We start from the raw sequence: 143,026 nt of genomic DNA, 5'->3' as shown, positions 1-143,026 counted from the left end.
ATAAACAAATGAAACATGCTGTGTACATGAAATAATTCCCTTTGACATTATGTTAAACAACACAAATTATGTTATCACCTCTTGGTAAGTGACTCACTAATATACAGTCAAAATATGCTATATAAATCCACTAGATATGCAATATTCACACATGGGCCCCACACGCACTCACATTCACACTTGTTGCAGGCCTGTTCGCTGCTCACAGCGGACGATGGAGAAAAATCCTCTTCTCCCCAGTAAGAGCACAAAACTCCAACTTACAGTTCAGTTGCTCGGTAGGTTGCTGTTCACCAGTCCAAAATAAATCCACTGTCCGCTCTCCCTGCGGACCCGATGCAGTCTCTGCTACAGCGCGTTAGCCAGTCACTGTCCAGCTCTCCGACAGTCCATAGCGGCTGCCTCCGTGGCGCAGCCAAGCAGTCCGGGCTAGCCTTTAGCCTCGGCTGTACGTAGCTAGAAACACAGTTCTTTTCACGGTGGTGCGACCGTTGAAACAAAAAGTCACTTCGCCCGCACTCTGTTGCAACACGCACTCTCTTGTGCTAGTTAACCTCAGTAAACTAGCCGAGTCTCTCACATCTGTTCAGCTAACCTCGTGCATCTCTCCATGCCGTTCTCCTCTCCTCCTCCATTGCACCCGATCACAGGTCCCGTTCTCTGCTACCTTCACGGGCCTCCAGAAAATTAGAATTCTGAACAATACTTTAACTCTCTTCAGAATTACATACCATAAAATAATACTTTATGATTAACATAACAGTTTCATTGTTCTAATTACCTGTATTTACCTTGTGACATATTACAGGGCAAATTACATTCAGAGTACAATTACATCACATAAACTTAACTGTGAACACCTTATGTTACTGTGGCGTTTAAGTCCATGGGAATTATGAGTATCTACTCCCAAATTCCCATCCGGGCTACACCCTCCCCCTTCTAAATGTGTTTGATGCCCCTATCAAACCCCACAGATTTATAAACACAAAAATCTGTGCTTTGTTAGTCCAGCTGTAATTTAACACAGGAAGGGCATAGGGCTAGTGGGTGACACCATGAAGTCTGGCAAGTGTGATCTCGTGAATGTCTATAAGTGCCACTTCCCACCAAAACCCCATGGCTCAAAACCACTACAGGGTGATCTGATGATTGCCCGAGTTCATCATAACTCAGTCTCACCACAGGCCTCTTTAGTCTCTGTGGGCGGCCCACTGGATGCTCCTCTCCTTCCAGTGACATCCCACTCTCTTCGGTTCCCTCCTCAGGGCCAGTCACTGTAACTGCCTCTGGGTCTAGATGGAGATCTGGAGGGTTATGATCATCTGAATTTCTTTCAATATCTGCCAAATCAGTGGTTGAACTCTCAAGATCCAACACATTTGGCTTTTGACCTCGGCCCCTCAGAAGCTGTTCTGACAGTGACGGAAGGTTTTCACAATCCATGCATGGGAATTGTGTCAGGCATGCATCTTCAGATTCAGACTCTGACGAAGATATTGCATCTCCCTGATTGTCAACTGGTTTAGCCTTGGCGAGTCCCCTTTGGGATCGAGTGACAGGTCTATCAAACACCTCTGGTTCACTATCATTTGGAAGTCTCACTAGATACCCTATGGGTAGTAAGTGGTTACGATGCACTGTTTTCTCCACACCCAGTCCCTTCTCAGGTTTCACTCTGTATACTGGTAGGCGGGGCATTTTGTCAAGCACAACATAGGGTGCAGTTCTCCACTTATTCTTCAACTTGTGCTTTCCAGTGACACCAAAATTCTTTAGCAACACCCGGTCTCCTGGTGCCAAGGTCTGTTCTTTCACATGCTTGTCATGTGCTTTCTTGTTTCTTTGATGACTTTTGTCAGCAGCCTCTGTCGCTAGGCGGTAAGCTTGTTGCAAATCAGCTTTCAGCTTAGCTATGTACTGGTGATGTGTCAGACTGCTGTGTGTCTGGTTGTTGGTTCCGAAACAGATGTCCACAGGCAGCCGTGCCTCCCTGCCAAACATAAGCAGGTAGGGTGAGTACCCAGTTGCTTCGTTCTGCGTACAATTGTACGCATGTACCAAATGACTAATGGACTGATTCCACGCCTGTTTCTTCTTGAGATCCAAGGTTCCCAGCATGGAAAGTAACGTCCGGTTAAATCTCTCTGGCTGTGGATCTCCCTGGGGATGATAAGGCGTGGTCCGGGATTTCCGGATTCCCAACACTCTCAGAAGGTCGTGGATCAGCTTACTCTCGAAATCACGTCCCTGATCGGAATGTATCCGGGCCGGAAGTCCATAATGCACAAAGTACCGCTCACAGAGAATCTTGGCTACTGTGGAGGCTTTTTGGTCTTTAGCTGGAAAAGCTTGTGCATATCTGGTAAAGTGATCAGTCACTACCAGAACGTTAGCATATCCCTGAGAGTCTGGCTCTAGGGATAGAAAATCAATACACACGAGATCTAGTGGCCCACTACTGGTGATCTGGTTCAATGGTCCAGCTCGTTGTGTAGGTGCTTTACGTGCAACACATCTCCCACAGTTCCTTATGTATTGCTCAACTTCTGCACTCATCCTAGGCCAGTAGAATCGGTCTCGTATGAGCTCCACAGTCTTGTCCACCCCCAGGTGACCTGACTCATCATGAAGTGATCTAAGCACCATGGCAACATGCTCTCGGGGTAGTACAAGCTGATGTATTTCCTTTCTAGGTTGTCTCTGTACTTTCCGGTAGAGTACTCCATCAGTGATTGCCAACTTGTTTGCCTCTCTTTGAAGCAACATGGCTTCTGCATTGGAGTCCTTATTGAAAGTAAAGGGAATCGCTCCATTCATGGATTTCTTTACAGGAGCGATCACTGGATCATTGTCTTGTGCTTTGATAAGCTCGGCTCTGCTTATCTGGGTCAAACACCCGTAGTCAAGATGAGTGGGGAAAACAAAACACTCTGGGAGTGCCTCAGGGGAAACCCCTAAAGATTCAGCAAAGCTGACTGTCCCTCCTCCTGCTGACTTTCTACAGGAGATCTGCTTACACAGAGCTTTGACACTGTCCAAGGGCAGAGTTTGCCAATCAGTGTCGTCTGTTGGTAAGGGGTTGCGCGATAACGCGTCAGCATCAATGGTGCTGCTTCCAGGTCGGTACTGGAGAGTGAAATCGTAAGTGGCAAGAGCAGCTAACCACCGATGCCCAGTGGCATTGAGCTTGGCAGTGGTGAGGATATATGTGAGGGGATTGTTATCCGTCCTCACCGTGAACTGTGCTCCGTACAGGTAGTCGTGAAACTTGTCAACTACAGCCCACTTCAACGCCAAAAACTCAAGCTGGTGCACGGGGTAGTTTTTCTCTGATGAGCTAAGCTTTCGGCTAGCAAATGCAACAGGTCGCAGCCCTTCTGGGTGTTCTTGGTTAAGCACAGCACCCAACCCCTGAAGGCTAGCATCAATGTGCAACACATAAGGCTTGGTTGGGTCTGCGAATGCCAGAACAGGTGCATTTGTAAGAGAATGTATAATGTTCTGGAACGCCTCTGTACATGCAGCATCCCACCTGTCCCCAAACGGTTCATTTACCCGATGGTAGGTCTTTTCTGGGACTCTGACAGCTCTCTTTCCTTTCTGAGTTGGTGGGTAACCTTTACATAGTTCGGTTAACGGCTTGACAATGATGGAGTAGTCCTTTATGAAGCGACGGTAATACCCACAGAACCCGAGGAAAGACTGCAGTGATGGGAGATCGGTGGGTTGCTTCCAGCGAGCTACCGCCTCAACTTTGCTTGGGTCAGTGGCAATCCCTTTCTCTGACACTATGTGTCCAACATATGTCACCTGTGGCCTGCAGAACTGACATTTGTCAATGGACAATTTAAGGCCAGTCTCTTCCAGTCTGTCAAGAACTTTGATTAGTCTCTGCTCATGTTCTTCCAAAGTTCTTCCGAAAACAATCAAATCGTCAAGGTACACTATGACCTCAATCATGTGCATGTCTCCCACTGCTTTCTCCATTACTCTTTGAAAGGTCGCGGGAGCTCCTGTTATCCCCTGGGGCATCCTCTCAAATTGAAAGAATCCCAAAGGACATATGAAAGCGGTCTTCTCCTTGTCCTCTTCTGCCATGGGAATTTGGTAGTATCCACTACGCAAATCCAAGACAGAGAACCACCTGCTGCCAGACAAACAGTCCAACGCCTCGTCAATGCGAGGAACTGTGTATTGGTCAGGGACAGTTCTGCGATTCAGGGTCCGATAGTCCACACACATGCGCAACCGCCCTGTTTTCTTTCGTGCCAAGACAATGGGGGAAGCATAGGGACTCCTTGATTCTTTTATTATCCCCGCTGCCAAAAGTCCTTGCAGGTGGCGGCGTAAATCATCCAGATCAGCTGGGGCAACACGGCGGGACCGCTCTCGGAAGGGGGTATGGTCAGCTAGACGGATGTGATGTTGCACTCCTTTAGCCAAACCCACATCCCATTCCTCTGTCGAGAAAACTTTGCCTCTCTCTGCAAGTTTCTGACTAAGCCTCTGTTTCCATTCAGCTGGTATAGGAGAGTCCCCAAAATTAAACAGAGATGGGTCAAGCTTAGTAGAAGCTTTTGTGTTTGGGCCTGGGACATCAGTCACTATATCAGCTACATGCAGGTGTGCAACCACAGTGCCCATGGGAATGGCAGTGTCTTTTAGTGACTGGTTGCGCATGAGCACCAGAAACTTGTCTCTATCAAGCATCTTTGAGAACAATACGGTTGGCTGCACAAGCACACTTGGGGGAAGGGCATGTGAAGCTGCCCGTTCTGTGATGAGGATGCTGTCTCCAATAGTGTGGATGTCTTTGACTTTACAGACAGCTATATGTTCTTTCCCAGCTGGAATGACCAGTGGTCCAGGACCAGTCCACTTAACGTTAGCTACTGCACTGTCATCATCCTTGGCAGACTCAGACATAATGGTAGGTAGGTTCTGAGGCTGCTGAACATTCACTTTGGCAGAGCAAACACTCTCCACTCTCACTTTCTTTCCAGTTGCAGAAATGGGTCTGATTTTATGAACATTGGTGCCCACCAAGACAGGTATGGTATCTGAGCACACCAAAGCGAGGACTGGGATAGTCTCAACTTTCTCTCGTGTTTCTTCAGGGAATTCCAATTCAATTTGAATGTACCCCCTGTAAGGATAGCTGGTCTCTGATTCACTTAGGCCCCAAATATCTAGGCCCGTAACAGAGCGTAAAGGCACATGAGACAAGTGTTTTGAATACCAGCTGTCAAAAATGATGGTCACCTGAGAGCCACTGTCTAAGAGAGCAGTGCAAGGTACACCATCTACCTTCACACCGGCTGTGGAGGGTGGCCCTACCAGACCTTCAGGGAAACTAGGCGTCCTGACATTGACAACACTCCGGTTAACACCTACATTGGTGGTGTTCGGTTCTTTTGCAGAACTGGGAGTTTTATTACTTTCTCCCTGCTTCCGTTGAGCCTGAATGAATTTCTGTATCACTTTAGGGTAGTTTTCTGGAGCCTTACACTTGGTAGAGATGTGCCCATCCTCCCCGCAGCGATAACAGAAAAAGTGACTGGGATCTCTGAGTGTTCTTGCTCCCCGCTGAAGGTGCGTGGGAGAACCATGGTGCCTGGGCGAGGGCACCGCAACCCCTGTGCTGGGGTTGACTGACATGACAGAGATCTGTTTTCTTAGCTTCACCACTTCTTTCTTTAACGCTTGGAGGTTTTTGTCTTCTCCCAAGCCGTCTGCTTCAGCATACTCTGTGGATGCTGCCCCAGGTGAATGGACACCTGGCACCCCTGCAGCAGTGGTGAGCTCATTGACTTGGGTTTTCAGACCTTGTATCTCAAGTCTGAGATTTGCCACGTGTGCCCCTGTGGGTACAGTAGCGCTTTTGACATGCACGACTTTGTTGAGGTTAAGTCTACGCCGAGAAGCTTCATGCTCCTCTTCAATGCGGACCTCATTTAACAGCTGCAGAAAGGTAGGGGGATTATCTTTTCGTTCCCTTAAACGCAAACTTAACAGCATCAGGTCAGACCCTGTTGCACCTTTAATGAGCTGATCAAGACGTGCTTTGTCAATGAGGGCAGGAGACAGACCTCCCTTTTTGACCACCTTGCTCAGAGATCTCTCCATTCTTCTCAGAAACTCAGAAAGTTTCTCCCCTCTGTGTTGACATAGCATTCGGAAGGCAAAATAGAGTTCCTCTCCTGTTTCTGGTGTGTCAAAAGTATTCTCAATCACATCAATGTATTCTTGAGGTGTTGCTTCAGGGTTATTAAATCGTACAGCCTGTAAAATCTCCAACGCAGGACCCTTTACACTTTCCATTATCCTGATTTTCTTCTCTCTGTCAGGCCGATCATATTCCTCTATCATCAGTCGAGCCTGTAGTATCCAGTTCTCCAACTGCTCCTCTCCTGGGGGTGTGGGAACAACCCCTGAGAAGGTGCGCAACCTCCTGTAGCTGCTATTGTCACTGGCAGGCTTAGAGGTATTTTGCAGAAGGTCTCCAACAGCTCTGATGATTGCGTCAGGAGTGGAGGCCTGCAGTGTGGCGGCAGGTCCCAAATCAGTTTGAGATGCCTGCCAGTCATCTGCACCCAGCTGGTCATCTGAACCATCCTCCTCCTCTAAGTGGCCGATGATTCTCCAGGGTGAATTGCTGCCATCAGCTAGAATGTCCAGAGGAATGGCTTTAGTGTTTACCTTTTCTCTGCATTCACACAGTACGGTCAAACACTTGCTCTGAGGATCATACATACGTCCTCTAACCTTCACACGTCCAAGAACTTTAATGGATTGCAGAGTTCTTTCTATTACTTCAATCTCTGTGTCCTCGGGAACATCTCTAAGTAGTATGGCATGCGAAGGGTTAAGGCCTTCTCCTTTACACCAGTGCCGTAACTGAGCCATTTCTTGGTGCTGGGTGCGTGTGATTACTGTATGTGTATAGTGTAACACAATACCAAACACAAACTGATTTTGCTCTGCTGTAAATTACTATAACTTCAAATCACTCTCTCTTTAAGGGTTGTCTGGGTCACAAATTAATACTAATTACTACCAGTCTTTATCCCAGCGGTGCCTCCATTTTATGTAGCACCCCACCCATGATACTGAGTCTAAATCCACTTACCTCAGTTTGGACCCCCTAGGCGGGGTGTTAGGTTCGTTACAGCCTAGATACCACAAATGGTTCTGGTATAAACAGGAATCAGGGAAACTATCAGTAAACCTTTGCCTGCAAGTTAGACTTAACCAGTAGTAAAAGAATCAACCCCAGACAACTCTTTAACACAAACCAAATGTTTACTGAATGTAAGGGCTGGCGAAAGTAATGTACAACACACCCTTTTCTTAACTCAATTCAAATGATATCCAGCTTCATAAACAAATGAAACATTTGACATTATGTTAAACAACACAAATTATGTTATCACCTCTTGGTAAGTGACTCACTAATATACAGTCAAAATATGCTATATAAATCCACTAGATATGCAATATTCACACATGGGCCCCACACGCACTCACATTCACACTTGTTGCAGGCCTGTTCGCTGCTCACAGCGGACGATGGAGAAAAATCCTCTTCTCCCCAGTAAGAGCACAAAACTCCAACTTACAGTTCAGTTGCTCGGTAGGTTGCTGTTCACCAGTCCAAAATAAATCCACTGTCCGCTCTCCCTGCGGACCCGATGCAGTCTCTGCTACAGCGCGTTAGCCAGTCACTGTCCAGCTCTCCGACAGTCCATAGCGGCTGCCTCCGTGGCGCAGCCAAGCAGTCCGGGCTAGCCTTTAGCCTCGGCTGTACGTAGCTAGAAACACAGTTCTTTTCACGGTGGTGCGACCGTTGAAACAAAAAGTCACTTCGCCCGCACTCTGTTGCAACACGCACTCTCTTGTGCTAGTTAACCTCAGTAAACTAGCCGAGTCTCTCACATCTGTTCAGCTAACCTCGTGCATCTCTCCATGCCGTTCTCCTCTCCTCCTCCATTGCACCCGATCACAGGTCCCGTTCTCTGCTACCTTCACGGGCCTCCAGAAAATTAGAATTCTGAACAATACTTTAACTCTCTTCAGAATTACATACCATAAAATAATACTTTATGATTAACATAACAGTTTCATTGTTCTAATTACCTGTATTTACCTTGTGACATATTACAGGGCAAATTACATTCAGAGTACAATTACATCACATAAACTTAACTGTGAACACCTTATGTTACTGTGGCGTTTAAGTCCATGGGAATTATGAGTATCTACTCCCAAATTCCCATCCGGGCTACACACCTTTCAACAGCAACCTCATTACATGTGACGTTAAGAGTTGATGAGGATTGTCTGGATGTGCTATTGAGTGAGTGCTCCAATTGATCCAGGGATATTGAGGACCTAATGATAGAGTGGTTTTCAATATATTTCACATTAAAAAAAGCTTCATCTCTTTGACCTTGTGAAACAGGATGGACGGCATCATATCATCGTAATACTCTAATTGAACCACAAAAAGCAGAGTACAGAAAATTAACAGCAAACTGATGACCCAGTTAAATAATAAGTGCTTGAGTCTCTTTATTATTATCCATCTTTCCATCCATCCATTCCTTTTCCTTCCCTTATCAGTCCAAATTAAGTCTTATATATTAATTTTGGGATTACTGCCAAAAACTATAAAAAGAACTGGATTCATAACTTTAGTCAGGTCATCGGAGACTTGCTAGATCTTAAGAGAGATCATTATTGCAGTGAACAGCAATCTAACTTTTTCCCCTTACCTCCTTCCACATTGGGGTATTTGGGATGATTACCTCTAAATTATGCATGCATACTGTGTTTTTAACTGACTATACCTGGTGTTGTGTGTACAGGCAAAAAATATGATGAGATTAATTAAATTAGAAAGAAATGTAATACATCAACAGCTTAACAGGAGAAGTGTTTTCTTCAGTGCAGTGCTGGGAAAAATTGTAGAACTTGACAGCTGTGTTAAGATCCCTCTAACATTGTTGTTTACACCTTTTCCAGCTGCTCCTGGGCCTCTCTCTAGCTCTCTCCCTCTCTTTCTCTCTTACTGACGGATCCATTCTCTCCATGTGCAGATTAATTGATCCAACTGCCGTCACTTGGCCTGTTGATTAATTGCACTCTTTACCCATGTTTCAGGTTTGAGATGAGACATTGAGAGAGGGGAGCAAGCGAGGGTGTTTTGATGAAGAACAGCCTGAAAACACTAAGTGCAGCGAGAGAATTGAGAAAGTTGGTGCGATAAATGGAGTTCAGGAACTCCATTATGACTGTGATTACAGCTCTGTATGATAAAATGCATCAGAATAGAGCTATCAGAGAGACAGGCAGCTGCTGTTCTTTCAGTAACACAGGGTCTCTTTGAGTAGTGTTAATGGCATTAGACACTCGGGAGAAAGAGCAACGCCACTCATGAAAAATACACAATAAAGAGAAATTGATGCAAGTGCAATTGTGATGACGAATTAGACATATTAAAGGTTTTCGTGTTTAGGTGTAGTACTTGCTCATAGTTAGTGTTCCTGCTGGCCCAGATCCTAAAAGTGAGACTGTATGTATGAGCCTGTCATGACTCATATGTCACGTGTGTTGTACTTCAACTTAGGCCTCAGTGGCATGGGCCTTCACAAGCCACTTGCAGGTTATCAACTGCCAGGAGAAAAATGTCTTTCCCAACCATTTGGCTAGTGCTGGAGGTTTGCTGTGTCACCAGGTTAAATCAATTGCAAAGGGGTGGCAAACCACAGAAATCTTTGCAATTGCTCTGATTGCTAGCCGATTGGCATGGTTGTCCCTAGTTTATATGGAAGATGTCTGCAAATACTTGTTAACTATTAGCTGGGCAGCAGTAAACCTTGAAAAATTGTGACAATGGAAACTAAAACTAATCACCTTCAAAGTCAAAGTTTTCTTACTGCTGCACCCAACCCATTTTAAAAGACATAACTATTATTTTGAAGGCAAACATTCTCTATATCCAGTTATTGTTGAACTTCAGACTCTCTGGATTGTGTAACCATGAACCCAGCCTTTTGTTTTATGTAACCCATTATTTGTTGCACATTTGGATCTTCATATTTGAACCTGGAGAGTCACAGCATTTTCAGCTGAGCTTTTTCAACAATAAGAAGGAGATTCAGCAGCAACTGTGAAAATTTTAGACCACCACAGACATCATCATGAGGAGTGTGTTTGTTTTCTTGCTTTTAATGTGGCCAGCGTTAAATCTTTGAGCGCTGTGACTGGGCCCATAAGCTGAAGGCAAGCAGGATGGACGGCTATCGTGGTGTCAGCCTGGCTGACTGTTAGTACCAGCCTTTTAATTTAAGAACAAGCAAGATGACATGACGCTTAATGTCTAAGTCACCAGTGACCCATATGGTAGAGTCCTTTCTACCAGTGGAATGGTATGGCTAATGTATGGTTCATATCTACCCATTTATATGGGTATTTGGCACAAGTAATTGGAGATTATAAGGCCAACCATGTAAGAGAGCTGGTTTAAAAGCAAAAATCCTTTTTGTTTTTGAAACTATGCTTGTTTAGGTGGGTAAAATGCAACCATAGGTCTATCCCGGAGTGGTTCTCTGGCACCAGTAAGATCACAGTTCATGTCATCTGTGGTGCTGGTTGTCATGAAGTCAGCTTGAAAGAAAATACAACAGCAACTATTTCTAAGTTTCTGATAAGACCCTAAAGAGAAATGTCTCACTTTTGCAATCCAAGTTTGCTTATTTAGATTAAATGCTTCATCAATCCTTACATGTTTCTCACAGCTTTCTCCTCTCTTTGTCACGTTTTAGTTAATGGACTCAGGCGCAGACCGGGAATCTTTGCAGAGTTAACAATCAGTTTATTTACACAACAACACCTGGTGATACTATTTACAACGTGCTGGAGAGAGGGGAGGGGGGTCCAGGGTTCCGGGGTATGTGAGGGGAAAGACGGGAATCAGACGCACTCCAAAGGCTCTCTCTCTTCACTCCCCACAATGGGGAAACACAAATCCACTCACTCGTCCACACGGAAACAGGCAGGCAGGGAAAGGTCCGGCGTAGATCTGCACACAGAGACGGGGGTTAATGACGAACAGACGGAAACAACTTTACGGAGTTTAACTCACAAATGGTTGAGAGACTGACGCTGATAGCTCAACGATCCAGCGACAAGTGACACAGTGCCGCCGTCTTAAATCGGCCTTGCAATCATCCCGATAGGCAGCAGGTGCGTGGGCCAGGGGCGGGAGCCCATAATGAGCACCGCCCCGGCAGGTGGGTGTGAGAGAGAGAGAGAGAGAGAGAGAGAGAGAAAACATGTTGCCTGATACAGGATCAGCTGGTGAGGCACAGGGACCATGACACTCTTAACCATTAACTTTGATGCCAGCTCTTTCCTTTTTTTTATTCTCAGGTGAATTTCTATTCTACTGCTTTTCACAGAGTTAACATCAGAGTTATAGATATATATCAGAGCTCAGGTAGAGGCAGGATTCATACAGAGGAAGGTTGCTTCATTACACATTACTCCACTCTGTAAACTTGCAGTCTGTGTTACAGCTGACCTGTATGGCGTGCAGAAGAATACACAGTAAAGGTCAAATCCAGAGCCATCCACATACTGAACTTTCATAGTAACTGTGTCACGTACATAAATGCACAAATTGCTCTTTTTTTCCTGTATGCTATACAACGCTAGGAGTGTGTGTGAGAGAGAGAGACAGAGTACGTGAGTTGGGGTGGCTGGTTCTTGCTTTTGGCATCTGTGTGATCTGAGATGGTGACCCTGACCCTTTATTTTGGAACAATGAATAGTTTTTGATGTATGTCAGCTAAGAATATGTTTAAAACAAATGTTACATACTCTGATTGTCTATGCTTAGGGTTATTCACAGATGAAAAAAAAAGAAATCAGAGGGTTAAAATATGACAAGAAGGGACCCTAACTAAGTGTCAGTATGTGAAAAGTGGTTAGTTAGTGAGCAGTGTTGGGAAGGTTACTTTTAAAATGTATTCCAATACAGATTACAGAATACATGCCCCAAAATGTATTTTGTAACATATTCCGTTACGTTACTCAATGAGAGTAACGTATTCTGAATACTTTGGATTACTTAATATATTATCATGCTTTTTACAACTACATGATTGTACTATTGCTGTGTGATTTATTACTATTACTGAAGGTCTGCGGCTCCTAACCGTAGTAAAGGGACCTCTGGCTAATACGTCAGCTTTACTTTGTTGTCTGGGTCAACTTTGCTAGCAAGAGACAGAGAGAGGCATTGAAAGGCTGCTCCAACGGAAATTATTGTTTCAGAGGAAACACGAACACAGTGTACAGTCGAGTCTTAATAGCTTACTTACAACTGAGCTTGTCAGGCACTCTTCTTGGCTGCAGTGGTTATTATTATATTTACATGCTTCCAGCTCCCGTTTCTGCTCGGTGACAGCTCGTACTTTTCCACCCTCCTTTTTCTCCGTCCTCGCGCTCACAGACACATAACGGGTATGGCAGTCCATTCTCCCTGCAGCAGGACTACACTGCCCATGAGGCTACATTCTTTAGAGCCTGTAGCATTCTGCCTATTAGCTTAGCACAACAACAACAACAAAAAGGCGCTCTCTCACCCAGGAAGCACAGTCGCAGAGAGACCGCGTCATCTTGTAACCATGGCAACCGTAACGCTGCCACCTGGAACAACAGAAAATAGCTGTCAAACAAAACCCAAACAGTCCTGACCCGTGACAATATGAAACAGGAAAATACCGCCGTGTAATCCATTTATTTCAGCAAAGTAACTGTATTCTAAATACCACCTTTTTAAATGGTAACTGTAACGGAATACAGTTACTCATATTTTGTATTTTAAATACGTAACGGCGGTACATGTATTCCGTTACTCCTCAACACTGGTTGAGGATGTGTGGGTTGACACTTAAAATTTAGCTTTCAGGGATCTGCACGTCCATCTCTTCTTTTCAGTCTGCAAGGATTAGCCTGACCAGTCAAACTATAACACAAAGGCAACAACTGTAACTCTGATGGATCCACTGACTTCAGCATCTTTCATATAATTAGCCGCTAGTGGTGAAATGACCACAGCATTCATTCAGCAAATGGATGCAACATCGACGGCAACGGTCAGTGATGAAACTCGATTTATTTTTTTAAACAAACTTAGGTTTTCATTGGACTGAATTTTTGGTCTGGTTTTAGGGTTGCCTGGCACAATTGCTGACAGAGCCAGGATCTCAGATCCTATTTGTCTGAATATGATGTTTGAGCAACACATACAAACAGGATGCTATCATCTACAGGCACGTGCTGGGGGGGCAGTAGGGGCTTGAGCACCAGCCCCAAGTTTCCTTTTCTGGGGTTTTTTAATAAATGTGTGTGCGCGTGTGGAGTCCTACCTGTGTCCCTCTACAATAATAACAACATTAGCTAGTAAATAACAATTAGTTAATCTTAAATGACTGTTCAGTACAGAAATGAAGCCCAACAATCATGTTTTACAGTCCCGTGGTCTTAGCCTCAGATACTTATCAAATCACACAAAGCTCATGTAGAAACAAACAAACAAATGAACAATTTCTGTCAAACAAAGCTGTATGACACGTTTCCAGCGGTTAGTATCATGGTTGCTAGGCAACCTGGGCAGCGCGACGGAGGCTAGACTGTCCCATTTCACAAGCCTACAAGCCTCGCACTTCCGGCCTTAGTGGTTTGGATTAGTAGTACTGCTGTGTTCGAGTACGTGACCCTTGTGGACCGTTAAGGCTGCGTACTTTAAGGCTGCAGAACCTGAATTGGGATACAGCCTATAATGCCCAAGTATAGACTATGTGCACCTTAGCATATGCTACTTCCGGTGGGGAAACTCCTGTAGGGCACTTTGTTTCCAGTGTGATATACGCGTCTTGTTTATGGTCGGCCAAAAAAAGTCAACCAAATTGACAAATCAAGCGGTGATTTACATTTCTCAAGATGTCTTGGGCATTTACCAAATATATCTGTAGATGATGTTCATTGACTTGTCGATGTTTTTCCCTCGCGCCTCAGAGCAAAAGAGAGAAAGGGTTGAACCAGCGAAATGAAATCTGCGAAGTAGCCAGCTTTAACTTTTAAAAATATTTTAAGGCTGTAAAACTCGTCACTACACTATACACTTTTCTCCGATAGGCATGAACAGTTTCACACTTCCCTCTCTTGTTTAAACACTCTCAAAGTTCAAACCTTTGTAAAAAAAAAAAAAAAGAAAAAAAAAAAAAGAAGTCTATTATACAACAAAACCAAAGATCAAACCCTGTTTTCAGTCCCAAACATTTATTTGAGAAATAAACCTACAGCATATTTGTTTTTCCATAAATTTTCTATAAAAAAAAATAATAATGACAGATTTTAGAACTAATGAATTCAACTTTAAGCTTAATTGCTTAATTTAAGCTTAAAGCACCTCATAATCCAGTGTGTGGATTAAAAAAAAACCCGGTAACTTCTACCTTCCTTTAATATGTCCAGAAGTCCCACTTTTTCTGCATGGTGCTGCCGCAGGTGCCTGCGACAGTGCAAAACGTTTCGTCTGGATTGTTGTGTTTGTTGGGAAGAAAACTTACAAACATACACTGTAAAATCTAATTAGTTCACAGAACTCAAAAAAACTATGTAAACTCGTTGCCTCAAAAAAAATTGAGTAAAGTTTTACTTAAGATGATTAAGCCAGGGCAACTTACCCATTTTGAGTACACTGTACAGCCTCATTAGTTTCCAGAACTCAAAAAAAATATGCAAACTCGTTGCCTCAAAGAAACTAAGTAAAGCTTACTTAAGATAACTGTTAGGACAACTTATTAATTGCAAGTCTGCAGTATAAAGAATAACTTGATATTTCTGACTGTACTATACTAATTGTTTACTTACTGACAAACATTTCAAGTTCAACTAAATGAAAAAACAATTTGTGGTAACCTGAATATGATTAAAAATAATTAACAACACTTTTTGTAATGATGTTAAAATCAGCCCAACTTTTATTTTCAAACACAACAAAGTATAACAGCCAACATACTGGACACTGTTCTGCTGAACAACAAACAATTATATTGCCATCACTGTTATAGTCTTACAATGAAACAAAGTCTCAGATTTAATTATTCTGAAAAAAAGTTTAGGCCAACCACAACTTTGTTTTGTACTTACTTATATAATCAAAATTAAAATATTTATTGTTCTGTCACAAGTGCAGTCTCTAATTTAAACAACACATTTGTTTTTCATTCCAACACAAGAGCTGGAATGTTGTAATATTTTAAGGATGGCTTGTTTCCAGTTCAGGCATTACTGCCTGAATGACTATCATGGATTGAGGTGATCCAAATGTAGGTGCAGAAGAAAGTCTTTAACTTCCCTTAAGTACAGTGGCAGTGGATGTGGGTTGGAGATGCAATGAGCTTGAACCTGCAGGCGACCATCTTCACTGACCACACCATCTGTGACGGAGGACTCATCTCTCCTGTTGTCCTGCAAGCAAACAATCATATTTTTTGGAACATGAACTTAATTGCTTTCTTAAAACATTTTTTTCTGCATTTGGTGTAAAACAAACTCAAATTTAGACAATCTCAGGCCCCTTCCCCACCGGAGAGGTGACATTCAATGTCCTACTTGTCAGTCTGGATAGCCGTGACCACCACCCAACACACAATAATGTCATGAAAGCATCATTTTAAAAAGGGCTATGCAAACATGGCCAATAACTTTCATTCTAATGATGTGCAAAATGATTTGGGAACAAAACAAATTTTGCTGTTAGAAAACTTGCAGACATCACTGTTTCTCCGCGTCTCTCTGCTCCTCGCTCCATGTCCTCCTTTTGTATTAGCTTTTCCAGTTTAGGTTTATGTTCAGTTCTGCCCACACCTTGGTTATTGTGCACTGTAAATAAAACCCACTTGCACCTCCGCCACTGTCTGCTTTTGGATCCTCCTTCCTCACCTCCACACGACTGCCGCCCCAGCCGTGGCAATATTACTTTATTCTCAAGTATAAAGCCAACCTAGACTTTAACCATTTAACAGGCCATTAATCTGGATTATACCTTTCACAACAAAACTTGTTTTTAAACACATTTTTTAACAAAATAAATACTATTGTTATTATTATTATTATTTAAGATGTAATAAAACAGAAAAGTCGGTTAAATATAAAAGCAGTTTGCTTATGTTGTTAAAGAAAGGCTAGATTTGACATTAATAGATGCCACAGATGTTCAAAAGCTGCCACAAAGCATGAAAAAAATAGACGTCTCCGAAAATGTTGGAGCATTTTTGCAAATGTGATGTCTTGATAAATCGAGCAGATATTTGAACTTTACACAGCTACATTCTCGCCTGAAAATATCTTAAAAGTTTATTTTGTGACCCAGAAAAAGTAATATTTAAAAGTTTTTTAGCCGCGCTCCTCCGCCATTGCCGCGCTTACAAGTACACACAGGCTCCGACAACTGCGGCCGACAAATGCGATCCTCCTTTTCCCCAGACTACCCTTTCTGGGTCACAAAATAACCTTTTAAGATATTTTCAGCCGAGAATGTAGCTGTGTAATGCTCAAATAACTACTTAATTTATCAAAATATCACATATTTGCAAAAGTGCTTCCACATTTTCAGAGAGCTCTGTTATCCACCAGCGTGATAGCTGACCGGGAGGTCAAGGCTCGATAGAGCCGGCAAGCACAGCTAACTCCTGGTGTATTGTTTTCAACCCCCCTGCGGTCTTTTGCTACTCAGGTTAAACATGATATATATAATTAGTTAGTTAGTTAGTTATGGCTATGGATTGAAAATACCCCCCACACCCCACCCCTAATGGCTGCACCTCCCAAAGAATTTTGTCTGGGCTCTTATCTCACTTTTTTATTTCAAACAATCAACAGAAAATTTCACAGACATAGTGTTATGTAAGGTTTTTAAGGCTGTGGTGTTAATTTTTAAGTAACATGAGCCCAGCGGCAGCAGCAATGCTAGGCTAACACTAACTAGCTAGCAAGATTATAAACCTGGTGCTAAACTAAGAGAAGCCACAAAATCAGTTTGAATAAGAGTAAACATTTACTCACCAAGTCAGTGTATCATGTAAAGATCCACAGCAATGACAATAATCTCTTGAGCTGACGCTTCTCCAGGTTTGATCAACATATTCCATAAAAAATGCTGGCACCATGATATGGGCTCAAATTGTGGTCATAAATATTTTGTACTTGTAAATCAGTTTTGTATGTGTAAAAAGAATTTGCATTACTGCATTACTGCATGCAGAAGACATGTGTCTTCTGCATGCAGTAATGGAGTTCTGCTTGTGTTGAGTGATGTAAACAAACAATCGAACTACGCTCTTCAAACGTCAAAACTGATCATTTGATTTTTTATGACACAGCAATGGAAAGTGTTCCCACCCTCTGCTCTTTGTAACTTAACGTAATCTTTCCATTTTCGTATTTTGGACAAGATTTTTGAGTCCGCCTTCGCAGTAGCAGTTGACATTAGGTTATTACGTACACGTTGATCAGTTATCTTGTGGCAACTGACGAATTGAAACAAATGAGCATGCTGTGTGTGCCACAGCGCAACAAACATTACCTGTCCTTTTATTAACTGCACAAGTAGTGGTGGTCATTAGCTGCTAGCTAACTGGGTAATGGTGTGATGAGTATGTAGCTTTGCTCACTGTTTTAGGGAACATATTTCATTTTAAATTAAGTTACAGGGCTTTTCCTGCCTTTCTGGAGAGCTTATATTTCACTAAAAACTATCTAATATGCATATCCACATAATTATGTATTATTATAATCATGATATAAAACATACCATGTTTTTTAAAGAAAATACATTAAGAAGCAGATTATTATAGATTTATATTTCAAATATGACAAAATGATGATTTTACCACAACAAAACTATTGTATCTCGACAGTTTAAACATTTAATAAGCTTTCTGCCTGCACAGAGTGGATAGTCCAGGGGTCGGCAACCTGCGGCTCCAGAGCCGCATGCGGCTCTTTAGTCCTCATACTGCGGCTCCGCGTGGTTTGGGAAAATAAATTAGTATTTAGCTGAAGTGTATTTTATTTGTGTTTAGTTCTTTTTTTAACTTGTAGTTCTAAATTGGAAGATTATTGTGATATTGAAATATAAAAATAAAATTATATTCTATTATTTTTTCATCGCTCAAAATAAGAGTCACACTCGCGGAAGCCGGTGTACCCGCCGAAACACCGTGCATTTATCGAGACTTTCAACCCCAGGTAGGCCAATTATGGATCTTCGGATCCACATTATGTCAGCAGCTATTCTCCACCATGAACTATGTTAAAGACAAACACCGCTCACGCCTGACAGATGACAGCTTACAGTCCTGCGTAAACTGACGTCGTACAGCCCCGATTAGCAGACGCTGTGCGCAGAGGTTCGGGACCATAAGTCTTATTGTAAACATATCACGGCAGACCGACGATGTTTGCATGAACACGCTTTTCAGCATCTCTTTATTGACCACTTTTCACACACGGTTGCTGTACACATACAGCCGGCTGTAGCTTTTCACCTCACAGCCCGACATACACCACCAACAACACAACAGCACAGATAGCGCAGACGTAAAGGCAGCGAGGCATGATTGCGGGTGTGGCTCAGGTGCGTCCGCCTCCCCTGCAGCGGCGCTGCAGACCACGCCCCACCGCACGCATTAACCTGGTAAAATACATATTTAGGCAGAATTTTGCAAATATCTATTTTTAATTTTTCAGCAGCATAGTGCTTTTTTACCAATTATTTTTTAAAAGTCAGGTCAAGGCTCCAACGGCGATATAAGGGTGGTGGCTGAGAACAGTTTTTGTTTGCTACATGGATCATTTTAGTTCAGGTTGGTGTCTTTCCTTTTGTTATATTTCTTTAAGAGTTCAAAATGTGTTGATTACATAAATAAAATGTAATTTTCTCTGTAGCACTTCATGGATTTCATAAGCAACACACCTTAGTTGTTCACACAAAGCATAAAGGTAAAAAACAATATATACAGTGTTATCTTCATTTTAGATGTCAAAAAGTATTTGCGGCTCCCAGTGTTTTCTTTTGTGTGGAAACCGAGTCCAAATGGCTCTTTGGGTGTAAAAGGTTGCAGACCCCTGGGATAGTCAAACAAAATAAATCATCATAAATACATTATTTTATATTTATTACTTTATTTTTATTCTCATTACTTTACAATTATAGCACTAGGACTTGTAGAAATGTTTAGCTTATTTTAGAGTTTAGAAATGTGTTAACATAGAATCTAGAATTATTGTAGAGACACTGACACTGCCCTCAATGTGATAAAGGCCTGACTGTCATGAACTTAGGAGCAGAGTATAGGAGACCCTCCCCAGTTGAACTGTGAAAGTAAAATAGAGAGGAGTTAATCCTGAGAGGAAATTCCCCAGAGAATGTTTGGGTGGGGGTCTCAACATTTGACCTGGATAACTGTGGTCTGGAAGAGAAATGGGTTTTTTATGACCTCTAGGGAATCACCTACACCCACAGTGTTTTAACTGTCACGCACACTCACTTACGTGCACACACATACACACAGGTATGCGTACACAGTCACACACGAGCACTCACATAGACACAGAGTTTGCAGCACACCGTAGGGGGGTTTTATGATGGGGACACCTCTATAAAGCTGGCTGTAACTAACAAAGGGGTGAAGATTTTGCAGAGGGACACACCGGCCTCGTCTTCCCTTCTAGAAGTGCATGCTTAAATGAAGATGAATAAAGATAAATAAAAGTTTTGTGAAAATGACTACTGAGTTCCGGTGCCGTCTCTGGAAGTTTCGACGAATAAAAGAACAGGGGTAAAACTGATTTCGTAACAGTTTTGGTGCCGAAACCCTGGGATTCGCTCGAGGCCCAGAGAGGATGAATTGGCAGAGCTGAGATCGTGAAACGAGGCGAACAGAGAGCTAGCTCACATGATTAAAAGGTAAGCACGACCTGTTTATTTTCGAACCGTGCATATTGTTTAAAGCCTAAATTATCTGTTCGCTAAGTTGAACGTATCGCAGTGTAAATTCACTCAGTAGAAAAAAAAGGCGGCTAGCGTCCGTCTCAGTGCGTTAAAGCAAGAGACTTTTGTAAGAACTCCAAGTTGATGTTTAGCGTACTGTGAGCGACTAAAGCAAGAGACTTTTCTAAGAACTCCAAGTTGATGTTTAGCGCCCCGTAAGAACATCTCAGTGCGTTAAAGCAGGAGACGTTTGTTACGGATTAGTAGAATCGGTGTTTCATCCGTCTTAGTTATTAGGAAAAAAAGTGGCGGTGTGTGATCCGTCCTCCGTGCGTTAAAGCAGGAAACGTGTGTTACTATTAGTTAGAAAGCGGGGTTTAAGGCCTCGTCGCCAGCTGAGGGCTGCGTGTGTCACGGGTTTGGTTACCCCACCTAGTCTCGGACGCGGGGCTAGGACCTGTGAGGGCAGGAGATCCAGGGTGGTGACCTGGGGATTCGTGGCTCCTTAAATAACTAAGTCGGGGAGAGGTCCCTGTCACAGTCTGAAGTATGCATAAAAGCAGGATCGGTTGCTTTTGCCGGTTAGATTCCGAGCTGAGTTGAACAGTGCCTGATGCAGAAGGAGGACGGTGTAGTGTGTGTGAAAGCGCCGTTAGAGTCGGCGTCTCGTCTGAAGTACGGGAGTCAATTAAAGTAACAAAAATAATTTGTGTCTAAAAGTGTGTGTTTGTGGTGTGCAGAAATTGCGGCAGGAGGCCGTGTCGCGAATTGTTGCAAACTGTGAAGTCAATTGGGGGGTTTAATTTGGTTTTATTTTTTATGGGGAAGAGAAACTGCGGTATCCAGTCCGTGGCGCAGTTTGAATAATTCGTGAGGCAAATGTGGCGCGATCTGAAGATCGTGAGCCTAATTGTCCTAGTTAGGGTGAGGTGTATAAGAGTGGACGGCACCCGCTCTTTGTTCTGATTAGGGCGTTGTCCTGAATCAGCAGAAGTGTCTCGCAGAAAGTTTGAATGAAGTGTGTGTGAGCCAGCCTCGAGGGGCGGGTTCAAAGGTGGAACGAACGAAGAGTAAAATGTGCGTGTGTGTGAGAGAGAAAGAAAGGTGGGGGCGAGTGACCAGCCTGTGAGTGTGTGTAAATTCCTTGATGACAAATAGGGAGACAAAGTAGATTAGTTGATTTTCTGTGAAATAATAATAGTCAAATTATAGTGATCAAATAGGAGAAACTGAACTAAAGTAAATAAAGCAAATTAAAAAGTGGATTAGTGTTAAGGTAATGATAAATAAATTGATAAAACTAATAGTGACATTTAAAGGTGATCAAGTATTCAAGGATGAATGGAGAATTTGATTGCTGTCTGTATGAGAGCTGTTGGGGTGAAAGGAAAATGAGGTTGGAGGAGTGAGTTAACAGGTTAATGTGTGGGTGTAAAACAATGAGGTAAAGAAAAAAAAAAAAAAAGAGAAAGAAAATGATGAAAACAAAGAAAGTAAAAAGTGTGGAAGTGTGAGTGGGAAATTGTCTCCAACTGGGGGAAGCAGTGATGCTACGGGTCACCTTCTTCCCCTGCTGGACACAAAACACAAAACATAATTTGGAGTGTTGTGGATGAAAAGAATTAATAACAACATCAAGAAGATTTTTTGTGTTTGTGGTTAAGATCAAATAGAAATTTCATTTTTTGGGGTTTAAAGTTAGTAGAGTTCAAAACAAAATAAGTAGAGATGTGTTGCTTTAGGAGTGATGAAAACATCTGCAGTCACAGTGAATAATGAAAGTCTCTCAGTCTGTCGTTTACAGGTGGGGAACGGACCTGGATCAATTCTCCACGGGCAGCAGTCGGAAGAAAATTATAGGTTAAAATCATTAGAAAAATAAAATAAAATAGAAACACCCAGCCAGAATTTTTGGCTGAATTGTTTTGCAGCTTCCCGTCCTCATCCTGAACAAGCAAGCTCCAAGGAAGCTAATCTCTCCCTGAAGACACAGAGTGCAGTTCCAGAAGCACGAGCATGAACATCAACAGTGGACAGCAGTCCAAAGAGACAATACCAGAGTTATGAGCAGAGAGGTCCAGCAGCACTATGGGCAAACGGCATCAAAAAGAGAAGATCCGCCATCTAGATTGGATGGATGGAGATGCGTTTCCAGCAAGCTGCAACCTCACTGTGTGTGAAGGACTTTTGAGAAGACTGTCTGAGTTTGACATTTGCCATGTTTGGAGCGAGATGGCAATGAAAGAGACAGTGGGACAAAGAGATACACGGGACAAAGCTGAAGAGAACTGACTGCTATTGGACTGAAAAGTGGGAGAGAAGAACGGAGAGAAAGGAGCAGAAGAGGACTGAGGCTGCTGTTGTAGTTTGGGGAATCAAATTGGGTTAAGGAATCCAGGGGGGACAAACGACTGCCTGGAAGTGGAGGATTGACACAGTGTCCAGACCACCACAAAAGGGGGAGGAAGACAAGGACTGAGGTATGCAAGAGTACTGTTAGGAAAAATGGAAAGGTGACACCACACATGCCCATGATATGCACTAGAGATAACACAAAATCATACATAAAGTGGCACACATCAAAAGAGGGTATTTTTAGAAGGGGTTAACAACACACAGCGTGGTTGCCGATGGTGACCTGCAAGCATTTGGGGTTTAACTGTGCCTGACTATGACAGAGTTTTTCATTTAGATGTTTCTGAAACAAAATTTGGAGTGAACAGAGTTTTTGTTTCAGAAAAAAGGGGGAAGGTACATAAAAGGATAAATAGAAATAGAAAATGTATTAACCCGACTAACACACACACACACACACGTAATGAAGCTCATTAGGATCAAACACAATTTTAAGTAGGCAATACTGTTACTATCATCCTGTCTGGTTTATTGAGTGGGTTGAGAACTGATACATAGACGACTGAATTAGTATTATTTTGGGGAAGATGATAGCAGGGATGAACAGAATCCTGCAGCCAGAGTTTAAATGAGTGAAACTAGCAGATTTTTTGTTTTTGTTTTGTTTTGTTTTTGTTTCTGAAGTATGGGGAAAGTTTTACCATGGCACCAAGTTTTAGATTTGGTGTTTTCTCACCTATAAGAGAAAGAATATTCTGTGACAACTCCCAAGACCGGGCTTCTGTATTTTTATTTACTTTTGTTTTTCAGTTTTATCTTTTATTTTTATTTTATTTTTATTTTGAACAGTGCACTGATTTTGTTTGTGAATTTCTTTTCTTTAAGCAGATCTGCACGTCGGGAATTAAAAGCGCTACACGTCGTTGAGAAAATTGTTGCAAGTGAGTTTCTCCACATTAAAATGGGCTTTGGAGAAAGCCACTTATTTGGGACGATTAGAAAATGAGAGTCCCTGCCTAAAAAGGATTCAGCGAGGTAATCCGACCTAAAGTTCTTCTTTTTCTTTTTGAAATGACGTCATTTTGCTGAGGGTGGAAATCAAATGCGGCGATAGTTTCCACTATCAGCAAAGAAAGAAAGAATGGATGAATGAATGAATGGAAATAAAAACAAACTGACTGACTGGTAAAAGCTGACAAGACTTGACCACGACTCAAAGTTAACCTCCACTTAGACAGGACAAAAGGGTGGATGAATTTATGTGTTTCTTTTTACAGGAGCAGAAAGATGACAGCAACATCTGAGGTTGCGTGACCTTTAGCCGTACCGATTTAACTTGTAAAGGCCACTTTCTGTGTTTGTGAATCTACCAGGGGTGTGTTATCCATGGGCTTGTGTTGCTCACAGAAGTTACTGTGAGAAAGGGTGTACACATCTGCGCAGCGCTAACATTTGCATTCTCCTTTCTACAGCATTACAGTTCTCCATGTGATCTGATGATGTGATTTATAACAGGACAATTGGTTGATGTTTGTTTCTCTACTACAGGATTGATGATGCTGTTACACTGTGTTGTTGGGAAAATGTTGAAGGTTACTTTGAAGATGTGAATAACGTGAGAAATTTCCTGTGTTGAAACCAGTGTCATTCCTTTTACAGCAGGCTTAATTTTATGGCCTTTTACGGCACCTCTGTGCCTGACCACCAGGATTGTCTATGTGTGCTCCTAATGTCTGTTTTTTCTAAGAGTGTATGTAGAGCATTCAGCAGAAAACAGACAAGTGACATGAGGAAACTAATAAGATGCAGTGTTTATGGAATAGTTGAATATGAGCTCATTAGCTGGCCACTACTGAGCTCATAGTGGTAAAATGGGTGGAGTGACATTGCTTAAGGGAAGTCACTGATTAAATTGTGGAATAAATTGGGATGATTCATGATTTGGGACAAATTATGGTAATAATAGTGATTTAATGATTGGAGAAAACCTGCACATGATACTTGTCTTTTATGCTGAATGCTTTATCACTCTTATGATCTACAGTTGGTTGCAAATGTGAAGTTTGATTTAACAGATTTGTCTTCCAGGATACAGGCTCCAGGTGGAGCTGGGAATTAAATAAGCTGAACATGTAACTGCTGATTAATGTTTTTTCACAGGGTTACAGGTTGGAGTATGGCTGCTCCAAGTGGGAAACCCTGGAGATTGTTTTAGAGAGAATGTGCAACATTCTTGTACATGTCTCATTGGGGAGTTGACACATGGTGGAAGTCATGTGGGGAGAGAAGTGTTATTTTTAATCTGTAGATGTCGTGAGGTGCCATGACGAGAAGGAGTGGCTGAGAGGATCGTCCACAAGATGGGAGCTGAGGCCAGGAGAGAGGCTTCAGGAGAATCAGAGATCATCTTCAGCACAGCAGACATCACACAGAGAGCTGTGCTACTGAGCTTCCAGGAGATCAAGAGGAGACTTCCCACAGCAGGATTTTAAATAAAATGAGAGATTCATCGTTGACATTGAGGAAGACAACTAAGGTGTACGACGTGCTCTGCCTTAAATCTTCAGCAGCGTTGGACGTGACAACTCGAGGGATGGCCAAGCTCCAAAAGTGACAGCGCAGAGGAAGTCCAGCGATGGAATTGTGTTTCTGTGTGAAGCACAAATACTAGGAGACTGGGAAATAGTTGACACCACTTTTCCCAAGGATGAAGATCACCTAAAGTGTGTCACTTTGCCATGCAGATCTGATGCTCTGCAGAGAAGCCTTCTGCGAGGGAGAGATGTAAACAGACGAGCCTTTTATCTACATTTAATTCATGTCAACTTCTCTAGGCTAGTTGAGGGGGAATTGTAGAGAAACGGTAGTGTTAGGTGTGACTGTTGTAATTGTAACTGTGATTTTTTTAAAAAGTGAATTGCCCAGAGACAGATCTGAGTCCACTCCGGGGATACCACCATCACAGGCCATGGTGAAGCGAACCAAACGTAGTGAAACAGGTCAATCAGATGAGTGTTTTGATTATTATGGCGGTATAGAGTTGGACTACGTTAAAGGGTCCACAATCTCGTATATATTTGATCTTTGCGCTGTCATTAAATGCAAGGGCTTGCTGAACAGTTGGGTCCAACATCTTTAATGGCAGTACAAAATCGGATGGCGTTAGATATGTTGTTGGGAGAAAAAGGGGGCGTTTGCGCGATGTTTGGGGATATGTGTTGTACTTTTATTTCAAATAACATAGTCCCCGACTGCTCTGTGACCCGAGTTCTGGAAGGCCTAAATACGTTGTTCACCACAATGTATGAGCATTCGGGATTGGATAACCCACTGGAAGCGTGTATGACCTCTGTCTTTGGGCAATGAAAAGGTTTCATTATGTCAATTATGGTTTCTTTGTTTGTTTTTATTGCAGTGTTAGTGTGCCTTGTATCAGAGCCTTGTTCGTAAGATTCATCATGATGCCACTTTTGGGAAATGGGGAGTCACAGTATGAAAACATTATGGTGAAAGATTTAGTGTAGTTTTATCTGCCATAGGGCAGATAAAAAGGGGGATTTGTAGAAATGTTTAGCTTATTTTAGAGTTTAGAAATGTGTTAACATAGAATCTAGAATTATTGTAGAGACACTGACACTGCCCTCAATGTGATAAAGGCCTGACTGTCATGAACTTAGGAGCAGAGTATAGGAGACCCTCCCCAGTTGAACTGTGAAAGTAAAATAGAGAGGAGTTAATCCTGAGAGGAAATTCCCCAGAGAATGTTTGGGTGGGGGTCTCAACATTTGACCTGGATAACTGTGGTCTGGAAGAGAAATGGGTTTTTTATGACCTCTAGGGAATCACCTACACCCACAGTGTTTTAACTGTCACGCACACTCACTTACGTGCACACACATACACACAGGTATGCGTACACAGTCACACACGAGCACTCACATAGACACAGAGTTTGCAGCACACCGTAGGGGGGTTTTATGATGGGGACACCTCTATAAAGCTGGCTGTAACTAACAAAGGGGTGAAGATTTTGCAGAGGGACACACCGGCCTCGTCTTCCCTTCTAGAAGTGCATGCTTAAATGAAGATGAATAAAGATAAATAAAAGTTTTGTGAAAATGACTACTGAGTTCCGGTGCCGTCTCTGGAAGTTTCGACGAATAAAAGAACAGGGGTAAAACTGATTTCGTAACAGACTACATAATAAGGAAAGGATTCTGGATCAACACCATGCTGCAAACTTGTGGCCATAGTATGTGCAGTATTCTGGAAAAGGCATAAAATGTTACTGTATGTGTGTGTGTGTGTGTGTCTGTGTGTGCATGTTTTATGTTATATATATATATTTAATTATTACTCATGTTATAACATTTTCCCAACATACCCTGTAAGGACATGAGGAGAAAACAGTGACAAAAGGAGCTGTGTGAGAACAGCTAATAACAACATGTACTGCGTGTGAAATGCAAGACGATTCAACCTACCTCATTTCTGTCTGCTGTTTATTTACTTTCCGGCTCTTCGAAATGTCGAGGAAAATGTTGAGGAAAATCACCAGGTATTTTAAAATGGACTAATAATGAGGTGGACAAAAGGAGCTATGTGAGGCTGATAAAGGCAGTGGATCCCTCACCAGCTGGAATAAAAAGAGCACAGGTAACAATAACACATGTACCAGTTGTTGGATTGCAGAGTTATTCAAGTACAAAAACAATAATAAACACAATGTTTTGGTTCTATGACATTTTTCTATCATTACTTTTTTATGGATTAGGTGCAAGAGTTGTTAAGTGTGGATAATTAAATAATAGATTAATGCAATAGCAAATTGTGCCTTGTTCTCAGATGGACAGCAAGTGGAAAGTGATAGATGAGATGAGGAGATGGAAGGAGAAAAAGAGGCAAAAAGTTTCACAGGCAGAGCCTAGTTTATTTCCCACAGTTTTTTAAAAAAAATCTGTTGCCTTATGGTTCCAAGCGCTGTCACCACACTTTGCATTTTATTATTCTCTCATAACACTTGTTTAATAAGCTACCATTTATCCTATGGACTTTTGAATGCCTGCAGTCTCAGATGAACACAGCCATGCCCTCCAGCACTATCAGCAGCAGGAGCAGCAACAACCCCACAACAGCAACATTGTACCCAATCAGGTAAAAAACATTGTCCCCACCTGATGATAATGATATAGTGTAATGTGATTCCATATTATTATGCTCGATGAATGTTGATTGTTGTTATTCAGCCTATGTGTCCCTTCAAACATCTCTGCACGGCCCTGATCATCGACAAAATGTCCCCATCTTTCTCTGCAGCAGATGGAAACATTACAACTGTTTCTCCTTTTAAGGAAACACATTGAAATTAATAATGTTAAACTCAGTTAAAATCTCTACTTTCACTGTTTATTATTTCAAAGATTGAAGAGAGATTTTGATAATTTTCTGTTTTTGTGGTCATTTTAAGGAGATGATAGATGAATTTAAAATCACTGGTTGAATGTTTAAGGCTACTTTAGGCTTATTGAATCAAACATGATGTTCATTTGAGGAAAATGTGGTCTCATGTGTTGCAAAAACAAACGGAAAAACTTTCCACAACTCTGGAATCTTTCTCAACTTGATCAATATGCTTTGTTTGTCCAGCTGTATTTTTTAAGAATAAATCCACCATTGCTTGCTTTTCCACTTTCACCTAACCGTTCCCTTGTGGGTATATGGGTCCTCTTATCTAGTTAGACCTTTTTTTAAAATACACTTTTCAGAGCTTTGGGATCCTTCTCAGCTGGATCGATATGCTTTGTTTGTCAAGCTCTATTTTTTAACCATAAACCCACCATTGCTTGCTTTTCTACTTTGATGCAACCCTTCCCTTGTGTTGTCCTTTGGGGACCTCTTATCTGAGCCTGGAAATCAACACCATTTGCAACTAAGCATTTTTGGCTATAAAAACGGAAGCAGTAGCAGTTGTGGACACATTCGGACAAGGAAAAATACCATCGTGAGGAGTCTGTTGGTTTTGCTCTTCTTGGCTGTGGCCAACGCCAAAATCTTTGAGCGCTGTGAATGGGCCTGCACGCTCAAGGCTAACGGCATGGATGGCTACTATGGAATCAGCCTCGCTGACTGTGAGTACCAGCATGTCAGCTTGGGAAAATGCAAGATAATTCTTAACTTGCACATTGTTACCAATGCCATGATAAGGGTAGGGTCATGGTTACCCATATGTGGAATTTTTACCTACTTGCTTTTCAATAATATTGGTGCGCAGAGAGTCCAACTTACCGATCTATCTTCCAACTTGTGTAACCTTTGTTTTTAAAATCTGTCAAGAATGTGATTCTGACCAAGCATTAATATATGAAAAACAGGTAAATTTTAGTTTACCTGACACTTAGCTTTCAAGTTGTCTATACCTCCAGCTCTTTTTTTCTGTCTGCAGGGGTTTGCCTCACCCGATGGGAGTCGAACTATAACACCATGGCCAAAAACACCAACAATGACAGATCCACCGACTTTGGCATCTTTCAAATTAACAGCTACTGGTGGTGCAATGACTACCTCATCAACTCGCATAACGGATGCAACATGGACTGCAGTGGTCAGTCATGAGCCTCAATAGGTTTTTAGCTCAGGTCCTCTTGCTGTCTGAGTGATGGCAATCTTTAACCTTGTGAGGTGTTAGTCATCATAGGTCCTAAAACTTACCTTATACTTTAAAGAAAAGCTAAATAAATTATTTTGGGGGGGAAACAGAAGAGTTTCTGATGGGTGTTTCCTGACTGCCAAGGATTAGAAGAACTTGGGAAATTTAATAAAACAAATATTACATTTTCTGCTTGTCTGCATGAGTTAAAGTTGAAAGGGTTTAGGGTTGGGGACACCATCAATGATGATTTAAACCTAGGGCTGGTCATCACTGATTTCTATAACTGATTAAATTCCAATTCGCAAGGTCCTGATTCGATTCAATCCCCAATTCGATTCAGTTTTGACTCAGTCAGAAATATTATAATTCTGATCATTTATCAGTACATATCCATATTGTATATCTGTGTATAAAAACAAAGCTGACACTTGTTAGACTTCATTAGAGGTGTAAGCATCACACCAGATGATATCTGAGCATAAAACACAGAAAAACATGAAGAAGATTTTCCTGGCCTGGCTTTTTATAGCAGATAAACCTTAAAAATATTTTGCAAGTGATCAAAAACTGAAGAAAACCATGAATCAACATATGGACATTACCTGATGATGCTGAAATGAATCAGAACAAAGTTACAGAGGTTTTATTAGAGACACAGCTAAGCATTTTGCAATTTGACATAGTTTGTAAAAGTTTAAATTTGTTCTGTATTGAACATCAGAAATTGGGCTTTCTTGTCGGAGGTCAATTTATAAAAACAAGAACAAAAAAACAAAAACAAAAAACCCCCCAGCACTGTACACAACGGTAGACCGGTTTGTAATAAGCGACTCATGCAGAAAGTAGAGCTTTTTGATGGTAAATGGTTTCTGAGTATACTGAGAGAAAGAGATTTTTATCACGGTGGAAGCAAAACAGCCAAAGTAAGAGAGAATTAATGACAATGTTTTTCAAACATGAAGCGTAGTTTTGATCTTCTTTTGCTGTTGGTTCAGTGAATTTTGGTCAGAGAGTGACGAAACCTGAAGCTGCAGAATCTGTGAGATGTCAGCTTTCAGCACCCAATGGGGTGTCTGCGTACATGCCATCGGGTGAACGATCCACACTTTGTGTTTACATCTTTGTGCGCAATCGTTTTACCTGTTCTCATTGCCTGTTTTAGCCGTTTGGCAGCTGTTGAAACAGTTTGCTGAGCTTCAACCGGAGATTCTGACATTTCTGGCAAAATACATTTATATTTAAAAATCTATTCAGGATTTAATGAATCAATATTGCATTATTCAAACTAAAATAAACCCTCCCCTACATAGACCTCAGAGGGTTAAAGCATAAAGCTAATACTTTATAAGTTGCGTATCTGGTAGTTTTAAACATATTCTCCTTAAATGTGATGCTTTAAAGATCAGGAGGCAGTCAAGACCCAAACAGAACCAAAACTCCAATGGGATGCTCCGTGTATGCTGGCTAAGGAAGTAGACACTTATGTATACCCTCCAAAAAACGCTCTTACTTCTCAAATACTTACCTCTGTGCATGGGAAATTACTCTTAGTAAAAAGCAGCATGTTAAGTGCAACATTGGTACTGTCCATGATTGGTCCTTTCTGTCACTTGTATTTGCCTCTATTCTTATAGCAGCAGATACAGGTGGTTATAAACTGCTGCACAGAAGATAAAAATGTTTATGTTAATACTCTATTGGTCTGCAAATACTGGTCTTAAGACCACTTTTGCTTTGTGTTAATTTTTATTCTAGATTTGAAGTTTAACTGCTGTTGGAACAGCTGAGGGCTACAGGCTTTTGCCCTGATTTCTTCAACATTGCTTTTACAAGAGCAATAACATCTCAATTAAATTAAAATGAGAAGAGTGTACACTTTCAGAACAGTTTTGCATTCAAGCTAGTTCAACATTGGTTAATTCTTAAATTCTTGACACATATTATTAGTTATTTAGGTTGAGAATGTAAATGAAACTGTACATGGACATTTCTAAGTTTGGGGTACTCTCCTAATGGCAGACCAGTGCAGCAGTCACAATACTGCAAGAAACTGCTTCAAACCACCTAAAATCCTGTCTCGTTATGTCCTAAGTTGACTAAATTTTTAATATTGTCATTTGACTCACTTTTTTCTCAGTTTCAGCCAGCTACAATTTTGATGTTTTACACTTTTGATTTTTTCGTTGCTGTCCTTTTTTCCCCATTTTTGGTCACAGCGTTTTTGAGCGATAATGTCAGTGCAGCAATCACCTGTGCCAAACGTGTCGTGAGGGATCCTCAAGGCATCAATTCAATTCAATTCAATTCAATTTTATTTATATAGCGCCAAATCACAACAAATGTCGCCTCAAGGCGCTTCATAGATACAGAGAAAAGCCCAACAATCATATGACCCCCTATGAGCAAGCACTTTGGCGACAGTGGGAAGGAAAAACTCCCTTTTAACAGGAAGAAACCTCCGGCAGAACCAGGCTCAGGGAGGGGCGGCCATCTGCTGCGACCGGTTGGGGTGAGAGAAGGAAGACAGGATAAAGACATGCTGTGGAAGAGAGACAGAGATTAATAACAGATATGATTCAATACAGAGAAGTCTATTAACACATAGTGAGTGAGAAAGGTGACTGGAAAGGAAAAACTCAATGCATCATGGGAATCCCCCGGCAGCCTACATCTGTTGCAGCATAACTAAGGGAGGATTCAGGGTCACCTGGTCCAGCCCTAACTATATGCTTTAGCAAAAAGGAAAGTTTTAAGCCTAATCTTAAAAGTAGAGATAGTGTCTGTCTCCCAAATCCAAACTGGAAGCTGGTTCCACAGAAGAGGGGCCTGAAAACTGAAGGCTCTCCCTCCTATTCTACTTTTAAATACTCTAGGAACAACAAGTAGGCCTGCAGAGCGGGAGCGAAGTGCTCTAATAGGGTAATATGGTACTACAAGGTCATTAAGATAAGATGGGGCCTGATTATTTAAGACCTTGTATGTGAGGAGCAGGATTTTGAATTCAATTCTGGATTTAACAGGAAGCCAATGAAGGGAAGCCAAAACAGGAGAAATATGCTCTCTCTTTCTAGTCCCTGTCAGTACTCTTGCTGCAGCATTTTGGATTAACTGAAGGCTTTTCAGTGAGTTTTTTGGACATCCTGATAATAATGAATTGCAGTAGTCCAGCCTGGAAGTAATAAATGCATGAACTAGTTTTTCAGCGTCACTCTGAGACAGGATATTTCTAATTTTAGAGATGTTGCGCAAATGGAAGAACGCAGTCTTACATATTTGTTTAATATGTGCGTTGAAGGACATATCCTGGTCAAAAATGACTCCAAGGTTCCTCACAGTGTTACTGGAGGCCAAGGTAATGCCATCCAGAGTAAGAATCTGGTTAGATACCATATTTCTAAGCTTTTCAGCGCTGAGTACAATGACCTCAGTTTTATCTGAATTAAGAAGCAGAAAGTTAGTGGCCATCCAAGTCTTTATGTCTTTAAGACATTCCTGCAGTTTAACTAATTGGTGTGTGTTATCTGGCTTCATGGACAGATAGAGCTGGGTGTCATCTGCATAGCAGTGAAAATGTATGCTATGTCTTCTAATGATGCTGCCTAGGGGAAGCATGTATAATGTAAACAGAATTGGTCCTAGCACTGAACCCTGTGGAACTCCATAATTAACCTCAGTGTGTGAAGAGGACTCTCCATTTACATGCACAAATTGGAGTCTATTAGATAGATATGATACAAACCACTGCAGTGCAGTACCTGTAATACCTACAGCATGTTCTAATCGCTCTAATAGGATATTATGGTCAACAGTATCGAATGCTGCACTAAGGTCAAGAAGGACAAGCACAGAGATGAGTCCACTGTCAGAGGCCATAAGAAGATCATTTGTTACCTTCACTAAAGCTGTTTCTGTGCTGTGATGAACTCTGAAACCTGACTGAAACTCTTCAAATAAACCATTCCTCTGCAGATGATCTGTTAGCTGTTTGACAACTACTCTTTCAAGGATTTTTGATATGAAAGGAAGGTTGGAGATTGGCCTATAATTAGCTAAGACTGCTGGGTCTAGAGATGGCTTTTTGAGTAAAGGTTTAACTGCAGCCACCTTGAAGGCCTGTGGTACATAGCCGATTATTAGAGATAGGTTGATCATATATAAGATCGAAGAATTAATCAATGGCAGGACTTCTTTGAGCAGTTTTGTAGGAATGGGGTCTAAAAGACACGTTGATGGTTTGGAGGAAGTAATTATTGAAGTTAACTTAGAAAGATCGATTGGAGAAAAAGAGTCTAACTTAACATCAATGGAACTAAGAGTAGCTGTAGATAATATTACATCTGTGGGATGATTATTGGTAATTTTTTCTCTAATGATAAAAATTTTATTTGTGAAGAAGTTCATGAAGTCATCACTAGTTAACGTTAAAGGGATGGTTGGCTCAAAAGAGCTCTGACTTTTTGTCAGCCTGGCTACAGTGCTGAAGAGAAACCTGGGGTTGTTCTTATTTTCTTCAATCAGTGATGAGTAGTAAGCTGTTCTGGCTTTGCGGAGGGCTTTCTTATAAAGCAACAAACTATTTCTCCAGGCTAAATGATGATCCTCTAAATTTGTGACACGCCATTTCCTCTCCAGATTACGAGTCATCTGCTTTAGGGTACGTGTTTGAGAATTATACCACGGGGTCAGGTACTTCTGATTAGAGACCTTAGTTTTCACCGGAGCTACAGTATCCAGAGTCGTACGTAGTGAGGAGGTGAAATTATTAACAAGATAATCGACCTCTGTTGTGGTAGCGTTCAGATAGCTGCTCTGCTCTGTGTTGGTACAGGGCATTGACGATGATAACAGTGGGTGGATTATATTCTTAAACTTAGTTACAGCGCTTTCAGAAAGACATCTACTTTGATAAAGTCTACTCTCCACTGCTGCGTAATCAATTATTGTAAATGTAAATGTTATCAAGAAATGATCAGACAGGAGAGGGTTTTCAGGAAACACTGTTAAATGTTCAGTTTCTATGCCATATGTTAAAACAAGATCTAGAGTGTGATTAAAGTGGTGGGTGGGTTCTTTTACATTTTGAGAGAAACCAATTGAGTCTAAAAACAGATTAAATCCCATGTTGAGGCTGTCATTTTTAGCATCTACATGGATGTTAAAATCACCCACAATAATTATTTTATCTGAGCTCAGAACTAAATTAGATATAAAGTCTGAGAAATCAGACAGAAACTCTGTGTAAGGCCCAGGTGGACGATAGATGATAACAAGTAAGACTGGTTTCTGAGTTTCACAGCTGGGGTGGACAATGTTAAGCATCAGGCTTTCAAATGAATTAAAAGTCTGTCTTGGTCTTTCATTAATTAATAGACTGGTGTGAAAAATTGCTGCCACACCGCCCCCTCGACCTGTGCTTCGAGATTTCTGGTAGTTAGAATGACTCGGGGGTGTTGATTCATTTAAACTAACATAATCATCCTGCTGCAACCAGGTTTCTGTAAGGCAGAGTAAATCAATTTGTTGATCAATTATTAAGTCATGTACTAACAGAGACTTGGAGGAGAGAGACCTAATATTTAATAATCCACATTTCACTGTTTTACTCTTTGGTTCAGATGTGGATACTGTATTGTTCTTTCTTTGTAAATGTTTATGTTTGTTGCTGTTTGTTGCTGGTTTTTAGTTTGTTTTTTGTCTTTTTGGAAGCAGACACAGTCTCTATGGAGATGGGTTTTTGGGGGGGTAGCAGGAGGAGAGAAGCTGCAGAGAGGCGTGTAAGACTGCAACTCTGCTTCCTGGTCCCAACTCTGGATAGTCATGTTTTGAGGGGTTTAATAAATTTGTCGATATTTCTAGAAATGAGAACTGCTCCATCCAAAGTGGGATGGATGCCATCTCTCCTAACAAGACCAGGTTTCCTCCAGAAGGTTTGCCAATTATCTATGAAGCCCACATCGTTTCTGGGACACCACTCAGACAGCCAGCAATTTAAGGAGAACATGCGGCTAAACATGTCACTCCTGGTCTGATTGGGGAGGGGACCAGATAAAACTACAGAGTCCGACATTGTTTTGGCAAAGTTGCACACCGACTCAATATTGATTTTAGTGACCTCCGATTGGCGTAACCGGGTGTCATTACTGCCGACGTGAATTATGATTTTACTGAATTTACGTTTACCCTTAGCCAGCAGTTTTAAATTTCCTTCAATGTCGCCTGCTCTGGCCCCTGGAAGACAATTGACTATGGTTGCCGGTGTCTCTAGCTTCACATGTCTGAGAACAGAATCACCAATTACCAGAGTTTGACCCCCAGCGGGTGTGTCACCGAGTGGGGAAAAACGGTTAGACACATGAACTGGTATACCAGTGCCTGGTATAAAAGAATCACATAACTGACAAACAGTTTCTGACTGACTGACCTCTTACTTGGTTAATCTACTTTTGTCTGGTTTCAGGTATGACTGGCAATATAACTGTGAGGGTCGTGACCTCAGCTCCTATGTGAGTGGATGTGGTGTTTAATCAGCCCACGGGAACAGGAGGATCTCGTCCACATAATAAGATGTCCCCGTCTTCTTCTGTTTCTGTAATTTCTCAAATTAATAAACTGAATTAAAATCACAGCTTTCATTCTTTTCATCTACCTTTTTTAGGATTTAACCCTGAAAGTTATCATCAGTCATGACCCCAACCCTAAAGTATTCAATTGAAATGTATAATAATCACGGCGGGATACGCCGGTCTGTTTTGTTGAACGGACCGAAGAGCAGACACTGAGAGAGAAGTTGCAGGTGAAACAAAAAGCGAGCCTTTATTCGGCTGGTGGCAGTTGATAAGCATGAAAACTAGGAAAAAACTATGACACACTATCAAAACACTATAAAACACTACAACAGACTATGGTGGGGATAACAGATGACCTGACAATGACATACAGAAAACAGAGGACATAAATACACATAGGAGGTGATCAGGGAAAGTGGGAACACATGGGGAAACAGCTGGCTGACATGAACCTAATGACAGGACAGGGGAAGTGAAACTAAATACAATGAACAAAGAACACAAGATTCCTTCAAAATAAAACAGGAAACATGGAGAAAAATACAATCATCAACGAAATAAAACTAAAATACACACAACACTGGGCCGCAGACCCAGTACCATGACAATAATATTGTAGTAGATTGCTCTTCCAAGTCCTTACAATCAGAGAAAAAGAAAATAACATAATTGTTATTATAACTGGAACAAATAAAAATGATTTAGATATTACAATTCTGCTTTCTCAAGTGGGTAGGATTATCACCAGTGATGACTTAATGATTTCTGTCCACGTTTTAGCTACAACTGGAGACCTGTTCATGGCACTAACAAGTGAAGAGGTTTGATGGGTGTCTGTTACTTTCTTTGTTCTCTGACTTCCAGGCTTGGGAGAGCTTGAGAAATGTAATAATATTCTAATAACCTTAAAAATCGATTAACCTCCTAGGACCTGGTGTCCACATATGTGGACATCACATTTTGGGTTATTTAGACCAAAATACTAAATTTTGCTTTACAAGGGCCTGATATCCACTTACGAGGACATTATACTGCTACTGTTCTATCAAAATTTTAAACGAATATCCTCACATGTGGCTCTTATTTTTCTTAAAAACAAAAATAAGGTAAAAAAAAAAAATCTGGTAATTCTTTGTTTTTACATTCATCGGCCCCCAATATGCCCAAATATCAAAGAGAAATTAAAAATGCATGCCGTGGAAGAGTTCGGGTCTTAGGAAGTTAAAGCACACAGTAGTGTTGGTGTCGATACCAATGACGACTAAGATCTCAAAGGGCTAAAGCTGTTATACTCTATGATTCTCTATTCAGAGCAACTTCTTATATACTGGTAGTTTTGACCCTTTTCTCCCTAACTGTGATGCTCTCAGCAGGTTTTGGAGACCCAAACAGAATGTAACCTATACAAGAGAATTTACTTTTAATTTATAATAGTATGTTTTAGTACAACATCTGCCACTTCTGCCTGCAGTATGCTGCTATCACCGCTTATATGTGGATAAATATGGTGACATACTTGTGAGTGACAGCAGGATGGATAATTGCATTAATGATGCTGGGCACTGATTGGTGGGTAATTCCTGTGAATAGGGGTGTCAAAACTATGGTCTGACAGCCAGAGCCTGATAGATGGTCTAACCTGGCAATCTAAAGGAGCTGGCAAGCTCATTTACACATGCAGCCAAGCTAGACTTGGCTGCATGTGTAAATTGCAAAGAAGGATTTCAGGCTTCTAGACCTTGTTGATAGAACAATTGGAGATTATGTATCGGAATTTCAGGAGCGGGACCATGGGTTGCCAGGGCAAGCCGTGTGTGAATTATTTAGGACCCAAGAAGCAGCAGCTCTGGTGCAAGTGAGTTTATTAAACAAATGTAGATACAAACAGAAATGGCGAGGGTGAACATAAAACTAAGAAAACCTAAACTAACAGAAACTAACCAGAAACAGAGATGCAGGGAGGCACAGGGAAATACACAGGATGACGGACGGTAAACAGGAAACGCATACACATAATGACACAGACTCAGAGACGCGGACTAAACACAGAGACCTTACTACACTAAAGGGGATACACAAGCAGGGATGACACCAAACAGAGGGAACACAACTAAACCCTGGGAAACCCAAAACAACAGTCATAATACATAAAACTATCAAAAGTAAAAGTACACAACCAAAAACACAGGTTCACAGACCCAGGACCATGACACCACGCCTCCAAACATGCTCCTTCTGGTTGTCATCTATATAGGTTCCCCCACTTCTGCAAGCTGTTCAATATCTTTAGGTGCCCTGCCCTCCCTCCTTGTTCTCAATTCTTTAACTTCTTCACTCCTATTTAGTACACAGGGATCTGCCAGGCCTGGGAGCCGTTGCCAGTCCCCTTTGAGGCCTTCCCCAAACCGCAGCTCAATTCATGTCCAAGCATTCACCTTTACCTATTAAAACGCTGTCAAACCTAAAATGAGGACGAGGTGAAATTTTTCATCCTGAAAGTTATTCCGATGACCTGGTTAAGACTGGATTGAGTCATTAACAGAGGTTGTTAAAATTTCGCCCAAAAATAAAGCCTGAAGCGTAATCGGTATTAAAAGCATTTTTACTGATATCTGTAGGTCTTAATACGGTGGCCCTGAGAGGCCAAACGGACTGCAACTTCAGAAAACACTTGCAAAAAGAAAAATGCTGCAAAAAGAAAAATGCTGCAAAAAGAAAAACACTTGCAAAAAGAAAAATGCTGCAAAAAGAAAAACACTTGCAAAAAGAAAAATGCTGCAAAAAGAAAAACGCTGCAAAAAGAAAAACGCTGCAAAAAGAAAAATGCTGCAAAAAGAAAAACGCTGCAAAAGCACACACAACACAACGGAAATAGGAAAAAAGACAACGGAAATGTTTCTGGGGAGACAATAACCGGACGGACCAGTTGCACGAACCATTGGGCCTTTCTCAATATGCGTACTTGTGCGTACTTGCGTTCTCGTGTATTCGTGATACGTCATCAGTCGGAGACCAAGTACTGTTCCAATTCGAAGTACGCATCAAGCCGAGAACGCGAAAAAGTCCCGGATGTGTTCTCGCTCCGCCCGTTTTATCGAGCATGCATCGGTGGTGACTTGTGTGGACTTGGTACAGCTAAATATCCCAGAATGCATTTCGTCCAAAACTCAAACGTGGCAATGGCGGACGAGCGGGGCTAAAAACTTTTAAATATTACTCTTTCTGGGTCACAAAATAAACTTTTAAGTTCTTTTCAAGCGAGAATGTAGTTGTGTAAACTTCAAATATCTGCTCGATTTATCAAGATATCATATATTTCCAAACGAGCTCCGACGTTTTCGGAGACGTCTGTGACCCGCCAGCTCCATAGCAGACAGCGAGGTCGAGGATTATTACAGCCAGCGAGAACAGCAGACTCCCGGCACATCGTTTTCAACCCCCCCGCGGTCTTTTCGCTGCTCAGGTTAAACAAACCCCAAACCCCAGTAGCTGTCTATTGTATTGAGTGTCCACTAAAATAAAAATAAAAGCGTTCTAACATCTCACCTGCTTGTTTTTATTAAGGTATGTACACGTATGTACATGTACACTATTTTTATTAATAGAGATTTCACTACTGAGGTTAAACATGATATAAGTCACTTAGATCACTTCTAAATGTTAATGTTTGGTTTATTTCAGTGTTTTATTTGTTCCTGAGTAAACCGGTTTGGCTGTGATTAAAGTTAAGCTTCATAACATATTACTCACAGTTAAATTAAGAGGGGACGGCAGTAAAAACTCCAGACCTGTGACATCATCAAGTACGCTGGTGTTCCAATTGTACAAATCGCGAGTCCGTGCTCGCGTTCTCGGCGAGTCCGTACTCCTGTGCGTTCTCGGCGAGTACGTACTCGCCGAGAACGCACAGGAGTACGGACTCCTGTGCGTACAGGAGTACGTACTTGCGTACTTGAGAATTGAGAAAGGGCCATTGACTGTAGAAAACATGGACGACGCGACAGCTCCCCAAAAATGAAGCCAAAACGTCTCTATCGCCCCCTGGTGTCTGGCTGCAGTATAGGTCATAAACCCCGCCTCCTCCATGTTAGCGGATGGGACTGGGGTCAGACTAAAATAAATCAATTCTCCTTAGATAATTTTTTTCCAAAGATTCTTTCTTTTGTTTTCAATAGTTCTCATCACGCTGATTGATGTTCAAGGGGTCTCCTTTCCCATAAGTGTGATTCTAATTCCTACCGCGGTGATGTTAAATTGGGGTGAAACGTCATCATAAGAGCTTTGACTGACAGCTGCAGTCACAGAGAAACTTGCGTATCTCTGTTCGTGAATAGCAGATAGAGCGTAGGCTCTGAGAGGACGCCCAGCGTTTACGCTACGAAAACACGACCGAGTGTTTTAACCGGACAGCCTGAGGTGTTCTTCAGTAAACTGGACTACCCGACAGAAGGACCCGAGGCCCCGCTGCACTTTTTCGGTAAGTAAACGTGTTTGTAAGCTAATCCGTAACTACCGTCCTTAGCTAGCTCCTCAGACCTAGCTAGCTAAAATGAGCACTCGGCTGTCAGAATTCGTTTAGCTGTGCAGGTGAATGAATTTACTAAAGAAATCAGCTTTATTTCAATATTGAGGGATAGAATTTATATCTGAGTTTGATGGTTCTGTTGTCTTTGTGATTACAGGAGCTGCCCTCAGATTCAGACCTCAGCACCATCGAGTGGCAGCAGACAAATCATCCAACATGTTCACATGTTAACTGCAAAATGAACTGATGAAAACAGTACAAAGGTTAAAGTACCACACGTGCTGTCAGTGAAAGCTGCAGCTGTTTTATTGATAAAGTTAAAGACAAAAAACAAAAGGATTAATCACTCATGTAACTGTGTCACTATATATCAGCATTAACAGGACCTCAGTTTGGTGTTTCAGAGAGCTGCTGATCTCAGACCTGCACAGCTTCTGTTTTAAACACTTGATGTACTCAGCTGCATAAAGAGCATATGAGATTTTGTCTAACACAATTAAACAAAACCTGATGAAGGTCAAAGGTCGTCACTTGTATGTTGAACTACAATCTTGTCATCTGGAATTTTTTCACAGTTTTTTTTACACATAGTGTGTTATTTACCATAAAGTGATTCAGAGTTATTCATACCAGAGTAACCAGAGAGGATCATATATTTTTAAATATATAACTTTCTACAGGACTGAATATAATATCTTTATGTAAAAGTCCAGAGCCTCTGGGGAGTATCTGAGTATTTATAACATTACACAAAGCAAAGGTCTCATCACAGTGTTGATAAAATGCTGGGTTTATCCATCTCCTGGGGCGGGCCTACGGAGGAGTGCTGAAGATTTGCCTGTGAGGGAACTGCTGGTGAAGATTATGAGTCCTGCTTGATCAAAGCCATGAGCTTCAGTCTTCCTGGTGTTTCTTAAATGATGCCTCTTACAGCTGGTCAACAGAACTTATGGCACAGGACAGCTGTGATGAAAGAAAGGGAAGAAGTTTCTCCAAACCTCTGGACCCAGGAAACCCAGTATGGTCCTGATGGTCTCCCTCACTGGTTTCTCTCCAGGGTGAATGTAGCTGTTGATATAATATGGACTCTATTATTAAATGAAAAGAACAAATTAGACTACACTACTGAAACGTTCTGCTGATGTTTTTAAAGTCTCCATGTTACTAGGCTGTAGAGGGCTCTGAAGATTTAAACAGTTTTAGATCCATTACACTCGCAGTCTTATGTTAAAATCTCAAAGGACAGCATTATATTTTTGATATTAACAGTAACTCTGGGCCTCTGTAGAGTGTGCAGCTGATCTCATCGCTGTCTAAAAATGGATAAAAAAAAACATAAGTGTTGAAGACTATTAAGAGTAGCAGGTGTGTAGCATCGCTAACTAGCTAGCAACAAGCCTCCAACACAGTGCGTATGCTAGCGGCTAATCTAACTAACGAATTAACAACAGAGTGATTTTAGAACTATAAGATGATAAGCTGTGTGTCTTTTTTATAACAGTGACATGGTTGTATTTACCTTAATTAAACGAGTTGTCAGTCGCGGTAAACCAGCAAAAAAACTCGAGCAGCCGGGCTACGTAAAAAGTGTAGGGGGGGTGTTTGTGGTCACGTCCAGCGGGTGTGTGGGCGGGAGCGTTACACAGTCGCTCCACCTCAAGTCACTACTGCGCAGACTCTGGCTCCAAATTTGCAAGATGGCAGCCTCCACAAGCGGGGTATTTTGGCTTCATTTTTGCACAATGGTAGGAGGCGGGGTCGCGTCATCCATGTTTTCTACAGTCAATGGCACGAACCAAAACATGCTAACAAGTGCACTGGGACTGGGAGACACTTCAACGAAGCGGAGCGGCCAAAGAGTAAACTTTCAAAAGTAAGTTCTGAATATTATGTCACTTATTTATGTGCAAATGTTTAATAATGAGGAACATTAAAACATTACTGTTGGCCATGTGCCGGCAAAGTTATGTGACATTAGCGATGTTTGTACTTTCAGCGTTTACTTTGTTTTAAAGTCTTTACTTTATACGCCGTTTGATAGTCGACCTTAATCTTACAGAGAATGTGATGATTTTGTGGATAATTAAAGTCAGTCATATATCCACAAACACAACAGGCTGAAAGTCAGTGATGCTGCTCAGTTTGCAGTCCTGAATATCACAGCACAAGCAGGATTCACTGCACTGTTAATGTTAGCTATGTTATATTGCTGCCTCTGTTCGGTGGTGTTGAGCCAAACGGACTTTAACGTGTGTTTGAACGAGCTGACGGTTCACTCGTTAAGCTGAAAGAAAGATGCTTTAATCACAGGAGTCACACATGTGTCCACTGTACCATCTGGGAACTCTTCTTGTTTAGCACTCGTAATAACACAAACACTAAATCCTTCTGTTTGTAGCAGTGTATACACCTGAGACTGTCACCTGTCTGTCTGTCCTGCACTCTCTCTCTGTTTCTTTCTCTCTGATTGTGGAATAAAAGTATGAACATGTATTTATAAGTTACACTTGTGTTTGAATCCTGCAGCTTATCACACATTTGATTTCCATGTGTCACAACTGCAAGTGTCCAGAGTGAGGACAGACTGAGGGACCCACTGCTGCACATCATCTGTGAGGCTTTGCACCCCTGATGATCCACCAGGACAAACTCAGCAGTGTGTGAGGAAGAGGAGGAGGAAGAGCCAGCAGCAGCTGACAGATGGAGAGACTAGACAGACTGTTCCCTGTTTGTTATGGAGGACCACAAGAGCCACGCGCATTGAAATAAAAAATCCTGTGCTTAATTAATGAATTGTAGAATAAAATCTGCATTTGTAAATTCATTTTTGAATTGCACTTTAATAAACTTCATTTCAAAAAACATTTTCGAATTGCACTTTAATAAACTTCATTTCAAAAACCTTTTTCGAATTGCACTTTAATAAACTCCATTTCAAAAAACATTTTCGAATTGCACTTTAATAAACTTCATTTCAAAAACCTTTTTCGAATTGCACTTTAATAAACTTCATTTCAAAAACCTTTTTCGAATTGCACTTTAATAAACTGCATTTCAAAAACCTTTTTCGAATTGCACTTTAATAAACTGCATTTTAAAAACCTTTTTCGAATTGCACTTTAATAAACTGCATTTCAAAAACCTTTTTCGAATTGCACTTTAATAAACTGCATTTCAAAAATCTTTTTTGAATTGCACTTTAATAAACTGCATTTCAAAAACCTTTTTTGCATTGCACTTTAATAAACTGCATTTCAAAATCCATTTCCCTTTCCTGTTCGCTCAGGGATTAACATGTGGATTAGCATTTGGATTAGCAGTTGGATTAACAACTTCATTTTAAAAATCCTGCTGCTATTCAAATGAGCCACACCGTGGGATGTAAGGAGCTCTCTGATTGGTTGGTCAGACACAGGCTGTCTGCCAGCCTGGATGTTTCTAGCTCATAGCTTCGCCCTGCTAAGAAGCTTGTGTGCTTGTACAAAGGCCGTTCGGCCTCGGAATTTACACTCGGCTCGACACGGATATGTGAAGAATGAAGGGACCCTGCAGCGAAAGGGCTCAACCTCTGGCTGAGTGCCTGTTTACAAAGTCTGACCACCTGTGAAGGTAACGTGCTAATGTGGCTAACGCTAGCATCACCACGTAGCCCCGTTATTTTAAGGTCATTTTAGCTTATGAAAGTTTTACGTCGCAGCTGTACGAGCTAGCTACGTGTTTTGTAAGCTGCTGTGCTCTTCACAAATAAAGCTGGAAGCAGCTCAAACTATTAGAACCAGCACTGAGGCCTGTTACATTTATACAGTGTTAGAGCAATGGCTGCAGCCTACAGCCTTTAAACTAGCGATTAAAATGCTGACAGTAAACTCGTCAGTCCAGATGTTACCACATTACTTTGTGATACTTGTGAGTTAAAACAACTGAAACAGGCTGATTAAAATAACAGCTTTCAGTTCTCTCATTCAGCATATAAAGACTGGAGATCACACTACTGATTTCAGTTCATTTAATATGTGAGTGGACAGATTCATTCAACTGGACATAAACGATGATCAAAGGTTGTATATATGATGAAGTCATCAAACCCCAGCCTGTAACACAGTGCGCTGAATCTTAGCTTTGAATGTCCAGTATATTCTAATCAGTGCAATCTAAGCATTCACTAAACCTACAGTATCTACACCTGTGTGGCAAATGTGTGGTAAAGCTACAGATAATGAAATTTAATTATTAATACAATATACATCATGAGAAACGAAAGCTGAAATTGATTCAGTTTAGTACTTTTCTCTGTATGCTCTGTGATCATAAAGGCCTTAAATCCTATGATATATACTGCAAATGATTTTCACAGAGGTCTTAAAGTACTTAAATCACTGCTGATAGTCTGGTTGTTTATAATTTCACATTTTTGTGTCTGTAGGGCTGTTTGATGACAATTTGGACTCCTCTGGGAGATGAGGACACACCCACACCTGTTCCATACTGCAGCCATTGATGGTGTTACGGCTCTGAGTCAGCTTTGGGCCATCAGACGCACACACTGGAAAACCAGCACCTGGACTTCATGCAGGAGAGACGGCCCCAGTGATTTAGGTTCATAAGCAAGTTCAAACATTTCTGGCCTCTTATCACTTAGATTTCTTAATCTTAAAAGTGAATGCATTTAAAGCAGGAACTGCACACCTAGCCATCAGAAGTGTGGCAGCATGAGTACTGTAAAGTTTTGTAGGGTCCTTGTTAAAAATTCCACAAGCACCACACATTTGTCATATAAAGTTCCATTTTTTACAGTACAATGTTGAAATTATAAACTATATATTCTAGTTGTCCACTTGTCAGTAATTTTTGAGTAAATGGATGTCAGTGATAAATCAGTGGTGATTCACCTGCAAATGTTTTTAACAAACTTTGTTTTTTGTAGAATTCATCAGCAGCTGTGGAGAGATGCATTTGAATATCTTCTGGTTCCACTTCTCCTTACCTGGAAGCTGAGCATTGCTCATTTCTGACAAGGACATACACCTCAGTGCTTATCATGGGTGTTACATCCTCTGTGCAGCAATTCCAGAGAAAACAAGAGAGCAACGACCACTCATTAAGACCAGCCAGAAATCTGTCCCTTTCTGGCAGCTGTGGAAACTTCCAATAAGAAAGTTTGCATTCTTAGAACAATGCTGGATCATGTGTGATGTGTCATATGAGGATATTACATTTTGACCTAATTCTGCTCAATCTGTTTTGATCGTTGATCCAGTATTTCAGCTTTGTGTTGTGCTGCAAGTTTAAAACCCATTGTCCTCATGAGCACAGCATCTAACAACTCTCCTTGAAAAAGTCGATTGACTTTAACTGGACACAATGGTTTCCAGTGGGAGATATTTTCATCACTCATCCGTGACACTGGAGAAGTCACCTGAGTGAGTGATAAAACAATTTTCCATGGAAAATCCAGAGGCACTAAACTTTGTTGTTTCTTTGGGCTCTATTTCAGCTCTAGCAGCATCTCTCAGAAGAAAACTGTTTTCCCAATAATCAGATGAAAAAATTGAACCAGGTGGTATTCTCTGGAGTTTAAGACCAAGACTGAACTCAAACAGTGAATTGACATTAGACTGGAATTCATAAGATGAATAGAAATACTGCTGAAGCTGAATGATTCATTCATATATGATTTTTTTTTCTCCAATTCACCAGGTCTGTATAGTTCATTATGACTATGGTACATGATACAAAAGAATAAATACAGAAGAATAAAAACTTTGTGAATAACTTTACTCTTCTTAAAAATAACTAATAAAACAAGTAAAAGTACAAATGTGTACAAGTTAGAGACTTCCTCACTAAGATTTTAATTGTGTGTTAAAGAGAAAGAGATTAGGAGGTAAAATAGACGATGCAGAGTCCATCATCACTGAGGCCGTCTCTCCTGCATGAAGTCCAGGTGCTGGTTTTCCAGTGTGTGCGTCTGATGGCCCAAAGCTGACTCAGAGCCGTAACACCATCAATGGCTGCAGTATGGAACAGGTGTGGGTGTGTCCTCATCTCCCAGAGGAGTCCAAATTGTCATCAAACAGCCCTACAGACACAAAAATGTGAAAATATAAACAACCAGACTATCAGCAGTGATTTAAGTACTTTAAGACCTCTGTGAAAATCATTTACAGTATATATCACAGAATTTAAGGCCTTTATGATCACAGAGCATACAGAGAAAAGTACTAAACTGAATCAATTTCAGCTTTCGTTTCTCATGACGTATATTGTATTAATAATTACATTTCATTATCTGTAGCTTTACCACACATTTGCCACACAGGTGTAGATACTGTAGGTTCAGTGAATGCTTAGATTGCACTGATTAGAATATACTGGACATTCAAAGCTAAGATTCAGCGCACTGTGTTAGAGGCTGGGATTTGATGAATTCATCATATATACAACCTTTGATCATCGTTTATGTCCAGTTGAATGAATCTGTGCACTCACATATTAAATGAGCTGAAATCAGTAGTGTGATCTCCAGTCTTTATATGCTGAATGAGAGAACTGAAAGCTGTTATTTTAAATCAGCCTGTTTCAGTTGTTTTAACTCACAAGTATCACAAAGTAATGTGGTAACATGTGGACTGACGAGTTTACTGTCAGCATTTTAATCGCTAGTTTAAAGGCTATAGGCTGCAGCCGTTGCTCTAACACTGTATAAATGTAACAGGCCTCAGTGCTGGTTTTAATAGTTTGAGCTGCTTCCAGCTTTATTTGTGAAGAGCACAGCAGCTTACAAAACACGTAGCTAGCTCGTACAGCTGCGACGTAAAACTTTCATAAGCTAAGATGACCTTAAAATAACGGGGCTACGTGCGGTGATGCTAGCGTTAGCCACGTTAGCACGTTACCTTCACAGGTGGTCAGACTTTGTAAACAGGCACTCAGTCAGAGGTTGGGCTCTCCGTTTCGCTGCAGGGTCCCTTCATTCTTCACATATCCGTGTCGAGCCGAGTGTAAATCCCGAGGCCAAACGGCCTTTGTACAAGCACACAGGCTTCTTAGCAGGGCGAAGCTATGAGCTAGAAACATCCAGGCTGGCAGACAGCCTGTGTCTGACCAACCAATCAGAGAGCTCCTTACATCCCACGGTGTGGCTCATTTGAATAGCAGCAGGATTTTTAAAATGAAGTTGTTAATCCAACTGCTAATCCAAATGCTAATCCACATGTTAATCCCTGAGCGAACAGGAAAGGGAAATGGATTTTGAAATGCAGTTTATTAAAGTGCAATTCGAAAAAGGTTTTTGAAATGCAGTTTATTAAAGTGCAATTCAAAAAAGATTTTTGAAATGCAGTTTATTAAAGTGCAATTCGAAAAAGGTTTTTGAAATGCAGTTTATTAAAGTGCAATTCGAAAAAGGTTTTTAAAATGCAGTTTATTAAAGTGCAATTCGAAAAAGGTTTTTGAAATGCAGTTTATTAAAGTGCAATTCGAAAAAAGTTTTTGAAATGCAGTTTATTAAAGTGCAATTCGAAAAAGGTTTTTGAAATGAAGTTTATTAAAGTGCAATTCGAAAAAGGTTTTTGAAATGAAGTTTATTAAAGTGCAATTCGAAAAAGGTTTTTGAAATGAAGTTTATTAAAGTGCAATTCGAAAAAAGTTTTTGAAATGCAGTTTATTAAAGTGCAATTCGAAAAAGGTTTTTGAAATGAAGTTTATTAAAGTGCAATTCGAAAAAGGTTTTTGAAATGAAGTTTATTAAAGTGCAATTCGAAAAAAGTTTTTGAAATGCAGTTTATTAAAGTGCAATTCGAAAAAGGTTTTTGAAATGAAGTTTATTAAAGTGCAATTCGAAAAAGGTTTTTGAAATGAAGTTTATTAAAGTGCAATTCGAAAAAGGTTTTTGAAATGAAGTTTATTAAAGTGCAATTCGAAAAAGGTTTTTGAAATGAAGTTTATTAAAGTGCAATTCGAAAATGTTTTTTGAAATGAAGACTTAAAAAGCATTTTAAAAATCAGTTTATTAAATGGGAATTCAAAAATGAATTTACAAATGCAGATTTTATTCTACAATTCATTAATTAAGCACAGGATTTTTTATTTCGATGCGCGCGGCTCTTGTGGTCCTCCATAACTATGAAAGGCAGCAACAAGTTTAATGTTCAGAAACCTAAAGTATGTATCAGCAGCAGAATGGAGCTAAAAATAATTGTTTGTTTCAGTTCTATGAAGCTTTGAGTATTTTGGATTAGTAGCACTGCTGTGTTTGTTGCATCATATTGCTGTAATTGTTTATATGCTTTATATATTCTGAGCTAAGTTGATCTATAGTGTTACATCATATTCTATAAGGATGTTATGTGTTTGTATACTTTCTGCCCAGTTTGACCCATTTAACAGAAGTCAGCCTGTTTAAGGCTCTGATATCTATTCTGTTATGACTTAAAGCAGTTATGACATGGTCTGATTTTCTCTCCCAATAAAGGAATATTTAATATATCTGTCTACTCTTCATTCTATCAGAAACAGTTATCACAGCTCGTACATTTGCTTCTTCCACACATATATAAGCATTGAGCCAAATTTAGTAATGCCAACATATTAAAAAAACAATGTTTGTCTCTTATATATAATACATCTATATATACATTGTCACAGATACTTGTCTTTAAGTGAAGATTTAAGGTGATAGGAAATATAAATAAATGAAACTTGAATCTTTACTGAAGCTCAGTGTTTAACACAGAATTCATGTTCACTGCTGTAATAACTAATAATGATTAATATAATATTGGCCATATTATATTTACATTACCAAAGTGAGATGACTTTAGTCTCATGAACAACATTAGCTAATTGTTATTTACTAGCTAATCTTAAATGACTGTTCAGTACAGAAATGAAGCCCAACAATCATGTTTTACAGTCCTGTGGTCTCAGCCTCAGATACTTATCAAATCACACAAAGCTTATGTAGAAACAAACAAACAAATGAACAAAATATGTTCTCCTTCATTTCTGTCAACCACACGTTTCCAGCTATCATGGTTGCTAGGCAACCTGGGCAGCGCGATGGAGGCTAGACCGCCCCATTTCACAAGCCTCGCACTTCCGGCCTCAGTGGTCTTTGAGTAATGCGGCCCTTGAGGACCGTTAAGGCTGCGTACTTTAAGGCTGCAGACCCTGAATTGGGAAACAGTCCCTGAATTGCTGTATCCCAATTCAGGGTCTGTTGATAAGTATCTGAGGCTGAGACCACGGGACTGTAAACCGTGAAATTCAGGACTGCAAACCGAGCAGCATCACTGACTTTCAGCCTGTTGTGTTTGTGGATATATGACTGACTTTAATTATCCACAAAATCATCACATTCTCTGTAAGACTAAGGTCGACTATCGAACGGCGTATAAAGTAAAGACTTTAAAACAAAGTAAACGCTGAAAGTACAAACATCGCTAATGTCACATAACTTTGCCGGCATGTGGCCAACAGTAATGTTTTAATGTTCCTCATTATTAAACATTTGCACATAAATAAGTGACATAATATTCAGAACTTACTTTTGAAAGTTTACTCTTTGGCCGCTCTGCTTCCACTTCTTTGAAGTGTCTCCCAGTCCCAGTGAACCTGTTAGCATGTTTTGGTTCGTGCAACTGGTCCGTCCGGTTATTGTCTCCCCAGAAACATTTCCGTTGTCTTTTTTCCTATTTCCGTTGTGTTGTGTGTGCTTTTGCAGCGTTTTTCTTTTTGCAGCATTTTTCTTTTTGCAGCGTTTTTCTTTTTGCAGCATTTTTCTTTTTGCAGTGTTTTTCTTTTTGCAGCGTTTTTCTTTTTGCAAGTGTTTTTCTTTTTGCAGCATTTTTCTTTTTGCAAGTGTTTTTCTTTTTGCAGCATTTTTCTTTTTGCAAGTGTTTTTCTTTTTGCAGCATTTTTCTTTTTGCAGCATTTTTCTTTTTGCAAGTGTTTTTTGTTTTTGCAGCATGTTGTGTTTTCTGAAGTTGCAGTCCGTTTGGCCTCTCAGGGCCACCGTATCTTAACTTATACTGATCCAATCCACTGGTGAATACAATGGGATTTATCTGGCCGATGACATAAATGAATTTCATTTTTCTGCCATACAGAGCCCTCTTCACTCTGTGAAGCCATCACTGGTGATGACACCAATTCTATCTATCCATCCTTTCATTCGCTGCGGGAGGCATTCACACCCATCTGGAGTGGCTGGAGAGAGCCCACACAGAAAGACCCCGGCCTGGAAATTGAACTCAGGACCTTCTTGCTGTGCGGCAACAGTGATGACACCATTTCTAACCCTATGTTTTTGTAGAAATATATAATTGGAGTTAGAGTTGGGATTTTTTGATAATAAAAGAATGCAGGTCATGTGATCAATATTAGTTTGCCTCTGATTGCCAAGACTTCTCATAACAGAGAGAACAGAAGGTTATCACCACAGTTAACTGAGCTCATTTTTCCTGTTGTAGTAGCCCAAGCTATGTAACTTCATTCTAATTATTAATTACAGAATGACTACTGTTTACCAAAACTTCATGTCCTGTACTGGGGACAAAAATATGTGTGTTAGTGTTCTTGATTCATTTTATCTTATCTCAAATATCTTGGTTTCTGCATAAAAATCAGATGTTGACCTCTGTTATTTCCCCAGTGTCCAGGTAAGGGTAGGAATATAGCTCAACCTGTAAACGGACAGTTATCAAATTAAGTTCAGCTCACCATTAGCAGTTTATATGGATTCATTTACAGCATCTTCCCTTATTTTTATACTTGTTGTTCTCTCATCTGTACTTTTGAAATTCCTGTCACACTTAACTCTTCCCCAAAGCATACACCACACATGATGTTTGATTTGGGCAGCAGCCCTTTTATTTGCCCCACACAAACACACTGAGGTTTTTCTTTTTCAGCCTGGGACACAGACACTCCCCTGGTGGCTCGTTGCTCCCTTCTGTATCTCTGCTCCTCACTGTCAACATCAAACACAACTCAACGCACTGCGTCACCCTTCCTCTGCAGCAGGCCACAGACCACGCCCCCGCGTGGTCTGTGAGAGATGTCAACATGGCAATAAACTGTGCCAAGCAGGTTGTTAGGGATCCTCTAGGCATCAGAGCCTGGTAAGAATGGATCATATGATCATCTGATGTGATGGTGCTGCTTCAACGGACTGATGATCCTTGTGTCTGGTTCCAGGTTGGATGGCGTGATAACTTTGAGGGTCATGATCTCACAAAGTATTTGGCTGGATGTGGTCTTTAACCAGCACATAGAAACAGGAGGGTGTCATCAACATAATAAAATGCCTCTGTCTTCCTCTGAAGCATTTGGGCTGTTTCTGTGTTTTTGAGCTAACTGGAGTGAAACACACTGAGATACTCAAACTAATAAACTGAATTAAAATCTTGATTTTCAGTTTGTGTGATTTATCGTTTCTAAAATATAACCCTCGATGTCATCATTAATTCATCATCAATTAAAATATGTCATTTTTCATCCATCCATCTTTGACATTTATCCAGCTCAGGGTGAAGGTGGGGCTGGGGTCTATCCCACCTCCCAAAGGGCAGAGTACACCATGGACAGTTCTCCAATCTGTTGCAGTGCTAATACAGAGAGACCATTCACCTCTGTGGGTAAGAGAGAAGCCACACAGACACAGAGAGAGTATGCAAACGGCACAAAGAATAGCCACAGAGTGGATCTGAACCTAGAACTGTCACGGTCATGAGTCGGTGACCTAGTGTTTTGAGTTTTGTACTTTTACTTTTGATTTTATCATGGTTTATGACTGTTTGTGTTTTGGTTTCTGTCCTAATATTTCTAGCTCCCTAGTTCTGTAGTACTTCCTGAGTTCTAGTTCTTAGGTTTTGTTATTTGGTTTCTCGGTGTTAACTCTGTGTCTTTCTGTCCCACATTTCAGGTCTCTATATTCTGTCTCCCGAGTCTCTGTTAAGTTTACGTGTCTAGAGTTCAGTCGGTGTTTCCTGTTTTACTTTGAAGGTCTGTGTCTCATGTCAGTGTTTCTAGTTTGCTTCCCTTGTCTCATCCTGCCTTATTACTCACAGCTGTGCTCTCCTTTTGTGTCTCATTGCCCTTGTTATCCCTCAGTGTATTTAAGCCCTGTGTTTCTCTTTGTCAGTGTTGTGTTCTCCTCATGCTCTGTGTTCCCTTGTGTGCTGCTCTGTGATGTTTAATTTATATTTTCCCAGTCTAGTTTAGTTTTGTATAATTTCCTTGAGTCAGTAAATAAAGCTGTATTTTGAGTTTATTCCCGTGTGTTGTGAGTCCTGCATTTTAGGTCCAATCTCCTGCCTGCCACACAACAATCCTTGACAAGAACCTTCTTGTTATGAGGTGACAGTGCTAACCACCCTGTGTATGTAATTTTTGTTGTATTAAATTATCCAAGTCTTTAGAGTCAGAGTTCAAAGAAAATAATCCTTCAACTGATTTTTTTTCAAAAAGTTAATTTTCCTTTTCTCCAAACACTTTGGGTTATCACCAGTATGAAAGCCTGTTTCCACCACTTAAAAAAAAAAAAAAAAAGAATTTCGAAATTTTGAGTTAGCGCTGCCAATCAGTAATCTACGTGAATGACGACGTCATTTCCTTGTTACCCCGAAGCTGAAGCCCTAAGCTACAAATGCTACAGCTAAGCTACCAGTATTGACTATGTGTACGTTAGCATATGCTACTTCCGGTACGGAAACTCCTCTGGGGAGCTTTGTTTCCGGTGTCCTATTTGTGCCTGCCTTACGGTCCAAAACAAGTTAAGCAAATGAATGAATCAAGCGGTGATTTACATTTCTATAGATGTCTTGGACATTTACCCAATATATCTGTAAATGATGTTCATCGACTTGTCAATATTTTTCCCTGCGCCTCAGGGCAAAAGAGAAAATGGATTCAAATGTTATATTTCTCAGCTGTCCCTCGTTTATCGCGGCTGTTATGTTATAAAAATAACCAGCGATAGGTGAAATCAAGTAGCCAATTTTATTTTTTGACGGTGCAAAACGTTTCGTGGACATCGTGGACATACAGCACTGCACTTCAGAGTCATACTGCTAGCGATCGATGCAGCGATTCTGTACTGTACAGGAGAGACGTCACGGAGGAGATCGTCTGCAGCGATCAGGACGCAGGACGCAGGACACAATGTGATGTAAAAAAAAAAATAAGCATGCAAACTTGCACTAAAAAATCTGCGAAACAGCGAGGTGAAAGGTGAACCGCGTTATAGCAAGCGACCGCTGTAATTTTGAAGGTAAGTCACAACATACCCTTCGTAAATACTGATGTATAGAAACCCTTACCAGCAATCATTCATTTTTTGTGTGGCTTTTTTCATGGTTTGTTAACATGCTGTGTAGGTGTGTACTTGACTAGCTGATATCGACATAATGGGGGAAACATCTGGTTTGACTATTCTTCACCTGTAGTTTGAATGCTGAATATTTGCCTGTTTAAATCATAAGACCAGTCACTATACAGAGATACTTCTGAATGTGGACGGTGTGTCTTCTGCATGCAGTAATGCAGTTCTGCTTGTGTTGAGTGATGTAAACAACTGATCGATCTAAAATCTTTAAACGTCAAAATTGATCCTTAGATTTTTTATGACACAACAGTGGTGAGTGTTCCCACCTTCTGCTCTTTGTAACTTAACGCGATCTTTCCGTTCTCGAGTTTTGGACATGATTTTGGAGTATATCTTCGTAGTAGCGATTGACCGCAAAGTAAAGCTACCGGAAATGTACAACCCCACATCCGGTCTCAAACCAGGAAGTTAGCATTTTCTCGTGCACAGGGTCAATTACAGCCAGTCATGAACGCACACATTGCTGAGTAATTTCAACATGGCTTCACAAATGCTGAAATCCTTGTGTTATTAGCTGAATCACATGGTGTTACTATCAGCAAACGTACTCTCGAAATCTCCAATTTGTAGCGATGCGGTTTTCAGTGAGAGTTCCTCTGCGCCATATCCTTCCTAACAAGAAAATGACGTCATTCACATAGATTACTGATTGGCAGAGCTAACTCGAAATTTCGAGTTACTTTTCTCAAAATTTTGAGTTAATAAGTTGAAATTTCAAGTTATGAATACTTTTTTTCTAGTGGCTTAAACGGGCTTCCATACACCAGTGATGACTTAATGATTTCTTTTTTAATTCTTTACATTATTTTTCACTGTTTGAGCTATAACTGGGTAACTACATAAATGCTTGTTATTTTTTGAGAAATATCTGGAAATTTGAATAAAATTTGACTTACATTTGGACTGAAATGTGGCAACTTCAAGTTGTATCCATTATTGTCTTCAATTTTAAAAGCATTTTATATTTTAGTCTTTTTTTTAGTGCAATATTATATTCATGGTATGATTCATATGGTCCTGTGGTGTAAAATCAATAATAAAGCTTTGTATGCTTTGTTTCTGCCATTAATTAGAACTGCTTCTTAAAAAAAATTAAAAAAAACCTTCCTCAAACATCAGTCTGTCTCACTCTGATTGATCTGCTTTGTTTGTCTGTCTGGAATTTGTAACCATGAACCCACCATTGCTTGCTATTTGCTTTTACGTGACTCATGCTCAGGTCCTCTTATCTGAACCTAGACAGTTACAACTCAGAAAACTCAGCAACATCTCTGGACAAATTCAGACCAGCAGAGACACCATGATGAAAAGTCTATTCTTTTTGCTCTTGGTGGCTGTAGCGAACGCTAAACGCTTCCAGCGCTGTGAATGGGCCCACAAGTTGAAGGATAGTGGAATGGACGGCTACCACGATGTCAGTCTGGCTGACTGTGAGTATGACCTGTTACACTGCCTGGTCTCACACACAAGAGCTAAATGACTTCACATGTGAATTCCATGTTAGGCACTTTACGATCAGCTTGTTATGATACACACACTATGTGTGTGTGAATGGGTGGATGACTGCATGTGTAAAGCACTTTGGGGTCCTTAGGGACTAGTAAAGGGCTATACAAATACAGGCCATTTTTACCATACTTGTGACAGCTTGTTACTTTACGTTACGTTCAGTCTGTTGCAAAAACACATCATTTGTTCCCATTTCTTTGGTCGAATTTACAAAAATGCCAGAAATGACCCAATTAGACAGGCATAAAATTGAACTTAGTTGTATCATCTAACATTTGCTGACGACCTATCAGAATTGGTCTCAGTGGAAGGGTTGCTGCCATACACAAAACAATTTTTAGAAAGAAAAGCAGGGGAAAAGGCAAAAAAAAATAACTGTGATGAAATGTACTGACACTTTTGTCAACGAATGAAAATGAAATTAAAGAAAATCTTGGAGATATTAAATCTTGGAGATATTAAGCAGAACTAATTAAGTTGCATAGAAGTGCGGGACAAGCTTGGAAGTGATCCAATCAGAAGCTATTTTCTTGTGCAGCAAGGTTAGACCAGTGACAGTTTAAAAGTATATTCCTTGGGTTAGACGTGAACGATTGAGCTGCCCCTGTAAATGAAACAGGTTTGGAACGGGCATCCGTAAAACATGGTAGAGGCTTTGTTATGTTTGATGGTACTTTTCTGCATTCATGATTCCATCCATGTTGACAAACTCTCCAACACCACTGTCCTCAGAGTTTAATCTGCCATTAAATACCATCTGGAAGAACTCTGATTGGTAAGGCTTCAGTTTTCAGCATGATAATAATCCCAAAAAAACTGCCATTGCACTGAAAGTGTACCTAGTTAGAAAAAATCACAGTGTAACACTATTAGTTTGGTCTTCAAATATGATAAAAATGTGATTCTGATGAGAAACGTGGATAAATGAGAAAATGTTAGTTTTAATACCTGATGTTTAGATTTCAGGAGTCCATGTCTCCTGTTTTGTCTGCAGGGGTTTGCCTGACCAAATGGGAGTCAGGCTACGACACCATGAAGACGCACCACAACAACGATGGATCCACTGATTTTGGCATCTTTCAGATTAATAATCGCTGGTGGTGCAATGACAAAATCATGTCTTTCAGAAATGGATGTCAAATCAATTGCAAGGGTCAGTGATGAGCCAGGTCTTGTTGTGATCTGAATGATACCAAGGTTTAAGATTGGTTCATGGCATGAAAAGGGGTTGTTAGAACTTCATCCAAGCAAAGAACCTAAAGATCTGCATAAAAAGCATTATTACTGAGAAAATCACATCTTCTATCAGTTATTATGCAAAGGTTATACTGATCCAGCCCACTAGAGATAAAATTAAAGTTTTTCTTTGTACTTCACTGTTTTCCAAGCTTATACAATAAAATTTGTGTCGAAGTGGATGGATTAATACCTTTTCTCCTGTGTTGTACTTGTTTTACCTCAATCACCACATCTTAATTGCCATCATGTATTTACTTTTTTTAATCACAGACCTTTTAAGTGATGATGTCACCGTGGCAATCAACTGCGCCAAACGTGTTGTTACAGACCCCCAAGGCATCGCAGCCTGGTAAGAATGGATGATGTGATTCTAAAAACTGATGGTCCTGCTTTTTTCTGGATAGACAGTCATTTGTGAAAGGATTAACTGTGTGTCTGGTTTCAGGTATGGATGGCGTAATCACTGTCAAGGTCGTGATCTCACACCCTATTTGGATGGATGCGGTCTTTAATCAACACATAGAAACAGGAGGGTGTCATCGGCATAATAAAATGTCCCCATTTTCTTCTAAAACACTCAAACTGTTTCCATATTTGATTTTAAAGAAGTAAAATATACTTAGTTACTAAAACCAATAAATTCAGTTTAAATCTTGACTTTCAGTTTGTGTGGCTTACCATTAGAAGATTAGAACTATGTTTTGTTTTTTGCATTTCATTGTTCTCCTGACTCTTTACAATTAGGTTGTCTTAGTCTAGGCTAGTAACACAGACTGGAAAATTAGCCTTATGAAAACTTAAGTACAGTAGCTTCAGTAGCTTGAATCATTAATCATTCTCTATCTGAGTCTCAGTCTCTCGCATTGTTGTGGAAAAATTTTGGCCCTCTCTTCTTCACAACATTGCTTCAGTTTATTGAGGTTTGTGGGTATTCGTTTATGCACTTAAGGTCCCGCCTTTGAATCAGGTTGCTGTCTGGACTTTATCCTCGGCAGTGTAACATGTCAATTCTTTTCTTTTTCAGTCATTCTGTTATAGACTGGGTCAGAGGAGTTCATGGTTAATTCAATGGCTGTAAGTTGCCCATGTACTGTGGCTGCAAAACAACCCCAAATCGTTACTCTTTTATCACCGTAATTCACGCTTTGTATTAAGTGTTTGCACCGATGTGCTGTGTTTGGTTTTCATCAAATGTGGTATTGTGCAATATGGCCAAACATCTCCACATCTAATCTGTCGAAAGAGCATTGTTCCAAAAGTCTCACAGATGGTTCACATGCAGCTTGGCAAGTCTAAGTAGTGCTGCCATGTTCTTTTTAGAGAGAATGGGCTTTTTGCACTGTCTGACCTTGGGATGAATTTAGTGGGATGTCTACTACTGGGGATGCTACAGACCAGCAATGTGCAAAAACTTTTGCTTTGACAGAGGTGCTCATAAGAGTCTTGTTCAAGGCCACAAAGCATGTTGGGAAATTCTGTGAAATTTGTGTTCAGAAACACAAATTGTTAGATTAACTGTTGAGAGTATTTCACACACTGTTGGGTGAGAAGCAGTTGCACCCTGGATGGGTTGGCGGACTGTAGCAGAGCATGTGCTTAAGCAGCACCTATCAGCTAAAATCTTTAATAAACAACAACAGTTTTTAAAGTAAATTTAAAGATGTTTCCCATATGGAAAAGATATATATAAATCTTGTAAAGTTTGTATCTGTCTTGTGCAGTGTTGCGTAAGTTACTTTAAATTAGTAACTTAGTTACATTACTAGTTACTTCTATCATAAGTAACTCAGTTACTTCAAGTTACTCGTTACTTTCAAAGTAACTAGTTACTAGGGAAAGTAACTTTGGTTTTACTCAGAATTCTCTTGTTAATGTGTTGCTTCCATAACTTTGCCAGTCTTCTAGCTTGCTTACTTGCCACAAGTGCACTGTGCCACCTACCAATAGAAAGGAAAATATAATGTGCATATTTCCACAAGAGAAATCCCACGCCTGGACCGTCATTGACTGCTGCCATGATTCTAGCCTACATCACAGCGTCATGTGCGCTTTTTACATCCAACACAAAAACTGCAGTCGTGGTGCTTTCGATTGTACTCAGAACTCTGAAATTCTGCCTTCTGAATAGGAAGATGTAAGCAACACCAGACTGCAGATGAGCTGCATACAGGGCTGGACTGGGACAAAAAATTGGCCCGGGCATTTTGTCTAGATGCCCGGGCCACCATTGTAGGAAAAATCATAAAGCCTTTGAATGAAAACAAACGCTGTTGTGACAGTGATGTACACTGTCTTGATGGTATATATGTATCAATCTATCAATTGTTTGTTGTAAGATTCAGATAATTATCTTTTAAAAGCGAGACATTTTAAATGAGAATAAGAAAGTAAATGGCCTGTATTTGTATAGTGCTTTTACTAGTCCTCCCTAGGGACCCCAAAGCGCTTTACACACCCAGTCATCCACCCATTCACACACACATTCACACACTGGTGGAGACAAGCTACAGTTGTAGCCACAGCTACCCTGGGGCAGACTGACAGAAGCGAGGCTGCCATATCGCGCCATCGGCCCTTCTGGCCAACACCAGTAGGTGGTAGGTGAAGTGTCTTGCCCAAGGACACAACAACCGAGACTGTCCGAGCCGGGGCAACCTTCCGATTACAAGGCAAACTCCCAACTCTTGAGCCACGATCGAAAGAAAAGTATTTCCTTGTGCCCACCTCTCCCTGTTAATGCCCTACCTGGCCCCCCTGGCAAAACTTTGCTAGACCCGTCCCTGCACAGTTACCAGCTGTCAGCTACCTAAAAAAGGATCCTGGTGTTATTTGTCTCTCAGAAACAGTTCATAACTTCCCTTAAACTCATTTATGTCACCTCAAAGGTAAACCTGTTTCTCCATCACCTGTTCAGCTCTGATGATTCAGTAAGGACATCTCCTGGTTTCATCTTCATGTTTCCCTCTCACCACATATCCAAACTGATATCATGACCAGCAGCTTTTTTGCAGCTGTGGCTCCAGCAAACATCAGCTGATACTAGAAATTAATATTAAATAAATTCTAACAACAGCTGATCAAGCTTAAACGTGCTGCTGTTGTTTAATGCGACATCTGCTGGTTTCCTCTTTCTGGCGCGAAGTGGGCGATAAACAAACAAGAGAGCCGATCAGCTGATCATTGATAAGTTTTCATGATTGAAGCAGAAACAGGAGAGGGAGGGGGGAGAATGAAAGAAGAAGAGGCAGCTGTGCAGCAAAGACACAGAATAACTCCAGCTTTGTGTGTTTTTCATTGTAGCTGAATTACGGGACAAACTGTTCCTTTTCACCTCAATAAGAAACGCATAATATTTTCTCTGAATACCAGACGGGACGGTTGACAACTCTAATAACTTATGAACAAAATAAAGTTCAACATCATTAACTTCATAGCACCCACCCAGCTGTATAGAAACTCCGTCATGCTAGCTAGTACGGAAAAAGTCAGAATAACGAAAATAAACTCAACCTGAACTTGGTTTATATCTGACCCAGATAGACTGCAGGTCATAACTTCTTACCTGAAGTTCAGTTCACACTTGGACCGGCGGCTGCCTCGGGTCTCTTTTCCTTCTGCGTCCCCTTTCCTTCATCCACCTGCTGGCTTCCACCACTTGCTAATGTTACTGAATCTGTGGAAGCTCCACGATAGCCACCACACGAAGTAACGAGTAACGACCCTATCTAAATCCCAGTAACGACTAACGCGTTCCTGATTTTGGCATAATAACTAGTTACCGTGCTCGTTACCACAATAATAACGTAGTTACTGTAACGCGTTACTTAATAACACGTTAGTCCCAACACTGGTCTTGTGTGAAACTTGTATGAAAAGCATACAAGAGTGAAAACAGATATAAGATCCAAGGGCGTAGATTTGGCATGGACGGAAGGGTTCCCCACCAATATCCAGCGATTATTGAATTGTCCCCACCAATAATTTTTGGTGGGGACAAAACAAAAACAAAACAAAACCAATAGAAATTTAAAAAAAAGCGATCTGTCAACATCTCATTCACCCAGCGGTGCAGAAAGAGTTAAATTACGTTCTCTACTGGGGTCCTATATCATGTGACAAATATGGCCAATGTGATTGGCTGTGCCTTTCAGGGAGCTCTGTTTAGTTTTAGCAGCGGTAATCCTGCGCTGCGAGGACCTGCAAGGAGGAGGATGGCAGCAAAAATAACCTGGATACAAGAAAGTATTTTTCAAAGAAACCTGTAAGTCACTTGAAGTCAAGTTCACTCATAAAATCGGTCCATCATAATAACGTTACAGGCTATGCAAGGCAATACATGCCCCTCTTATTACTCTTTCTGGGTTGCAAAATAAACTTTTAAAAAATTTTCAGGCGAGAATGTAGCTGTGCAAACTTCCAATATCTGAACCGGGGAGAACAGCAAACTCCCGGCACATCGTTTTAGGCTTTGGCCCACATCTGTCTAAAATTGTATGTAACCATGAATAACGTGTTACCATGGCCACCAGGAGAGACTGGAGAGTATAGATGCAAAACAAATATGCCAGCAGTTTATCTCAGTTAATAAGAGGAGAGGGCATGTGTTTGGCTGCTTCACATAGTGGACATTGAGTTGTTGTGTGGGACACCAGTAGTCCATGTCTGTTGCTGTAACAGTAGTTCATGTTTAGAGTAAAACATCCCAGCTCACTGACTTGACACACCGGGGCAACAGTGTGCCTAAAATGTTGCATAATTTTGCTAAGAGATCTTTTACTTTGTGGTAATCTTAGATGAGTAGTTTTATGGACAAAAACCACCAGGTCATTCAGTGTTCCCTTAGTGCTAATGTATAAGAGATGTTGGTGTAGTATAACTGAAGTAATGTTGTTAAGTCCTTAAAGTCATATTCTTTTATTGTCATGACTCTATTTTAAGGTATTTTTATTTTTGTATGATATCTGATTTATATGGAATATGGTTGAAGTAAACTAAAGTATAAAATACTTAGTCAGTCATTTGTTTTATAGTAACTTAACATTATATAATTCACATATAAAACTATGAATTGCATTTTAAATGGTTTAAAAGCATGTAGAATATCATATGTAGGCAAGTATATTTCTCCTTTTTTTTATCAAGAAGCAAAGGCAAAAAGGAAAAAAAAAGAAACAGGGCAGGGTTCGGTGGTTGAATCATCCGTCCCCACCATTGCCAACCAAATCTACGCCCTTGATAAGATCCCTAGAAAAATCATATAAATGAAACTTGTATGTTTTGGATACTTACTAAAACAATATATGAAAGTGGGCACTTTCATGAGTAAATCATTTCTTTTCCATATGGGAAACAATTAGTGGATTTGATCATTTGGACCTTGCTCAATATGATGGTTCAAAATCAGATTTCACAAACCTATAGTGGAATACTTTCTTCTTTTCCGTCTGCAGATGCAGTCAGTAGCGGTTTTTGATACGGGCAACATGGGCGGTTGCCCGGGGCGGCATCGTGGTGGGGGGCGGCATCACGGGCATCGGCAAAAGAAAAAAAAAATTGCTCGTACTCATGCTGCCCCGACGTCATGCCAGTGCATACTAGGGATGGCATAGGCACCGATCAGTTTTCTATCGCCCATTTGCTGGGAGTAAGGGCGCCCTAGTTTGCGAGGTGCGCCTGCTGCTTGCGGCACAGGGAGGAGAGGGCGGGTCGGCGGGGGATTCTCTGGCTGGTTGGAGCAGCGTCTAATAATCAACTCGCAAAATAAAACAAAATAAAAACAAACCAACAAACACAAAAACACCAGACATCATGATACAGACTTATGCACCGATGTTTTTTCGAAATTCTATACGTGAAAAGTGAGCGCGAGAGCCCTCGGTGCGCCTGCTTGCTGCTGAAGTCAAAGTAAACTTTATTCTCATCTTTGCTACATACAGTCCAGTATAGGGCTTTGGAGCGTGATGTCACGGGAGGGGGGCCACGCCCCCTCTCGCCATGACAGTAGGCCAGACAAAGCAAACGGAAGCGTCAGCTATGGTTCGTACGTACTGTGTTGTCGGTTGCAATGGTAGATCACACGATAGGGAAGGCAAGAAGCTGGAAAATGGGCACTCTTTTCATCGTTTCCCCTCCTGGAGGCAATGGGAGGGATCTCATCTATCCGATAATACTAAACGAAGACGTCAGGCTTGGATTGCAGTGGTCAGATGAGCGGATATTTCCCCTATGCGCTGACTCCACAGACAAGGTACGTGAAGATAGGATAGGACAACGGCGGTAGGTTGTCTGGGTTTCTATTCCACTGCCTTATTTCATACGGGTCCACATTACCGACGCACGCTATTTTTTCCAAGTACCGTCTCTTGGCGTCTGGGCGCAATCGGTCGCGATACAGCCCTTTGTCTTTTGCGCAGATTTTAAACATGGTTTTGGCAGTAATGCTTCCAACACAGTGTGTTTGTTTTGATTTGTTGCCTTCTGACATGGCGCCGCAATCCCACAATGCACTACGGCGTGACGTCAACTCCAAAGCCCTATATAGAGAGACGAGACGACGAGGCTCCAGTTACAGCAGTGCAAGTAAACAAACAATAAATATAAGAAGAGTAAGAAAATAAATATACACTTTAGGACCAGGGGTAAAGGGATCAGAGGGACTGTTCGCCCAGGGCGCCAAACAGGCTAGGAGACCGCCACTGGATGCAGTCTTGCCATTTCAACCAATCTGCTTTTCAAAAGTTTTTTAAAGTTGCAGTAAAAGTCATTGAAAAGATGAATCCCTAACAAGAAAATAGCAGTTTCACAGTGCTGAAGAATATACCCAGAGTATTTAAACATGTGACAGCCAGTTAGCATGTATTGAAAACACATTGGCTTCACTCATTTCAGAAATGCTTGGCTAACAAATACACATGACACTGAATTTATCATGTTGCTTATGTCAAAGCTCTGTAGCGGAAGGAGATTTAGGCACCTTGAGAAGACTAGTGTTGTGAATGGGCACTATGCAAACAAAACTGAATTGAACTGAATTGGAATGGATGGATAATTAAAAAACATAATAGGCCAAAAGACTTTTGAAATTTTTAATGCACTCTGCTGCTGCTCATTTGCTTTCCCATAAAGTACACTTAGGCTGTGTGTGTTGTGATGGAAACAATCAGATGTGACATCCAGAAATAACCAGAACAAACAACGACTGCACAAACACGCACACACAAGCTTGTGTTTGTATTGATATAATGGATTCTCTAACCCCTAACCCTATATCCTTAAAGCCGCTCTCATGAATATTCATACATTAAAAAAACAAACAATTAATTTGTGTACGTGAAAGGGGTCGCTCGTGGTGACAAATACCCTGATAATTATGCTCTGCAGCTCTCCTCAGCGCTGGAGCCTTTTTCTTCTGCTTGTTATTAATTTTATCTTTTTGTTGCTTTAATTCCAGAGGAAACAGCTGGTTAAAGACTGAAAATGCTGATGAACCCACTGCATGCTCATAGATTCAGTTTTATGTTCAGATTCATGAAATATGCAACATGAAAGCTGCAACTTCTCTCCTGTTTAACTTACACTTCTGATTGTTAACATGCAAGAGGAGGAGGGTGACATTTTAAAAACAGGACACAATCGAGTACACAAACTGTGCGGGTTTTTTTCCATCCATCCATCCATGCATCTTCTTCCACTTATCCGGGGCTGGGTCGCGGGAGCAGCAGCCTAACCAGGGAAGCCCAGACCTCTTTCTCCCCAGCCACTTCCTCCAGCTTGTCTGGGAGAACAACAAGGCGTTCCCAGGCCGGCCGAGAGATATAATCTCTCCAGCATGTCCTGGATCTGCTCCGGGGTCTCCTCCCATCAGGACATGCCTGGAACACCTCACCCAGAGGCATCGTTATCAGATGCCCGAACCACCTCAACTGGCTCCTTTCGGTGTGGAGGAGCAGCAGCTCTTTTCTGGCCAAACTCCTCGCCCTTTGAAGTAAGCCCATTTCTGCCACTTGTATCCACGATCTCGTTCTTTCGGTCACTACCCACAGCTCATGACCACAGGTGAGGGTAGGGACGCAGACTGACCAATAAATTGAGAGCTTTGCTTATACACTCAGCTCTCTCTTCAACGCGATGGACCGGTATAGCGTCCGCATCACTGCAGCCGCAGCATCAATCTGTCGATTTCCCGCTCCCTTCTCCCATCACTCATAAACAAGACCCCGAGATAGTTGAACTTCTCCATTTGGGGCAGGAATTCGTCCCTGACCTGGAGTGTGCACTCCACCCTTTTCCAGCTGAGGACCATGGCCTCAGATTTGGAAGTTCTAATTCTCATTCCTATCGCTTCACACTCGGCTGTAAACTGCTCCAGTGTAGGCTGGAGGCCATCACCTGATGAAGCCAACAGAACCACAACTTCCACAAAAAGATGAGATGAGATTCTGAGACAAGCAAAGTGACAGCCTTCTGCCACCTGGCTACGCCTAGAAATTCTATCCATAAAAATTACCAACAGAATCGATGACAAAGGTAACTCCAAACTCCGAACTCCTCCCACACCAGGGTTTTTGCGTCAGCCACTGCCTGAGCCGCGTTCCGCTTGGCCTGTCAGTACCTATCAGCTGCCTCCGAAGTCCCACAGGCTAACCAAGCCCGATAGGGCTCCTTCTTCAACCTGGTATTCCCTTTAACTTTGGTGTCCACCATTTGGTTCGAGGGTTATCACCACGACAGGCACCAACCACCTTGCGGCTGCAGCTCAGTGCAATGGCTTTGGCAATGGAGGTGCTGAACATGGTCCATTCAGACTCAATGTCCCCAGTCTCCCTCGGAATGGTGTTAAAGCTCTGCCGAAGGTCTGCATTGAAGATCTCGTGAACCAGGGCCTCTGCCAGGCGTTCCCAGTGCACACTCACTTTCCAAGTCTGTCCTGCATCTTCCCCCGCTACCTGATCCTGACAGCTCAGTCGTTCTCTTTACACAAGTATCCAGAAGATATGGCCGAGGGTCTGGCAATACGCTTAGAAAATTGATCACTGACCTGCGGCCTAGAATGTCCTAGTGCCACGTGTACTTATGGACTCTCTTATGTTCAAACATGGTATTTGTTATGGACAAACTGTGGTTTGCACAGAAGTCCAACAACAAAACACTGTGGACTTCAGATCCTGGTGGCCGTTCCTCCCAATCACGCCCCTCCAGGTCTCACTGTCGTTGCCCACATAAGCATAGAAGTCTCCCAGTAGGACAACAGAGTCTCCAGGTGGAGCACTCTCAAGCACCCCACCCAGGGACTCCAAGAAGACTGGGTACTCTGAGCCACCACTCGATGCATAAGCGCAGACGACAGTCAGGACCTGTTCCCCAACCCAAAGGCGCAGGGAACAAGACTCTTGTCCACTGGGAAAAACCCCAACAGGCAGCAAGCTGAGGGAATACTAGGATACCCGCCCCCACCACCAAGGGAAACTCTACTATATCTAATAATAATAATAATAATAATAATAATAATAATAGTAATAATGGATTGGATTTATATAGCGCTTTTCAAGGCACCCAAAGCGCTTTACAATGCTACTATTCATTCACTCTCACATTCACACACTGGTGGAGGCAGCTACAGTTGTAGCCACAGCTGCCCTGGGGCAGACTGACAGAAGCGAGGCTGCCATATCGCGCCATCGGCCCCTCTGGCCAACACCAGTAGGCGGTAGGGTCACAATGACCAGGACAGAGAGCCCGGGGATCAAACCAGCAACCTTCCGGTTACAGATGCGCTTCCCAACCCCCTGAGCCACGGTCGCTATATCTAGTAGATACCTCTCTGCCTTAATGCACTAGCTCAGGCTCCTTCCCCACCAGAGAGGTGACGTTCCATGTCCCAATTGCTAGTCTTAGTAGCCGCCGCCTGGCATACATTGCACCCAACCCCAAACATGCCGACACAGGCCCACAATAGGTAGCTGTGTGTGAACTGTGGGGCTCTGTAGATGGGGCAAACCCACGTTTATCCAACAAGTGCCCCAGTTGACTGTGTCCACACAGGGTCTGTAGCAGTTTTGCCCTTTGGGGCACTTTAGGGCCACTCATTCACACCCCATGGATTAGCCCATACAGGCCCCACAGTAAGCTTAGTCCTGTGGGCCCACATTATGGTTAAGTGATATGGGATATGTGGGGGTTTTGCCCTGCCCACACAGCCCACAGCCCACAGTTTACCCACACTGATCTATTGTTTGCCCGCATGGGTATTTCTTTATTTGTTTGTTTCTTGAAGGGTGAGGGGTTGTAGTGGTTTACATGTTTGCCATATGTGACTAACAAGCAAGAGGTCCCTTGTTTGAGCTTGGAAGGAGATCAAATCCCTTGATGGTTGTGTCAGGAAAAGTATCTGGTGTTGGCTGTTTAGGCGGGTAAAGTACAAACAAAGAAAGTTTAAGCTTGAAAGCACAGCAAACTGGAGACTCTAACCATTTGGAGATACTTCAGTGTTTTAACAGTTTTAACGGAGTCCTGACAAAGACAAAGGTGAGTGCAACATCACATTAGTTCTCTGGTCTCTGCACCAACTTTGAGTTTTTTCAGAGAAAAAAGTTAGAAGTCTGGACTCGCGTCTATAAATTTCCAAATGGCTAAAATCCAAAACATGTTTCTTTTTCACTGTGTGAACCCTCCTCCAGCCTCTCAGGTTATAAGGTAAAAGGGTTACGGTTCCCAGACATGCAGCAGCAGCAGCATTTACTATAGAGTACAAACATTTCCAGTGGATATCAGAGGTATTCTGACTTTCACCTCCGTTAAATCCACATTAAAAATATTTGCTCTACATTGATTCCATGTACTCAAAGTGAAGATTTTCCACTTTTAAAGAGTTAAAAATTTCATATTTGATATCTGGAAAGGTCAGTGATGGTTTGAATCATTTTGAGGCTCTCACCAGACACCAGAGTACCTTTATGGAACAGATATTTATACTACTAGGATGTGCTGTAGGTATGAACATGAGACCGGACATTTACAGCACACAGCATTTCCCTCTCAAACATAAAACATAGAAAAAGCTTAACACATCCTCTTTGGATGTGTTAAGCTTTTTCTATTTATGATATGAAGTTTTCATGCTCTCATATTGTTCAAGAGCCCCCCCACAGACAGAGACTTTTCACAACCTCTCACTGTGCTGTAAGCATCTCTGACTGAAGTGTTCTTGTGCCTGAATAGAAGCAAAAGTCTGCAGCTAGCTTCCTACACATGTAGGAAGCTTTCACAGCAGCAGCACAGTAATGCTCATGGTTTTAAAGTGGCATGCTCACGGTTGTAAAGTTTGAGCATAAATCCAGATTTATCACCTGAAATCATCATTACTGGTGCTGCTTTCTGCCTCCAGTCAAACCTCAGCTGCTGTTTTCTCATGCGGAGCACGGACGGAGCTGCTGTAACAGGATGGAAGCAGGAATCCCTGAACGAGGCAGAGGGAGAGAGGAGCATCTGGCACAGAAGCAGGATTTTAAATGTGTGGTTGCAGTGATCAGAAACCGGCATCATGGAGCCATTAGCAGATGCAAATGAGGGCAGAACTGGCAGGCTGGTTTGTCTCACTCTGTCTTTAACACACAAACACCACGAACACCAATACAATCACACACAGACTCCAACATCTGGACTGGGAGCAGTTTGTGCCAAATGTCTGACAGAACAAACTACCCGCTGATTACTTAACTTTTCTTTGAGCTCCAACAATGACTTCTCATCCCAGGTTTTTCCTCATAATTTATTTCCAGGAGCCTCCTGGTGGCTGTACCTTGATTTACCTGCCACAGCAATAAGCACCAAGAGATAAAGGCCCCAGATCTGCTAACTCCTTACCGTGAAATTAGAGGGATGGCACTAAAATCTACTTGTATAGGTTTACGCCGTCGGTATACACTGAAAACCGCATTCAGCTAAAGTGAAATAAAACTTTTTTAAAAATCAGATTCCACATTGTTAATTCAGTAGTTGATATAAATCCCTTTGGCAGCAATTACAGCTTTCAGTCTTCTTGGAAACGTCTCTGCTGGCTTTGCACAGCGGGATTTACAGAGGTTTATCCCATCCTTCTTTGCAGATCCTTTCAGAGAAGGAGATTTTCATGTAAGACCAGGTGTGTGACCATTCAGGCAAAACAAATGTTTAGATGCTAGGCGAAAATACCACTACATATCAAGAGGGCGAGGTCTGCACAGTGTTATTAACTGTAAACCTTCTTCAGCTCCCTTCAATTCCAGATATCTGAGCTATTTAGCCTCAGTTTGGGGAAACAGCCTCCATGCTCAAAGAAAAACAAAAAGACAAACATGACTCTGAATATAATTATTTATTCCAGTCCAGTCCAGAAAATGTACACATATGTTCTCAGAAGGTATAAAATTTGTCTTTAAATAAGTAATTGTTCTATTTCATATAATTGTAAATTCTCATTATTTCATTAAAACCCCTGAAGCTGACATATGACACCACAAAGGAACCAAAATCATAAAAGAGCAAAAAATGAAAGTTAGTAGAGTTAGCAAAAGCCGTCCAGCAGTTTGCAACCTGACTTTGGGTCTTTATGAAGGACTTGCTCTTAAGTACATTCTGTTTTTTTATTATTATTTTTATCTACTTTATATTAAAAAGAAAAATTGCAATAAAAGAAATGCTTGTTGTAAAGTTTGCACAGAGAGAGGATTAAAGGCTTTGGTTGCTTCAAGCTGGTTCAGGCTCCACTTATTGCTACTGTAGCCTCTGATGTCAGAGGCATTGTTGCTGGTATTGTGTCATTATTGCTGTGGTTGTTGCTCCCACTGTTGCTACTGTGACTCTGGAAAAAAAAAATTGTTTCCAGATGTTTAGAAATGTCAAGTGCAAAAAAGGCTCCACAACAGGAAGGTTGAAGCAATCATCCACGGAAACAATGGATCAGAACGAGTGACGTTTGGGCTGTGGGAGGTCTGGTTTTTGGTTTGTTGTCTGGATTAAGATGAAGGCGGTGATAACCCTGAGGCTGGTGAACAGAGGAACTCTAGAGAGACACAAAGAAAGAAGAGGAGTTACTATGACAGTTCACATCTGAGTTTGAAAGATCTTTAAAAGATGGGCTGTTCTGTAAAACAACCTTCGAGTTCAGTTCCTATTTGCTTAAATTAAACTGTAAAAACAAAAAAAATTAATTAGCACTTCATAAATTCAAGAAGCATTTGGGTTCAAATTAACTCTACCCCAGCCCTACAGCAGGCTTGACCTTAAGTGGGCCAGGCCCTTTCTGTTAGGCGCTTTTCTGCCTGAAATAGAGATGATTAGATCATTAGTCTATATGTCATGTTATATGTCTAATATCTTTCTTTTAAATTACACGTTTTATAACCTGTAGTGAGCAACGCTCAATCAGTGAACTGACCGATGTGCCTCATTAAATGTTTAAGTGAGAGTGAACAGAGACCAGAAGCCTGGATTACATGAAAAAAAAAGTTACCACCATTGTACTAGCCCCTGACTGGGGCTTTAATGTTTGTATAGTCAGCTAACACAAAGAAAACCCAGCTTTGTTGAACGTGTTGCTCAGCACACTCACTGATCCTGAGATTAAAACCTTTGGATCGTGTGTTTCTTAACCTACATTTTTACTTGTGGTTACATGAGATAAGCCTATTTTAGTTTTTATGATAATCAGGCCTCCTTTGTCCATCTTTTTGCACGACAAGACAATGCTCTTGGGAAAAGTGAAGATATTTTAAATCTTGGAATTAGTGTTTGAGTTTGGTAGGGATTATTTAGAAAAACTGTACTAAAAAAATATTTAAAAAGCTGCAACTTGTGTGTAGGCATTAATAAAGTGCAAGCAAGCACTGCTATCTTCCCAACAAATAGATTGTGAGGCTCTGTGGAGACCTCTGAATAAAACTCCGCCTCCCACTTCCTTCTCTATAAACCCCAAATTGACTCATTAAGTTCATCTTAATAAAATCCCACAAACTAACTGCTGTGTTTCTCCCTCCTCCTGCAGAATAATAAACATTCACCTCTGTACACATTGAAATATCCAATTAATGCACTGAGCTTCTATGTTAATCATTAGCTCCTCTATTAACCCCACCCACCTTCTCCTCCTCCTCCGTGGTACAATAATGAGGAGGGTGGAGCTACAATTAGGACAACTAGGACCCTTTTGCCTGTACAGAAAACATTTTAATTATATATAAAACATCAGAGTGAAGCGTTCGCTCAGCAGGAGAGAAGAGGTGATATCAAACACATCATATGTTCTACTCCTGCTCCTCCTCCTCAGCCTCCCCGTCTTCCTCAGCCTAACAAAGAAGTTTGACCGCACTGCTGACCACTAAGTTTCCAATTTTCCCAATGTGCCATTGTGAATCCCCATTTTTCTAATACAGAACAAAATCCATTTTTATTCTCATCCTTGAGCTTTCAAATGTCTAATTAAGCCATTGTTAATCCATCATTGTGGCATTTTCAAATCCTTCCTCCTTCATTTCATTTCCATTTTCCATCATAAATCTCTTTTGAATCCATCATCCTGCCACTTTGAACCCCTATTGATGCTTTCACTTCGCCACTTTGAGCTCTAACTTTAGTCATCCCTGTTAATTACCATCCTGAATTATTTATTTGCCATTGTAGTCGCCCTCTGCACCTTCTGTTTTAAATATTTAATTGTGCCAATTGATTCCCTCCTTCATGCAATTTGTCATTCATTGAGTCCTGTTTGAGTCCTCCCTTGTTTATATACGGAATCACCCCGTTCTTTCAGTTCTCAGCCCTATACTGGTCTCACTTTTCCATTTAAGCTTACTTTTCCACTTAATTTTCCATTTAATTTAATGATTAATTTGATTACAGATGATTACATTTTTCTCTATTTGAACTCGTAATATGCCATTTGGAATCCCACCTTCTTCCCATTTTAGATGTTTCTATTGTATTGAATCAAATTTCTTTCTCCGGTTAGTATTTTCTTTTCACTGTGCAATTTACAATCTTTGGTTTCAAATGATTTTGAATCATCTGTTTTATGACGAGCCTACTTAAAAAGGTTAATTGTGCCATTCAGAATCCTTCCTTCGTCTCACTTTGAGTCAATCCATCTGAAGTACTCAACCTCTGTATTTGTATTTTTATTGTGCTGTTTTGAATCCCTACTTTGTATTTCTTTTCAACACTAGTTTATATGTTGACGAATCCTTCATTAGCTTACTTTGAATGTCTCGTTATGACATTTATAATCCCCTCACCTCTTTTTTGATACGTGTAGTACTGAATTTGCAAACTGTACTCTCTTACTGCACTTGTTTTAACTCCTCAGTTTGACTCCTGTAACTAGCTGAGTCTGTAACCTGTAGTCTCTTACTGCATCTAATCTCCTCCTTTTAACATTTTAAATTTTAAACAATCCCATCTCTAATTTTATGTTTTTAATTTTTTGATTACACCATTTTTCATTCTTAACTATCCTTTTTTATCCTTCGTTAGCCTAATTTAAATTCAAACTGTACTATTAACCTATGCAGTCCAGTAGGCATTTTTATTTCTATTCGTTTACTGAACCATACTGAATCCCAACATCTTTAAATTTTTAATAATTTTGTTATTTCACCTTCCCCTTTCTTCCATTTTTTAAATCTTTCTTTCTGAATCACTAGCATCTACATAGTTTTTGAATCGATGGGTATTCCTAGAATAAATTAGCTTGCTTTAAATCTGTCTTTATACCATTTAGAATCCTTCCTTAAAGCTGTTATCCGTGTTGCTGTAGTACTGAATATACAGTGGGGCAAAAAAGTATTTAGTCAGCCACCGATTGTGCAAGTTCCCCCACTTAAAATGATGACAGAGGTCAGTAATTTGCACCAGAGGTACACTTCAACTGTGAGAGACAGAATGTGAAAAAAAAATCCATGAATTCACATGGTAGGATTTGTAAAGAATTTATTCGTAAATCAGGGTGGAAAATAAGTATTTGGTCACCTCAAACAAGGAAAATCCCTGGCTCTCACAGACCTGTAACGTCTTCTGTAAGAAGCTTTTCTGTCCCCCACTCGTTACCTGTATGAATGGCACCTGTTTGACCTCATCATCTGTATAAAAGACACCTGTCCACAGCCTCAACCAGTCAGACTCCAAACTCCGCCATGGCCAAGACCAAAGAGCTTTCGAAGGACACCAGGAAAAGAATTGTAGACCTGCACCAGACTGGGAAGAGTGAATCTACAATAGGCAAGCAGCTTGGTGTGAAAAAATCAACTGTGGGAGCAATCATCAGAAAATGGAAGACATACAAGACCACTGATAATCTCCCTCGATCTGGGGCTCCACGCAAGATCTCATCCCGTGGGGTCAAAATGATCATGAGAACGGTGAGCAAAGATCCCAGAACCACACAGGGGGACCTGGTGAATGACCTGCAGAGAGCTGGGACCAAAGTAACAAAGGTCACCATCAGTAACACATTACAACGGCAGGGAATCAAATCTCGCAGTGCCAGACGTGTTCCGCTGCTGAAGCCAGTGCATGTCCAGGCCCGTCTGAAGTTTGCCAGAGAGCACATGGATGATACAGCAGAGGATTGGGAGAATGTCATGTGGTCAGATGAAACCAAAGTAGAACTTTTTGGTATAAACTCAACTCGTCGTGTTTGGAGGAAGAAGAATACTGAGTTGCATCCCAAGAACACCATACCTACTGTGAAGCATGGGGGTGGAAACATCATGCTATGGGGCTGTTTTTCTGCCAAGGGGACAGGACGACTGATCCGTGTTAAGGACAGAATGAATGGGGCCAAGTATCGTGAGATTTTGAGCCAAAACCTCCTTCCATCAGTGAGAACTTTGAAGATGAAACGAGGCTGGGTCTTCCAACATGACAATGATCCAAAACACACCGCCCGGGCAACAAAGGAGTGGCTCCGTAAGAAGCATTTGAAAGTCCTGGAGTGGCCTAGCCAGTCTCCAGACCTCAACCCCATAGAAAATCTGTGGCGGGAGTTGAAAGTCCGTGTTGCTCGGCGACAGCCCCAAAACATCACTGCTCTTGAGAAGATCTGCATGGAGGAATGGGCCAAAATACCAGCTACTGTGTGTGCAAACCTGGTAAAGACCTATAGTAAACGTTTGACCTCTGTTATTGCCAACAAAGGTTATGTTACAAAGTATTGAGTTGTATTTTTGTTATTGACCAAATACTTATTTTCCACCCTGATTTACGAATAAATTCTTTACAAATCCTACCATGTGAATTCATGGATTTTTTTTTCACATTCTGTCTCTCACAGTTGAAGTGTACCTCTGGTGCAAATTACTGACCTCTGTCATCATTTTAAGTGGGGGAACTTGCACAATCGGTGGCTGACTAAATACTTTTTTGCCCCACTGTACAAAATCTCATCTGCATTAAAGCTGCATTATTTTGTTGGGTTTTTTTATTGTCATTTATCTTTTTAGTCTTTTTTTCATCCCCAGTTTCTACTTTTGAATCATTGATTACATGATGACAAATCCGTTGAATCACTCATTCAGACTGCCTCCTTAATTCTGATTTTGGTTCACTTTACCTGTAACTGAACCTACAACCCCACAGTTAAACATTTATTTTTAGACCCTTCCTGTGCCATTGTGCATCCTTCAGATTTGCTAGTGTTTGCCAAATCCAGACTTAATGATAAACTCTTTGTTGTGCTGTGTTAGTGTTTCTTTGTTTTACTGTTTCAGTATTAATGCATGTGAATGTTTTCTTCCTTCACTGTTTCCATGTTTCGGTCTGATAATCCTCAGCTCACTCTTAATTACTCCCTAATAATTAGAAAATCCTGATAATCTGCTGCTTAATCGAGGCAATTCAGCTAACTGACAGCACACGGGCACACACACTCAGCAGTTATCAGCCTCATGAATGACTTTGAAGCAGATAATTCTCTGTGTCTCAACATGCACTAATTACCAGCAGCTGAAAAATGCTGCAGGAGTCTGAATCAGCTCCTCTGTAAATTACAAGATACACAGCTAATATTCACAGAGAGAGAGAGAGAGAGAGAGAGAGAGAGAGAGAGAGAGAGAGAGAGAGAGAGAGAGAGAGAGAGAGAGATGCTGGTGTGTGCTTGTATCAGTCACAGTCTTTCCTCAGTCAGCAGTGTGAATCTTTAGTCTCGATCAGATAAAAACGGCAGTCTGCTCATTTTAAAGGAACAGTTCAATGTTTAGAGAAATCCTCTTCCTTCGTGTCTTCCCCACAGTCACACGAGGAGATGGATATCAGCTTTATGTCTGTGGAAGACCTCTGAGTGGAGAAAGGTGGTGCTGAAAAGGAAGCTCTTTTTGGCTCATATTTGCTCAGAAATGGGATTGAAAGGTCGAAATGAGGATGATAATCGCACATTAATAACACAATTTGACAAATTACACTTCAGCTTAAAAGACATTTAAAAAAAAATTAAATATAAATATAACAGCTGATGAACATGCATGGTTCTGCAGTCATGTAAAACTTTGATTACAGTCCTACATCAAAATTCAAAATCAAGGCAGTTGACAGACTTCATCATTGGTAGGTGTTTCAACCACTGTTTACTTTTTTAAAACACCCAAATGGAAAAGTTTTTAACAGAAAAAAACTGTAAAGCCAAAACAAATCTATGACATTTTACTTGAAAGGTAACATTTTCTAATGCCTAAAAACGTGCCAGCATGTAGCTAAAATGGACCCAGGCCTAATTCAAACCCCGACAAGTGCAGAAATGCCAATGAGAAATGTTTCACCTCACACAGAAACTCTTACACTCTTAAAAGCAGTACACAAAAAGCCCACATGAAAAACCAGCGCCACTTTTCAGTCTTTTCAGGCTATGGACAATAGCTCCTAATGCAATGAGACTGACCTGTTAATATTTGGCCAAATTTGGCTAACAGTTAAACATTGAGCTTAAACATAGAAGGAAGAAGCTATGACCACTGACCAAAGGTTTATTAGCTTTAAAAGGATTGTAGAATAAAGAGTGAGTTAAACCTAAACCCATCTGTTTGCACAAAAACTGCTTCTTTATTTTGTCACCATCTTTAAATTTCCTGCAGACTAACAGCAGACACCCTCTTTCTCTCTTCTTGGCAGAGATGCCAGAATGCAGGAGAGGGTCTAAAGTGGGCCTCTTCCCACCTGTATTTACTATAATTACTTTTTAAGGGTTTTTAAGGTTTTTTGTCAATTTCGATTATTCATATAAGATATACATCTCCACCTAAATCATTCACATTACAATAGATTAAACCACACAATAATGTTTTTCCTGCACATAAAGAATTTTGTGTGGTACCAGTACTAACATAACTCACATCAACACTTCTGGTAATGAAAACTGATCCATTCAAAGAAAAGAATACAGCACCGTTAGACGTGTTTGCCCCCATCGTTCATGGCAGCAGTATTGTAATGTGTTATTGCCACCTAGTGTAGCATGTTTCTGAGTAAGCACAGAATATAAAGGGTCGCATAAAAGATAGAGAATGGCAGAAGCCAACTCAGCCAGAAAACCAACATAAATAAATTAGCAGGACGCTACAAATAAGAGTCAGAGCAGCAGGAAGCAAAGCAAACAGTGTGAGAATTCGACAAAGATTTAAAAGGGTTGTTTCAACAGCTCCGAAGCAGAAACACACACGTATACACACACATGCACACAAAGAGAGAGAGAAGCTGCCCACTGCCCCCTCTCTCTGGTCCAGCTATAAAAACCCATTAGTAATCACTCCTCGACTCTCAGTGGCTCTTTTCGCCCAAACGACTTCCATCCAGCCAATCTGCATAAATCTGCATTAATGGACAATTTTCCCTCCACAGAAAACAAATGTGCTTTAAAAAAAGCCTCCTTATCTGTCAGCTTTTAGAGGAAGCATCAGCACACACACTCACACAAAGACACACACACATATACGTAACTGCAGCCTCTATTAACAACAGATAAAACCCAACAGACATATCATGACACGCTTACAAAAGCAATATAACACGAGTGCCGGACAGAAGAGCGCCATGATGCTGATGCTTCAGCTGCTGAATTCTCCCACAGACCGTACAGGAAACATGCATACGGCCACGGGAACTCCACTCCAGCTTTACGCCCTTCGCCATGTTGGTTTGTTTTCTGGAGCCAGAGGAGCCGTTAGAAGGTCAAGTGCTACGTTAATGGAAAATGCTAGGAACCTTTGGTTAGTAAGGTGACATTTACAGTTTAGACACATGGACTGCAGTACTGGACTTTTCTAGAGGTGCAGGTGAAAACATGGTGTCAGGTTGTACTTTAGCCAGTCTTTAACCTGCAGCTCCCTCGCAGAAACGTGTGATGTTGGACTGCACCAGTGCAATAATAATCCAGTTAAGAACAGTCTGCAGGGATCGTGGATGATTTAAAACATGAATGTAGATGCCCTGTCATCACCCAATGGCCTCTGAAGTACGGCTCTGAAGCCACGAGTTGAACGTTTTCACTGTCGCCACATTTGTGCTTTAAAACTAATATAAACTAATATAACGGATGAGTTGTGGTCATATCCTCCTCATGTGTTTATGACCCAGAACGACTGAGTCCATAAACTCACCAGGAAAATGTTTAGAGGTCAAATGCGAGATCAGATATACTCAAAGCATAATCTTGAGATAAACAGCATAAAACAAGACTGTCTGTATTTTGAATATGTTTTACAAGGCCAGCAGGCACCAACAGTTCAAACATGTTCATTAGTCCAAACTAACTCAGGTGACACCTGCCTCCAACACCAGCAACCAACAGTCAATCAAAGCGGAAACATCCCAAACTTTAAGTAGTGGTTCAGGTGGCAGAGGGGGCCGTTGACCAATCGGAAGGTTGATGGAATGATTCCCGCTCATGCAGTCCTTGTGTTGAAGCATCCTTGGTATCAGCAAGATCTGATGCCGAGGGCTCAAACTGAGTAGAAAGGCACTGTATAAGTACCAGTCCGTTTGATGTACAGAGCAGAAATATGACACAGCGACTCAAACAGGCTGTAAACATTGACACCTCACATTTGTAGCCCGCCTCAAGTGGACATGAGAGGAACTGCAGGTTCATTTTTATGCTCCAGAGGTTGCACCCCACATGATCAACTTGTTTAACTCATTTGCTCTTTAGCACCGCAATCAGGACAAACTGCACTTGAGTTTTACCGACTGACTCAAGAAATCACACCAACGTTTAACCAACCAGGTCTGTTCTCCTCGAGTTTTCTTTGTGTCTAAAACCCCTTCGAGGTCTGAAACTCTGCAGCAAAAACCTTTTCATTCTGAAAACAGCCTCTGGTCTGCTGCGCCGTCCCGTTGCCACGGCGACCTTGACCTGGATAAGCAGCCGGAAAATGGGCGAGATGATGGATGGCTGTGTGAACTTCTGAAAGTAAATGTTTTTTAATCTGGATTTGTTTACGGGCTCCGCAGAGTGAAACATAGGCAATAACCAAACAAACTGTAATACAACACACGCATTAACTACCGAAACACACAACACACACACACGCACACAACCCCACGGCCCATCAATCACACACACAGACACACTGCTGCGCTGCTACATAGCTGAGTTTCAATCAGACGCTGAGAATCTCATCAGCATTCACAACAAGTCTCACCAAACACACACACACACACACAAGGTTCTGCATGATTCAAGACATTTAAAGGTTATACATTATTCTATTTATTCCTTGTTGCTGTTTGATTCATGTTGTTTGCTTTGTTTGCTTTTTGATCCTAGGGGTTTGTTTGCCAGGCAGATCATGTGACTTTTATTTGCCTATCTTGCATCACAGAGTGAGATAACTTTAAAAAGTATCTAGCACTTCTTCACGTGGCCACCAGAGGTTATTAAAACTTAACTACACACTGTAACAGGCTGCTCACAGCAGTGACCTGTGACACTGCTTAAAAATCACTCCATAGAAATTTCCTGTCTTTCACAGATATTTCACCTCCGGCTCTCCTATTCTGGAAAGCACGTTGAGTTACCATGACTACCGGTTAACGTCATCTGTCCAGTCCTATCGGCAGCTCATGTGCACATTGGAGACGACGTCTTTAACCCGTTCATACTCATTTCGCCCACATCTCACCTGTCTTGTCTTCAGGCCTTCTTCCCCTCGAGCAGCTCTCGGGTGTTTTCGGCGGCCCGCGCCAAACTGTCAGCCATCAGTGCTTCCTCCAGACTCCTCCTGGCCTGGTACACTTTCATTTCCTGCTCCCTGCACGCACGCACACACACACACACACACACACACACACACGTCTTTTTCTATTAAGATGTCTTTACTATTACTCGTAGTCCACAGTCTGCTGGTTTCTCCTGACAGTTTTAATTTCATATAAAGACCATTTTTATAAAATACAAACCTGAAGCAACTTTATTAATCAGAGCAAATGTATCAAAGCCTGCAGACTAATCCTGCACCTGAAGCACTAAATCTTAATACAACAATGATGAACAGAAAACATAAATCATAGAAAGTGACACCTACATTAAAAATGAATAAAATTAGAGTACACAGTTCTGATTTTGTGTGTCCAGTCCTACTGGCTGATTGGATGCATGTATCAGCCTACAAGAATTGGTCACGTCCATCACAGTGTTTTGGTTTTTGTTTTGTTTTTTCAGTTTTTTGCTATTTCAATAGTTTCATCTTAACCTTGTATTTTGTGTCATGACTGGATATTACAGATGCACATAGCTTTTGGGTATGGAAACTCGAATTATTTTGCCTCAAATATGCATCCTTTTTATCAGCCAGCAGGGGGCGAATCACAGAGCTGCAGCTGTGTAGAAGTCTGTGAGAAAATGGCTACAGGTTCACTTGATTTATGAGCACTGCAAGCACTTTCCTGCTGAGTTTATGGTCTCAGTCACTAGGTCGAGTCTTACTGAACATGACACCAAGTTCATTTTGTAAATTGTGGTCCCTGGTGTGGTGTGCTCACATTAAACACGAAGCAGTTACACTCAAAGTCTATGCAGAAAACTGTAGGACTTCTAGTGAAAAACTGAAAGTAAGTCTGTTCCAGTTGTCGGATATTTAAAAGATGCAAAGTGCTTCTAAGTTTATGGGCTTGGTTATGCATTATTCATACTGAATAAAATGCTTTATCCACTTTCTACATTTTGATCATTCTGGTTCAAAAACAAGAATTATCCAGGACACTTATCCAGAATACTCACTGGTTGTTGTGTTATTATCCAATGATCTTCACTGAAGAAGACAAACTGAGGACATATTTATCACTTTTATATAAAAATACTGTTGTAATTAAATGTATTTGTGCAGAACAGACTCAGCCTCATGTGTACATCTGAGACTGAATCTGGATCAAGAAAGAAAACACAGTCAAGTCAATCGAAAGATGCTTTTCGTGGGATAAATAAGACTCTTAATTAAAAACTGAGATAAAAAAAAAAAAAACAAACAGCGGGAGAAAAATATGAATAAGCTGACCAAAATGAAAACGTGAGATTTCAAAAACAGAGCTGTGTCGGCCTGATGTGCCACAGGAGGAAGAGGTGGTGGAAAGATGAGGAAGGAGAGGAAAGGAATGAGAGCAATTTAAGATGACAAGCACATTCAACTGGAGAGAGAGATAGAGAGATAGAGAGAGGGAGAAGGAAAGAGAGAAAGAGGAGGTAAGAGGGAGAGAATGGGAAATTAATGGAGGGGAGAGATAAGGAAAGGAATACGAGGAGGAGGGATGGAGGAAAACAGAGGAGGAGGGGTGGAAATGGAAATGGGATGAAAGATGAAGGTGTGAAAACAAAGGAAGAGGGGGATGAAACATGGGAAGGATGACGCCGATAAAGTAAGGAAGAATGAAACAGTAAAGAAAGGAGAAGTGGATGGAAGAAAAACATCAAGAAATATAAGAAAGGATTACAAGGGGAAAAGGAAAGGAGGACAGAAAAAATGAATGAAAACAAAATAAGATTAGGAAGGAATGAATGGAAAAGAACGAAGGGAAAGGGAGTAAAAGAGGTGAGAAGAAAATAGGAAGAAAAAGGGGGAGGAGAGAAGATGGGAGGGAAGGATCTAGTGAGGTATTCGAGTGATTCTGCTGTAATGGCTTTGGCCAGCTGTTCTCCCCAGTGTTTTCCACTGGACACACACACATACATATATATATAAAGCCAGATGTGTGTCCCCACAGTGCCTCCTGCTGTCAGCATGTATTAATTGCATTTGTGCTTTATAGGGACCCTGGTCTGGCAACACAGACAGCAGGAGCAACAGGATGATACTGGAGAATCAGCTGCTTCACTTTTCAGATAAATTAGACTATATCAAGCCCACAGGCATTCAAAGCAAATAGGAAATAGGAGCCCTGGTGTTCTTATTAATCAAGAAATCCTGGTGTCCTATCTATGGTTTTGTGTAGGATAAATATGCACTGAGCACTCAGTTAGCATTAGCCAAGAAGCTAACTAGAAAGAAAACACATCCAGAAGAGTGTTTTATATAAACAAAAGCACTTTTTTCTCCCATATTACAAAGCTGTGACATCACAACTACATGACTGGTCAGTTGTTGTTGTTGATCTTGGACCAACATTATTATGATGATGAGCAACAAACCCAGCACAGGGATATCACACCGTTCAGAAATCCAGCTCAGCACCTCAAAATAGCTGAGTTGACACCTAGCAAACAGCTAGCTGGCAGCTACAGCCACCTGTGTCACTAACTTATCCAGACTAATGAATTTCTAAACACCACCATGTATATAGTTGTGGGAGTACAAACAGAGCTATAGAGATCAAACCACTTTTTGTATCAGGCTGTAAGCTTCTACCTACATCTTTGGAGTCAACCTGAAGTGGCCATTAAACAGGCTGTAGCTTTTGGCACGTAGAGGAAGAACCACATACTTCCTGGGAATCATAGTAATAATGGAGGTAATCATGACCTGTAGCTAAAATGCTAATGTCTTCAACCTCTCATATGCAGGTCATTCAGAGCAGATAAGAACAGACTGTGAACATTTTTGGCTCAAGACTTATTTAGCAGTTTGATATTAAATTGAATCATATGTTTCATGTTAATTTCCCAATGTGGCCTCTCCCCCCCCCCCCTCGACTCCCTTCATGCTCCTCATCTCTCCTTGTCCATCTCCTATCTCATCACCTTCTCATCCTCCCCTCTCACTACAACTGATTACTCCCCCTACCCAGCATGCATCAGTCATCAACCCACATCTGTCTCATCCTGGAAGGCGACAGAAATCGTTTTGCGTTTTATCAGAGGCTAGAAGGAATGAGAATTTACATTTTTCCATGTCTAACACACAAAACGCAGCTATGCTCATCAAACGGCATAACCATCGAACAGAGAAAACGCATCACATAATTGTGTTTAATCTCACTGGTTAGCTCATACAGTATTAGACTACTCACCAAGCATTACTGTACTGATACAGTGGATCCAGAAAATATTCTAGAAAAATTATATGCTTTTCAGGCAATCTACAATTAATGAGACATAAGTGGAAACAGCTGCTTTTCACTTTAATAACTCTTCAGATGTGTCCATAACTGACTGAACACCTGGAGAATCTGCCAAAAACATTGATCAGGCCTATACTGTAGAGACAGCACACCTGTATCTTCTCAAAGAGCATTAAAAGTAAACTGGGATAAACATCCACTTCACGTTCCAGATGAACAACGTCAAGCCCACGAGCATTTAAAATATTTAAAAAACAATAGAGACTAAATAAATAAATCGGAATCATTGTTGTCCTGGTTTAAATAAAATTATAAGTACACTAATATTAATACACTGGAGCTTAAACCTGCTTAAACTGGTTTGTGCACATCTCCACCACATGTGCTGAAAGTTGGGATATTTGGACAGGAGATTAGCTGTTAGCTAACACTAGCAGACACAAAGTCACAGACATCTGTTTATTTGTGCAGTATTAGTAATAGACTCATACAATACTAGAATTTAACTCACCAAAACTGGAGCACAAACTTCTTAGATAGTCTGAAACACGTACTTGGTGACTTATAAGACCTACTAATTCCCTTAAAAATGCTTCAAAACATAACAGCACAAACACAGTCGACAGGTCCAGGAAAACAGTCAAAACAGCACATGAACAACTAAAGAACAAATCTGGTGACCTTGGGAGGCTCGGACAAACCTCAGAACTACCGGAGTGATATCTGAGGTTGCTCCAGTTCCACTGGAGCTTGAATAGTTATGTCAGGACAAATTGGATAAAACTGACAAATTCAGGTTTCCAAAGCTTGCCTGAAGAGACATAAAGCTGTAACTACAAACAAATCCCGTTTTCTCTTTGTTATGCTATCCCTTAAAGTGTGCAAAAAGTAAAGAGGAGTTTCTAAATCTACAAAACCCGCAGAACGTCAATGCCTTATGCCCATCAAAGGACGATGCTTACAAGCTGAATGGACGCATTCTGTTTAAAACTGGTGATGACAACATCTCTTAAGATGAATTTAGCTGCAGATGCAGGAAAGCCCACTTTGAGGCTCCAGTGAGAAAAAGTGACAATCCATTAGGGGTAAAACTAAGAATTAACGAGGTTTCATTAAGGCTAGCATGAGTCCATGTCTTAATGACCTTGTAGTACCATATTACCCTATTAGAGCACTTCGCTCCCACTCTGCAGGCCTACTTGTTGTTCCTAGAGTATTTAAAAGTAGAATGGGAGGGAGAGCCTTCAGTTTTCAGGCCCCTCTTCTGTGGAACCAGCTTCCAGTTTGGATTTGGGAGACAGACACTATCTCTACTTTTAAGATTAGGCTTAAAACTTTCCTTTTTGCTAAAGCATATAGTTAGGGCTGGACCAGGTGACCCTGAATCCTCCCTTAGTTATGCTGCAATAGACGTAGGCTGCCGGGGGATTCCCATGATGCATTGAGTTTTTCCTTTCCAGTCACCTTTCTCACTCACTATGTGTTAATAGACCTCTCTGTATTGAATCATATCTGTTATTAATCTCTGTCTCTCTTCCACAGCATGTCTTTTATCCTGTCTTCCTTCTCTCACCCCAACCGGTCGCAGCAGATGGCCGCCCCTCCCTGAGCCTGGTTCTGCCGGAGGTTTCTTCCTGTTAAAAGGGAGTTTTTCCTTCCCACTGTCGCCAAAGTGCTTGCTCATAGGGGGTCATATGATTGTTGGGCTTTTCTCTGTATCTATGAAGCGCCTTGAGGCGACATTTGTTGTGATTTGGCGCTATATAAATAAAATTGAAATTGAAATTGAAATTGAAATTGAAATTGTTGCTCATAGACTCTTAGGTTGGAACTCACATGGAGTTAACTTTAGAAGCTTATAGTCTGCATCTTTATCCTACAATAAGGATCTGTAGCTACTGTCATATTTTGAAATATTTTATTCTGAGTGTATCTGAGAGCTTTCTGCTGAGCTGTGTGTGATTTGTCACTTTTGTGTGTGATTCAACTGAGGGCAGAATTAGCACTTGAAATACTGGTAAATGATAAAAGTCATAAATGTCATAAATGTCAGTTATGCAGCCACAATAAGCTGCTGGTCATGCTGAGCCAAATGAGAGTGAAGCAGAAAAATCTGACTGCACTAAATAGAAAAAAGAAGAAAAATAACTTTTTTTAAATTACAGCTTTTCCATTTGTAAGAGGGGCAACATAGTAATAAAAAGAGTGAATCACATAAATCAGCACAAAAGTTACTAGAGAATTTTTAAGAGCACTTGCAGCAATTAAAATTTCTGCAAATATTCACACAAGTACAAAGGTTCAAGGATAACAGTTTTTTTTTTTTTTCAAGTTTAAGTAAATAGAAGTGCAGAATAAATCGCCACTAAAAACTGCTTCATCATTCAGGAGGAAAACCTGCTCAAACACACTGAAGGTGAAGATGAATACAACTTCTCTGAGTCACTGAGTGACAAAAACAAGAAAAGCAGGACTCCCGATTCTTAAACGCAATAATAAAGATCACTTATTTTGGACCAGATGAACAGAACCAGGTCACCAATGTCTTCTTGGATGTTAACCGGCTAAAGAAACATCACCTTTACATTTAAATGCAGTGAAAGAGTTAAAGGTGAAAGGCTTTCTTTTGAGTCTATTACGAAGACCTTTACTCGGCTCAGCCATTCTCCAATTCATGTTTACCCACTCAGCTATTTTCTGTTGATCTGAGGTGTGAACTGTACACAGCCATCAAATCTAAAATCGTGTTAGACGCGGTGTCCCAGTTACACCTCAGCGCTGCGTTAAATATGCAAACACGTCTCTTTGCCTTTCTTTCACACAACATCTGACATTTTATTTGGTTGTGAAACGGTCTGATGACTCAAGCGCACAGACTACCCTATCAGCTGACAACTTTTTAAATATGTTTTAAAAAACATGTTTATATCATTTATGTTACTGTGTCATGGTGCACGGACTTGCACAAGCCTCAGGATAGTCAGTGCTTAATGTTTACACCAGCATTTGTGTCTATAGCCTTTTTGTACTGATGACCACGAGCCGATAAATAAAAACTAATTCACGAGGACAAAAACTATTATGTATGAAATAATAACAACGTGAAAATAATCTGGACAGATGACGAGATCCACTCAAAACTAATTAAGTTGTGCAGAAAAGCGGCACGAGTTTGGAAGTGATCCAATCAGAAGTAATCTGCTTGTGCAGGAATGTTAGACGCACCCATTTGATCCACCCTCCGACAAGTTAAGCTAACTGCCAGGATCCCTGTTTCACCCTGAATGTGACAAAAAAGCAGACAGGTGGAGACATTTTGCATTTGATCTCAATTAAAGAGATGCTTTGTGAACCATGTGGAGGAACTCGTTGGTACAGCAGTAAAAGAAGGTCTGGATTTAAATCTGTTGGTTGTCTGAGAAGTTCACCAAGCTGCTCAGATGTCCTTTTGCTTTAAAACCAACTTTATACGTAAATGGTTGATTTGATTTAACCCCCTCAGATCTAAGTCATCATGGAAAGCATTTATGCTTATACATTGAGGATATGATTGTTATTGTCTCACTGATGAATTCATAAAGTGCAGTTAAAAAAATAGGCAGAAATACACAGGAGCAATCGCTGGTACCGAACAGGTTAATCACCGCAGTTGTTCTACTGAAGTGTACGTCAGGTTAGACCGTGGGTTAGATCACAGGGCTTCAAAGGACTTTGTGGTTACAACGTAGCTGTGGCACAGAATTCCCACTGAAGCATAAATCCTCTGTTTCTCTAACATGTATGTCTTTTTTCTATTGTTCTCCCAACTCATACCAATCAGGAAAGATCCTGATTCTCCCTGACACACATCAAAAACTCCTCACTTTTTCCCAAAAAGGTCAGTTTTCCCCGCAAAATCTAAGGTTGAGTTCGGATTTGGATGTGAGGATTTACACTTCAGAGGGTTAAAAGCAAATGACTGGCAGGTCAGATTAAGCCCAGAAAACAGGGTCCATGGATATTTGCTGCTTCGAGGTTAGCTTATCTGTTGAATTAACTGCGAATTCAGCTTTTCTCCTTTCAATTTTAAACAAATCTCAGCATTGTTTAGTTGTCTGGATGAGATGTCTTTAACATCTTTTCAACAGGTTTTTGCTCAAGAGATATGAGAAAGGAGCTTGAACATTCGGAGTAGAGACACTGCTCCTAGGTGTTGAAAGGAGCCAACACAGATGGTTCAGGCAGCTGATCACAATGCCTCCTAGATATCTGCCTTTGGAGGTTTTCTGGGCATACCCAGATGAGAGTAGAGCCCCCCCAGGGACAGAACCTGAACTTGCTGGAAAGGGTTTAAATATCTAATCTGGCTGGGGAACACCTCATCTCCCCAAATGGGAACTGAAAAGCTCTGCTGGAGAAGCATGTCTGGAATACTCTTCTGAAAGCCGACATAAGAAAAGTGGAGGAAAATAAATGGACAATACAAGAAGCATGCCAAATTTACTATTTTTTAAAAGGTCTGGCTTGCAGTATTCCCAACGAAGCACAGACAGCTACCACCGCATTACTTTGATACTGAAGAAAACTTTTAAACAAGCCCCGGAGCTCTTAGCATGTTTGTGTATGTTTGTTTGCAGTGGACTTCAAAGATAATGATCTCCTTGGAAAGCGTAAGTCACACCGTGTATCATGTCTTTGTACTCTGATTAGTTGAGACTCACAAGAAGCACTAATTACAACTAAAAATCCAGCAACAGGACACTCAAAGCTTTAAAGTACCATAATTGCTTTCTTAAGCTGTGTGCATCTGTGTGTGTGTTGATTGTATCTTTCACCTCTCAATATGAAAATCCCTGTTCCAAATTAATCCTCAGAGCTGGGTTCACAGAGAGCTGGCACAAACATTAGCATTTTAGCACGGCTTCAAGTGCTCATGCCAGAGGGAGAAACATGCACTTCTCCCTCTTTGGTTACAATCAGCCAAATGCCTTGTAGTGACTGAGCTGAGGGGGGGGACAAAGACTGTTTGAGGACTGCGGGTCTTACCGGATGTGCTCGTCAGTGACGGTGAAGGCCTTGCAGAGCGGCTGGGACGTGTTGAGCCAGATTGCCGGATTCTTCTCAGCCGCTACAGACGTCTGTCCCGTAATCGGAGCCGAGCTCATGTGCAGAGCACTGGCGATGGCCGACAGCAGGGTGTCGTCACTCGCATCTGGACCGACACCTGTCCAATGAGAGAACGAGATCAAGAGATGGGTCAGAGGTCAAGACAGGCTGAAGGACTGGAATCAAGCTGTTGTTGGAGACCTACTCTGCAATCCTTTGGGCAGGTCCATGGTACGCAGGACCTGCTCTGTGACGTCTGATGACCGCAGACCTTTCAACCTCTTCTCCCAAAACAGCTGCAGACAGACAGACAGACAGCTGTTTATCTGATCATCTCACTGGTTTTTGATTAATTTTGCTTGTTCATTTTCAAAACATTTTCAAATATAATACTTTAAACTCTTAATGTCCATCAGGCCTCAGTAAATTGTTCAGGGTAAGGGTTAGAATCAGAAATCCCTGTTTGAAATGCTCAAATGGAAATCTTAGATGAACTACAAAGCAAAGGTAAATCTTTAAAAGATCTTCTAGATTCTCTATATTTGACTCAGCATGCAGCTGAAATCCAACCTAACCCTAAAGGCCATCGCACGCCAGGCGGGTTGTGAAAAAGTGGCGCTGAGTTCATTCAATTATCAGGAGAATTTCCTGGTTTGATCCAGGAGTCCAAGCTGCATGGCAGCCTATTTTTGGATGTCAGTGGGATCGTTTGAGCTGTTGTTGGCAGAGTCATATCTGATGAGGCAGAGAGATCGTTTCAGTAAGCCGACTGACCCAGAGCAGAATCTAACTGTGTGGCAGAGGTAAAATAGTATTATTTACTATTTACATATCACTGTATATTCAGTAATGCTGCATATTTTGAGCTACAAGCACAAATGCAAAGATCTGAGTGGCCAGATCAGTTTATTCAAATAACAAATTTAAGAAAATCTGCACACCTGAGTCAATGACAAGTACATAGAAGGAAAGAAATCTGAGAAATATAGCCTAAACTCCACAGACCATCCTGCTTACCAGATCTGTTTATTCACATCTAAAAACTCAAGCCAGCCCAAAAACATTATTGCTGCACATTCATTCAGAGACTAAGTATATTGAGCTTGGAAAGAAAAGCGTCTGGATTTCTTTAAGTTACTTGAAGACGTTTCACCTCTCATCCGAGAAGCTTCTTTAGTTCTAAGGTCAAATTGTGGAAAGTCCCCAATTTAAGCCGTATGGGAGTGTCCCCCTAGAGGGGCATGAACCCCCTGTTGATCCTCTATCTAATCACATTTGTTAAGGTGTGAAAACGGGTGTAGGTCACATTCAGCCGATGTTTCGGGTGAACTCACTGTGAAACCTAGCCGCACCCTGTCATGTGATTTCCTGAAGTCAAAATGGTCCAGGATGTGAGTGGGCGTTAAGGCGTCTGGGAATGGATCTCAAAACTGGATTATAGATGGCAGACAGTTGGTGTCGTAAACCACCACCTCTGCTCAAAGATGGTCGTTCACAGTGGACATAGATGGCTTCTTTCACTCCTCTTTCAAACCATCACTCACACATTAATGTTAGCCTCATGGTTTGTTTCTGTTTAAGGTTTTAAACAGGGCTGGATGTAGATGGGTCAGCAGGGACCTGGAGGATGTTAACAGGATAATGGAACCAGGTTCCTTTCCTGCTGCTCTGCTTTAACTGGACAGAGTTAGAAGACAACAGTACTGTTGTTAAAAACCTTTATAGTGAAGAGTTCCAACAAGGTAAAAATTCGATACTGAGGTTGGACTCTAGCTCTAAAGATGTTGCAGGCAGTCTGATGGATGCTAACCTCTTACTGTTCAGTGGCAGAGAAAGAGCTCATTTTCATCTAGTCTGTGAACCCAAATTAATGTCTTAGAATAGAAGAACTGTGGGGCTTAAATGCATATTTTATCACCTTTCATTAACAGTATCATTCTACCCAACATATTTCTTCATCATTCAGTCCTCCGTGTGCTGCTTTTCCCATGATGCTTCAGCACCCTCTAGTGGTTACAGCTGTCATTACACTCCTCATCACAGCCGTCTCTTATGTAAGAGCCTGACCTCGCCCTCCTGCATTACCTGTATGTGTATTTGTGTGTGTGTGTTTCAGCGTCTCACCTGTTTGGGCTGCTCGATCGCTCGCTGCAGGTCTGTCTTCACCTTGTTTCCGGGGTGACTCGTAACCTTGGTAACGGGCTGTTTAAAGATGGAGGCCGTCTGTCTGATGGGCAGAGCTGTGTTCAGGTCTGGTTTCCCTCCCTGCATAAGACAGACACGAATCTGAATGTTGGTGTTTGGTTTCTTTTGCTCCCTGACTTCCTACGTTCCTTCCCTCCCACCTTCTTGTCCTTCCTCCCTTTTATCCTTCTTTTACTTTAGCTTTCTCCTGTTCTTTTCTTCCTTACAGGTCACAATTATCTTCCTATACATGAGACAGACATATTAACCTTTGGTTGTTCCTGTGAGTGTTTGATATAAGCTTAAAGGGTTAACTCTAAGCTGAGACAACAACAGGAAGTGCGTGTTTGTGTGTCTCTGTGCCCATAAGTAATGAAGTGTGAAGAGCAGCAGTACAGGGTTGCGAACCGTGTCAATATAGCACACACACAATCACATACATGCTGAAATTAACACTGAGGATGTGTAGATTATCCGTTTAGCAAGTAAATCTTGCTAAGGCTCGCCTCTCTCCGCAGGTGCTATTTTTTCCCATTTCAGCTCACCCTACTCCACCTCTGATTGGTCCACACTTTATCCACTTAAACAACCATACACAGTCTATGTTTGATTACAGTCAGTGATCACAGTAAATGTTGAATGGATTGATACTTATAAAGCACTTTTTACTCTAACTGAGCACAATGTGTTTTTGCCCAGACACATTTAATATACATTTCACACCTTCAATCTACAGTCTCTACAGAGGCCGATCTGAAGGATTTATCTAGTCTGAAGCTGTTTCATACATGCACTGCAGCTCTGAACTCTTCTAGCCAAAACCAGACATTCACCGCCAGCGAGTAGGCGTCATCTCCCAGTCATTTCCAGCAGTAGTCATTTCCAGCAGTTAGAACACGTCTGAAGCTGACTATTTCCTGCTGTGCTTCATGTATGAAAGGACAACTGTGGGAAAAAATCCCACCCTAATTCTCCTTAACTTCTCCACAGTTTACATGTGAGCTTACCAGGTCTGTAGTCAGGACCACCTAAGTGGTTCCCCTATTTGTGTGCCGCAGAGAAAAGGCAAAGAGAGCAGATCTAACACCCACAATTTAAAACGCAGATGACCATGGCACATTTTAGATCATAGCATTGACAAGATCAACGAGACAAGAAATAAATGAGACAAACAACCGACACCAGTCAGAGCCAAAATGATGATGCAGATTGGTCTTGAAGAAGAGAAGTCATCCAGAGCAAAACAAATCAAAAGCAGCGTGTCGATTCTGAGCGAAAACACCCTGAAGGTCGAGACAAGCTCGGGCCGGGCCCAGCGCAAACTACCATTCAGATTATCCTGAACTAGGACAAGTGTTAATTAAGACACCAGAGTGGAAGTAGACAAGTAGACTTTGAATACATATCTCCTTTTTGTGTTTTCAAAGTATTAGAAGAAAATCAACTTTAAAAAGATCCATTGAGGGAGTCCAATGTTTCCTCAAAGCTCTAGAATCCCTGTAGCCCGTAAATTCATTAGGATTCATAATGTGTTTGCTTGTAACGTTTGTATGTTTATGGACTTTTGAAGAAGCCATTACTAGGTTTTGTGCTTTCATCTAAAGCCATCAACGTGCTCCCAGTTGTCTTCATTGTTATCATCATGTTGTTATTTATGGGTCTATAAACCAAGTTTTAACGTCTTATAACATCCAACACCTCCTTTTATTTGGAATTTTAACCCATTTGACATATCCAGATGGAAATCTGTGAGTCCAAACTGCATGTGAGACAGCTGATTGGTTGATTTATGATGTCATTTCACTCTGTTTGGGTTTCCCTCCTCTTGATTTTCTTCTTTTATTTTTACATCATGGTTTAAGAAGTGTCCGTTTAACTGTACCCCACTCACTTCATCCTTAACTACTGACTAACTATTTTAACTAATTATCCACTTCTCTCACTTTCACAATGCCCAAACAAATCTCGGGCAAAATAAGGAGAAGGCTCAAAGACAGTAATTTATGAATAAAGGGGTTATGACCAGCTTTTTCAGTGTGAACATTAGGTTTGTTCTACATTTCCAGAACCAAAAATCCTTACCTGACTTTAAATTTAGCCTTTCCAGGGTTAAGATCTGAGTCTAAATATCCATGAGATGGAGGTAAAAAAAGACTTAAAATATGCAAAAGGGAAAAATAAAGTGACAACAGTGAGCAAACCAAGGAAGCTCAAGGCTGTAAAACCGAGGAGGGCAAGATACATCCGGGTCAATATAACCAGGAGACGGGGCTGTCCCTGATAACAGGACTGCTGGGATTACACTTCCATGTGGACGTGCACACAGTCAGCTTTTGAGTCAACATGGATAATTTGGAGCGTAAATGAAGCCCATGAGGTCTAAGTCATCATCCAAGTACCCCACTGGTGTATATTTCAGAAAGGATGCAGGCCCTATTCTCCCCCAATACATGGAAATCATGTATTTGAGCATGTGGAGAAACAGGTCTGAGCTTAATCAGGAATCTGATGTTTGTTATGCACATGTGACCAGGTTACTTCCTCAAACAGAGGACACAAAATCACCCTGCTATCAAACAGAATATCATCTCAATCTGCTCTCACTCTCTCTGACTCTCCAATAACATGAGGTTCAGCTGCTGGGTTTTTATCTATGCAAATAAGTCTGTGTGACTCAGGTATATTCACATGATGGATAAACAAGCACAAAGTTCTTGTTAGCTGACCCTGTGACCTTTCGACCTGTTGCCGGAAGAGTTTTGTTAATCTGATAATCTGTTAAAGCACAATACACAAGTCACTCCCACACAGGTGTGATCCATCTGGGTTACCTTGGCCATGCTCAGCGGGTCATGTCGGAATCTCTGTTTGTTTTTCTGCAGTTTTCCGGGCATCATCTTGCCTGTGCGAAAGTCAAAACATGCCAGATCCACTGTATTTCCAAGGTAACGGGACAGCTGGGGCTTACTCCGGAACTTCTTTCCTGAAGGACTGGAGGATAAAATGGAAAGGACGCTATCATTAAAAAGTCATACTTATAACATCATAAAGAGAACCTATACTACATTACCAATGATGAGTGCCTAACATGGCCTGGGGTCAGTGTGTGCACAGGTAATCCCTGTGAACTGGAAGCTAAGACTTATTCCTTATTCCACTCTTCGCTCAGTATTATGTCAAATAGAGGGGATATACGCAATATAGCCATCTCAGAAAGTGAGTACAAACGCCCCTCCCACCTGCGGAGTATTTATTTATTGTTTGTTTGTTTGTTTGTTTGTAAGGTAGAGTCAATGAGAGGAAAGCTGAATTAAAGGGATAAAAAAAAATTCAGACAGAACATGAACTGAGAGGCTGTAAACATCTTGATGCATGCTCAATCATCCAGGTAAGTAAATCGCCAAAAGTTGATTCTGTTCATCTGGACGTAGCGTTTTCAGTGGGAGAAACGTTTCCTCACTCATCCAAGTGACTTCTTCAGTCATTATGCAAATGTACTGTTTATAAGATTGGGGAAACCTGCAGTCAGCTGAGACTGAAGAAGTCACTTGTATGAGTGACGAAACGTTTCTCCCACTGAAAACGCTACGTCCAGATGAACAGAATCAGCCTTTTGGAGATGAGAGGCTGTAACATAGATATGGATTATTATGAGCTGTAAATCATGCAAAGTGATACTAAACAGAACTCTGCACTTTTTGTTTGTAGCTGAGTGAAAAACCCTGTTCCTTTGGTTATAATCCCATTTCCAAACAATCTGAAGTCTTTCATTCTACCGTGAGAAAGCTTATTCACAAGTGGAAAACATTCAAGACAGTCGCCAGTATTGAGTGGACATCCCAGCAAATTCACCTGAAAGTCAAACTGAAAGTGCAAAAAAAAAAACCCAAGAGCTACATCTCTGACTCCGCAAGCCTCAGTCAGCATGTTAAATGTTAAAGTTCATAACAGCACAATCAGAAAAAAAGAGAACGAGTAGGACTTGTTTGGGATGGGTTGCCAGGGGAGAAGGCTCTTCTCTCTAAAAGAACACAGCAGCACAGTTAAGCTTTGCAAAGCTGCATCTGAACAAACCACCAGACGAGACCAAAGGGGAGCTGGTTGGCCATAGCGCACAACACCATATTTGGAGAAAAGCAAACACAGCATATCAGTACAAACACCTCAGACCAACTGTCAGCACGGCGGCGGAGTGCTAAGGATTTGGGCACCTTACAGTCACTGAGTGGACCATGAACTCCTCTCTATACAAAGGGAATCTAGAGTCAAATGTGTCCATCTATCCTGCGGCTACAGCTTGGCCCCAAACTGGGTCATGCAACAGGCAATGATCCCAAGAACAGCAGCTAATCTATAACTGAATGACTAAAATGAAAGAAATAGAGGTGCTGCAATGGTCCAGGGAGAGTCCTGAACTCAACTTGACTTACATGCTTTAATAGAGGACTTTAAGAGAGCCGTGCATCAATGAATGCCAGCAAACCTCATATACGCATGTGAGTGTGTCCTGAGAGTATTCAAAGGTGTAGAGGTCCAGTGCGTAACAGCACAGACACATTCACTTAGGTGTCACACAATGGAAATTTGTATTTGTCTTTTATAATAATTTATAATAATGTTTTGATTTTAGTGTTTATTTGTGAGTGTAGTTTTTATTTGCATGATTTTATTCTAATGTTTGTATTGCATGTTTTAGTGGTTTTCTAATAACAAACATAATAATAATAATACATTTTATTTATAAAGCCCCTGTCAAGACACCCAAGGGCACTTAATTATAGAATAGAACACATTATAGGACAATGAGAAAATGAAGAACAATAAAAACAAAAGCACAGGATAAAATGAACAAACAGTGGGTTGGTATGAATATGCAGATTTGAACAGATGGGTTTTGAGTTGAGATTTAAACTGGAGGAGAGAACCAATGTTTCTTATATCTGGGGGATGAGCTCCACAGCCTGGGAGCAGAGCAGCTAAAAGCTCTGCGTCCCATGGTGCTGAGGCGGAAAGAAGGCACATCAAGCTGGATAGAAGAAGAGGATCAAAGTGAGCGGGCAGAAGAGGTAGTGCTTAACAGATTAGAAATGTGAGGAGCAAGATTATGAATGGCCTTGAAGGTGAGCAGAAGAAGTTTGTATATTATCTGAAATTTCACTGGGAGCCAGTGAAACATTGGGGAAACATTGTTTAATCCACTGTGGACTGGCTGGCCATGGGATAAAAGTGGTGGCATCGAGCGACAGACTCCAGTGCACAGTGTAACCTGGGCTGGGACGTGACGAACCCAGTGGAGGGAAGAGACAGGGACAGCAGGCGTCTCCTCGTCTGCCTAGGACGAGGGTGGCATGGTCTCCGCTCTGGAAGAGGAATTTCTGTCCCGCTTGTGAACACGTAAGGAAAATTCATCCTGGGTTGTGGGTCGGTTGCATCATGGGACTGGTGGGATCTAGTCTCAGTGGGAATTTTAGCGTATTGAGAACATTTATTTATATACTTTTTTTTTGTATTGTTTTATTCCTGCTGTCCACCTTGGGGAATAAACCTTTTCTGATTATACCTGTACCATCTCTGTACCCTGGGTTTCTGGTGCACCAGCTTTAGTGTCTACATAGGCAGCAGCAACAGAACCGAGAGTTAGTTTTACTCTTCTTCCAGCATTTCACCGAGTGTCTCTAGTGTTAGTCAGGATAATATTATACAGTCTATAACTGAAAGAATCTGTGTTTCCTTATGGCCTGAAATTATTCCGCGTGGGTGTGGGGGGTAAAAAAAGGGTCCTGATAAACATGAGTTTGTGAAACCGGTAGAGGCCTCAGCAGGGCGTTGCAGCTCTTCCAGTAAACTGACCTGTTGTGACTGGTTTTCTTACTGGAAGTGATGAGTCACTTCAAACAAAACTGAAAGTGAGCCTTCAGGATGTGACGGAGCTCAGACGTCTCTGAGCTGCTACAGTGACAGGCCCAAGCTGTGCAGATCAACAGGAAGTAAAGAACAGCCACCGGCTCTGCGGCAAGGCTATGATGCCGCAGAGCTGCACCAGGAGCAACTTCCTCTGCGATCTGACGCAGAGTGCTGAGCAAAAAGGAAAAGCGTAAGAAGCAGCGCTCCAAACTCAACTTTAATCTGCTCTGGAGAATAGCTGAGGCAGGAGTATTTCTGAGGCAGAGAGACACAGACGCTGAGGTTTTCCTGCCTGAATGCACATTACTGGATAAAAGAAGCGCAGGGGGCAAGAAAAGTGCAGAAACAGTGAAACAGAAGTGACCCTGCATCTCACTCACAACTGATTTTTTTTCTTCCTAATTTACTGCAACACAGAGATGTTGTGATTAGGGTGCATGGACATGTCCTCCTTCACATGTCAATCACATGCATTTGCAAAATGATGCCTGATTTGTGTGTTTTGTGACCATATGATTCCAGCTAACATGAACTTTAGCTATGTTCAAAATCATTCTAAAGACCCAAAAATTCTCAAAGGATATTACTAGAATTTAAAGAAACTGCCACCAAATATTCATAACATCAATACATATGCTGGTATTGATATTGGATCAATATTAGCCCAATACGGTCGATACTTGCTTTCTATCCTCTATGTTCCGTATGCAGCAAATAAAGTATTTTATTTAGGAAATGAATATGCAGTATAAAAAATATCTGACCTTTACTTATCGACTGTTACGTCTTTGTTATTTATAGCCTAATGCACATTAAAACAACTGAAGGTGACCCAAAGTGCTTTAGAGACAGACACTTTTATATCCCAGATGTCCAAAAAACATAGTTTGAAAACAAACGAAAAGCTAAAAAGTGTGTTCTGTTTTATTAACTGATTCCTGTGGAAAGTCAGAATAACAGTGATTTAGTGATCAGATACCTTTTATAGCTTAAAAGTAACACTATCAGTATTGGTATTGGCAAGAACAGCCCTGTATTTACTTGACAATACAGTAAATACAGCGACAGTAAAATTTGCAGTGTCATAGAGCACTGCTAGTAGTAGTAGCAGTAGTAAAAAGCATGATAGAAATACTTTATGCAACACATTTTTGGTAACTCTTTTATGTCCCACTCATTTATGTATTGTGCTAAAAGAGATATAAACTCAAGCTGAACTGTGGCTGAACTGTACTTTGATGTAACACAAACTTGTACCACAAGATGGTGCAATGAGTCATCCATCCATTCTCTTCTGCTTGGTCAATGGGATTGCGGGAGGGGCTGGAGCCTATCTCAGTGGGCCTAAGGCGAGAGGCGGGTCACACCCCGGACAGGTCGCCAGTCTGTCGCATGGCACAAGGATTCGTTTTAACTTCTAATTAACCAGGTAAAAGAGTGCACTCTTGCGTCATGGGAAAAAAGCCAGGCCTCTTGAGGTCTGGCCCCTGGTGGTGAAAGATTTACATTTGAATAATTACAGAAAATACCTTTAATGTATGCCCTCTTCAAAATAAATCTACACTAATGAGAGCAAACAAAGAACTAATAACGAAACAAAAACAAAATTTAATAAACTGAAATTACAAATTAGGAAAAAAATTGAAGCCTAAGTGACAGGGGAAATGCAGAGATTTGTGCTCTGTAAGATAACACAGGGCCGTTGCCTTTAAATGTGTGTGATCCTACTCACCCCTAAAGACCCATTTTGAGCCAGGAAAACCCGAGATCACCTACTGATTTCTTCTAAAGCCCCACTTCACCAGCCTCATTCATTTACATTCAAGTCCTCTGATTTTTCAGATCCACTGGTAAAGATCGCTAACATGTCCCAAGGTCACACCTCAAACAAAACGGTGACAGAGCTTTGGCAGGCACTGCTCCACGTTTGTGGAATCAGTTATTACCTCCATCTCTGCTTTGAAGTCAGGTCAGAATCCACCTTTACTCCCAGACCTCCCTAGCTCAGTAAACTCCCGTTTGCTGTTGTGTCTGTAACTGCTGGGTGCTGGTGCTTGATAATTCTGTATTCTGTGTCCATTTTTACTTTTTTATGTAATTACATGTGTGTATATGAATGTGCATACTTCATATAACACTATGGTCCATGAAAGCTGTGTTTAAATGTGCTTTACACAAAACACAGAAAGTAAAATTCATCTTGCAGTCTATTATTTGAACAGGACACAGTTCCGTCACAGCTGCAGTGCTTGCCTTCAAGGCTATTTAAAAAGCTATTATAGAAAGTTGAAGTGAAACTTCCACAGTCTCTTCCAGCTAACTCAGGCAACAGCAGCACAAATGGCACACCCAGCTTCACGTTTCCCAGCTTTATGAAGCAGACGGTTGGCTGTCTGGGCGCAGGGACAGGATCTTCAGTGTTATGGACATTTCCAACAGTAGTTTGCCTCTGACAACATCAGGAGAGAGGCCTAACCCAGCTAGAATGAGTGGTTATCTTACTGTACAGCATTTGGAGATAATAGCTTTACACGATACCCGCTGGTATCAGTGCAACATGCTGTTTTTTACCCAGCATATGTCAATAAGAGAGTCATGTGGCTGTCAGGAGATGTTAAATAGATGTACAAGTGGCACTGAAACGAGACACCATGATACATTTTCAGATTCAGATTCTCCTTAAGGTCGATAAAGAAACAGTTACAAAAACAATTTACACATAGACTGTATATCAAAGGTGACCACTATAGCCCCTTTTCCATTAGTTTCTACTCGAATAGACCTGCTCGGCCGGGGTTCCAAGGCGAACCAAGTAGGTACTGAAATGTGATGTCGTCAAACTGCAGGCCAACGATTGGCTAGTCTGTGCCGACACTCAATGAGTTATGAGAGTGTCTCATTCACTGAAATTAAAATGGAAATTTGTAATATAAAAAAGCCCCAGAAAACCCAGCAACAACGGAAATGGCTACAAAATGCACGCCATGGTCCCAGAGTCTGACAGAAAGTCAACTACTGAGCACCAGGCATATCGTCCACCTTTGTTGTAACGTTCGTGATGCATACTAATTCCATCAATGTAAATGTAAATGTTTGACAGAAACCACTTACATAAAAAACAGCATAGATGTATGGGTGTGAATGGGTAAATGAGGGTCCTCAAGTAGAGTTGAAATGTGCTATATAAGAACATTTATGTCATCCATTTACCATTTTGGATGACATATTTTGCATGTTCAGTGTTAGAATTTTGTCCACCGGCATTCGGGTTTTTTGGAGCTAGACATGTCAAGGAGTGGAGTGCTAACTTAACAGCTAATGTTAACTTGGTTACACTGTTTGAACCCAACATTTTCAGTGGGAGAAACTTGTTCTTCCAAGTGACTCCAGGGTCAGTATTCTGCAGGTTTCCCCCAGTTTGAAAACGGTACAACTGCATAACGATCTAAACCAGCACCATTGCATAACAATGAGCAGATCAGATCAGTTTCATGCTCATTCATATGCAAACTGTCACAGCAGTTAATCAATGACCACGAGTACTACTCACTGAGAGTTGGAGAATGGCTGCAATCACAGCACTAAACGATACTGAAAGATGTCCTCTTAGATTCCCTCCTTGGCTCAAAGATGGTCATTCCCCTTTTTTTACTTAAGGAGGTCAAGAAGGCAGCTTATGTGAAAAGGTAACGGCCACCTCTGTGAATAGTACTCAGGGCCATTAACGGTCATGACAATTCATTGTTAAGCAATGGTGGTTATGCAAGTGTATTGTTAATAAAGTCAGACTAAATTAATCAACATTCTTGGATTTAGATAGCAGATGCTTACTATTTCTATTTAACTGACTAAAAACTACAACGTCACTCGTCAAAACTAGAGTATAGGGTTTGTGTGTGTGTGGATGGTCTGTCACTACAATTAACCACACAAAAAGCCATTTTATTTGTCATTTAATGGCATTAATGGGATCAAAAGAATAAATAGAAAGGTTCAATTTAAAGAGTCAAATGAGCTGACAAACGTGAGGCCTTGAAACCTATATTTAAGCCCTGATAAAACCCAAATGAGTAAGTTCTAAAAACGAAAACTGCGAACACGTTCAAGTCAGACATTTTAATATTGGAGTCTATGGAAATTGACTTACTCTGAAAGTCTGCCTCAGGTGGACTTTAGAGAAACTGCAGGGTTTCTTTTAGCTTTCGTTATTGGTTTCATTTTTGCTCTTATTGCACATTTATGGAGGTATGAGGTGTGTCCACTGTAATCTCAATATCTGGATGAACTTCCCACCAATGTTCAAGCACTTAGGTTTGGCTTGCTTCGGTCACCCAGCTGTTCTTGGCCCCCTGCTGCCACAACTCTGGTCATACAGACACTGTTACATTGTTGTAATGCTGTTATTAAGAATGAATTCTGATTGGCTACTTTGCTACTGTGCACTACATTGTAACTTCTCAGACTGAAGCCGAGCCTGTGGTTGCTCCACTGAGTGTGAACAGAGGTGAGCTCACAAACAGTCCAGAGTCAGCATTGGTACCACAGCCGAACTGCTGACTGATTATCGGTTTGCTGTGTAACCACTGATCGATTAGTGTGATGGGCTACCTGTAGTAGTAGACGTCGCTCTTTCCGGCGCTCAGCCCGGACTTCCTGATCACTTCTTCTTTCTTCCAACCGGGCGGCAGAGCGGGACAGTCCGTCCTCTTTCTCTCCATCATAGCACGCGTACCGATCCCACGGTTCAGGCTCCTGTCGGATTAATCGATCACTTGGTAAATCCCGGCGTGGACCCCCCAGACGCGCGGCGTGCTGGTGAAAAACCAGCGGAGCGACGTCACGGACGTTACGTTAACGGTGGCTCTCCCACTCCCTCCGCCCTGCTTGTTTATGCTGCTTATTTTGGGTCGAACAGAAACAAACAGAGTGTTCCGGTTCGGGCTGTCCCGGGTTAAACCGCCTCCAGGTCCGGGTTTACTTCAGTTTACCTCCTGAGAGAAGCAACGGCTCATCCGGGGATCCGATCTGATCTAAAGTGAACTGAACTGAACTGAACTGGACCAACGGCAGGCTGTGACGTCTGAGATATCACACACACACACACACACACACACACACACACACACACACACACACACACACCGCGATTAAACTCAGACGCGCACGCTCACATGCACAGACACACTCCCCCAGAGATCGTCTTGAGATTAGAACACTCACTCGGTGTAAGTTTAGGTGAAACAGACTCAATCGTCTATAGTCTGAGATATGAATAAACCTGTAAAAGTTTGCATCATCATCATCATCATCATCATCATCATAATAATAATAATAATAATAATAATAATAATAATAATAAATTATTGTTTTCAAAATAAAATTGAATATTATTTGAAAGTCTTTTTTTTTTTTTTTGCAAAAATAGATAAATAAATAAACAACCATGAACTGAATTCGTCATGGAAACATATAACCCAATATTTTCAAGGTCCGATCAACTTAATCAACCATGACACTATGGGAGTACAATAGACTGCATATTAAAGATGGAGGTAACCACTGATTTTTGATTCCACATTTTAGACTACAGACATTCACTCCCCAAAAATGAATCACAGACATCTGAAACTGTTTCATGGTCGAGCAGAGAGAGGGGCAGGCATGCGGTGAGTGTTAAAAACTATGAAAAGTGTCACTGCAAACACACTCTGTGCTTTTCAGACTTTACAGTTATCCCATCCTATCGCTCCCTTCTCTACTCTGTGTCCTCTGTCCTCTTTTTTCTGTGAAGCTCTGGTTGGTCCACTAAGAGGCAAAAAAGTTGGTTATCTACCCTATCCACGTGTTCTGGCACCAACCCCGATTGGTGCCAGAACACAATAATCAGATGATTCCTGATGAGTGGTATTTGGCAACAATTAGGGAGGAAGAACTCCTTTTAAGAGGAAAATACCTCTGCTTACACTTGTTTTGTTTTTTGTTGTGTTGTTTTTTTGTTTGTTTTTTAATTTCCCAGATGGCCTTATATTTTCGTCTATGCGATAACAAGTGTGTGTTGACATGTTATGCTGATGCTTTCTGGTGCCTGCAGTTTCAGGGGGAGTGATCCCTCTTTCTGTGTTATTCAACATCCCCACACCTCCTGGCTCACTGACGTCACAAACTCTGGGTTAAAGGGGCCTGCAGCAGAGACAGGAACCCCGGATAAATACTTGGTCGTCCCAACATGGCTAATCTACAGCTCTCTCTGGGAAAGAAGTGAAAGCGGATTTTTTTGTAAAAGCGTTTTTTACAATGTAAGTAAACCAGTAGTGATGAAAAGGAAGACGTGCCCTTCTGCTTATGAAGTTATCACAGGAACAAACAGGGTGTTAAATATGCAGCCTAGTATAAATTAATGGTGCCCCCCGAAATAAATACACAATACATTGGTGAATTTCAACAAAATAGTTTTTTAACAAAAAATGAGCATGATCTTTTCAAAATGGTTATATGCTAGATGTACTTTAATTCGTCCAGTAAATTAACATCACGTTAATAAGTTATCTGAAGGAATTAAGTCCTGCTACCAGTGATATTCGAAAGCTTTATTAGTTTATTATTTTTTTATTACTCTTGTTGTGTCGTGTTAATATTGTCTTTTCAACTCTCGTGTGTGTGTGTGTGTGTGGGTGGGTGGTGGTGGTGGGGGTAGATTATCATAATTATCTCAATTTAATAATTTAAACCCAACATTAAACTGTATATAATTCCCCCCACCCCCCATTTCAGCTCTGTGTGGGAGTCTTGACTGCTGTTTTTCCAGTCTCAATAGTTTCTCCTCTCCATTCCCTACTCTCACTAACACCTCCTCAGACACTGTGGCGCACTCAGAGACGGAAGAAGGGAAATAATAATAATTCCGGTGATACCAAATCATTATACTGTCGTCAGTGCAATTGCTTACAATTTAATTTTAGAAATAAAACAAGACAATTTTTTTTCTTCTCTTTTTTTGGGGCATTCATGTGGACTTTAATGTTTTCATAACTCAACGGAGTTCGTCTTTAAATTCGGCATACCTTACACACACAAACGATTATGCGTTCTAATATAATGTAAACTTCATTTGCTCTTTCACTCATGTATACCATGTTTCTGCATCACGATAAGCCACTGATGGCGGTAGTTAAACATATTAATCTGTCTGTAACAGACGCCGAAACTTTCTTAAGATCATAACACACCTTAACTGTGTAAACCGTACTTATATATGAAGCACGTGTGTACCGATACTATGATTATTATTAATGACCAGATTCTTTTAACGGAGTTTGGTGGCAGCGTCTGCCGGAAGTGGCTCCGGCTAACTGAGCTAGCTTTACCCGGGATCCTTTGAATTTGCTAGCGTCATAAGCAAAAGGGTTGGGCACGGAGTACAGTGAAAAGGAGGCATTTCGGAGTAGAAGTATGAGTGTTTTATATTTGTTTTATTTGATAAAGATTCAGGAAGTTTGAGGAAGTGCCTGGTTCAGATTTCCGTTTACACCCTAGCAGCGCTGCTAAGTTGAACTTTAACATCAGTGAGAAAACTTTTGCGATATTTGTGAGTACGTTGAGCCAGAAACATTTGTGTATCACGTTATAAACTCTGTATAAACACTAAACTGTTACTGTACGTATGGGGTTTAAATCTGCCATGTAACGGTCTGTTTAGTTTATTTTTGTTCGGTGTTTTGTTTTTTTGTTGTTGTTTTACTGCATAGCTCAGAGCTCGGCTAAAGGCAAGCTAGCAAACAAACGCAGTCTAAAGAAAGCCCTTTACTGTCCTGTTTAAAGCGAAAACCGGCAAAGCTACCACTGACAACCTGACACATACTCTGCAAGGTGGTTAGCTTTCTAACGTCTCAAACAGCTGCTTTTGCACAGGTAGCTCCACGCCTACTTGTGGAAGGTTTAAATCACAGCTGGCATGGCTCTGATTGGGCATGTCAGCTGTAAATAAACAAATGCTGATAACAGTTTTAACACCACTGTAAACATTTTAACCATTATTCCCTCGAAGTTTAGCGATTTAAAATGTACTCTTCTTGTTTTTTGACAGCATGGAGTACAGCGGTCCGTTTGGCCACTCTCTGTCACCAGAGTCCACGGTGACCTCCCTACTGTCCAGTTCAGGTTACCTGAGGAGCAGCCTGCTGCCTCCTCAACACGACACCAGCTTCAGATACAAAGACAGGGTGGGTGGGATTACTTTCCACAGCAGGAATGGACAGAATGAGGAAATCCCCCTTTGTTATTTTATCTGTTTCTGGGTTCTGTTCTAGGTCTTATCAGGAGAGCTTCTCTCCTGACAAATGATGATGTTCTCTTTTTGATTGTGACAGAATTTAAAATTGTTTCATTTTCCAGTAAAACACTGAGGAAAAACTGGTAAATTCAGAAAAAATATGTGAATTTGTTTTAAAAGAAAAGGGTAAATTTATATGAAGTTCACGAGGAAGTGTGTGAGATATATGAGAAGAGGAAAAATGGTAAAATCACAAAACACAGTAGAAAAAAGTTTACAAGTAAAAAAAACGTGGAATGTCTGAGACAAAAAATATAAAATTAATGAAAGAAGTAGCAAATCTATTAGAAGAAATAAGTGTGAAAAAATTGGTAAATTCACAAAAAGAAAATCTGCAAATTTGCAGGTCAAGCAGTTTTTCTGCAAAGCAAATTTATCTTTGAATAAAATTGGAAGAAACTGGAAATGTAAGAAAAAAGAAAAAAGTGTCAAATGTATGAGAAAGAAACATAGATAAACAGTTTTTTGAGAAAAAACTCAAACATTTATGTGAGAGGAAAAACATTTTTAAAAAGTCTGAAATTTGTTGTTCTTTTCTTATCAAAAACTTTAGTGATGAGGATTTTAAAACAGGAAGCCTACACTACTGTCTGATTGCAGGAGTATGACTCGGCTTCGGCGGCTCTGGATGCTTACATCAAAGACTTTGAGAAGAGTCGTCAGAACCGCGACTCATCGTTGACTGGAAAACTGGTTCTGCCGCAGAGCCTACCCTCCACTCCGTGCAGGCACAGAGTCGGCACGCTCAGAAACAAAGATGGTAGGTCCTGCTCAGGATCAGGTATCTTATAATGTTGATATATCTTGGTGCTTTTTATGTCTTCTGTGGTTTTATGTTATCTGAGTGATTCATCTACATTGCATTTTTCTCTTTTTGTTTCAGTTCTTAGGGAGCGTTTGACCGAGAGAGAGCTAGACTTCCTGAACCTCCCCGTGAGCCCCCTCCATCACCGCGTTAACTGGGACAGGCACTCCATGACAACAAATGAACTGCTGTCCGTCCCTTTCGACGGCTCGATGCCCGTCACCCACACCACCGCCTTCATCCAAGGTTTTTATACATGTCATCCTCAACCTTTAAACTCTTAAACACGTGTTTGTACATTTTTTAGTTTTCTTTGATCTGTATGATGTCAGTAACAGGAGAGATCTGTGATTTAGTAGAGTCCAAGACTGAAAATGTGGAGCTGGAAGTAAATGCATCCCTCACCATTTTTCTCAGTCTGAAGTTTTTAAATGTGACAATCAAGAATCTGCTCTTATACCAGTTCTTTAAAAACATCTACAATGTAGTCTTCATCCATGTCATTAAATCCACCACTTTTACCTAAAAACATCCTGGCATCTGCCTTTAAACGCATCACTTCTGCAGCTCAGACTCTATAATCAACGTTAAATAATCCATAGATGATTTAGTAATAACAGAAGTGATGACTTTGCCTCACTCCTCTCCTCTGCTGGTCCAGACCTCCTGTCCTGGCCTGCAACCTCCCAGCCCTGCCCCTCATCTACCTGTAGACTCCTCCACCATCACTCTCTTCCACCCACGACGTCCAGGAGCTCCAGGTTTGAACTGCTTCCTTTCTCGTTCAGATCGACCAGGCATATTTCCTGGTCGATCTGAGTTACAGGTTATTACTTTGCCCTCCTCCCTAGGTGCAGAGACAGGCCGAGGGCCGCCACGTTTAAACCAGGTGCTCACATCAGCAGTTTTAAGGTGACCTTCACTGCCTTTTCTGGATTATTCTGAGACTGTAGCAGTGTCATAAACACAGTTGCTTCCCCTTTTCAGAGATCAGAGCAGGCCCCGGCATCCTCGTCGCTCCACCTCCCTCACTGGTTCACCAGTAACAAGGCTGACTTGGACTGTTCGGGAATCACCAGTGTGCCCGACCTGAAGTACCCAGCCTGGCTCCAGGGGTGTGACCTCAGTGAGCCGCCTGCACAGTCAGATCTGTGGGACGACCACGGTAGCTTCCTCGACTACATATGCACAAACCTTCCAAGATGTCATAGTATTTCATCATCATTTAACAGATTGTGATTATTAATGTTAAAGATAAATCTATTAATAGGTTATTCTTTATTATTTTATATTTAGCAGCCCATCAGTGTGTAGAGTCATAAATATGAGCTTTTCTTGGAGGTCAGTAAAACTGATCTAGTGAGGGGAAATGTTGAATTTGATATTGAGCTATTGTAAAGGACTGGGTGGGTGGAGTCTATCCCAGGGAAGTAATTTCACCATTAAACTATGACTATTTTCTATTTATTTGAAAGGGTCATGTTTGTTTTTTCCAGACGTTCTTCCACCTGGAGCTCCCAGAACCAGAGCTCCATCCTGGGTAGCAGACCTGGAGAAAGATGAAGATCCTGACCAGACACCTGCAGAGGTGAGAGAAGCAGCTGCAGCGCAACTGTCAGTTGTATGGTCCTGCTGCTTTCATTGTTCATGAAGACTGTAGAGCTTCTGTGTCACTGTGCTTTCCTCTGGACTCTTTGTGTGTTAAAGAACGCCTTATGATGTGGTCAAGTGCTCTAAATAAACCACATTCTGTCACATGTGTATCCCAAAGGCAGAAAAAGAGCTTCATCGGTCAGTTGATTAAGTAATAGGTTTTCTCTGTGTGTGCTTAGGTTGGCAGCCAGCAGGCGCTCAGAGACCTCAGGCTTCAGTTTGCTGAACAGATTTCTTTGCTCACTACAGAGAGGAAGAGCTCAGATGTTGTGATGAACATGTACCAAGGTAAAAACACATGTGTTTGAGTATGTAATGTTAAAAATTCGAGGTGTAAACAAAATAGGTCCGGAATTCCATTGTCCATTGTCCATTCCGAGTCCATTGTCAGGATGGGCGAGCGGTCTAAGATGCGGTCACTCAAGGTCCAACTCCCGGGTGGAGGCGTGGGTTCAAATCCCGCTCCTGACTTGACACTTTAACAAATTTCCCAGAGGAACCCACCCGAGGGATTAATAAAGTTTTATCTTATCTCTCTTGTTCTCTGTAAATCACCACAAACATAACTTTCAGATCTCTATTCGTGTGACTTTCAGAAAATATAAATTAAAGTTAAAGTACAGTTAAAGGTTTACTGCTTTGATGCACAAAAGAGACCCAGTGACCATGACAGAGGCAAAACAGGGTTCCTGCAGGTCATTAAAAAGTTTAAAATCATGTTGTGTTATTGCTTCAGATGCCAACATATTGTCTTTAGAGCCTGAAGTCACCACATTTCAGATATCAGCACTGTATGAGTGCATCACACTGACGGAGATGGCTGCTAATTAGTGCCAAGTAACACCCAAATACAATCCTTCACTCACCTTCACTAGACCCCAGTCTTCTTAGACAATCTGTTCATACAATTAACTGCTTTTGCGGGTTCAGATATTGAGGTGAGCACAAAAACAATAATGGTCCAGAAGAGCTTCGGTCAAACAATGATTTTAATGAACACACGCTTGGGGAGATGAATACTGCCCGCAGACAGCATCGATCTCCGCCCAATAATACACAAACGGTTGTTTTATACCATCAGGGTTTGGTTTATGACGCCCCCTCATGCGTCAAACAGATACAATTCACATACAATAATATTTTATAGAGACATATATGGAAAGAGCCTTGTCTCCGTCTCGAGGCCAGGTGCCGACTCTCACTTATCTCCTGGAGCATACTTTTGCAGCTACAGGAATTTGCAAACTGTTATTCGAACTCCTTGCCTAAACATGAGCCCAACTGTTGTCTGTGTGTGTGTGTGTGTGTGTGTGTGTGTGTGTGTCGACCTCCAACGTACTCAGCCTCACCCCGCCCGTTGGCGCTTCTAACCTTTTCCCAGACAGAAGCTCTCAGTGGTGTGTGTAATAATCTTAACTAAAAGTATGCGTGATCTATTGAATAAATGCTTTGATGAAATGATAATTAATGTAATGGTAATAATGATGGTTATGAATAGTAGCCGTAAAATATTTCCCTGATCTCCACACTGCACAGCAGCCATATTAGATGCTCCAAATGGCTCCAGCAGCACAAACAGGGTTCAGATGTCCAGTTCAGAGAACTGTTGGGGACTGACTCAATTCTGGAACTTGGGACTAAACAGAGATCTAAAACTAGCAGCTGTACAGAAAGTGGTCAAGAGGTACAAGAGAAGATCCTCTTGAACATGAGACTGGCCAAATTCAATTCATATAGTCTTATTTTCCTATTTTTCCCCTTTCAACCACACCTCCTATGACAACCTTTCACTCTTTTAAACTTTTCTCTTTTTTGTTGATGTTTTTGTTTTTTGCTAAACTTGTTTCTGATGTGTGTTCCCACCTGTCAGACAACAGGATCGAGTCTCTGATCCAGAAGGCGGACCAGGTGTTAAACTCTCTGTCTCGGAGTTCTGGACAAGCAGAGAGTCCTGCAGATCCAGGTAAAACCGGGATTCATTCAAAGGAGCAGGAAGTCTTTTACACTGAATAACACTTATACCAAAGTTTTTGTTGTTGTTGTTTTTTTTTAAAGCACAGCTGTGTCTGGTTCTCGTTGTGACTGTTTAAGCAGACTTTAACTTACTACCAACACACTGGAAATGAAGCAGGTATCCGATCAGTTCTTTGTTTCTGTTGTTGTCAGTGAGTCCTGTGAAAACTGAGGAGCTGCTGCACCATTCTCCCTCACACTGTCCTCTGTGAGTAAGACTCATTTACACTTCTGGTGTGTTATGATCTGCTGCAACTCCACACAGACTCATATATGTGGTGGCATTTTAACCCTGCAGAGACTCAGCAGCAGGAGGCTGCACAGAGGAGCTGACTGACAGGGGAGCAGAGGTAGGTTTACTGTCATGTTCTACAATGTCAGCTAATTGTGTGATTTTCATTTATTCTCGCCTCCTGAGTGATGCCCAGAACACATTAAGCTTTCAGGTCAGTGGACAAGGCCTCCTACTGCAGTGAGCCTCTTTGACTCACTACAGTAGCTTTTCTTTGTATTCACATTAGACTGGCTGAATTTAAAGGCTTTTTAGGCAATATTCATTTTTTCTTTTTAAACACAATAATTTACCTATTAAATATACGTTTAGCACTGGGGGTCTTATAAAGTAAATTCTGAATTTCTGTTTTGGATGGGTTGTAAATATTTTTTGTCACATAACTATGAGAACTTATTCATATTCCATCATTTGCACAATTTGTGTCTCTAAATATGTGATTTTTTTTTTCTACCAAATTAAACTGTAATATTTCAAAAGTTGTGGCCCTTCTCATGTAAAAAGTAGTTGTGTTGATTGCTTCGGTTTTATTGTAATAACTTGAGCTAACTTGTGTAATTTTGTATTAAACAAGTATCACATCATCTGTATACAGTATTAGCTTGTGCTCATTGTGTCCCACTGTTATTCAGTAGATTCGCTGGTGTGATCATACATGTGTTGCAGAAGGTTTGTGAGAGCCTATTGGGTTTTTACAAACCAGATCAGCCCACATTGTCAGGTTTTTTTTTCCTAAGGCTGAACAAATGAGTGCTATTCAACTCAGTTGAAGGCCTTCTCTACATCTACTGGCAAAACAGTTGTTTCTGAAGCTAGTGTTGTTTGTAATATCCCCCTCTTGTTTGTGAATTCCCAGGATTTGAGTCATGAAAACAGCATCTGGAAGCAGCCTGGTCCGGTGGAGGCTCTGAAACAGATGCTGTTCAGACTGCAGGCTGTGGAGGCGGAGCTTCAGCGACAACAACAGCCACCAGCAGCTCTGACTCTCTCAGAGTGGCTGCTGACATCAGCAACACAGGTACAAGGAGCCAGGCAGGCTTAATACAGATCTTTAGAAAAAGTGGATAATAAAATGCAAATCTGTGTCTGAGTTTAACGTTTAAGGAAACAAGATTTAAATTATTAAGAGTCTGTTTGTGTTCCAGTGGTCTGTTGGTAACGCAGAGCTGCAGGAGCTGCAAGAGCTTCAGAGTTTTCCTGGTAGACCATCACTAGAGAGGTAACTGATTCCAGTCAAGTTATTTGTCCCTTTAGAAAGAATGTGGAGACTGGACTGATAACCTGTGCTTACAGTTTAAAGACAACTGCATCAAAGACACCACTTTTGCTTCAGGCAAAAATTAAAAGTATTGTTTTACTCAAAAAGTCACTAGAAACTATGTCAAGGGGGGTCCACACAGGAAGCAACTAGCAATGATGTGGCAGCCAGCAACTAGAAACTCAGTGACATTTAGTAACTCATAGTGAGTATGGGCCGAATAACCACTGGTGATGCAAAGCAATACTACTACTACTACTACTACTACTACTACTAATAATAATAATAATAAATTAAAATGTATTTTTGAAAACTCCAAGATAAGTCCTTTTGTTCTACTTTCAGATTTTAGATAGAAGACAGAGTCAGCTTCTGGGTGTGAATCCTGCTTTTTTTCTGATGGCCAACAGGGGGCAACATCTATGGCTGTTGAAACACGTCAGAGTCTGTAGAAGTCTATGAGAAAGTGACCCAACATCTTACTTGACCTGTTACCTTAAGCTGGGCAAACACTGCGATTTTGCGTTATTCAGCTCCTGCTCAAACTGTACGATTGACTCGCAGGGGTTAGAAGTCCGTAGGTCACGTTGCAGGGTCTCACACTATACGGCCCGATGCTCTGATGCGACCTGAGTGCTCACACTGTGCGTCCATAATATGAAGGTTATAACAGAAAATCTGTCTCTTGCTCTCCCTCTCTGTCTTTCACTCACACAGACACACACACTGCCACCGTCAACTTTGCTAAATTGCTAATGAAAAACATTGATCAGTCAGCTGTGATTGAGCAGCAATGTCCATCCAATTATTTTCACGGTTGTTGTGGTCGTGATAATTTTGTGAGGACACATCGAAAAGGCTCGGATGAGCTTTCCAAAGTTCTACAAGTTGTACCCCATCGCTTGTGTCCAGATCACACACTGCACTGCTGTGCTACTCTGTCTTTTCCCTTTCATTTCTGTGTTTGTGCGTGCGCAGTGTGAGAGGCTGCGGTGACACCCTCACGACGGCCGACAGGATTTCAAACAGGTTTGATTTTCTTACGACCAAGCGATTGATTATTTGGGAGCTGGTCGTGGGCTGTTAATCGCTTCTGTTACCCCACGTATACTACACGATGCACAACACACGATGAAGGCGAAACTCGGGCTGATCCCCAAAACGGTCGCACGACTGAAAAATTGTCTCAAAATGAGCCAAAAATCGCACCGTGTATGCCCAGCATTAGTAAACACTTTCACGATGAGTTTATGGTTTCTGTTGCTAGTTTAAAGTCTTACTGAGTCAAATGTGATTATTAGGGCTGTGCGATAAGACCAAAATCTCATATCCCGATATAAGAATTCTATCATCCCGATAACGATGTAAATCACAAAAATGTAAAATTTTCTGTAAATTCTGTGAATCTCGTGCAGCTCGACTTGCATGAAGTGTTTTCAGCTGGGCGTCTTGTACCTGGAGTTATGACTTTTAGCCGATGCATGAAGCTATACATTTTTAGACACAAGTTGTAACGGCCGCCGTTTTCTTTGTGAATATTTATTACATGCTGCGGGGAAAAGCCTGTTCTAATGTTTGAGTCTAAGGTTTATTTTTTTAGTACCTAACACCTCTTTTTTGCTTCTCATCCGTAAACACTGCATACTCTTTCACGGGATTTAGTTTATTTTGAAAAGTCTCAACAGGACCTTGAGCTTTATTGTGAAAGGTTAATATGCAAAACCAACAAGCGGACGACGGAGCCACGCCATTGTTTTACCGTCGTGGTTGCTAACGACAACGTGTAAAAACAGTCGCTTGTCCGTCCGTAGTGTGGTCATATTAAGTATAAGGGAAAGAGAGAACTTTAACAAATTAATATAACCACTACAATGACCATCAAAACGATGAATAAATATTGTAAATATAATAAATTAACATTATATTTTGCCGCAATATGAAACGATAGACGTTTTTATATCGTCACCCGATATATATCATTATATCGAACAGCCCTAGTGATTATTACATTTCAAGTAAAAGAAGGATCATAAAACAGGATGTAAGTTAGTGACTGACAAGTCATCCGGTGTCCTTCAGAGCCCTCAGTTCTCATGTTGGCATTCAGATAGCTGAGGTGGTGGTGGCTCACAGTCCCAAGAAACAGAGTCCTCATCCATGGAGAACACACCTGCACTTTCATTCCCATAGGGTCTCCTCTTCCTCATCCTCACCCTCTTCTTCTAAGCCCAATAGTTCAAAAACAAGATTTCAAAAACTTGTGTGACATTAAACGCATCTTCATCCACCACCACAGTATGTACATCAGTTTGACTCCAGTTTAGGGTGAGTAAAGCATGCATGTTTTTCCTCCTCAGAGCTCTGCATCATCTGAACTGCCTGAAGATGCTGGTGGAAGAACCCAGACAGAAACACAGAGCGACAGAGGAAGAGAAGGACGACGACGAGGGGCGCTACTCGTCCTCATCTGTCGACAGACTGGTCTGTTCTCAGCAGGAACCCTCCAGAAACTGAACATTCAAAGGAAGCTCGCTGTGCCAAAAGCCTCAATAGTATCTGCACTGTGTTTGTGTATTTTTTATAAGAAAGTGCTTTTTTTTTTTTTTAAACACTAATACAACTCAGTTTAAACTATACCCTAAACCTTTAGAGTCAGGAAGTTTCCTGGACTGTTCTCTTTCTCAGACTCTGAGGAAGAGTCAGAACACAGCGATAATTTAAAAGAAGAGAAGAAAACGTGAAGGACAGACAGACTCCGAGACGAGAAAAATATGCCACATCTTTTATATTTTGAATGTGTCTCAGTGGTTTGTGGATGCAACAGTATGGATGGATGGACTTGATGCTTGTTGGTGCACAGACCGTTTTGTATTGATGGGTTTCATTCTGTTTGTAGACAGACTGTTGGTGCCATAAAGATTTACACACACTCATTCGTGTTGAAAATGAAGTGGTTACCGGGCAGTGTTAAGCCAGAGGGAAGAAAGATCATCAGTGCTGTTGTCAGTGATAGCTTTGCAGTTCCTTGCAGGTAAAACTACAATAAATTGCCTTTGCTGTAGAAAATATGTACATGTGGAAGCACAACGTGTACTACTGTGACAATCCAGTCCGATTTTCTGAATTTCTCAAGACTCAAGACTCGTGGATTGAAAATTGAAGTATTGAGCCATGGGTTGGGGGGACCAGGGTGTTCAGATGTCTATCTTTATCTGGGACTGCACAACATTTTTTATCAGGGAACGTTAAAAGTCACCAAAATTAACAACCTTTGCTGATTTTGTCGAATATCATAGAAACTAACAAAAAAAGAAGCAGAAAGATTTGAAGAAATGGTTTTTGTCTCTTTTGCTTGAGTTGGGTTTTTTTTTGCAGAGGAGGGGAAAAGTTTGTGACACGGTAAATGTGTGTCGTAACTGAATAAAAATTACAATTGTCAGATATGGCTTTTTTAAAAAAAAAGGATGCCAATTTGTAGATCCACCCAAATGGAAACCCAAAAACTGTTAGCAGACAGATCTCTCTATATATATACACGCTAAATGATACTCTGATAACATTCAATTGATTGTATTTGTAAGTCAGATAAAGACCATTTCACTCAGAGTTGTTCTTCATACATCTTCAGGTTCAGGTTACCATAAGTAGATTTGTTTTGCAGCTGTGAGTCATCCGTCCTCACATGCACACTCAATACAGCCATAACAGACAAAAAATGTACATAATACAAAAAAAAAAAAAAAATCTGGTCATTTGAATCTGACAGTAAAACCAGGGGATGATCATTTAGAAAATTATCATTTTTCAACTAAAGGATGAAACCATCAGGAAAGACGCAAAGGTCAGAGCAGGAGTAAGGCAATTTTCCCATGGACTAACAATCAGACTTTATTTATTGATCAGAGGAGTTTCCCCCTGCTGGGTCAAGAAAGAATGCAGTTTCATAGTACTGCATCAGTTTCACTTTTCAAACATCAAAGACATGAAACCAGATGGTGTTTCCTCCACCTCCATCCTCAGGATGACAGGACTCATACTGGCACAGAGGAACTTTAACCCTCTGATGCAGGAAGTATTTTTATTCACCTTGGGGTGAAGAAGACACCTGATGTTTAATGTGTGCTTCTAGCTGCTTGGCTTGGCTTTGCACAGCTCTCATTAAACATGTTTTGGTTTACGACCTCCATGTTGTCACTTCTTTGATTAATACAACTAAAAGTTCACGTCAATCTCAGATATCGATCACTACTCAATCAGAAATCTTATGTTACGACCAGATGTTAACCCTCCCATCACTCCCTGCCGAGATCACAGTCTCCCCCTTGTGGTCAAAGGTCACACTCTGCACACTGTCCCTGTGGCCCTCCAAGCTGCTCACACTGCCAGAGTCTACCTCCACCAGTTTCACCAAACCATCGCTGCTGGCAACCGCCAGCATCTTCCCTGAGTGGTTGAACGCCACTTGGTTGGCACTAAGTGGCCCGGTGTCTCCAGCGGCCATCGGCGATGTGGGTTTTCTCGTGTCCCACGTGTTGACGATGCCGGAAGAGTCACAGGAGGCCACCATGCTGGTCGCTGAGCTGAAGGCAGCATGGTTGCAGGGGTGATAATGTCCGAGAAAGGTGGTGGTGCAGACACCTAGCCTGGCATCCCACAGGGCGATGGTTTTGTCAGCGGAGCAGGTGAGGAGGAGGTTGGAGGAAGGTAGGAAGCAGACGCTGTTGACGGAGGCGGTGTGTTGGCGCAGTGTGAGGCGACAGCGCTGGCTGTTCAGGTCCCACAGCTTGGCGGTTCTGTCAGCGGAGCAGGAGGCCAGGAAGTGACCACATGAGTGAAAGGAGCATGCCCAGGTGGGCTGGGCATGGCCAGAGAGCATCAGTACACAGCAGCCACGAGAGAAGTCCCAGAGCCGAACCTGCAGGAAGAAGTACACATCTGTAACCAATGAGGTGGGTTTATTCTGTGTTGTCATCAGGACCAACTTACTGTCGTGTCTCCGCTGGTTGTCGCTAATTTTGATCCATCAGGGTGAAAGCTACAACCGGACAGCCAATCAGAGTGACCCTCACCGGTCAGCAGCATCTCACCCACCTGGCAACACAGTAAGTGACATCACACGTCAGTGCATCATCCGATCAGAGTGACCCTCACATGTCACCTCCCCACCTCCTCTTAGAGCTTTCACATCCTCTCACCTTTTCTCTATCTTCTGGGAGAACCCACAATCTCCAGGTGCTGTCGTCACTGGCCGAGACAAGGATCAGTTTTCTTGGATGCAGGTCGATGCAGCTGATTGGTTGCTGATGCGCTCTTGTAGAGCATGCGAGGCTGAAAGATGCAAAGCTTTTCCCTGTGTGAGAGTTCATTTGTTCCAGGTAGGCCCTTGGGAGCCCACTGCAGGGGGGGAACTCCGAGTCCTTCAGGTGTGCAGTGGTCTTTGCTGGTGGTTTCTCCTTCCTCCTCTCCTCCTTCACCTGCGCTGGTGTAGGGTCTGTGCTGCTTTGCAGTCTCTCTCTGTGGAAGCTGAGGAGCATCTTCTGCCTGAGAGCTGTTTGGTATTTCTCCTCCAGCTGCCTGAGCACGGGGTCGTACGACTGCAGATGTTTCTTCAGTTGTTTGAAGTCCTCTGTGAGCCTCCTTTTGTCCTCGGAGACTCGCTGGTGCTGCAGCCGGTGAAAGTCCCGCTCCCTCTGTATCCTCACCAGGCTCGCTCCTGCACCCAGCACCTCCTCCCTGAGTAGCTCCGTCTCTGCGCGCACCGCCTCAAGCTCGCTCTGGAGGAGGCGTCGGTGTGTGAGAGCATCGGGGATGAAGTAGACCCCCGGGGCCGCCGTGGCTACGGTCTTCAGGGTGTCTGTGAGGCGCATGAGCGCCGAGCCGTACCACTCCACCTCGAAGCGGCTCAGAGTCCGCGTCAGGCCGGCTCTGCGCAAGAAGTTCCTCAGGAAGTCGTCCACCGCCTCGGGGATGTTAGACAGAGTTTGCGCTTGTGGCGGTTCAGAATTTCTCTTGGGAGCTGCTGAGGAGGAGAGAGCCTCCTCAGACTTCTCCTCCTCTTCGTCCTCCTCAGCACTGCTCCTCTCCTCCACTTCCTCCGCTCCTCGTCTTCTGTCTGACATTTTCTCCCCTTCGCCTCGGAGCTTATTGTTTACGCGTTGCTATGGTATTAGCTCTGCGTTGCTTCGCGTGTTACCACGGTAACCGCGTGACCCCCTGCGTATGCGTTTGCTCTCTGGGACTCTAGGTGTTAATAGGTTTTGTGGTTATTAAAATGCATACATATTTTACATTTTAAATGTTTTTAATTATTTGTTTTCATGCTTTCGTTTTTATTTCCTGTTTTTCCTTCAAGTGCTCTCCCCCCCCTCTCTCTCTCTCTCTCTCTCTCTCTCTATCTATCTCTAATTTTTTAAATATATATATTTTTAAATATTGTAAAATATTGATTATACAAATATTACTATATCATCATAACAAATATTACTCTCTCATCATAATGGTGTATATTTAAGAGGAAAAAAATGTAACTTACAGAGGCTATAAAGAAAAAGTCCTTTGTCTAAATTTTCACTTTAAAGTCATACATTTGTAGTAATTTTCGGATATTAAAGACACATATATACAAGACGAAATAACTGTGATTTTATTTTCCAGTTGCTTTTAACACTTTTAACAGCTGTCTTTTTACTCCAGCACGTACACCAATGCTAGTTCACTTTTAACTACTAGAAGGGGTAACATTTAGAGAGGAAAACACACACAAAAATGCAACACTCTTTGTAACATTTTTGCAGGTAACAGCTGGTATATCCGGCACAGGTGTATTGAGACGTGCTGACCGATAGAGGGCGCGCAGGTCGCGCAGTGTGCGGCTGCGTTATACGTTAGCTCATCACATGACTGTCAGGAGGAAAAATAGAGCAGGAAGAGTGTTTTCTTTCTCTTTGTTGTTGTAAACATTTAATTTTCACAATAAGACGGAAGAGCAGTTTTGTGCTCTGAAGATTCATGGATCTAAAAAAGCGCAATTCTGTTTCTCGGTGGTGACGGTTCACTTTCATGGTGCTGAAACCAAAGAAAAGACCAAGCCAAACTTCGCCTTAAATTTGCTTCATTTAAAATAATCTGGATTATCCTCCGAGGTACGTAAATGTTAAGACGTGATTTTATGACTTATTATGTTATAGCATAATGAATGTTAATTCTGCCTGCATTTGGCCTGTTTAATGTGAGAGATTTTGTGTAATAGTGATTGTAACGTGTTCCAGTCGATTGTTCTGGTGGCACACTTGATGCTAAAATGAAGCTAACTGCAGTTCCTGCGTCTCTTCAAATTTACAATAATACATTTTCTGAAATCAGTCAATGTTGACATCGTTTGATGTTTGCTGGGATGGATTGCGAATCTGAGTTTAACCTTACATTTGCCGTGTGTACCAGAGATTTTCAAATCGAGTCTGGCCGAAGTGTTTTTAGCAACAAAAAGCGGTGGAGGAAATCCAAATAAAACCATTACATTTACAAAAATGATACTTTATATTCTGCTTCAGACTTTTAAGGATCTAAAGTACACTTTCTTTTTTCTTTTTTATAACTATCAACGTCCCGCTGTGGATGCATAACGGTGATCTAATGTTTTAAGTTAGCGGTCAGTACATGAAGAGGAAGTTTTTTAGGGGAATTATTGCTAATGGAGTGAACGCTACTAAAGTTTAAAAAGAAATTGAGCAATATTACCTCTTACCTTCTTCATCATTTAGTTGAGAAAAGTGACATTAAGTGGGTTAGATTGTCATGTTAATATTGTGATGTCAGTGTTTTGAAGTCTGTTAAATAATCGCTGACATGCAGAAACTAAATACATTTACTCAAGTGGCTCTACCTGTTTCACAGCTCAAAATAATCCTTTTTTAATTTTACTGTCTACAGTTTCATGTCACTTGTCTCAAACAACCTGCTTTAGCTCCTCCTACTTTAAGCCACCTTTCTTCTGATTGGCTGTCTTCTGTAAACAGAAATTCTGTGGCGAGATGACTGGAAATAAGGAAAATAGGTCCACTTAATTTACTAAAATGTGTAGGAACTTTATACTGAGTAGCGGTGAAAAAGAGAACATTCTGTCTGCTTAAAATAATGTGTGGAAACTTTAAGGTGGTCTGAATCCTTTCTTCATCTACCTTATTTCTAAACATTTTCATGCAGTGATGTTTATAGATTTTTATTCTGAAGAAAATGTATCCGCACACTTGGTAACCTCAGTATTAGCAGAGGTTGTAAACTAATGTACCAGAAATAACCCCCTCCAGACAACCCCCCCCCCCTCAAAAAAAAAAAGATCCCTGTGCAGGTGCATGATTAGTTTCCTGGCTGGCTGGCAGGCCACAAATGGTTCCTTCCTCTCACCCTCAGCAGCACTGGAGCTCCATAAAATTATGTGCTGAGAGCAGGACTGTTCTCAAATAATAATGCATCTGCCCACTGGTATGAAATCAACCACCTTTCACCTGGTATAAGGAGAGCAACTTTGAGCTGAACTCAGGAAACCAAGGGGACCATGAAAAAACAGCAGAGTTTTATTCTACCCTCTCAGTATGAATCGGGCCTAGGTAGAGAAGGTGGATAACTTCAAGTAACACACTGCTGAAGAAATCCCATCAAGGCTTCTACAACTTCAGGCGATTAAAGTACTTCAAACTCCTGCTCAGGGCGCTCAGGAATCTCTGTACTTCTGGGAAGGGTGCATCATTCCCTGGGCATGACCACTTATCCATCAGGAGAGTAGTTGATTCAGCTGAGGGAAGAGGATGTGTACTTCAGATGATGCAGATCTAGAGCCGAGAGGATCGCGGGAGATTCTTCCAGCCACCCTAACAGCTGACTGCCATTGGGGAGACACTACTGTGTGCTGTTTATGTGCTGCCAGCACAGAAACAATATGGAGAAGCTTTGATCTTCATGCTATCAGACTGCTAAATGAGACTGCCCTTTGTGGCTTTAGTCAGATCATTGACTACCAACAAATATGTGCATCCATTCAATCATTCATTAGCTCATTCATGCCTTAATAAATGAGCCCACACCACCCACTACCCACACATTACTCAGCTACCCAGTGAGATCAATGGTTTGAATGTCTGTCAGCTAATATTAAAAGAAAAAGTTGATTGGAATTCTTGTGTTTATGTCTTCTTCTTTATTTGTGTACAGCCAGAGTGCTGGATATTATACTTGTATAAATGTGTATGTAAGAAATAATCTTAAAACCTCAAGTTAAATGTCTCTGTCTTTATACTTTCAAAGAACCAAATGACTACAGTAGACACAAACTGAATAATCATAATAAACGCTGACTTGTTCCCTGTAGGGTCAGAGGTCACCATGGGCTCTGCAGTGGAAAGGACAGATGAGCATGTGAGGGAGTATCTGATCTACCGTGGCTTCACCAACACGCTGAAACATCTGGACAACGACATAAAAGCCGACAAGGAGAAAGGCTTCAGGGTATGAATGGCAGAAATGTTGTTGGATGTATTTCTGTTTCCTCACAACCTCACAGTAAAATAGTCACATCATTTGGAAGTTGGAGAAAGGAGCTAGCAGTGGTGTGAAGGGTTAACGAAAAAAGCTGCTATTTCAGGTTTTTGAAGAAGTTTCTTCTTTCAGCAGAAAAAGGAAACTGAATAACTTTTCATTATTTTTGTGCTGTGCAGGTGGATAAAATAATCGATCAGCTGCAGCAGTTTGTCCAGAGCTTTGACCTGGCTGGTCTGAAGGAATACTGGCTCTACCTGGATAAACGTCTGTTCAGCAGACTCGAGGATGTTTACAGATCCACCGTCAACAAGCTGAGGATCAGCCTGTACAGATACTACATCATCAACACCGTGCAGGTATCACCTCGTGGAGAAATCAGACATCCTGATGCGTGTTTCTGAAACAAAGATTTAAAAATCTATCTCGTCCTTCCAGAAAGGAAACCTGGAGAAGACTCAGGAGTTTTTCCAGAAGCAAGCGTCAGAGCTGCAGGGTCAGGCTGAGTGGCGTGATTGGTTCATCCTGCCATTTATCTCCTCCCCTGAGCAGAACCCCGCCTTCTGTCAGTACTTCTCCCGCCAGTGGTCTGACACCTTCCTGGTTTCACTGCATAACTTCCTGTCGGTGCTCTTCCAGTGTATGCATATCCTTGAGTTTGAAACACACAGCCAGCCTCAATATTCAACATGCTTTGACAATTTAGAGGTGGCCGCACTGATCTGCTGGAATTCAGTTTTCAGTCCTTAACTTATTTCCCACCTCAGCCTGTCCTCCTCAGCTTTGATGCTGAAGTCCAGAAGATGACCTGCCTGATGGAGGAGAACGAACAGCTCCGTCAGCTGGTGAGAGAGAGCATTTCATTTTAAATGAAATCTATTTTGCATGAATAATGCAAATGTAGATTTGTTCAAAAAAGCTACAACTGATCCCGTCATTTACTTTTAATCACCCATCATGTAAATTAAGTCTCATTATTTAGCTTAAAAATGAATTTCAATGGGTTTCCAAAAGTTCTGTTTACTTCTTAAAATCAAATCAAATCCTATTAATTCTCACTGTATTAATCCCATGATTTGGCCACCACTCGGTGCCACTTTATTAGGTACACCGTACTCCATTGAACCCCCTTTTGCCTTCAGAATCACTTAAATTCTTCATGGAATATTTGACAGATGTCCTCTGTTAGGTGGATATCAAGTGACTGTGGAGGCCATTTAGTATAGTGAACTCATTGTCCTGTTAAAGAAATCAGTTTGAGATGATTTGAACTTTGGAACATATCAAATTGTCCCAAAAACATCCATTGTAAAATGTTACATTGTGCTTGCGGAAATGGTTGACAGCAATGCTCAGGTAGGCTGTGGCATTTAGTTGTTACTAAAGGGCCAAAAGTGTGCCTAGAAAATAAATTCCACACCTTCCTATCGGCTTGAAGTAGCTGAGGCACTGACCTCAGCAAGACATTTCGATTGAGAAAAGCCACTCAGGATATTTTCTACTCTTCATCCCATTCTCTGTAAACCCTAGAGATAGAGGTTGCGTGGGAAACACACATTCCGAGTCAGTTAAAACCTATTTGTTCCTGATTCTGATGCTTTGTTTGAACTTCTGCCGGTCGTCTTGACCGTGTCTACGTGCTTAATTGCACTGAGTCGCTGCCATGTGATTGGTTTATTCCATTTTTGAACTAACAAAAAGTTGGACACTAGTACTTAAAAACATAGACTAAGTGTAAAAGTTTTTTCATGAAACAAAGTTTTAAAATGTGATGTGCTCCATGCTGAGCTGTAGTCAGGGTAGACGTTACGTCTGACCTGTCTGCTGTATCTTCGCCAGCTGTTCGCCCTGCAGACGGAGAGCCGGGATCAGAGGGATAGAGATGAGATGATCCACCACAAGCTGCCGACATACGTCCAGAACATGGACCGACTGGGAGACACTGAGCTGTGAGAGACTAACATCACTGTCTTTACTGATGACTAACCACAGCAAAGATGGCTGCCATTCTGTCCATTTTTAAACACTGCCAACATCATGTTTTTAACCATCAATAGTCAGCTCATTTCTAAAATGAATGCCATGCTTTAAAAATTACAAAGTATTTTTATGGAAAAAACTGGCGTATTGTGCTTGTATTTATCACTTTGAAACTCTTAATGTGTTTTGTGCTGTGAGTTGCAGATGGCAGCCATCTTAAACCTTAAAATATTAATCAAGATTTTTATCCATTGCAGCTTTGTGGTTTCCTTTGTTTTTATTTTGTTTCCTTAAGTTACATTTTAACACAAAGCACAGAACGAACATGGACTGATGTTAGCATGGTTCAGGCCTAAATGAGAACTAAGGTTATTGCACTTTTTGTGACAGTATTTATTTAATAAATGACGTAACCTCATATTTTCATATTCAGGCACTTTAAATCAAACAAAACTGAGTTATTTTATATTTATTCATATAAAAAAACTATTTAAAACCATATTTTAGCTAATGTATTGTGGCCAAAAATGCCAAAATATTTATGTTGTAATGCGGTTGATGTTTCACAATAAACAATTCACCTGATGAATTGTTCCATTGAGCCATTTTTTATTTATTTTTGTTAAACTTCCAGGCGATCGATAGACCGGGCCAGCAAATACAGTTCCCCAATAAACTTTAAAATACTCTAAAAAAAATAAATGTGATTGACAGAAGTATCTTTTAAGAAGTTAGTTAAAGCTCCTCATCTGGATCGTTGAGGGGGCTTGAATGGATGTGGGACCCGATCTGAAATGGACCCAGAAAAAACCCAAACTCAACGCACTTTTTTTTTTTTTAATGGATGCTAAGGGGTTAGTTGGCTGATGATGGCTGATGATAAGGCAACCTAACTTTTGCAGTAAGTGTTGTTAGACTTGTCAATTACACATTCATTATTTCCTCTTCAAATGAATAATTCAATGCATGATGGTGATAAACCCACCCACCAAGTATTATACACAAAAATGGTCTTGACAACAAACACATGGTGACCCATTTGGTTCTGAAGTGGACTGCAGAAGACCTCTAACAAGAAGCCCTTGGATCCATTCATTTTCTTCTGCTTATCCAGTTCAGGGTCGTGGCTGTGCTAAAGCCTGTCCCAGCTGCCATAGTGCCATAGGGCAAGAGGTGGGGTTAACTCTGGAAAGGCAGCCAGACTGTCCCAGGACCAACACAGAGAGACGGACAACGATTCATACTCACATTCATACCTAAGGTTTTTGCATTACCAATTAACCTAATTCCATGCATGTTTTTGGACTCCAGGAGGAAGCCAGAATTCCTGGAGAAAACCCACACAGATACTGGAAGAACATATAAACTCCGCACAGAAAGCCTGCAACCAGATTGTGGATTTGAACCCAAGGCGTTCTTGCTGTGAGGCAGCAGTGCTAACCGATGAAGCAAAATCCTCGTGGTTCTGAAGTGGATTTATGAAGACTTTTACCAGGGAGCACTGACTTGATTTCCTACTTTTTTGGAGTAACTAAAATACAGTAGACCCAAAAAGATCTTGACCCGAGATCACTGATAACAAAGCCACAATACCCCACTTGATTCTGAGTAATTGAGAAGCCTGGGGACCAATAAAGATCTCTAACAGGAAGCAAAGGAGCCCTGGCAACAAAGACTATTTCTCCCACCTATTCACAGGAAGAAGCAACACATCTTTGGCTGAGGATCTCAGACTGCACATAGGTTTTTTGACCCAAAAACCTATGTTTTTGGGCCCAAAAACAAAAAACATCTTGAAAATTGAAAAACCAACTGGTAAGCATAGTAGTCAGGGTAGAAAAAAAGAAGTTTTTTAGGCAGTCAAAAGTCTAACCTTATTTTTTACTTACTGAAAATATACAAGTTTTAATGACCTAAGTATCTTTGATAGTGATTGGTCCATTTATAGAGGTCTCTGTTGGAAGGTCATAGCAAGACTGGACAGAAATGGCCTGTCACACCTTGGTTTTGATATTGTGCAAACAGTGTTGTTGCTTCATAGTGAGAACTGCTCTTTAAGTCCAATGAACAGCAACCGGCGAACCAGCAGCACGGTCATTGAAATCCCACGAACTATTGATGCTCATGGGGTCGAAAGGCTTGCTGGCAAAGAGCTACAAATCATTGAAGACCTTGATGCTACTTTTTGTCAGAAAGTGTCAGAACACACATAGTACAGCTCTACTTGTTGCAAATGGACGTGTATAGCTGTAGACCAGTCAGTTTACACATGTTGACACCTGTCCACCAACGAATGTTCACCCAACTGGACAAGTGAGCAGCGCAAAAGGATAAATGCCAGATGCATGTTCATCATGTGCTTACAAAGGAAGAGATGGCAATTATGTGATCAAGACAAGTCGGCATAGCCATCTTCGGTTCTGGTGTTTATTGTGCTCACTTTAACTAACTATCCAAAAATTGTCGCAAAACTCATACCCTTTCATGGCAATGGCATTTGCTGATAGCTGTGGTCTCTTTGCTTGGATTCAGTGTAGTAGTATGCTGTTTTAAAACTTCCTTTCTTTTTTTCTCTTTGTAGGGACTTAGTGACGAGCCAGCGAGCTGTCAGCACTGCCACCACCCCTACCAGAAACTTCTTCTCAACATTCCTACCACAAGGCAGACGTACCCCAGGGAAACCAATGCAAGCCATCTCTGGGTCCTCACCAAGCCAGGCAGCAATGGGCAGGAAGGACACACTGAGTAATCAGGTGAGCACAAGGAATCGCCAAATTCACAGATTTAAAAAAGACCTTGACTCACAGACTGGATGGTTGTTTATTTAACAGAATTGGGTTTTTTGCAACTAGTGAGTCAGAGACAGGTCATCTTATGTTCAAAAGCTGATGATTGTATATGGAAAGTGAAAGACCCTTCACTTTAGAAATTTGGTACTTGGGACAGTATACCTTCTTCTGAGTTACCATCTCATCAGGAAGATGATAAAGACTAACAAACCCTAATAAAGAAATGTCTCCAACTAGTTGGACTTTGATGTCAGTTTCTAATGTTGCCCTAGTAGTCTACATAGTCAAATGTATGGGGTATCTGGTTGTTGTTATGGGCTATTTGGCAACAAGTACAACTGTTGTAAGAGCTTGGATTGTATTGTCAGTAACAAGTCAGACTTGTTCCTATTGGAACTTAGTTGGGGAAATTTGGACACCTCTTATGTGAGGTGTGTCGGGCACACACAGGAGACTCCCAACACAGATCCAGGACACACCAGAGAGGTCAAGTCTTTTAATTGGCTTGGGAAGATACAAAAAAGCTGAAGTCAGGAGTAAGGGAGGCCTAGGCATCTTTGCTTATACTACCAATGTGATCTGGACCCAGATTAGTGATAGGAAATGGCAAAGATTCATGATGTACAATGGGCGGTAACCAACCTGTCCAATAAGAGATGTGTGTTAAGGACTCTGCAGCAGACTAAACTTCACACTGACTCAGGATCGAGGCTTGATTGGGTTCATTGGGTGTGTCCATTAGTATAATAAATATTGGGTAATGAATTTGATATTTTAATTATTTTCTACCACAAAGTTTGAAAATCATTCCCTCAGAGAGTAATAGCAAGCTGCACTGGTGTTCCAGTTTTCTACATTTGCGGTTGTAATTTTTTCCATCTTTTTTAGCCTGTGAAATCTAAAGATGCAGGCCAAGTTAAGGAGGTGAAGCCAGCATCTACCCAGTCATCAACCAGTGAACCAGTGAGCTCCCAGTCCCAGCTGTCTACAAACCAGTCAGGGAACCAGAATTCGAGACACAAAAGAATCCAAGATCATGAGAAGGAGAGGAAGGAGCTTTTCTCCAAACCACCACCACAGGTATAGTTGCATCCTTTAGATATCCAACAAATGCGATGCCCTTAGTCTTACCTTACCTGTGGAGGTAAAGGTCAGCTATGTTCAAACAGTTTTGCGAGTGGTCAACCTGCACTTTGAATTAGTATGCCGGAAGACAATAATTTTTTGGTCTGGTGAGCCCTTTCATGTGTTATCTTCAGACATCAGAGAAGAAAGGGGAGCTGGGGGAGGTGGAGCCTCCCATGGAGTCCTCAAGTGAACCTACCGATTCCTCAAACAGCAGAAGCTGCGGTGCAAGCCAAGAGGAACCTCCCTTCATTAAACTCAGCCAGGAGGAGTACGGAGAACACCACTCGTCCATCATGCACTGCAGGTCTGTCTGTAACATTGTCACAATTCACCCACTTTAAGGATAAAAACAAAAACTCAGCCTTAATCATTTTTTTTTCCTTTCTGTTGCCCTTCGCTTGTTTTCAAGGGTTGACTGTTCTGGTCGCCGCGTCGCTAGCTTGGATGTTGACGGAGTCATCAAGGTAAACCTGCATTTCATAGTCTTCAAGCTACGGTATTCTAACGGCATATACTGACAGGAAAACTCATGAAAGACTTCTTCCTCTGCCCCTCCTACTCTGTCAGGTGTGGTCGTTCAACCCCATCATGCAGACCAAAGCCACCATCATGTCCAAATCTCCTCTAATGTCTCTGGAGTGGGCCACCAAACCAGACCGACTGGTAGCAGTGTTTACTTTCAGATACATTGATTTTATAAATATTCTGATAAGGTAACATTTTACCATGCACTAGGTCACCAATGATCCTCCTAAGGCTAGGGTTAGGATTTCGTTACTTGTTTTCAGACAGTTGTCTCTAGTGCAATGCATACAGAATAATTGCACTGCCAAAATTAATTTACAAGACTTAATTTGAAAGGTAAAATCTCTTAGTTCCTTGATATTTGCCTATTTAGCACTAGTTAAAACAAAAACCCAACCCTAAGCCTAAACCCCAAGGTTTCTTGTGACCTAGTTGATACACCAAACACATCTGTCCAGCAGTAAAATGTGTGTTTGCATGTGTGTGATCAGTTGTTATTAGGCAGCGGCGTTGGCACAGTACGGTTGTACGATACGGAAGCCAAGAAGAATCTCTATGAGATGAACATCGACGAGGCTCATCCACGGTAAACCTGCATCCTGGAGCTCCTCACTAACATAATTAGGACCAATTTTTGCCTCTTTGTTGGCTTTGTATTGCATGAAAGTGCCTCCTTGCTGAGACAAAAAAAGTGTCTAAAAGCTGCAGCTCAGGAACTCAGAAGTTTTTATGGAGCGCTAAACTGAAAATCTGATCCAAATGTGGTTATTTTTTCAGTATCAGTAATGTTGTTATGTGCCAAAATTAATGTCAACCCATCCGATAGTGATGGAGCTAAAATGGGCGGTGCTCTTTTATTTTATTGCATTATAATTTGACCAAATTGAATGGAACTACGTCCATAAACTAGATTTACTGTGTCTTCAACAGTCGAGGTCATCTCCATATGAGAATGTATTTTTCTGCCTTTCAGTATCTTGTCTTTAGCCTGCAGCCCCAGCGGTTCATCGTTCGTCTGTTCAGCTGCAGCTCACAGTCGATCTGGAAGTGGCGAGTCTGCTCCTCGACTTCCCATAACGGTGTCTGGTCAGCTGCTGCTATGGGACACCAAGACTGTCAAACAGCAGGTGGTTAACTGATCACTTAGCTAATATGTCTGCACATCAGTCCAAGACCAGGAACAGGAACCACTGGGTTTAAAGAATGTGTATTTAAAACCCCACCTGTAGCAGAAAACTGGAGCAATATAAACTCCAACTGCACAGACTGAGTCAAGGCGTCCAGTTCAGGTAGCTGACGTGAAGCCTCAGGGAGCTAGCAGCTCAGAGTGCAACCATGTGTCAATCAAAGCGGCCACACCCTTAATTTTAAGCTGCAATGGGGGTCAAAATGGTTTATGTATAAACACATTCATAAACAGTAGTGTTATGACCTTTAGAGGGCAAAGCTGCTTTTTAGCAGGCTGTAAATGTATTTATTTCTCCTGTAAAGCTGGACCTTTTACGCCGAATAAGTCTATGGCAGGGGTGGCAAACTCCAGGCCTCAAGAGCCGGTGTCCTGCAGGTTTTAGATGTGTCCTTGATCCATCACAGCTGATTTAAATTGCTAAATTACCTCCCCAACATTTCTTGAAGTTCTCCAGAAGCCCGGTAATTAACTAATCATTTGATTCAGGTGTGTTGACCCAGGGTGTTATCTAAAACCTGCAGGACATTGGCTCTTGAGGACTGGAGTTTGCCACCCCTGGTCTATGGGACTGATTCACTGCTAGAGTGAGCCTCCAGTGGACATGATTAGAGCTGCAGTTTTTGGCACTTCAGCCCTATAGGTGCTGCTTAAACTGTGTTTGCACATTTTAAACAGGCTACCTGACTGCTCTAGCAAACCTGAAACCTGTTTCCAATAAAGGTTTGGGTATAAACTCAACTTTTCCTCTGTTATGTGCCTGACTATGAGCTCCAATTCAGTTGCCTGACAGTTTCAGTTAAACTAGTTAAACTGCTCTTTTTATTTCCTGCCTGTAGCATAATCAAAGTTCTGACTTTCTGTCTTTCAGCTCCAGTTCTCTTTGGAGCCAGAACCAGTAGCCATAAACTGCACAGCCTTCAATCACAATGGAAACCTGCTGGTGACTGGAGCCGCTGACGGAGTCATCAGACTGTTTGGTCTGTATTCATACTCGATTCATCCAAAGATTATTTTCAAAGAGGATTAATCTGTGGCCTCTTTGCTGTCACTTGCCAAAGCCCAAGTAAGTTAAATACATTTCTGTCCTCTGTAGATATGCAGCGGTATGAGAGCGCGATGAGCTGGAGAGCTCATGAGGGGGAAGTTTACAGTGTGGAGTTCAGCTATGATGAAAATACCGTCTTCAGCATCGGAGAAGATGGCAAGGTGCGTGAAAGCCAGAACTAGTGTAGCTCCGTCTGTTCTCCTTATGTTACTCAGGAAAGTCAAGAAAATATGTGTGTGTGTGTGTGTGTGTGTGTGTGTGCGCACGCGCATGCAGTTTATCCAGTGGAACATCCATCGCTGTGGGGTTAAGCAGTCGGAGCAGATTTTACCTCAGGACGCCACCGGGCCCTTCGTCCTGTCGGGGTACAGCGGCTACAAACAAGTAAGCAGACCTGCTGGTTAATTTTCAAGACAGCATTTCATTTGATTTCATGACCAAAGCTCGGTAGAAAACATTGAATTCTACAAAGTAAATTAAACTTTGTTCATAAGAAAACATTTTTTATAGTTCAAAGAAGTAAAATCACCAAAGTGAACAATTTGGGGTGCTTTTTTTCTAACTTGGTGATATAATTCTTGTTCAGGTTCAAGTCCCTCGAGGTCGACTCTTCACGTTTGACTCCGAAGGTCAACACGTCCTGACCTGTTCTAGCTCCGGTGGACTTATATACAGAGTGAGTACACCTTCATGTCTGTCTGTCTGTAAGTAAGTAAGTAAGCAAGCATTCTTTAATGCTTTAAATGTGTTTTGTATTTTAAAAAAATTCCTGGTCCCCTCTCTTCCAGCTGGCCAGTGGGGAGTCAGCTCTGGAGAGGGTGCTGTCACTGGGGGGGCATAAAGCACCAGTGGTGACCGTCGACTGGTGCTCAGCAGTGGACTGCGGCACCTGCCTGACAGCCTCCATGGATGGGAAAATCAAACTGAGCACGCTTCTAGCACAGAAGTCCTGACTGGGGACCTAACGAAACTGCACAGACACACAAAGATGAATGGAAGACTCGAGGAATGTTTCATGATACAAACAAACCTGTTTTTAAATCAAATTAGGATTAAAATCTCACTGAAGGTTCCACCGTAGAGCTTGTTTCTTTTGTTAAAGCTGTATTTGTTGGTGTTTTCAGGCCTTTGGGGAGAAGAAAAACTCCTCAGCAGTCTCACAGACACTCAGCAGCATTTGAAGTGTTTGAGTCAACAGCACCTCGACCTCTTTCAGGTACTTGAAGTCGTTTCATGGAGAATTGAATACACCTTTCTAAAATGTCTTCAAGAACCTAAACAAGAAGTTCAGTTGCTTTCATCTTAAGACCTTTAGACTGCAATGATTAGGATGAGTGAGAGACGCCACTTGGATTGATCGGAATAAGAAACGTTCAAGTTTTTCTTATACGAGCCAAAATGTTACAAGTAAATATTTGGAGGACCACTCTGGGTTTTTATTCCCTTAACCTAAACCAAATAAATAAAATAATAATAGAATCAAATAAAAAAGGTAATAAAGTAAAAGAAAAAGACCTATCACAAGAGAAACTGTACACTGAATTTGTTTAGAAGTTTTATCCTGTATTATGTTTGATTTCATTCTTACAGATGTGTAGTGTAAATAACAGAATCATAACAATTTTGTACTTTTCTTTTCTTTTTGTTTCCAATCAGTAAATTTTCACTTTAGCTCTTTTATTTTGTTTGTTTTGGGCTTTTTTTAGTTTCAGTGTTGTTTTTATAATGAGGGCAAAGGCATGTGAACTAGCTACATGTACCAAAAACACCACTTTAAAAAGGTGGTGTCTGAATGACTCACAGTGACATCCGAAACACTCCCAGGCTTCCAAATGTTTGTGTTTACAAATGTGACCTATATGACTGAAGCCTAATTAATCTCTTATTCAGTTTAGATGTAATGAAATGTGACATTTACAGTTGTGGTCATAGGTTTCCACACAGTCATCATGGGAATGAAAGTCAAGGTAATTTTGGGCTTTTAATTAATTCTTTTTCTAGGGTGGAATGATTATACAGCATATATCTTTAATGACTTTAAAAAGCTCATATGTGTGAATGGGGGAGTGGTTGGTTGGCGATTGGTTGTCTCTGTCTATGTGTTAGCCCTGCGACAGACTGGCAACCTGTCCAGGGTGTACCCCACCTCTCGCCCTAAGACAGCTGGGATAGGCTCCAGTGCCCCTGAAAAGGATAAGTGGAAGCAAATGGATAGATTGATGGACTTTAAAAAACAAGAACTGGGTGCACACATTTGAACTTATTTTGGGTTTTCTCTGATCCCAACAGGGTCAAAAGTAAACATACAGACTCAAATATTTACATACACCCCCACTAATATTTGGTCAAATGTGCTTTAGACTAGAAGGTGGGTTACAACTAACGTGAGGAGTGTATTCAAACACCTGACCACACCTATAAATAAAATTAACATCGATGTTAGCCACAGTCACTTCCTGTAGATTTAGATTTTATTCATTTTCATAGATTCATATTATTATTTTTATTAGTATACATTTTTCTTTCCCCAGACTATTTTTTTTTTTTATTTAGTGGAAAGTGTTAGGAGTGCTAGGATAATTTCTGCTCAGTTTGCAGGTGTAGCGCCTGCTCTTCGCCGTAGGAGGCGCTGTGTACGATTGCGTGCTGTAGTTATTTTTAGAGAAGAAGCAGAAGCCACAACAATAACACACAGGCATTTTCAGGGGCTGAAAATTCTTTAAATGCGACCTTTTCAGCGCGGATTTTCTCAGTGCAACGTTTGCAAACGGTCCGTTTATGTGAAAAGACTCCAAAATAATTCCGCACGAAGGTGAATTCAGGCGCCATGTTGCGTGTTTCAGCGAATAAATAGCATGTCGTTAATGCGAGGCTAGCTGCGCCGTTAGCCTGCGTGCACCGAGCCCGGTTCTGCTGTCGCTTTTCCGTTTCATGTCACTACTGTCCGGTACCGCGTGCAGACATGGAGAGTTTGTACAAGCGGAAAATGTTCGCGTCCATGCGGAAAACCAAAGTAGCCGCATCGAAGAAGCGGCAGATCGGTCTGCCCGCCTCCATCCTGGACGACAGTGACGAAGGGTCCTTCTCGTCGTCCTCCTCCTCCGGATCACAGTCCGACTTCCAGAGCTCTCCTGAGGACGACAGCGAGCAGGAGGACCGGGACCGGAGCGAGTCCGGGGGGACCTCCAGCGACGACAGCCGCTCTGTCACCCGCAGGAAGCGCTCCTTCCTGGGAGGCGACGACAGCTCTTCGTCGTCCAGCCGCGGCGACGAGGATGAAGATGACGACGACGATGAGGAGGATGACGACGGAAGTCACACGAAGAGGATGGTCCAGCCGAGGAAGAGGAGCCGGCTGCAGCGGCAGGACGAGTCGGACTCCGACCGCGCGGAGGAGAAGCGGAGAGAGGACGCGGAGAAGGCGAAGAGGAGGCAGAGACACAACAAGCTGCTGGCGCTGTCTCGGAGGATGAAGGCCCGCATCCCGAGCCGGAGGAGGAGCCGCGTGAAGCAGGTACACCTGAGCGCCTGCGTCATACACAGGAGCGCAGGTGCTTCTGCAGAAACACGGAAAGACGAGCAAAAAACAAACAGGGCTTCACCTCTGGGTAAAAGCGCAGGTATATGAGACAAAGTTGAAAGAATTCATATAAGAGCGGTGTTGTGCCAAAACGTGACCGCCTGCCAAGAACTAATTTCCAATGTTTCCGTGTGTTTTTTTATGTGTAATATCTTTACGTATGTTGGTAAATAGACTTCGGTGAACAGGGTTTACAAAGGGGTTATATATAAAATTTTAAAATTACATTTTTTTAAGTATCTTTATAAATCTGTGTTATTGTACTTACATTATAACCAATCCGGTCCTTTTTGTCCACTTAAAATATGTTTACAGATCTATTGTTATATTTGTTGCAATATCTGCTGTCCTCTTGGACAGATTACTCTTACAAAAGACATTTTTAATGTCAACGAGATTTTTTTTTTTTAACTGGATAAATAAAGAATATATAAAAGTCACTGCCAAAAACTGATTGCAGCTTCTACCTTGTTACAGGAATGTTGTTAGTGGCTCAGGATGACTTGATATCATTCATTGTGGGATTCATTTGACATATATTTAACATATTATAGACCAGCAAGTTATTTATACGAGCAATAACTTTTTTGGCAAATACCGGAAAAAATAAAAATTTTTGCAGACGATCATTTTTTGGCACAAATGTATTCACTTCAAAGAAAAATGTGCTTTCAAAACTTGAACAGGAAAAATCTACACGTTAATCTGCAAGACGGAATAAAAGTTTGCTAAAGCTGGCAAATTTACAGTAAACTACAAACATTTGCCAAAAAAAGAGAGAAAATATTTTTAAAAAATGTGCAAATTTACAACACAACAAAAGGTAGATTTATGAAAAAAAAAACCTTGGTTCATAAAAAAGCTAGAAAATGTATTTAAATTAAAGGACTGGCAAGTTTAAGAGGTAAAAATCACTTATGCGAAGTGTAAAAAGAAATGTACAAGATAAAGACTGTGAATGTGTTTCATTTCCAAATGTGTTTGAAAAAATTATTTATTGTTAATAATAATTAATAACAAATAAATGTTCATTATTAATTTTGTTAGATTTTAGAATAAAAATTAAATGGCCAATTTATAAGAAAGAAATTACAGAATTTGTACAACAATTATAAAATGTATTTACGTTAACAAAAACTGACAAGTCTAATGAAAAAATGCACTTTTTTTGGAGGCAAAAAAGGTAAATTTACAAGAGAAAACAAACAGATTTATGAGAGAAAAAAAAGGGGTCAAAGTTCCAGGAGAAAATTATTAAATTTATAATAACCTTAGAATGAATAAAATTTGAGAAAGAAAATGCAAACACCAAAAAGAAATATGCATTTTACTGAAAAGAAAACTGAGAAGTTTGCAAGGAACACTAATTTATACTAATGGATTGGCTCATTTCCAATAGATTTCCAAGTTTATAAGAATATATTGCACTTCATAACCCAATAAAGCTTTATACCTTTGTGTGACGAGTAAAATGGGTTTTATTTAAATTGTTTAAGGGCACAGGAGACAAGGAAGAGTCTAAAAAAGCAGAGGATGAGGCAGATGGTGATGGAGATGGAGGCAGTGAAGAAGAAGAGGACAGAAAGAAAGAAGTGTCACGGGGAGACAAAGGAGGAAAAGAGAAAGAGGAAGAAGAAGATGAGGAGGAGGAGGAGGAGGAGAAGTAAGCCTGAGAGAAATAATGGCATTTAAAAATGATGCAAAAGTGTTTATCTGTACAGGAGTCATGGTTATGTTGTTGCTGTGACAACGAACACTTGTAACAAGCAACAAAAAGAAGAAAAGAGGAGGTGGACAGCGTCTCTGACCCCAGTGTGAGGTACTTTTTTGCTTTAGATTGAAAATATAAACATTTGCTGATCTGCTGAGCGCTCAGTTTTATTTACATGCTGCAGATGTTTCCATGTTAATCCGCCAACAGCTGGAGGCTCCAAGCACTGCTGACCTGTATGACGTCACAAGCAAAACCATATAATGGTTAAGTTGGATTCAACCAGGTGGCCTGCACTATCAGCGTGACTTACGATTAGAGCAACATCTTTATTATAATTTATTAGCTTTTTTTTGGTTTGTTGTTGTAACAATAAAAGGTTTTATCTGGGAGTGGTAGTCACAGCTTTCCTGCAGCTGTCCATCTGAAACTCACAGCCCACCAGTGAAAGGAGCAAAAACAAGTCGCCAGCATTGAATTGTCTGTGGAAAAGTTTATTTTGGTTGTATTCGGGCCATTGAAAGAAAAAAAATGAAAGGGCCTAGTTACGTAATGTAAAATTCAGGGGAAGAAAACCAAATTTACAATAAAAACAGCAATAACACATAAGAAGTGTTATTAGAAAACAGCACTTATTTGCAATCAGACAACAAATTACAAGCTTATTTTCACTGAAATGAGTCCTGGAGTAATACACAGGCCACTACATGCAGCTGGCTGTGAGGTGTGTGCAACGTGTGATTAAAATAAAAACCAAAAACGTACATATTCAATATAAACTTTGCTCGCATAAAATTAGCTTTCTTATAAGATGTGATTTTTTTTTTTCCTTTTGAACAAAAAAAAAATAATCAGCTTTTTTCTGGCCCACGTTTGGCCCTCTTGTCGCTCAGTTCTGGCATTTGGCAATCACCAGTTGTGGCCCAGAAGTCATCAACACAGCTGGCAGCTGGCACAGGTGGACCTCGGCAGCCACTGAGTCACAGGCACACATCTGGGTTATATTTTGCATATTTGAACCAGCAGATGTTTTGCTACTTTAGCCTTAAAAAATATAAAAATGTGCTCATATCCTGTTGTTTTAGTCAGAGCTCTGCTTGCAAGTCCAACAAAAAGCCAGTAAGCGGTTCTCGCGTTCAGCTAGATGAAATTTCTGGCAGCAGATCAGCTGGTGAAGCTAAAACCAGAGCGAAAGCTTTCCTGGATGTGGAGCACAGAAGCTGCTTTCTTTCCTGCAAAAGGGAAGAGCCGCTTAGTGGGCGGGGCTTCCTCATCACATCACTGAGTGTAATCGTTGCATTATGACTGCGTGTGATCTTTAAGACAGAAGTCGACTGCATCTCCCAGAAGGCACTGCTGGGAGTCTTTATTGAATTCTTGATGGCAGTGTTGTGAATATGCAAAAAACTCTGATTTCACGACCCCGGAGGATTCTGGGTATTGCAGTATTTAGAGACATTCAGTAACCGACAGCACTCTGACTCGTTTCTGTTGCACTTTCCTTCTTTTTCTTTCACTTTTTTTTTTTCCTGAAGTTGAGTTTGATTGTTTGCCTTTTCTAAGTAAGTGTGAAGGCCTCGCAGACAGATTGATTTTTTTTTTTCTTGTACAGCAGCTTTTTAATCTGTTGCTTTATTTTTGAAAAAATATTTACATATTTTGATAGTTTTGTCCGTCTGTTATCTCCAGCCGTCTCTGTTTCTGTTATTACATTGTCAGCTAAATACCTTTGAATGTTGAACCACACTAGATTTTTGAAGACTTCCTGCGAGTTCACTTTGCTGACATAATAATATCGTTATACTTACTTCCTGGTACACTTGCAGTATAGTGGTTGCCCATAATAAATCACAGAGAAAACCAAATTATTTGTCAGTAACTGCATTAAAAATGCCTGCATAGGTTCTCAGTTGTGCAGGTCATGGTAGTCTTGAGTGCTTAAAAATAAAGTAGTTGACAGTACTTGTCTTAGACAGGTGCCACCTTTTGGCCTCAGTGACGGTAATGACACACACCATTTCTCATAATTTGAACTGTAAAAGCCTCCTGGATTAAAAATGAAATGGCTAAAGAAACCTAAAGAAGTCCTGTTGCCCTTTTTTAACCACTCAAGTCTGCGTTTAAAAAAAGCTCCAGTTAGCCAAGGTGATGGTTGTGCCCGACAGATACTGAAACAGTTTTCTTGTATCAGACTCCAAAACATGTTTATTTCTGCTGTAAAATTCGACATTTAACGTGAGAGTCTGGGGGAGATTGACTTGCTTTTGGAGCCTCAAGTGGACATTAGAGGAACTGCAATTTTGGCATTTGAGCACTGGCTTCCTGGAGTTACCAGGGGTCATCACTTGGTAAGATAAGATAAGAAAAAACTTTATTCATCCCACAACGGGGAAATTTTTGCATCACCTCAGCTCGGGTACAGATATCAGAAGGGAATGGTAATGGTAAATGGTATGTCATCATGAATGTTTAAGTTGGCACTCTGTTGTTGTTAGATTACCAGTGTTTAAAAGGCCCAAATATATGAGCTCGTTGTGATGTAAGAAGTCAATGAGGTTGTTCTTATGCTACTTTCTGGTACATCTGGAATTCTTTGATAAATCTCACATACATCCTCTGATGATCGATTGGGCTTATCATCATGTTTGTGTGCAAAACTGCCAATTATCAGTTTGGCAGAACTTACCGCATTTAAATCAGAAGTATTATGCGATATTCAGTGGCAGCTGTTTAAACCCAAACAACTTTCAAATGACCAAGACTGGTTGTGATGACATGCTGCCTGTACCTCTCTTGTTGTTGTGTATTTACTATTTTAAGACTGGTACACCCAACTTTATGGTAGCTTTTTGCCATACAATTCAACACTAAGTAATTAGTAACATGTGCTTAGTCATAGTCATCAAACAGGCTTTTGGCGTCACCTTATGATGGTAGGGGTGCACTATAAAAGTTGTGTAAAATACTTTTTTTCCCCTTCCTTTTCTTACAATTTCTCTTAGAGCTAACAGTTGAAAAGTCATGACCTTTAATTTTTAGTTTCCTTGTTTATTAAAAAAGGCGCTTTTGGGCTTTTTGACAGATAGCACATGGTGCTCGTCCAGGATTTTAACCTGTAGTCCAACAGCTACTGGATCACTCCGGTGACCTGTTGATATGTTTGTGCATTGTTTAAAGAAACATGACGACTGTGGCAGTGAATTTCATACAACTGACAGGAAGTATGGACAGAACTATCAAAATAAGATTCTAACTGTGTAAAATAAAGTAAAATTTCTTTGATTTTTGACTATGTTTGATCTGCAATTATGGACATTTCTCCATCAGTAAATTTTGTTTGCAAAAATCAAATGATCCCACCTGGTTCATTTTTTTTTGGTGGGGCGTTCCTGTACATAGAAATGTGGGTGAATTATCCCAAAACTATTTTGTATTTTTCTATTTATTTCTTCCTTTGTAAAGTCTTCTAAAGGCCACAGGCATGTGCTAAAACAAAAAATGGACAAATGATGAGAAATTTCTCTTTCCATCCTTCTTCTTAAATCCTTGCTTCTCCTGTTTGTAAAGGTGCATTCATGTGCAGTCGTAATAATAAGAAAAAACACATGATGTGTCTGAACCTCAGCAGCCTCCGTCAAAGTTGGTGAGAAACTCTGAATGTTTTTAAGTTGAGTTTCCAGCTGCTAAAGTTGAACCCACAGACTGTTTGAGAGCCTTGTGACTCTTGTTTCTTTTGAGATAAGGACTCAGTATGATATACAGTGTAGTGATAATACACACACATTATAGGTACTTATCAGTGCTGTGTATTTACCTGTTTTCAGTGTATTCCTGGTCTTTTGTTGCTGTATAAAGCTCTTTAGACCAACTCACGGTGTTGAAAATACCTGTTTTAATAATAAAGTTTCTTCTTTTTTGACCAAGCGATTATGTGTTGAAAGTCTTTATTTATCTAACACATTATACATGAATCTACAGGTCTGAGCTATGAAATAAAACATTACGTCTTATCAGTGGCGGTCCTAGCCTGTTTGGCGCCCTGGGCGAACACTCCCTCTGCCCCCCCCCCCCCCCCCCCCCCCACACACACACACACACACAAAACATATTAAGGATTGTACATTAACATAAAACTGTTGTATACACACACACACACATGAAGAGAAAGAGAGTATGCAAACGGCTACCAAACAGCCATCATAATTCGTCATACATTGAGAACAGGACAAATCAACAATTGACAATGACTAATTAATATTAAAATCTGTAACATAATGTATTGTTTGGAGTTTAGTCTGTTACTGTTGCTATTTTTACCATTTCTTCTTGGAGCAGCTGTAATCCACATAATTTACTTAGTGATTAATAAAGTATTCTGATTGTGATTGTTTCAGGATGACCTGCCATTATCCAATCACACATCTGCTTACTTGCATCTTTTGCTTGTTTCTCCTCCTCTTCTTTTCTCTTTTTTCTAAACTGAGGACCTGATGGCTTTGAACTTTTCTTGTCCATCTTCCATTGGTTTTAATTTTGCACTCCAGTATGAACACCCATCCCCCAACCTGAGGATCACCACAACATGATCTAACACACCTACACCTTAGTTCACAGATTCACATAGGGTGCATTTCTGAGATTTCAAACAACCCAGGATTCAAATCATGAATACATAATGGGCTTGGATTTACAACATTATAAATGAAATGTGCTCTATTTGGAAGTATTAAACCCCGATTCTTTTGTCCCCATGACAGAACAGAGAAAACCGACTCATAGTGTGTTAAAATATTGATATTTCTTTTATTCATTCATCTTCCGGAAGAGAGAAACCTCTGCACAGCTCAAACGCCAGTTGCAAGAGCTCTCTAACATTAGAATCATAAACTGTGGCTCATATAGGTGTTATTTTGGTACTTTACACGTCACACAGTCTCAAACATTGCTTATATGGCAAGTTCCTCATTTCAGTGTCTTATCTATTAATATGCCTGTGCACTAAAACTTCCTGTTTTTCAGTCTGGCTGAGCACTTAGTTTGTGAGTTAAAAGTGGCCTTGCTCTACAAGCCTTTATTAAAGTACATAAAACAATATAATGAGCAGATACACATTAAAAATATTTCTCTTATCCCTAACAGAAGCAACTGGCCCCCCTCCCCTTTCGACGGCTTGTGTGTGAGACTTTAAATCATCAAACTGTAAATTTTAAATTGTTATTGATCCCTTTACCCCGAGTCCTAAAGTGTATATTTATTTTCTTACTCTTCTTATATTTATTGTTTGTTTACTTGCACTGTTGTAACTGGAGCCTCGTCGTCTCGTCTCTCTATATACTGGACTGTAGCGGAGATGACAATAAAGTTTACTTTGACTTCAGCAGCGAGCAGGCGCACCGAAGGCTCTCGCGCTCACTTTTCGTGTACAGAATTTCGAAAAAACATCGGTGCAAATTATGAGTCTGTATTATAATGTCTGGTGTTTTCGTGTTTGTTGGTTTGTTTTTATTTTGTTTAACTTTGCAAGTTGGTTATTAGATTCTGCTCCAGCCGGTCAGAAAATCATCCGCCGCCCCGCCCCGCCCCGCCCCGCCCTCTCCTCTCTGCTCCGCAAGCAGCAGGCGCACCTCGCAAACGAAGGGCGCCCTTGCTCCCAGCAAATGGGCGATAGAAAACCGATCGGTGCTTATGCCATTCCCAATATGCGCTGGCATGACGTCGGGGCAGCACGAGTACGAGCATTTTTTTTTTTTTTTTGCCGATGCCCGTGATGCTGCCCCCCACCACGATGCCGCCCTGGGCAACAACCCGTGTCGCCCGTATCTAAAACCGCTACTGCGTCTTATGGTAATTTCTGCAATAATAAATAGGACAAATGCACTATCCTATATTTGTGAAATTCTTTTGTTACAGCAGTTAAAATAATAATGAAAAATTATAATACAAAATTGATATTTTTCTAATATTTTATAGTCCTTCACGTTTATTCTATACTGAACAGAAACTTTATATATATATGTGTGTATATATATGTGTGTGTATATATATATATGTGTGTATATATATATATGTGTATATATATATATATATATATATATATATATATATATATATATATATATATATTTATTTATATTTATATATTTCTATATATATTTATATATGTATATATATATGTGTGTGTGTGTGTGTATATAATTGATGTTCTTTATCAAATTTGTCTCCCCCTGGTGGACTTCCTGAGATATTATAGGAAAGTAACGACAGAAAGCTCCACCAATTAGAGGTGGGGATGCCGGTCAGGTGACTAATTCTTCGCCGCCATCATTGTTAGTGGCAGTGAAGCTTGTGTGGAGGGTGACAAGAAGCACCAGCGGAGCTTCGTGGAGTTCTGGTCCGGCTGTGAGTGAGTGTTGTCCGGATATTCAGCCATGGTTCAGACGTGCTCAGCGTACGGCTGTAAGAACCGCTACCACAAAGACAAAGAGATTTCATTCCACAAGTAAGTTAAGTGCCAATGTGTCTCTGTGTGTTTCAGTGAGCTGGGTAGCATTAGCAGTCCTGACATGGTGGTTGAGCAACGTCCACCAGCCTGTGTTCACTAATCTGCCTCATTAAAGATTAACTGCTCTTCCTCAACAGTACAAAACATGTGGAGTAGGACACGTAACATTTTACGTGTTTGCAGGTTTCAATGCTAAAATCCGGCTACATAAAAGTCAACAGATGCTATTTTTATTTGATGAAATCAAATGTTTTTATCAAGTCTAAAGCCACAAGTTTCTCTATAGTGGCTATACCGAGGCACAAAAATTTAGATATTACTAGAACTTTACGGCTATTTCGCTTTTTTACAAGCCGAATTTATCAGCACGGAACACATTTACTTATAAAGTCTTGCAGTAATATTCTTAAATATGTTTGACTTTCCGTAAATAAGGGGATAGTGAATTCCTCCAAATTTAACTGCAGTTTGGATTAATGTGTTTATGCTTACTGCCGGGAGTTAATGCAGAAAGGGTTAACGCTTCAGTTTTGTTTTGTTTTTTGGTTCTGTTTTTTACCAAAGACATAAAGTGTACTTCATAAACAACTTAAACTAATTATTACATTAAACTGATAACCAAAAATAATTCCCAAATCATACAGAAGCGTTTTGTTTCTGTGTATTATTATCACTTGTTTGCCAGGTTTCCTCTGGCCCGTCCAGATATCTGCTGTAAATGGGTGGCCGCGATGAGGAGAAACAACTTCAAGCCAACAAAGTACAGCAACATCTGCTCCCAGCACTTCACCGAAGACTCCTTCAAGAGGGAGTGCAACAACCGTGTGCTGAAGGAGAGCGCTGTGCCGTCGCTGTTCACCTTCAACCTCAGCATCAAGGTGACCTGACTAAGGCCGGCAGGGCTTTTTTTTTTTCCAGGAGCCTCCCAAGAGTTTCCAGTCACATTTTCTTTATTTCAAGATAAGAGCACAGATCTGAGAGACAGCTCAAATTAAGCAGATAGTTTAGGTAAGCTAGATAAGTAGATCAGGTTAACTTCAGTTAGGTAGCAATTAGTTAACTCGTGTTTTTCTCTCTAGCAGTCAGAGTCCATGGAGGATCCCTTCCCCTCTGAGAACCTCTTCCCGCTTTCTCTGCCTCTGACCTCTGAACCAGCGGAGGAGGAGGAGCCTGAGAGCAACCCGCTCGACACCTGCAGCGTCATGATGACAACGACCTCAACGACGACGGCGGTCTCCTGCGACCACAACTACACGGTTGAGGACTCTGCGCAGCAGAAGAGGCGCATCGAGCTGCTGGAGGAGCAGGTGGAACATCTGAGGAAGAAGCTGAAGACGACGCAGCAGAAGTGTCGGCGGCAGGAGAGGCAGCTCAAGAGGCTGAAGACCGCCCGGGAGGCGCCACCCAGGATGGCCCGTCAGTCGGCGCCGGAGCCGGGCTTCAGTGAGGGATATGTGATTTTGCCGAAACACATCTACCACAGTTTGAAAGGCATCGAGTGAGGCGGAGTGGAGAAGTTTCATCGCTGCTGAACTGAAGGACACAAATATTCACATATCTTTCTATTTTTCTCTTTGTTTTCTAGAGCTCGGGGTGCACTTAAATGACTTCTTAAAGCTTTAGGTTTCTGTTTGGTTTCAAGAGCCAACAGCTCTTCATACTTGATGCACACAGACTGATGGTTCTTGTCACTGTGAGGAAAACAAAGCACAGTTATGCCCCCCTCCCTCTCAAAAAAAAAAAAAGAAAACTGTTGAACTATTCCTTTAAAGAGTGCTTTTTATGTTCTGTCACATATACGAGGTGTTACCACGTAAGCTGAGGTGAGATTGTCATCTCTGGATTTTCTTGACCGATTTCGTTGTGCCTTGCAGGAGCAAACAACAGCTTCTGTTTTACACTGTGCTGAATTTCTCTAGGAGGGTCATCCCAGTGAGGAGAGCTGGGTCTGCAGCCACAACTGAGCAGTTTTCATCTGAAGAGCCCACGGTGTCGAAGCTCAAAGGTGAGAGCCGAGGCCATTATGAACCATGATGTTCGGAGGCATCTGAGGTAGATCGTTAGGTGAATCGATCTGAGCCTTTAGGTTTTGAGTTTTGCAAATTAAAGAGGGAAAAAAGCTGGTAAACCTGAGAAGAAATAACAAATTTATAAGAGAAAGAAATGGTAAATTTATGAGAGAAAAAAATTGACAAATTCATCAGGAAAATAAACCCTTTTTTTCTACTCTTTGATCTGTATGATGCCATAGAGAGATGATGCTGGAAATGTGCTGGATAGATCCCCATTAAACATTCTGCTGTTTAATATGGAAATAAAATTTGACAGTATGAAATGAACTCACTTGAGCTTCTCTGCTTTTATTTTCAGAGTTTTGTTTTTTACTTAAAGGCTGATTGAAGTACATTTGCTGCAAAAGCTTTACATTTTTCAGTGTTTCTTGAGATGCAAAAACACTGCTTGTTACTGCTGATGTGCAATAAACTGAAGCCATACGAGCAGCTTCTTTGGCTCGTTGTGCTTCCTTCACTGAGGAGGTCATGTGACTGGTTTTACATGAAATTAGCAGAAGTGAAGCTCGGCCGTTGTTGTGTCATCACAAATGAAATTAAAGTAAATAAAAGAAAAACCAGCAGACATCGTCTTCATGTTCCCATGAAAATATCAGAAAATGAAACGGATCCAAATCTCCTCCTAGATCCAGGGACTTGGTTCATGTTTGGTGTGGAGGGATTTTCCACCTTTGTAGATGTTTGCAGTCATTCCCATGATGGAAGACTACAAGATCCAAACCCAGAAGGTGGTGTTCCTGATGTTTGAAAGTCCTACTTTTTTGTTTCCAACATGGAAGACTATCTTTACATTGTTACTGTGGGATATTTTATTTTCTCTCCTGCCCCTGCTTAACTCGGCGGGTCAGCCCAGCAGACAGCAGGATTGCCCCGACAGCCGTTTTAATGTCATGCAGCACAAAAAACTCAAACAGAGAAACTACAAAACACAAACAAATTCAAGCATCCTTTTTTAATCATTAGAAAGTGATTTTGACCCAGAATGGATCAGCCTGGTATCCAAATGTGGGTAAAATGGAAACCTTTCATATGCTCAAATTTGTTTTGAGCAGTCACCTGTTCCACACTGAGATATGAACCATCAAAGTTTAGCAAAGAGTGTAATTTTGAAGTTTTCTCCAGTGAATCAGATCTGCAAATGTGTACACTTGTAGCTGGAAGCTCACACACACATATAAAGGGTGTGAATATCATGGACTTTTAATGATTTCTTTAAATTGTTCATTTTTCAGGGTGGAATGATCATGCAGCATACATTGTTAATGATTAAAAAAAAACTTCAATAAATTGGAACCACCAATTAAAATTTCATCTAGATTGGATGATGATTATAACCTACTGTCTACTTTCTGTGTCCACTATGTGGCACCACAAGTGTGACCTAATACTGGCACGTAGATTTCTCCGGACTGGACAATGTACAGCTGAGATACACAATATCCTGTCTTGTGGCAAATATTCGAAAGTTGGCGTGCTGCCATGACCGCGCCCTTTCACATAAACTCAAAAGCTTCGCAATGTAACATCACCAAAAATCACACTCACTAAAGATCATGTTGCTCTGATGAAATCCATGTAGAAGAATAAAACCTGACATTTCTTGTTGCCACTAGGTGGCGCTTTAACTATTGCTGACAATGGGCA

At 41.2% G+C, this 143,026-nt stretch overlaps 7 protein-coding genes and 2 long non-coding RNA genes across 23 annotated transcripts; 6 read left to right on the top strand and 3 right to left on the bottom strand.

The window, feature by feature from the left end:
* Positions 1-45,924: 45,924 nt before the first annotated feature.
* Positions 45,925-47,310, bottom strand: LOC148102065 (uncharacterized). Its single transcript, XR_015719277.1, has 2 exons — positions 47,063-47,310; positions 45,925-46,245 (listed from the first exon to the last, which is right to left on the bottom strand). It is a non-coding gene; the product is annotated as an uncharacterized LOC148102065 (long non-coding RNA).
* A 7,441-nt stretch (positions 47,311-54,751) lies between these two features.
* LOC102777783 (lysozyme C-like) lies at positions 54,752-56,958 on the top strand. The gene is made up of 4 exons (XM_035915635.2): positions 54,752-54,983; positions 56,057-56,215; positions 56,572-56,650; positions 56,747-56,958. The coding sequence occupies exons 1-4, from the start codon at positions 54,854-54,856 to the stop codon at positions 56,811-56,813; spliced, it is 435 nt and encodes a 144-aa protein (XP_035771528.2). The 5' UTR covers positions 54,752-54,853; the 3' UTR covers positions 56,814-56,958.
* Positions 56,959-68,638: 11,680 nt separating this feature from the next.
* Positions 68,639-100,113, bottom strand: mbd2 (methyl-CpG binding domain protein 2). Its single transcript, XM_006782108.3, has 7 exons — positions 99,589-100,113; positions 91,908-92,067; positions 89,017-89,157; positions 87,098-87,188; positions 86,833-87,010; positions 78,441-78,569; positions 68,639-69,340 (listed from the first exon to the last, which is right to left on the bottom strand). Exons 1-6 carry the CDS (start codon positions 99,699-99,701, stop codon positions 78,452-78,454), a joined length of 801 nt encoding a protein of 266 aa, XP_006782171.1. The 5' UTR covers positions 99,702-100,113; the 3' UTR covers positions 68,639-69,340; positions 78,441-78,451.
* LOC102778072 (uncharacterized) lies at positions 88,992-94,633 on the top strand. Its single transcript, XR_004844184.2, has 3 exons — positions 88,992-89,142; positions 92,365-92,464; positions 92,785-94,633. It is a non-coding gene; the product is annotated as an uncharacterized LOC102778072 (long non-coding RNA).
* An 811-nt stretch (positions 100,114-100,924) lies between the features above and the next one.
* Positions 100,925-113,510, top strand: c7h18orf54 (chromosome 7 C18orf54 homolog). 10 transcript variants are annotated; one of them, XM_035915681.2, is made up of 16 exons: positions 101,967-102,565; positions 102,799-102,846; positions 103,064-103,199; positions 103,910-104,069; positions 104,193-104,360; positions 104,776-104,875; positions 104,966-105,026; positions 105,102-105,279; positions 105,611-105,702; positions 105,947-106,055; positions 107,638-107,730; positions 107,934-107,988; positions 108,079-108,130; positions 108,929-109,090; positions 109,218-109,291; positions 111,688-113,510. In XM_035915681.2, the coding sequence occupies exons 3-16, from the start codon at positions 103,065-103,067 to the stop codon at positions 111,842-111,844; spliced, it is 1,596 nt and encodes a 531-aa protein (XP_035771574.2). In that variant the 5' UTR covers positions 101,967-102,565; positions 102,799-102,846; position 103,064; the 3' UTR covers positions 111,845-113,510. The 10 variants fall into 10 exon arrangements, with proteins under 10 accessions (XP_035771571.2, XP_035771574.2, XP_035771567.2 ...); XM_035915674.2 differs by having other exon boundaries at positions 102,799-102,888; XM_035915660.2 differs by having other exon boundaries at positions 102,731-102,888.
* Positions 112,097-115,489, bottom strand: spag16 (sperm associated antigen 16). The gene is made up of 3 exons (XM_006782109.3): positions 114,526-115,489; positions 114,317-114,421; positions 112,097-114,245 (listed from the first exon to the last, which is right to left on the bottom strand). The coding sequence occupies exons 1-3, from the start codon at positions 115,447-115,449 to the stop codon at positions 113,598-113,600; spliced, it is 1,677 nt and encodes a 558-aa protein (XP_006782172.1). The 5' UTR covers positions 115,450-115,489; the 3' UTR covers positions 112,097-113,597.
* A 698-nt stretch (positions 115,490-116,187) lies between these two features.
* On the top strand, positions 116,188-129,225 carry wdr91 (WD repeat domain 91). Its single transcript, XM_006782114.2, has 18 exons — positions 116,188-116,472; positions 118,695-118,831; positions 119,041-119,220; positions 119,300-119,507; positions 119,624-119,706; positions 120,701-120,810; positions 123,423-123,594; positions 124,519-124,710; positions 124,890-125,062; positions 125,168-125,222; positions 125,326-125,421; positions 125,775-125,869; positions 126,257-126,410; positions 127,341-127,449; positions 127,566-127,678; positions 127,794-127,901; positions 128,104-128,193; positions 128,306-129,225. The coding sequence occupies exons 2-18, from the start codon at positions 118,709-118,711 to the stop codon at positions 128,468-128,470; spliced, it is 2,226 nt and encodes a 741-aa protein (XP_006782177.1). The 5' UTR covers positions 116,188-116,472; positions 118,695-118,708; the 3' UTR covers positions 128,471-129,225.
* A 936-nt stretch (positions 129,226-130,161) lies between these two features.
* On the top strand, positions 130,162-136,735 carry LOC148102064 (uncharacterized). 2 transcript variants are annotated; one of them, XR_015719276.1, is made up of 3 exons: positions 130,162-131,031; positions 132,594-132,916; positions 133,019-136,735. XR_015719276.1 is itself a non-coding variant. In XM_087843479.1 (2 exons), the coding sequence occupies exons 1-2, from the start codon at positions 130,480-130,482 to the stop codon at positions 132,762-132,764; spliced, it is 723 nt and encodes a 240-aa protein (XP_087699605.1). In that variant the 5' UTR covers positions 130,162-130,479; the 3' UTR covers positions 132,765-136,735. The 2 variants fall into 2 exon arrangements, 1 of the variants encoding a protein (XP_087699605.1); XM_087843479.1 differs by having other exon boundaries at positions 132,594-136,735.
* Positions 136,736-138,987: 2,252 nt separating this feature from the next.
* On the top strand, positions 138,988-141,649 carry thap1 (THAP domain containing, apoptosis associated protein 1). 5 transcript variants are annotated; one of them, XR_436598.2, is made up of 5 exons: positions 138,988-139,307; positions 139,996-140,188; positions 140,390-140,808; positions 140,896-141,133; positions 141,230-141,649. XR_436598.2 is itself a non-coding variant. In XM_006782116.2 (4 exons), the coding sequence occupies exons 1-4, from the start codon at positions 139,237-139,239 to the stop codon at positions 140,915-140,917; spliced, it is 705 nt and encodes a 234-aa protein (XP_006782179.1). In that variant the 5' UTR covers positions 138,988-139,236; the 3' UTR covers positions 140,918-141,649. The 5 variants fall into 5 exon arrangements, 4 of the variants coding, with proteins under 4 accessions (XP_006782179.1, XP_006782180.1, XP_087699604.1 ...); XM_006782116.2 differs by having other exon boundaries at positions 140,896-141,649; XM_006782117.2 differs by having other exon boundaries at positions 138,989-139,307; positions 140,393-140,808; positions 140,896-141,649.
* Positions 141,650-143,026: the final 1,377 nt, after the last annotated feature.

The sequence above is a fragment of the Neolamprologus brichardi genome, chromosome 7 (genome assembly GCF_056152115.1).
Source record: "Neolamprologus brichardi isolate AB-2024 chromosome 7, ASM5615211v1, whole genome shotgun sequence".
In the NCBI taxonomy this organism is placed as follows: Eukaryota; Metazoa; Chordata; class Actinopteri; order Cichliformes; family Cichlidae; genus Neolamprologus; species Neolamprologus brichardi.
This window is presented reverse-complemented; position numbering and strand designations above follow the sequence as displayed.

Bases quoted from the DNA above. Each gene is read 5' to 3' on its own strand.
- c7h18orf54 (XM_035915678.2), top strand. From the start codon at position 103,065: ATGGAGTACAGCGGTCCGTTTGGCCACTCTCTGTCACCAGAGTCCACG. The intron at 104,361-104,775 runs GTTTTTATACAT...CTGCTGGTCCAG, and splicing joins CACCACCGCCTTCATCCAAG to ACCTCCTGTCCTGGCCTGCA. The intron at 108,131-108,928 runs GTAGGTTTACTG...GTGAATTCCCAG, and splicing joins TGACTGACAGGGGAGCAGAG to GATTTGAGTCATGAAAACAG.
- mbd2 (XM_006782108.3), bottom strand. From the start codon at position 99,701: ATGATGGAGAGAAAGAGGACGGACTGTCCCGCTCTGCCGCCCGGTTGG. The intron at 89,158-91,907 runs GTAACCCAGATG...TGTCTTATGCAG, and splicing joins ACCCGCTGAGCATGGCCAAG to GGAGGGAAACCAGACCTGAA. The intron at 87,189-89,016 runs GTGAGACGCTGA...GTCTGTCTGCAG, and splicing joins CGATCGAGCAGCCCAAACAG to CTGTTTTGGGAGAAGAGGTT.
- thap1 (XM_006782116.2), top strand. From the start codon at position 139,237: ATGGTTCAGACGTGCTCAGCGTACGGCTGTAAGAACCGCTACCACAAA. The intron at 139,308-139,995 runs GTAAGTTAAGTG...CTTGTTTGCCAG, and splicing joins AAAGAGATTTCATTCCACAA to GTTTCCTCTGGCCCGTCCAG. The intron at 140,809-140,895 runs GTGAGGCGGAGT...TTTGTTTTCTAG, and splicing joins CACAGTTTGAAAGGCATCGA to AGCTCGGGGTGCACTTAAAT.
- spag16 (XM_006782109.3), bottom strand. From the start codon at position 115,449: ATGTCAGACAGAAGACGAGGAGCGGAGGAAGTGGAGGAGAGGAGCAGT. The intron at 114,422-114,525 runs GTGAGAGGATGT...CTGTGTTGCCAG, and splicing joins TCCCAGAAGATAGAGAAAAG to GTGGGTGAGATGCTGCTGAC. The intron at 114,246-114,316 runs GTAAGTTGGTCC...TTCTTCCTGCAG, and splicing joins CAACCAGCGGAGACACGACA to GTTCGGCTCTGGGACTTCTC.
- LOC148102064 (XM_087843479.1), top strand. From the start codon at position 130,480: ATGGAGAGTTTGTACAAGCGGAAAATGTTCGCGTCCATGCGGAAAACC. The intron at 131,032-132,593 runs GTACACCTGAGC...AAATTGTTTAAG, and splicing joins GGAGGAGCCGCGTGAAGCAG to GGCACAGGAGACAAGGAAGA.
- wdr91 (XM_006782114.2), top strand. From the start codon at position 118,709: ATGGGCTCTGCAGTGGAAAGGACAGATGAGCATGTGAGGGAGTATCTG. The intron at 118,832-119,040 runs GTATGAATGGCA...TGTGCTGTGCAG, and splicing joins ACAAGGAGAAAGGCTTCAGG to GTGGATAAAATAATCGATCA. The intron at 119,508-119,623 runs ATATCCTTGAGT...CTTATTTCCCAC, and splicing joins GGTGCTCTTCCAGTGTATGC to CTCAGCCTGTCCTCCTCAGC.
- LOC102777783 (XM_035915635.2), top strand. From the start codon at position 54,854: ATGATGAAAAGTCTATTCTTTTTGCTCTTGGTGGCTGTAGCGAACGCT. The intron at 54,984-56,056 runs GTGAGTATGACC...TTTTGTCTGCAG, and splicing joins CGATGTCAGTCTGGCTGACT to GGGTTTGCCTGACCAAATGG. The intron at 56,651-56,746 runs GTAAGAATGGAT...GTCTGGTTTCAG, and splicing joins CCCCAAGGCATCGCAGCCTG to GTATGGATGGCGTAATCACT.